The sequence below is a fragment of the Silurus meridionalis genome, chromosome 15, assembly GCF_014805685.1.
Source record: "Silurus meridionalis isolate SWU-2019-XX chromosome 15, ASM1480568v1, whole genome shotgun sequence".
Classification (NCBI taxonomy): Eukaryota; Metazoa; Chordata; class Actinopteri; order Siluriformes; family Siluridae; genus Silurus; species Silurus meridionalis.
This window is the reverse complement of record NC_060898.1, coordinates 9877092-9982502: the sequence shown is the minus strand read 5'-3', so window position 1 is coordinate 9982502 and position 105411 is coordinate 9877092. Positions and strand designations below refer to the sequence as shown.

The 105411-nt window shown below is 39.3% G+C and overlaps 2 protein-coding genes across 17 annotated transcripts; both read left to right on the top strand.

Moving 5' to 3' along the window:
- The first annotated feature begins 663 nt into the window (after positions 1–663).
- Positions 664–11178, top strand: wdr55 (WD repeat domain 55). Of its 2 annotated transcripts, none has more exons than XM_046867029.1 (9): positions 664–699; positions 1532–1609; positions 3594–3733; positions 4182–4282; positions 4477–4564; positions 6051–6230; positions 7089–7188; positions 8325–8494; positions 10790–11178. In XM_046867029.1, exons 1-9 carry the CDS (start codon positions 679–681, stop codon positions 11112–11114), a joined length of 1203 nt encoding a protein of 400 aa, XP_046722985.1. In that variant the 5' UTR covers positions 664–678; the 3' UTR covers positions 11115–11178. The 2 variants fall into 2 exon arrangements, with proteins under 2 accessions (XP_046722985.1, XP_046722984.1); XM_046867028.1 differs by lacking the exon at positions 664–699 and adding an exon at positions 1223–1294.
- A 2396-nt stretch (positions 11179–13574) lies between these two features.
- Positions 13575–77609, top strand: p4ha2 (procollagen-proline, 2-oxoglutarate 4-dioxygenase (proline 4-hydroxylase), alpha polypeptide 2). 15 transcript variants are annotated; one of them, XM_046867989.1, is made up of 17 exons: positions 13575–13951; positions 14371–14384; positions 23723–23820; positions 29710–29806; positions 32830–32981; positions 42231–42368; positions 52775–53014; positions 55020–55219; positions 56138–56314; positions 57194–57264; positions 57408–57507; positions 62888–62941; positions 63578–63637; positions 63709–63774; positions 64242–64310; positions 73824–73920; positions 77293–77609. In XM_046867989.1, exons 3-17 carry the CDS (start codon positions 23742–23744, stop codon positions 77361–77363), a joined length of 1671 nt encoding a protein of 556 aa, XP_046723945.1. In that variant the 5' UTR covers positions 13575–13951; positions 14371–14384; positions 23723–23741; the 3' UTR covers positions 77364–77609. The 15 variants fall into 15 exon arrangements, 8 of the variants coding, with proteins under 8 accessions (XP_046723945.1, XP_046723944.1, XP_046723943.1 ...); XM_046867988.1 differs by having other exon boundaries at positions 13575–13974; XM_046867986.1 differs by lacking the exon at positions 14371–14384 and having other exon boundaries at positions 13583–13711; positions 13867–13974.
- The last annotated feature ends 27802 nt before the right edge of the window (positions 77610–105411 follow it).

Sequence of the window (105411 nt, the reverse complement as noted above, 5' to 3'; positions counted from 1 at the left end):
CTAAAGTAACATATTTGCAAGAGCGGGACAGAACCTTGCAGGAGCCTTTATGAAGGTTCAGTTGGTAAAGAAGACTTGTCATGTGGCAGCAGGACAATGCATAAAGTCATGCAGGCACAGGTCAAAATAAATAGAAATTCCTAATGTGGCATGTTGGTACTATGACTGGTAAAGAGAGAGAGATAGATGATATGATGGAGAGGAGAAAGGTAGATATATTGTGTTTAGGAGACCAAGTGGAAAGGGAGTAAGGCCAAGAACTTTGGAGGTGGGTTTAAACTGTTCTAGCATGGTGTGGATGGAAAGAGAAATGGTGTAGGGGTGATTCTAAAGGAAGAGTACAGTAAGAGTGTAGTGGAGGTGAAGAGAGTTTCTGATATGGTTATGAATGTGAAGCTGGAAGTTGAAGGGGTGATGATAAATGTCATCAGTGCTTATGCTCCACAAGTGGGTTGCAAGATGGAGGAGAAAGAAAAATTTTGGAGTGAGTTAGATGAAGTGGTAGTAGGTGTACCAAGAAAAGAGAGATTAGTGATTGGGGCAGACTTTAATGGGCATGTTGGTGAAGGAAACAGAGGTAATTAGGAGGTGATGGGTAGGAATGCCTTAAGGAGAGGAATGTGGAAGAGAAGGCTCTCCAGTGCATACGTCCTGTTTCCTTTCCTGTTTGCAGTTGTGATGGACAGATTGACGGACGAGGTCAGACAAAAGTCTCCGTGGACTATAATGTTTGCAGATGAAATTGTGATTTGTACATGAGCACATGTGTGTAAATGAGAGGGAGGGCAGTGGAGTGGTGTGTTTGCAGGGAAAAGAGGTGGAGAATGTGGAGGAGTTTAGGTACCTGGGGTCAACAGTGCAAAGTAATAGAGTGTGTTAGAGAAGTAAAGAAAAGAGTGCATGCAGGGTGGAGTGGGTGGAGAAGAGTGGCAGGAGTGATTTGTGATAGAAGAGTATCTGCGAGAGTGAAAGGTATCACTGTGGTGAGACCTGCAATGTTGTATGGTTTCGAGACAGTGGCATTAAGAAAAAGACAGGAGGTGGAGCTGGAGGTAGCAGAGCTGAGGATGTTGAGGTTTTCTTTGGGAGTGACGAGGATGGAATGGATTAGAAATGAGTTTATTAGAGGGACAGCACATGTAGGTTTTTTGGAGACCCGGTGAGGGAGGCGTGATTGAGATGGTTTAGACATGTGCAGAGGAGGGACATGGGGTATATCGGTAGGAGAATGCAAAAAATGGAGCCACCAGGAAGGAGGAAAAGAGGAAGGCCTGGGAGGAGGTTTATGGATGTGGTAAACGAGTATTCGGACAGACTGTGACATATTTTATATTTATTTATTTACTTGTTTATTTTGATTTAACCTCTTACAATTTCTTTGACTATCTAGTGACACATATAGCTATACACATATATCTATAAAAACAGTTGATTAATATGCAATCTTGTAGGAAACGAAAAACGTCTCCTTTCGTTGTCCGGGCCACCGTAGTTTGAAGACCTTTAACCTGGAAGTTTATTTTTTCGGCAGACAAGCAACATGGCGAGCACCGAGTTGAAACACGAGATTTCACCAGAGGATGAAATTCTCAGTGCTGTAGAAATGAATGTAAGTAAATTTTTTTTTTATACATTTTCTACATGTTAACAAGTGTAAAGCATACGGACGCCATGGGATACTAAAGACTTCCAATATACGACATACGGAATGCAAAATATTGTTAAATCATAAATACACAACTACAACTGCTCTACATTTGGCATGATATGAAGTCGACTGCATCCAAAATCTCTGCAATTCCTCGTTGCTTCAGGGCGCCTTGTCCCCTGTACCGGAATACATACGTATAATGTAGCAACGAAAAACTGCAGTGATTATAGATGCAGTCGACTTCATATCATGCCAAATGTAGAGCAGTTGTGTAGCAGTATGTAGCAGTTTTTTCAATAACAATCTGTATACGTTTGGGAACTGTGGAAACCGGTTGCTGGAGTTTTGGGAGGGGAATGCTGTCCCATTCGTATCGGGTACAGTATTCTAACAGTCATGGGTCTTCTTTGGTGTTTTTTTCATTTAATTTCTACTACGAAGCTATGCTGTTGTAATATATACAGTATGCGGTTTAGCACATTCTTGTATATGCAAAGCCTTCCCCATGGAAGCATATGTTGCTCTAAAACTTGTATATACTTTTCAACATTGGTGGTGCCTTTTCAGATGTGAATGCTGTCCATCCCGTAGGCTCTAATGTACCCTAAACCATAAAGTGCTGAGAACGTGTTGGATGGTCTGTCTCTTCTTTAGTTTAGAGAATGTGATGCCCAGATTCAAAACAATAATTAAAAATTCTGATTTGTTTGACCACAGAACAGTTTTCCACTTAGCCTCAGTCTATTTTAAATGAGATTTGGCTTAGATAAGGTGGCAACATTTCGGGATTATGTATGGCTTTTTCTTTGCTTGGCATATTTTTAACCTGCATTTGTGGATGACATTGTGAACTTTGTTCACCGACAATGATTTCTGAAGGTGTTTCTTCATGCAGAAATGTATATTACAAAATTAGGATGCTAATATTTCCATACCACGTTATGCATTGCACTGCAGCTACATTATTGGATAATTAGATGAAATGCATGAACCGGTGGGTGTTTCTAAGCTGTTTCTAATAAAGGCTCAGAGAGAGTATTAAATGATTTTTTATCAAGGCATATTGAGCTGCTTTTTAAGATTTTCATTAGTCTACATTGAAAACAATGAATTAAAATGAACTGACTGTTATTGAAGGGGCAATAACATTTCTGAAACTTTTTTTTTTTTTTTTTTTTTTAACGTTTCTGAATTAACATTAAACAGAACTCAGACTTAACCATTTTAGATTTATTTGAAAAGAATCCAGTCTGACTACACTTTTAGAATGAATGCCAAGAATAATGAGACTTTTCATTTGGCTTGGAATGGCTTGTTATTCTATATTTATCAGTTACAGTTATATTTTTAAGATGAGACTTTGAAATATACCTTCCAACAGCTATTTGGGTTAAATGTGGGTAAAAGTCAGTCAAATTACACATATGTATAATTATGTTTATGTTGTGGGTTTTTTATATTTATACAGACATGTTGCACAAACCATTAGTTCTCCTTTCTCTGCTTCTTCAGGTGACTGTGTGACTTCTGTCTGAGACAGTAACTAAAAACAAAAAATGCAGTTTTCTAATTCAGGAAAATCTTTTACATACATGGGAGTTTAGATTTTGATGGGTGTTTTTATATTATTTCATTGGCAGACATAATGGCTACAATATTACATATAGGTTTTGGCTGTAAACAATAAGACAATTAAAATGTGAACAACTTTATGTAATCAGATTATTAAAAAAATTATGATTTACTTAATGAACATTTTAAAAACAACTTTTTTTTGGTGTGTAAAGTATAAAATGCCACATTTCCTAAATCTCCTATTCAGGGTTGGACTGAATTTTGAAACAAATCAATTAGAATTGTGGTATATATTTGACTGTTTCTTTATATTTCCCTGTATAGCCATAAGGATTTAAAACTTTTGTCTCATATTGTTTTATGTTAGGAAGAAACATCCAAACCCCAAACACAAAAGATTAGAGAGACTCCAGAAGACATCAAACAAGAGGCCATTGTTAACACGCTGGCATTTCATCCTAAAGAAGACATCCTTGCTGCTGGAGATGTGGATGGCGACATATATTTGTGCGTTTCTTTTCAGTCGAAAAATGCAGTTTAGCACATATTCATGAGAAACAGTAATGGCTTATTTTTGTCTACATGTTTTAACAGGCACATATATATATATATATATATATATATATATATATATATATATATATATATATATATATATATATATATATATATATATATATATATATGACTATAGTACCTATGAATTTTGTAGCTCTTTGATGTTAATCCCTTCCAGGGGGTTTCCTAGAATGCTTCCAAGTAGGAAATCTTTACTAGGTTAAAAACATTAACCATTTAAAGAACCCTTTGTAGTCCTTTTTTTTGCCAAGATAGTAGTGCATGTTAAAAGCAGTACCAATATACAGCAATGTGTTAAACTACTACCTTTTAAGAATTTACCTGCTGAAAACAATTGAAAACTACCGACACTTTTATGCCCCTACCTGCATTGCAGATACAGATACTCTTGCAATGATGGGGAGAACAAAGAGCTATGGTCATCTGGGCATCACCTGAAATCCTGCAGAAAAATTGCTTTCTCAAATGATGGAGAAAGTGAGTGAGTCTGTATTAACATGCTTTATTAATCTTTACAATGTCTGTCTAGTTTGGAAACATCTAGTCATTTATTGTTTTCGAAACACTTCTGTGATGAGGTGTTTTCAAACTTTTTACAGGCATTGTATATACGTAAAGTTTAAATCTTTTTAAAGATGAATTGTTTTAGTACATTTCTCTCTCTCTTTTAGAATTATTTAGTGTGTCCAAAGACAAGGCTGTTCACATCATGGATGTTGTGGCTGGAAAACTTGTTAAGCGTATTCCTAAAGCTCACAGGTATTAAACAATTAAAAAATGTGAATCTGATAAATGTTACATACATTGAATCCAGTTGTTACTTTCATGGATCTGTCTGGATAATTTATACATTCATTGTCTGTGCATGTTTGCAATGAGACGCACAAACATTGCTTTCATTTTTGAATATAATTGTTTTATTTAAATAGTAGATTTTTAACCTTACAGCCATTCAGGATATAGATGGGATAGCAACAGAGAGTTTTGTGCATTTACATGATACTATAAAATTTAATTACCAACATTTGAATAGGATACGGGTTCTAGGTTTTAGCTTGATTTTTTTATGTAACTTTGAGCAAAATAACTGCCACCTGCCAATCTATTTTAATTTGGTCGAGTACTCAAACATCTGTAACATTTTGCTTCTTTGTATTCATTTCAACGAAACCGAATTTGAACAGGCTTTCCAAAACAAGCAAAAATATAGCCGTAAGCAGCGATTAGCTGTGTTCAAGCGCCTAAGGCATTGAAGCTCATAAGGAAAAAGACATTGAGAACATGCCCACCGATTCTCCAATCGACCTCCTTGTGAAATAGGTGATCCAAATTCATTGGCAAATGGCGGCCATGGTTTTTGAGATATGGCGAATGTCTGCATAGACCCTTGTAACCGTCGATCTGAAACTTGTCATGCAGTGTCTGTGTCCAATGGCACATTTCAGGTCGACGATTATGTAGTTAGAGCCATTTCTATGGATCTTCCTTACCTTATAGCACCAACAAAGTGTCCAAGCTCCATAAATCTTTTTATTTGACCAAATATTCAGCTCATACAACTCACCGAGTTTGATAATGGTCTATGCCCATGGAACATTTCTGCACTGGTTTGGTTCCAATCAGGCAAAAAAAAACTAGGAACCTAGTTTGTAAAAAAGTAAGTTTTTAAAATAATGAAGGATTTGATTGACTTGCTCAGCATCAGGAGATCTATCAAATGATATGACGATTAAGTGTATGAAGATAAAGCGTGCAATACACAATAGTTTATGCACTTGAAAAACATGATATTGTGGCCCCCCCCCCCCCCCGTGTTTGTTTTTTTTTTTTTTTCTTCCCAAAATTTGTACAGGCTTGGGTCAAACATGCCCACTAAGTTTCATTCCGATAGGCTTTCTTAACCTTGACTAACAGGTGCTCAAAATTTATTGGCTGATGACATGTATTTTAGATGAATGTCTTCACATTTTGGCACATTGGACAGAGATGCTGCATGCCAAGTTTCAGGAGAGATTTTTTAAAAATAGCAACATTTTTCAGAAAACTTCGTAGAGTGAACCTCTTAATAGGCATTTTCTATGTTTTGACTCTAGGATTCCAAGAATATAAAACGTGTGAATCTTTGACAAATGTACAAGCTATGAATAAACTATATTTTTAAACTGTAGTTTCAGAACTGCGTGCTGGATAGTGGGGACAGTGTTTGAGAGTACCTGCTGAAAACTGACTTTATTTTTCTGTTTAGCAAGTCTATCAATGCCTTGCTGTTAGTTAATGAAAATATGATTGCCACTGGAGATGATGAGGGCACACTGAAAGTGTGGGATATGAGACAAGGCACTTCTTTCATGTCAATAAAACAACATGAAGACTACATCAGTGACATAGCTGTTGATCCAGCGAAGAAGACTTTACTATCTTCCAGGTACTTAAGCTTATTGCAATGATAAATGATACAAATTGAATTGGTGTAATTTCTTTCCCTTACAATTTTAGAAAAGTTCCACTGAATTTACAAACATTTTGGATGCACTCTCTTTTTCCTCATATTCGCATGCATTTTTAATAATTCTAGACCAATAACATAAGACCAATGAAATTTCCGAACGGAAACGAAAAAACGCACCTCACCTGTGTTCTGAGCTGCACGGCATCGGGAGAAAAAAACTTTATTTTTTTAAACGCACGACGATGCCAAAAGGTAAACTCCAGAGAGAAATAGTTGTGAAAGGAAGGAGGAAGACAGTGAACAATGACTTACTTGGTCGGCTACTGTTTAGATACAAGCCATTGTAGCGCGTTGAGTCTGGGTGAAGGGAGAGCTCACTAACTCCAGTTACAACAGAAATCATATAAGCACAGACAGGTTTCCAAAACTCGTGCTTTTTTTATTTTTCTTGGCAAAGAAACTTAGAAATGAGCATCAGAAAATAATAAGGACATATTCCTCATCTTGCACACATGCAGTAATAGTGGAAATATACAAGCGCAACAAATTTCACCCGTTACACTGTGTGTAACGTGTCTTTCGTTAAAGCCTGTGTAAAGTTCATTAGTGTAGACGCCTGCGGCTTATAGACAGGTGCGGTTTATTTATGTTTAAAATACAAATATTTGTAAAATTCACTGGGTGCGCTTTATAGTCCGGAAATTACAGTATACAGTTAAGTGCATGTTTAGATTTTGATTAGTTTGTACTTACTTATTTGCATAACTAATATTTAAATATAACTTGTCTACATATATTGATTCTGCTTTATTTTTATCTGGTGGGTTTTGCTAGTGGTGATGGAACTCTGGGTGTGGTAAATTTAAAGAGAAGACGATCTGAACTGCTCTCTGAAATCCAGGATGGTGATCTCACTTCTATATCCATTATGAAGGTGATGCACACATACACACTTTATAAATTTTTTTAGATTAGATTTAACAACATTATTCAGCCTCTGGCAGCAGATTTGTAATTTAAAACTTAAAAAACAGTATAATCATGAAACCTATTAAGCCTGCTGGTTGTAGCTCATGGGGAAAAAAGTGTTAGGGTTGTATGGTACAGTCGAACCCACTTATCTCGACCTCGGTTAACTCGCCAACCCTATTAAGTCGAAGTTTTTGAAGTGGAACCGCTAAATTCTCGCTTTGTCTTAGCATTTTTAATCAGTTATGTCGATTCTTTTATGTTGACGAACCCTAATATCTCAAGCACAAGGGGGGGCAAATTTGCCACTTAACGTCGGTTATCTCGATGCGCATGACCAATCGCTGGCTTTTGCCACGTCACCATCTCACTACCATAATTTTGCGTGTATAAGACGCGTCTTATAGAAAGTTTTACATACTCCTCACCCAGGGTGCGTCTTATATATGCGAAAATACGGAAGTGAGACGGCACTGTGCAGCCGCAGAAAAACTCGCGGAAGTGGCAGAAAAATCAAGCCTTACAGATGCTACAGGTGTAGGATACGTTTCAGAGCTGTGTGTCAGAGTGAAATGACTTGAGAATTTAATGTTGACACTGGTTAGCTTTTTGTAAAAACGAACTACACCCCGCATATTTTTTGTGATTTTGTGAGCGATCTTTGTGTTTGCAATGTTGGAGAATATAATAAAGGTTTGTTTTGATAATCGACGGTGGTTTGTATTGTATACTTGTAAATCTCTGCTGTTAGTTGGTGCACTTTTGCCTTTTGGTGTAAACAAACATGTATGTACATTTTTATAGCATGCCTTCGTCAAACACATCATGGCAAAGCTGTTGTGTAAAAAAAACCTCCAAAAACACATGCATGTACATTCTCATTTAATAACGCACATCATGTACATAAAAAAATTCAAGCACGTTAATATATTGCCACCATATTGGTTTTTGTTTATCTCGATCATCGGTTACCTCGACGCTTTTTGGCATCCCCTACGCCGGCAACATAACCGGGTTCCACTGTAGTTTGGTAATTTATACAATTGTTATAAAACAAACTTGCTAACTTTAACTGTCTTTGTGCTTTTTTTATAATGACAGCATGGTCGAAAAGTGGTGTGTGGCTCCAGCGAAGGGATGCTCTACATCTTTAACTGGAACGGATTTGGGGCAACTAGTGATCGATTTGCCCTTCAGGCAGAGTCTGTAGACTGCATTATACCGATTACAGAAAATATTTTGTGTACTGCCTCTATGGATGGAGTCATCAGGTAAGGGAACATGCAAATGGATATAACACTACAGTGATTAAAACTGAAGGCAGTAAACATGATTGAAACTACAGGTTGTTCCAAGATATTGTATTTAAAAAATTGCACTTTTCTTTTCTGAATACCTGTTTTTACTCCTATTTATTTATTGATATTTCTTAGTTCATGTCGATTCCTCTCCTCCTGTCTAAAGGATTTTGGCTAAGTTTGACATCACCCATTTTATATATATATATATATATATATATATATATATATATATGTATATATATATGTGTATATATATATATATATATATATATATATATATATATGTATATATGTATATATATATGTGTATATATATATATATGTGTATATATATATATAATATTACATTACACACACACAGTACAGACCAAAAGTTTGGACACACCTTCTCATTCAAAGAGTTTTCTTTATTTTCATGACTATGAAATTTGTAGAGTCACACTGAAGGCATCAAGGGCTATTTGACCAAGAAGGAGAGTGATGACATTTGAGAATATGACATTTTTCAGTTGTTTCACACTTTTTTGTTATGTATATAATTCCACGTGTTAATTCATAGTTTTGATGCCTTCAGTGTGACTCTACAATTTTCATAGTCATGAAAATAAAGAAAACTCTTTGAATGAGAAGGTGTGTCCAAACTTTTGGTCTGTACTGTATATATAATATATATATTTTTTTTTTATAGACCCGGTTTGTTATTATAATTATTTTCTATGTTGCACCAGGCTTATTTGTTTCTTGAGAGGCTTAAATTATTCTGCTAAAAACTTTATGTAAAGCCAAACATATAGCTGTTTTGAAGCTGACAGGAATTTAAGGTAATATCTTTTTAATAAGAGTGATTGATACAGATATATTACAGAGTTATGGAAACAACAAAGGAGTGTTAGCATCCATAAGTTTAAGCATAGTAAAGTTTTTATTAATGTGAATTATTAACAAAAAAAATTATGAATTCTTCACTCAACCTCGGTTATTACTTGTCTAGGTGTGTTTTCTTATGTTTTTATTTATTTATTTATTTATTTTTATTAACTGACATTTTTAAAAAGTTCAATTTATGTTTGACACTTAAGACCATAAATATTTGGACATGCAGTTAATTTAGTCTTTTATCACAGTATATAATAGGGGTGTATGGTACACGCATTTGTACCGAAAGATTTCAGTACAGTGTTTAGGTTCAGTGCACGTGTACCGATTGCATTCCTTTTTATGTGCGGAACATAGTTAAAATATACAAAATACGATTTGTAGTGTGTTGTTTTTCACATTCTGCCAACGGTAGCAATTTGAATTCCTTGGCGTTTTATGTTCAGCTTTAAGAGTTTCTCTTAAAAGGAGAAAATCCTGACAATTCCACATATCGAGGGAGTGAATAAATGAAGGATGGAAGAAATAAAGACGTTTTTTAAAGTATGCTGATAATAAGTAGAACGGTTAAGTAGAACAAATCTTTTAAAATCAATTTAATTAATATAATAAAAACTGCATGAAATGTTATTCTTTATTTTATATATATATATATATATATATATATATATATATATATATATATATATATATATATATATATATATATATATATATATATAATATAAATATAATTTTTTTTTTAATATATTTTATATTATTTAACCAAGCAGGCATTTTATTTAAAATAGTTTTAAAAGTGTAAACTGTTCTTCACAAATGTTGATCAAAAACGGCAAACAATTTTTGCGTTTCTTCCCCCTAAGTGTACCCAAATTGAACTGAATTGAACTGAACCATGAATTAAAAACCGAGGCACATAAACCCTGTACTGTTGCACACCTATTAAATAGAAGTAGAAAGGAAATAATGAATCTCAAAGTGCTTTTATTTGTATACAGATTACATAAATGCTATCGGGTTTAATATACATTTTATCATTTTTATAATAATTATATTAAATGGCCTGGATAGGAAATCATACTAATTTGCCTAGTATTTGACACACATTTGATTTACATTAAATCAAGTTATTAAATCAGGCTGATAGCTGTAGAATACATTTTTGCAAGAAACATTCAGGTAAAACAAAAGTGGTATATCAAAGATGACATATAAAAATCCTTTAATGAATCAACATGCAGACACCAAAAAGCAGTCAATTCAGTAAATATTTCTTTGTTTGAAATCAGAATGGTTAGTTTAGTTTCCAAACTTATTCACATGCATGCTTTGGATAGTGCTTTTTCATGCTTTAAATTAATGTATTATATTTTACCTCCTCTGCAGAGCTGTCAATATCTTGCCTAATCGGGTTGTTGGCAGTGTGGGGCAGCATATCGGGGAACCCATTGAGGAAATTGCTTGCTCATGGGACAAACACTTTCTTGCCAGCTGTGGTCATGACCAACTCATCAAATTCTGGGACATTTCAGGACTCTCTGCAATGAGGGTCAGCGATTACCGACAGCAGAAGAAAAAAGATGGCCATCTCAAGGCTCTTAGTAGTAAAGCATTTGAAAGAGCAGGGGACTTTTTCTCTGGACTACTTGACATGAATGAGGTGGACAGAACAACAGAAGAGGTGGAGGACAGTGATGAAGTGGAAGATTGAAGCAGTGAAATTGTTTGTTTGTTTAATTTGCTATTAATTGAATTATCCAAATAGTTTTCATTTATTTTCTATATCTATTCATCTACTCATTCATCACATTTCAGAGTGCATCAATTATTCAGTGTGTTAATACACTTAGAAATAAATGTCTAATCTTTTAAAAGAAAAAAAAAACTTTGCTTAGCATTTATTTTGTGTTCTCCAAGATATAAAGTGGCTTCAAGTATGCACATATTGTTATAAAAATTTAGACCTAGAACAGGGTAAATATCCAGTGAGTTAGAGCTTCACCCCGGAGGTGTCCCCTTTTCTACCAAAAAAAATTTAATATTCATTCGTTATATGATGATAATCCATTTGGAATAAGACTTTAACAAAGTGAAAAAGTAACCAATACCATCCCTACTTTGAAAGCAGGCTGGTGGCAGCAATATGACTCAGACCGCAGACTGGGGTGACTGTTTATCTTCCAACAGGCACAAAGCCAAGATGACAAAGGAGGAGCTATGGGACTAATATATATATATATATATATATATATATATATGTATCTATTTTTTCTGCTTTTTTTAATTTTATTACCCTTTTCATAATTTATAGTACTTTATATACACATACATGAATTAAACAGAAGGGATGGATGGATATGTATGACAGATATTGACACAAGTACAGATTAAAGTATATAATAATAAAATATGTACTGTGCGGAAGGGGGTGTTTTTTTTTTTTTTACTTTCCATAAGTGGGAAAAATGTAATGTTTTTGATACACTGTGTTTGAATATTTTACAACTGTAATAAACATATCTTTACAAAAAAACATTACTTAGGCAAATGGTAGTGTTACCAAAATGTTAACAAATTGACAAAATGTTTAACCACAAAACAAAACATCAACATCAACAACAACTTTCTTTGCATATTCATGGTTCTTGTCTCTAGCTTTTAATTATTCCAGCTGCTTTGTGACTACATGTAGTCAAAAAAAAATTTATAGTGCAAATTCTTTTTTGTTTAAAAAAAAAAAGTGTCAGTGAAATATCAAATGGAAAATACAATGCTTACCATGTCTGTAAAAGAAATCTTTTTACATTTGGATTGTAGTATAATAATATATATTTTTAAAGATTTGTTTTTTTATAACCTCTTCATGCTAATAAAGCCTAATTAAATTGATTCAGGTAAACAAAGAGAGTAACACAAAACATATCTAAATCCTAATATAAAAGGCTAATACCAAACTAATCAAGTAAAAAAAAATCCAGGAAAATAAGTCCAGAACACAGAGATGTGATGGCAAAAAACAGGTGAAAAGTAACAAATGACATACCCACATTACTGTAATTGATTAGGGTTTTTTTTTTTTTTTGTGAACTTCTACTTTTTAAAGTAGTTTTAAAAATCTGTAATTGTAATTTGTATGTTTTGTTTGAAGTATTGCACTTAACTACATTTTCAATCATATCTGTTACTAAGTAAAAATAAAATAAAATAATGCAAGCCAAGAAAAAAGAAAACTACTCCAGCCCCAGAAACTACTGCACAATTGGTTTCCTAGGTGGGAGAACAGACCCCCTAAACTCACAAGAAAGAAAGATGGAGCTGGACAAGTCAGGTGCCAGTGATGCAGACCCAGCTGAAAGTGTAATGCTGTCGAAAGGAAGTTCATTGCCTGCGTTCACTGTCTGAATTTGCATTTCCAATTTCTCCCATTATCATAAATGACATACCAGGAGATCTTTTTTTGCTGCGTAAGTGTATAACTTATATTAGACTAAAGTAAATGGACTGTGGTGTTTTTGTTATTGCACTTTAATTTGAAAGGTTTTCTTTGAATTAAAAACAACTAATTTGAGATTTATATTCCCTTGTCCTTTTTTTCTTCAGTAATTCACATATGAAGAATAGACCCCAGGTTCTGTGCATTTTGTTTACAAACACTGAATGGGTCTACACCAAGACAGGAATTTACATCAAGTCAAAAGTCAAGTATAACTTTAAATATAATCCTTCTATGATATTTTCTTTTGCACTGGCATTAATTCTCGCTATATGAGATACCTGTCTGTGATGCCGCGTTCTATTTTCTATTATTACGTGTTTCTGTATAAAATTTATGCTTTCCATAGACGTGGCATAATCATGCCACAGTTGGTATTGTGATATTAAGAGTATTAAGAGGTGGATTGATTCAGGTAGGACACCACTGAAGACCTGGGTGTGAAATGCACGACCCACCACTGCATTTTTTTTTTTTTTTTTTTTTTATTGCTTGCAAAAAAAAAAATATTTTCATTGTGTTCGACCGATGTCTATCTTTTTTAACCAAAAGAAGACATTCTTTTTCCAGACTTATTTTGTTCTGCACTGCTCGGCCACCGTACATTCTCTCACGTGGCAAGGCGTGATTTACCGTAAATCCGCTATAAACGACACCCACATTTAGTCAATATAATACAGATTTGGTGTTGACTGCTTTTAAGTTTGAGTTTCTTGCAAGTTCAGAACGGATAAGTAAACTTAGATGCTTGTAGTATGTATTTGATAATATGAAATTATTGCTTAATCAACAAGTTAATGTTTGGTGTCCTATAGGTTTGTTGTACTTGACATTGTATTATTTTCTGGTACTGCATTTACCAACATTTTTAATTAACAAGAGAAAACGAGTTTTGATATTAACGGTGCATTTCGTGTTGCATGAATGTTTTTGCGCGTTGAATAAGAGATTTACGTATGCCCACCAATAGCGTTAAAAAGTGTGGGGGCAAATACGTGGCAGTTATACATTGTTGTACCGAAGCGAAGTCGAAGGATTTTCGGAATAAATTTCAGGTGATACTACATCTTTAATAAAAGTAAGGCTTTATTTTTAATTTTTTTTATTTTTTTACATTTTGCACTAATTCTTAAAGGAATTAGACTTTTTGCTTGTCACGCATAATTTTAGGCAAAAGTTTCTTGAAAAAATGATGTGTACAACTAAGATTTTGTTTTATTTTAAGGATTTTTATGACATGTAGTAGATAAATTAGTTACTTATCGTAACTATGCTTTTAAAGTTAATTTGTTTTAATATTTGAGATAGTTGCATAGCATATATGGTAAATATTTGATTACAGTTGATTGGGAGATTCTAGAAAGATCTCCGCTATCCGCGCAGCTTTTGCGAAAGGCGAATCTACTTTATTATTATTATTATTATTATTATTATTATTTTTATTTATAATTATTTAATTATTCGTTTGTTTCAGTACCAAAAAACCAAGTAAGTAAATACATTTACATTGCATTTAATTGCATTTAAATAAAAAAGTACCAGCAGTTGAACAGGAACAGTACAGAATGATGATTCCCAGATAGCAAACATTCTGGCACAATTCTGGCTTACACTGGGCATTTATGGCTTAATTCGGGCTCTCTTTTGTTCACACCCTTGTGTGAAACAGCTTTCGGGGGAGTTGTGGCATGAGTCTAGCCAGCCAAAAGCAAAAGGTACCTTTTTTGGTTGAGCCCTGGCTTGAGTTTGGTCTGCCATAAAAGAGTAAATAGTCGGCTGAGATATGGGTAGGTTCTGGTTAGCCAAAAAGCAAAAAGATTCATGCTATTTTCTTTTATATGTATATACCATTATAAGGTTAATTTTATCCAAACAGTTTTAATAACATAAAATGTTTTCTTGCAGTTTTTAATTCCTTTAAAATATTTATTCCTGTCGCAGAAACGCATCAAAGGCTATTTAAAATGAGGACTACAAAGTAATTAACCCTGTAAAGCCTACTTTTGTAATAATATAACATCAGTTTTGGCTGTAATAAAATATACCTGTACATTTTTTTTCTTTAAAACCATATTCTGAAGTCCTATTGTTTAACCTTGCAATGCATTTGAAGGGTAGACTTTGAAAATCGGTTGATTTTCCTGGCTGTGAACAAAACCTGCAAACCTGACTTGAGGAACATGATCTTTTTTACTGAAATAAATGAATAAATCAACAATCACCACATGCGGATGACGTCACATTATCGCGAGATGTTAGACTTCTACGTGTGATTTCTCGCTCTCGCGGTACTTTTACCTAATCCGGAAGTACGTAGCGACCAGCCACGCGTTACGGAGGAAATATTCAAACTGCTGTTCAGAGTTTGATCATCACGCGACGCGAATTGTTTGTTTTTTGGAGTTCTTGGAGTGAGTCTATCGACTTTTGCATTAACGTTACATTGAGGTAAGTTGATGCTTTTAATACTGCAGACAAATAAATGTACCACATTATTTACTCGCCATCAATCAATCCGAGATACATGTCCATGGTCATCTTTCAAACAAAGACATTTGGCGTTATCTTGGTAAATGTCCTCACTCTTCCAAGCTTTATAACAATAGAAAACTGGAACCAGGGAACACATTCCAGATTTAAACACCCAAAAAGTCAATTTATCTTTCACATGTTATCCACACGGCTCAATGGGTTAATTGGGGTATTTTGTGGGTAATCGATGCGATTTTGTAAGAAAAGTATCTATATTTCAAACTTTATACACAGAATACATTTATATACAATATAAAGTTAGAATTCTATATACTGCAAGTATGTATAAATCCTTTTTGTATACAATACATTTAATTTTAAAGGTTTACCGGCAAACAACATACTGATTTTTATTTCTTATCACTATCATAGATAATTACAGTGAAGCACGTCGGAAGCTGCCTCTTGCAGAGCAACAAACAGATCTGCAGTCAGAGGCAGAGACTGACCCCCTGAGAGCACCGAAACGGAAAATGAAGTAAGCTTGTGTAATTATTGTAATTCTTTGAAACAGACGAGTTGCATGTCGTGTGTCACTGCAGAAAGGACCATGTTTGTTTAGATGTATTACTCATTTTCTTTTCTTCTCTGTAGATGATCTATTGGTCGACTACGATACAGATGAGGAGGCCATTGCACCGAAAAAGAATTTGCCGCAAGCCCCATACATACAACCACTATCAAAAAGAGCTTTCTCTGCTTTAGATGAGGTTCAACCAAGTCCTCTACAACACAGACCCCAAAGGTCCCCATCTGTGACACAGGTTCCAGGGACCTCAAGACAGGTGTTGATGGAAAGAAGCCCTACCTCTCAATGGCAGAACTTTGAAAGTGCTCTAGGAAAGTCGTTACGGCAAGCAATAGACCTACCTGCACAGTCACCAGCTCAGACTCTTTTCCAGACTGCCCATCAGATGGTTCCAGAAGCAGAAAATTAGTCAATTGTCATGGCAAAGAGGATCAACGCTACAATCTCCCGAGGAGCCAACACAACCTCTGTGGCATCGTGAAACACCCAGAAGAAGCTATTCAATGGATGATCCATTCAAAAAATGTAAGTTCTATTTAATTCACACACAAAGGGCAGTGTACCAGACAGTGCTTATCCTAGTCCCAGAATAAAATGCATGTTTCAGACGCTTCAATTTAAAACGCCTTGTACTGACATCTTAACATGCATCAGTGCCATTGTTTTGTCTCAAGATTTTTTTTTTTGTCTCTCCCCCAACAGTATTCTTTTGCAAAGAAACATTGTACGGATGATTCAAGACCTGAAATCCAACAATGTAAGGGAGATCACAGAGGAAAACGAACTAAGTCCCACTCTTTTTCCAGTGGAAGATTTAAGGTCCCTAACTTCTCTTGAAAATAATCTTCGATCCAGTCCTGAAACAAGACGGAAAGTGGTAGGTAACCGTAAAAGTTATGCACTGTTGTCTGCTGTTATCACTTACAAACCTGGTTCTAATTTCTGTTGTAGTGTGTGATCAACGCCATACAATCTAACAGAAAAAATACTTTGGATTTATCAGTTGAATTACAAGTGTTCAAACACTAAAGCATGTTTTAACATTTCAGGTAATTGAACTTGGATTGCTTGGTGGGGTGGATGCTAAGGACAAAATTTGGCGTATAATGAAACAGACAATAAAAAACGACTTTGCAAAAAAGGATGAACTGGAAAGGCGCAAATGGAAAAAACCCCATTCCAAGGTCTTGAACTGAAAAACGTTGTGATTGGTAAGTGGTTTTATGATTTTTTGCAGCTTTTGTTTTCATGACTTTCACATGGAGGAATGTTAAGAATCTTTGTGTCATGTAATCTAAATACATAAAACATAGGGGCAGAAAGCAATAATGTAAATGTATTTAACCTTGTGTCTGTATGCTTCTATTTTAGAGGCTGTGAGACGAAACCCACCATTTATGCACAAGTTAATTTTGTTTAAAATTTGCACTATTGTTTTCTTTAGTTTTAATTTTGTTTTCACACTTTTGTCATTTTTCATATTTGCCTTTCACGGTATTAAAATGTTTTTGGTCTTTCATAACTAGCTTTTGTTTGGTTTCTTTTAATTTATGCACAACACTTACATTTGTTTTTAATTGTAATATTGGTTTAATTTTGTTTATAATGTAGTTTTTCTTTGCTGTGTTATTCTTGTATTTTGATTTGATTGCTTTGGTATAATTTTTTATTACCATGTTTTTTTTAAAACAACAATTACAATAAACACGTTAATTTGGATTTGTGTGGTTGTGCTTTTTGAATATACACATTTTACCTAGTTAAATCATTTTGGTACAGTTATGGCTTTTTTTTTGGTGGGCTTCTGGATAAGTTGTGGGTGGGTTCTGGGGTAAATATGGTCAATTTGGGCCTTTTATGGTAGACATCTGGGGCTTCTGGATAAATTGTGGGTGGGTTCTGGGGTAAATCTGGTCAATTTGGAAATTCTGGCTTTGTAGCGGGACAGCTGTGGCTGATTTCTGGAGGTGTGAATGGGTTGTGGCTGAGTTATGGTCTGCTTTTGGCTAAAGTCTGGATTACTTTAGGCATGCAGCTTTAGAGCCAATTAAGGACCGTAAGCCGTGGTGGTATGTGAGCCAAAAGAACAGCCTGAACTCAGCCCTTTCTGGCCCAGAAAAAATTTGCTATCTGGGTTCCTTGACAAATTCAAATATGAAAGACTGCTGGATTGTTCTAAGAAACCTTACAGTATTGTGTTGGTGCTTATAGTTGGAATATTAGGTTTTTTTTTTTTCGATTTTCTTTTCAACCAAAATGTCCCGTTAATCCAAAATATCTAGTCATGGGTGACATGTTCAAAGCTATTAGACGAAAGCAATTTTGCATTCAAAACCTAAATAATCACCCACAGGAGATGAAGATAAGTTGATGATGATTAGTTGACATAACTATAATAGGCCTTTTGTTATCGCAGCTACCATAAAACACAACTTTCACAAAACAAAATAATGTGCCTTTAGTTACCACAGCATTCATAGTCAGTTTAAAAGTGCTTTTTTGGCAAATAATTTGGCCTAAGTGAAGGCTCTTGGTAAAACTATATAAAATGGCTGTTAAATAATTGGCTGTAAACTTTATTTTGTGACTGATTTTATTATTCAATGTGCATATTTTTATTGAGGGAAATCGAATTTGTATAATTTTGTTTAAATATTTATTTTTGTATTATTTTTAAAAAATCATGTTACATCCAAAATGACCACAGAAGATTTGGAATTGATTATTTTTTTTTAATTTATGATCTTATCTCATTATTGTGTCTCTGGTTTCAGTATTTAAATCTACTATATCCTAATGGAAGTGCTTGTCTTGAGTACACTCTATTTCCTCCTTGAATATATTAAGATGAGCATCAAGGATAAGGACTTGGCAGCCCATCCATTGTGCCATGGATTCATAGTTTTTTAGCTTTGTGATTGACCAAGAATATTAAAACATATCACAGTATTGCAGGTACTTAAAGTTTGCCAACTCTGTGTCATTTATCAACAAACATTGTTGACCACTCTCACCTGCTCACTTTCACCTCTCTCGAGTTATTTTTGTTTGTCTTTTGCTCAGTGTGTTATTTAATTGGTACCTTGAGGACTACTGTGGACAAATGACTCCAAAAATGTTTTTGTTTTCATATTCTGTGTGGTTGTCATTTCACAGCAGTGACAGTGATTAATCTTTTCCAATAAGTTTAAATAGATTGTTTACCTTTAAACCCATTTTTTCCCTTAATGTGCATCATCTTTTGAATATTAGAATAATAAGACATCTAATACCCAGCAAATAAAGTCAGTATGAACGAAATTTATCTTTGCAATGCAGAGGAAACAGAAGTTGCATCTGAAGTGGTATTTAGATATATTTACACACTGTTTAATGCAGCTTAGAGGGAATTGTATTGTTTTAACCTGAAGTAACCAAAGCTGTTAAATAATGTTTTGATAATTTAAACATGAAACGTTGAACACTGATATTTGAGATTATAAAAAAAAAGAAAACATACTTTAAATGTGAAATATAAATCGCCAGTAGGTGGCAGCAAGTCACGGTTAGTAAGTGAGTCATTGCACTTGAACCGAATCATTAAACCTGTTGATTCATTCGGGAACGAAACACCATTATGTCGCTTTGAAACAGTGATTTGTCTAACTATATGAAATGGTGTAAATGTACAAATTTTCTGCCCAATATCGTGAATTTTGTCATCATTGTAAATACATTTCAATAACCTGAATCATGCAGTAAAGGAACACACTTTAATTGCACACACACACACACACACACACACACACACACACACACACACACACACTAGTCTAACCTACTAAACTTCATCACATAATGTATGCGTTCTGTACTTTTTTCTATTATTTTTTATATATGTTTTGTACTATGCTCGATAATATTTATATATAATATTTCCACCTGTTTTTTCAGCCATTCAAATAATTGAATTCAGGTGTTCCAATTGTTTTGGTTACAAGTATAAAATCAAGCTCCGGGTCATGCAGACCACTTCTACAAACATTGAAAGAAACAGTGAAAGAATTGGTCCCTCTCAGAAGCTCAGTGAATTCCAGCATGGTACCAGGATGCCACCTGTGCAATAAATCCAGTCGTGACATGTCCTCGCTTCTAAGTATTCCACAGTCAGCTTATTTTTTTTAACAAAGTGGAAGCGATTGGGAATGACAGCAACTCAGCCACAAAGTTTCAGGCCACGTAAAATCACAGAGCAGAGTCAGCGGATGCTGAGACGCATAGTGCACAGAGGTCACCAACTTTCTGCAGAGTCAATAGCTATTGACCTCCAAATTTCATGTGGCCTTCAGATTAGTTTAAGAACAGTCCGTAGAGAGCTTCATAGAGTGGGTTTCCATGGTCTAGCAGCTGCATTACAGCCTTATATCACCAAGTGCAATGCAAAGCATCAGATGCAGTGGTGTAAAGCACACTGCCACTCAGAGGTGGGAAGTAACAAAGTACAAATTCTTTGTTACTGTACTTAAGTAGATCTTTTTGGTATCAGTACTTTAATCCATTATGTATTTTTTTTATACAATATTTTACTTTAACTCACAAATCTGTACTTTCTACTTTCTTACATTTTCAAAACAGGCTTGTTACTTTAGTTATAAACTATTAATTTGGTGAAATGTCAATATTTTTTATTTTCACTGCGATTTCAACCCATCAACCAATTTCCTGTAATTGCGTGTCATTTCAGGTTAATATAGAACAGTTAAGTAGAACATATCTTTAGAAAATGTAATATTAAATGTAACTAGGGCTGCAACTAACAATTATTTTGATAATGGTTGTAATTAATTGGATAAAACAAACAAACAAATTTTATTAGATGTTTTGCTTATTATAACTACATAAAACACATTTCAGGCAATTTATGTATAAAATGTACAAAATGTATCAAATGCAAAAAGCCACATATTGAGTTTAACTATCATTCATTTTGACATCTTAAAGCATATAGTGGCTGCTTCTTGAGGAGTACATTGGAGATTTCTGTAAAAAAAAACAAAAAACAAACAAACATTCAGGTATGCAAGGAGCATATTTGTGTAAATTAACATCTATATTGTTTTAAAGGATAATTGCAAATGGCAAGTTGACAACCATGCTTAGAAAAAATCATTTTTAATAACATTGTTTTGACAATTTTTGTTTTCGTTTAAAAGCATCTAAAAGATATAATTAATGTATTAATATATAATAAACTTAGTATAATAATTAATTAATTAAATGCTTGAATTATATATACCAATTATTCTTTTGATCAATCGAGTAATCAGATCGGATTCTTTAATTAAAAAGCAATACTAAATATACAAGAGAAAATAAGACTGTCTCTTAAAATGAACGTCATTTGTTTCCTTTTTAGAAAAAATAAAATTCTGAAATTGCATACATGGATATATGTGAAAATAAACCACATTTAGTGACATTATTGCCATATTACATCAAGATGCAAATACAAATATACAAATTAAAAAATCTGATTACTGTTTACATTTTTTTACAAGTAAACGCACTGTACGGTGTTTGATTTGTTTTAGTTTGAAATGATCCCAAACTTTGGAATCTTTCTGTCGTCTTCTTTGGCCTGAATCTATAGAAGCCTGTTACTGTCACAAATTTCTTTGCCTAATTCTCACTTTTTTTCTTGCAATTGTGCCTTTTTTTTCATAAACATCCAACATTTCTGGTGCATCCACTGGTAACCATGTCTGCTAAATGCCGCAAATGTAAATGTAAATGTAACCATGTTGTCGGCCTGAAATTTGAAGCTGTCAGTGTATAAACGAGGCTTCTCTGCTTCATCTGTCTTGTTCCGTCTTCGCCAGAGCAGAATTGACAGAGTTCTCTCCAGGGATTAGTGGCTTAGTTTGATACCATGCTATTCTATTTATTGTAGCCTTTTTTTTTTTTTCTTCCCAGTGTGTAAAGCTTTTTGCCACTACAGAGGGGGTGACACTGCCCAATTTACAAAAAAAAAGGCATAATTGTGAAAATGAAGTCAATTAAGTCAAACTATTATTTTTATGTGGCGGAAATGGGCTTCCATATGAATCTTTACAACAAATTTTATTTTTGATTATTATCGGTTTCATTGAATAGTTGTTGCAGCTCTATCTATAAGGCTAGATTAAGAATGAATGATGATAACCTAAAGCTTTCTGCACGCTGAATCATCGGCAAGAAATCGAAATTATGTTCTCTCACACAATCACAGAACATACATGCATGGTTTGGTGTGTCACTTGCGCCTGCCTAATAATCTGCCTAATTTGCATCACAATCGTCCAATGCTAAATAATTAAAGAATGCAGAGAATCGGCCATTTAATCAGCTGGGTGATCAATTGTTCACACTCTACCTGGATTTTCCAGGTTATGCTCCCTGTGTTTTTGTATTTGGACTTTTTCTTTAGGTGTTTGTGTAATTATATTTTTGTTCTTTCAATAAATATCATGGTCTTTTCTTCAGCCCATTGTTTGTCTGCATAGTGTCAGCTCACGCCTGCCAACAGAACTGTGCAGTACAAACAAGCAAAATGCAGTTTTAAAAAAATTTATGAAATGCCTCAGCGGTATAACATGTTTGTATTACAATACATTTACATGTTTCTTCGCTGATTTTATCTTCTACTTATAACCACTGCGCTCTGCATGCTCAGTAGTACACTGCACACATTGAATTTGTGAACACTTCATGCAGCATTTGGATTGTTACTAAAAATTAGTAATATACAGGTAGTCCTCTCTTACGATGGAGATACCTTACGATGTTAAAGAAGTTGAAGATGGTACTATGACTGTGACAGTCTTTCCTGCCTTATGCTGCTTTTCAGCTCTATACTGATGGCTTTCCTCTTCTTTTTTTTTTTTCACTACAAGCAGGAGACATACTTAGGTGCATGGAAGACATGCTTTTATGATTCAAATTGCTGTTTAAAAACTGAAAAAATACACAATGAGACAACTTTACTCTGTTGACCGATAGCAAGAGTGGGGCATCTCACAGGGTAAGAGATACGCTCATCCCAGCTGTAAGACAGTCATTCTTACTGATAGAGTTTAGAAGGATCTGCAGTTTATGAATCACCCTTTTTTTTAAATGGATACAGTACATCTGTGCACCAATTCACATTTACATAAAGGCAAACTCCACAGCTTATAGACTTTCCTGTCTGTGCTGAAATATCTCGTTTTAGTGGTACAAATAACAATGAACATAAAAACACAAACAAATCAAGTAATATTAGTCGACTGAAGTCATTTTTCATTTTTCTATGTCCTCCTTATGTCTTATGTCCATACTTTCTATCAGCAAGCATTACTACTGTTATGTCATTGTTTATTATGCATCTGTATTTAGACTGAGGAGACGATAACGTTACTGTGTTAATTGATCACAAAAAGAGTAATAGAGTTTATAAGATTCTAAATATCCAGACCCCAAAAGGGCAGCAGAGAAAGCAGAGGATCAGAATTAGTGGTTTGACCATACATTAGGTACTCTGCTGTATGGTTTGACTGGTTTCTCCCTCACTGATAAAATTTCATTGCCATATTATCCTGGTGCTTATTTTATACATTAATATTTTTATCTAAAAACGAATGCTTTTATTTGTTTCCGTCAGAAGTACAAGCTCACTGCAAGAATATTTAAGAATATTCTTTTTAATTGTTTTCTCTTTCTCCTCCTCTCACTCCCTCTCTCTCATTCACAAACTCGCTCACTCTCGCAGAAGTGTGCATCAGTGAGAAATGCAATTTCAGTTGGTGACGGTTTGGTCTGTGTGCTGGCTGTGCTGTGAAATCCAGGCAGATATCTTCACATCAATTGGTAAAATTTTAATTATTTTTTGTAATGCTTAATTTTTTTTTACAATTCCTATTTATTGTTAGTAGTCGAAACTTGTTGACAAAAACTTTAACATTTGGACAGAATGCATGATATATATACACACACACACACTGGTGATCAAAATTAGAGAACAATTTATAAACAATTGTGAAATAATGTCATCTTCACTGCTCAACAGTTGAAGGAGTTTTTGTCCTGTCTATACCATGCTACCAGAACACCTTTTCCACAAAATAACTAAGGCATTTGCAAAAAAAAACCCATTATTTTGCAGAAAACACACTGATCAAAATTAGCGAACACCACATACCTCCCAGTTATTGGTGTTAATCTGGCACCTGGTGCTAATATTCTTGATTATCTGTCAACCCCTATTTAACTGGCAGCCTAACTTCCAGTTTCACTGAATCTGCAAGATGGTGGGCCGTTCTAAAGTGACTGAAAGCCTCCGGCAGCAGGTTGTCCAGATGAAGGCCAAAGGGATGACCCTATCAGCCATAGCAAGACAAGTTGGTCGTTCACAAACTCATTCAACTGAAATATCACATATACAAGTTTTATTGCACCCATACTTGAAAATTAGTTTGAATGTTTAGTTTAGGGTATACAACCTCAGATGAACAACACATAACATATTACAGTTTTAAAATGTAATTTAAAAATAAAATTCTAATAAAAAAGAAACCGTACATCTAAGTACATCCTTACTGCTTTAGTAGGAATTAAGAAGCTAAATATCAGATAGGGGCTGCTAATAAAATACTCTTGTTTAATTGATCACCAGCAAGTTTGTTGGTCTGGAGCATTCAGGTGTGTGTTTACACAATGCCAAGGAGGTAAGACTTTAGCATTGATCTTAGAGGAGCAGTTTTTGCAGACCATCAATCTGGGAAGGGTTATAAGGCCTTAATTTTCAAGCAATGTGGAAAACATTAAACATGGTTCACAATCTTTACAGGAGTGGATGTCTCAGGAAATTCATTAGATTTGCAATGTTGCATCTGAAAAACAATGTCTTTTGGACAGATGACACCATAGTGGTTATGCATGGCAATAGTTCACACAGCATATTAAACTCCTAATACCAACTGTCATGCACAGTGTTGAAGGAGTGTTTATTAAGCATGCTTTGTAGCCACAGTACCTGGGCAACTTGCAATCATTGAATTGACCATGAAATCATCTGTATAACAAAGTATTCTAGAATAAAATGTGAGGCCATCTGTTTGACAGTTAAAGCTTAGACCGAATTGTGTCATGCAACAATACAATGAGGCCAAGCACACCAGCTAATCCAAACAGTTAAAAAAACAAAACAGAATTAAGGTTGCAATGGCTCAGTTATAGTCCAGTCCTCAGCTCGAGTGAATTGCTGCGGTGGGACCTTAATTGGCTTGCGTCCTCTGCTGCTGCGTCCAGGGTCTGTGGTGCCACGGCGCCAAAGTAAACAATACCTGGGCATGCCACTTTCTAGGTGTGAGGGCCTGGGCAGAGAAACACACAGAGTTGAGGTGGTGGGAGTATTAGATTTCAGCTGGGCCTGCTTCAGATGCAAGTCGCGATATGCTTTTCCACCTTGTGTGCCTCCACCTTGTGCAATTCGAACGAGACCTCACCTGTCTTCAAAAGGCAGACACAGAACCGAAGTAGTGCTCATAATAGCGAGTAAAGATGAGATAATCTGTGTGAGGCAATTTACTCAACACTAGTGGCAGTCGGACTAACGAGCCACAGAGCCACAAAGCATTTTCTCTTAACTTTTGTCCTTTTTTATTGGAGGAAAACACTTAACATGCAATTAAACTTTTTGCATTTGTATTCTCGACTCATGCTTGTCTGTACATAGTGGGACAATTTAACGATTTTTTACAATTTTTTTATTACATTAAAAGAAAAATGCAAAATCCACTAATTGAGTTTAACTATCTTTAATTTGGACATTTTAAAGCTTATAGTGGCTGCTTATTGAGGAGTGCATGGGGGATTTCTCCTTTGAACAAATTCACTAATGCTTTATTGTTTCTTTCTTTCTAATTAAATGAATACATAAATAAATTTGAGTATGAAAGGTTAAGTATGTCCCACTATATCTAAATTCTGTAATTCTGACCTGTCTCGCATTAATTTGGGATGTACTGCTGATGTAATGCACATGATTAGATAACGTCTCTAGGTTACGACCGTAACCCTAGTTCCCCGAGGAAATGAGACGCTGCGTCGAAACGCTCTGGGAATAATGACCGCGCTCTGAACCACGTGTGTAATCTGACCAATAGGCGTTTGGAACATGACGTCATCAGCGGGCGACGTCGCGTAAACAGGAAGCTACAAATGGCTGCAAGATGGACCAGACGCTAGCTCCTGCGAGAGAAGGTAAGCGCCGCAGGGATGCAGGGAGTGTGGCACGGAGATGCAGCGTCTCGTTCCCTCTGGAAACTAGGGTTACGGTCGTAACCTAGAGACGGTCCCCTTCAGGAACTCGAGCTGCGTCGAAACGCTATGGGAACGAGTGTCCAATCACGCCACACTGACCAGACCCTGCCTAGAGAGTGAGCGCCCCGGCACCAGCACGCAGGACAGAGCCCGGGGTGGCTCTGAGGTCAAGGTCATAGAACCTGACAAAGGTCAGCGGGGTGGACCAACCCGCAGCGTCACAGATGTCCTGGAGTGGGACTCCAACGGACCAGGCCGGGTGGAGTGAGCTCAAACCCCGAGCGGTGCGGGGAGGCCAGAGGACTCGTGAGCCGACACAATTGCATCCACAACCTATCTGCTCAAAGTCTGCTTATTGGCCGGGAAACCTTTCCTGTTAGGGCCATAGCAGACAAGCAGCTGCTCCGACTTCCTCCACAGACTCGTCCTGCGGAGGTAAGTATCCAGTGCTCGCACTGGACACAGTCGGTGCTGTCGCTTCTGGTTGGGGGCTGTAAACAGAGGAGGGCAGAATGCCTGCAACACGACAGGACGTGAGGGAGCCGAAGGCACCTTAGGCACGTACCCAGGTTTCGGATAGAGAAACACTCTGGCCATGCCAGGGGCAAACTCCAGGCGAGAAGGGGCCACGGACAGAGCCTGCAGATCCCCGATCCTCTTCAGGGAGGAAATCGCCAAAAGGAAGGTGGTCTTAATCGACAGAAACCTAAGGGCCACATTGGCTAAAGGTTTGAAGGGGGGCTCAGATAGAGCCGCCAACACAACCGCCAGATCCCAGACAGGCACTCTCGGTCGCATCCCGGGCCTCAGCCTCCGGGTGGCGCGGAGGAAACATGTTACTAGTGGGTGTCTACCCAACGACTGCCCCGCAGGCGGGGAGCCATATGCCGCGATGGCAGACACGTAAACCTTCAGGGTTGAAGGGGACAACCCTGCGGGAAACTGATCCTGTAGGAACTCCAGAACTGAACCAACTGGGCAGTTGACAGGATCCAGGCTATGGTGCATCCAAGACGTGGATGGAGCTCTGGAGTGGAGGAGGGTCTCCACCACCTAGGTGGAGAGACCGGCTGCCACGAACTGTGCCCCTTCAGGGGCTACAGCCACAGTTTCCACAACTTCGGGGGGGTGAACCAGGGTTCTGCCTGCCTGTGAGAGAAGATCTCCCATGGAGGGCCCTCGAGTAGGGACACCAGATCCGCAAACCACGGTTTGCCCGGCCATCAAGGCGCTACCAGGAGGAGACGGACTCCATCCCGGCGAACTCTCTCCAGAACTCCAGGGAGCAGAGCGATCGGGGGAAAGGCGTACAGGCGTAGCCTCAGCCACGACTGTACCATGGCATCCACCCCTAACGGGGCTGGGTGAGAGAGATAGAACCAGAGGGGACAGGGCGAGGTCTCCTGGGTCGCAAAAAGACTTGGCCTCTGTAAAACCTCCGCCACACGAGCTCCATCACCTTAGGGTGGAGACGCCATTCCCCAGGCCTCAGCCCCTGCCTCGACAGGGCGTCTGCTCTGACATTCAACCGACCTGGGATGTAAATGGCCCTCAAGGACAGGAACCTGTCCTGAGACCACAAGAGGACCGCTCGCGCTAGCTTGTACAAGGGGCGAGATCGGAGACCCCCCTGGTGGTTGATGTAAGAGACCTCAGGTCCGGGAGAAAGTGTTTTAACCCTAAAAAAACACTGCCAATAATCTCCAGGCAATTTATGTGCTACGAGAGACGTGGGCTACTCCACAGACCCTGGGTGGAGTGGCCACTCATGACTGCTCCCCACCCCGTGAGGGAAGTGGCCGTTGTTAGCGTCACGCGATGACACGGAGCCCCAAACACTGGGCCACGGGACAGAAATGTCCGGTCTTTCCAGACATCCAAGGCTCAAAGGGCACGCCGCGAGACCTTGATAGTACGATGCAGGTTTCCCCTGAGGGAGAACCCTCTGCCCCGGAGCCACCACTGGAGGGGCCTCATGTGCAGGAGCCCGAGCGAAACTTTGCTGGACGCCGCTGCCATGAGCCCTAGCAGCCTCTGGAACTGCCTTACAGTGAGTGGCTGGCCTTCCCGCACTCACCTGACGGCAGTAAGGATGACTTTGACCCGAGCAGGCGACAACCGTGCCTGCATCCTGGCCACGTCCCACACTACGCCCAAAAAGGTGGTTCTCTGTGCTGGAGAAAGTAGCTTTTGCTGGCTTGTAGCCGAAACGCAAGCACCCTCATGTAGGCGAAGACGACATCTCGACGCCGAATCGCCTGGTGCTCCGAATGAGCCATGATCAACCAAACGTCGATGTAATTCAAAATGCGGATGCCCTGGAGCCGCAGCGGGGCCAGTGGCGCCACTTCGTGAAGGTGCGGGGCGAGAGTGCCAGACCGCACCTGGTCATGACCTCAAGGAGTTCCTCATGCAGCACAGGCTGAGAGGACTCCAATGGCTCGCTAGCATCCATCAGCCTCACCCTCCTCGGAGAGAGAGACATGTAATGCTGCGCTGCTCGTACCGGGAGAAGAAGCAGCCATCGGGCCTGCTTCTCCGATAGAGCCGAAGCTCAGTTCAGCCGACAAAGCTGAAGCGGACTCATCCGACTCCAACCCCGCCGCTAAATCGGTCTGCGAGCCCCACGAGCGCGCGAGGGAGCCGCGAGGGAGAGAGCCGCACGAGCCGCAAGGGAGAGAGCTCTTCTCAAAAAGCGCTCTCCGGAAGCGAAGAGTGCGCATAGCCATGCGGCTACAATGCGAGCAATCGACTCCCTCGAGAGCCGACTGTGCATGCTCCACTCTCGGGCAAACAACACACCGATCATGCGAATCCTTACCGGTAATAAAACGCGGACATGGATGAACACACTTTCGGAAATTCTGTTTGCCAGCCATCACTCGATCAGAGAAAACACAGCGAAACAGCGCTTACCTGAATGAGCAGAAAGTTAGCATCTGGTTTATCTCGCAGCCATTTGTAGCTTCCTGTTTACGCGTCGTCGCCCGCTGATGACGTCACGTTCCAAATGCCTATTGGTCAGATTACACAAGTAGTTCAGAGCGCGGTCACGCAGGGGCGTTCTTATAGCGTTTTGACGCAGCTCGAGTTCCTGAAGGGGAACTGCATGTACAGGTGTTCCTAATAAAGTGGGTGTGACTTTGATGATGTTTTTAGCATTGGGAGTTTTTTGCTAATTTGTTATGAAGCTCTGTGCATATAAACTTAATTTATACAATTCTTTAAGATATTCATTTATACTGTTGAATTGTTAATAAAATGTTATCCTTTGTTCAGCTTGAAGCATCCCTACAATTTCCATTTTACAAGACTCTGCATTAGCTTAATCAAAATTAGTAGCATTGCAAGTATGTTGTGATTGCTAATAACAAATGGTAAATGGCCTTTGACACGTTGCAAAATGCAAATTTTCCACTCTTATCTCACCCTCAGGCCAGATGACGGACTTGATTTTTGCGGAGAGGGATTTGGTTCAGTCCCTGAAGGAATACATCCAAGCAGAAGAGTCGAAGCTTAATGCTGTAAAAAAGTATGTTCTTACACAAGGCAAATATATTGTAGCAAGTTTTTCCAATAGTGTCCTTCATTTCTTTCTAATGTATTGTACATGCATCATCAGGTACAAAAGTATTGAAATTTCCAGTCATCAACCCTGCTGCTGCAAAAAATGGGTGTCTATGGGTTTTAGACTTCAGTTATTTCATTTGAATAAAAGGACTTGCATATCCAAGTAGTAAACATAATACATAAATGCATAATATATGTATAATATACAGTGCCCTCCACAATTATCGGCACCCCTGTTTAAGATGTGGTCGTGGACTTCAAAAAAATCTCCTTTTTTTTTAAACAACATAGAACCCAAATGCAAAAAAAGAGAAAAATCCAACCTTTTATTTAAGTACATAACTTTAGTGGTAAAAAAATCACACATTTAGAAAAAAAAAACAAACCTTGAAATCATGTGTGCCACAATTATTGGCACCCCTGATGTCAATACTTTGTACAACCTCCTTTTGCCAACAAGACAGCACTTAATCTCCTCCTAACATTTCACAAGATTGGAGAACACAGAGAGAGGGATTTTTGACCATTCTTCTTTGCACAATCTTTCTAGATCATCCAGTGTCCTGGGTCCTCTCTTATGCACTCTTCCCTTTAGCTCGCCCCACAGGTTTTCGACTGGGTTGAGGTCTGGGGACTGAGATGGCCATGGGAGGACCTTGAGTTTGTGACTGCTGAACCACTTTTGTGTAGATTTTGCCACATGTTTTGGATCATTATCCTGCTGAAAGACCCAATGACGACCCATCTTCAGCTTTCTGGCAGAGGCCATCAGGTTTTTATTTAAAATATCCTGGTACTTCAAAGCGTTCATAATGCCATGCACCCTAACAAGGTTCCCAGGGCCTTTGAAGAGAAACAGGCCCACAGCATCACAGATCCTCCACCATACTTCACGGTGGGCATGAGGTGCTTTTCGGCATACTCATCTTTTGTTTTACGCCAGACCCACTTAGAGTGTTTGTTGCCAAAAAGCTCAATCTTAGTCTCATCTGACCAAAGCACACGATCCCAGTTGAAGTCCCAGTACCGCTTAGCAAACTCCAGGCGTTTACGTTTGTGAGTGTTAGTGAGAAAAGGCTTTTTCCTTGCATGCCTCCCAAACAGCTTGTTGGCATGTAGAGAGCGTCTGATGGTTGTTTAGGAGACTCTGTGACCCCAAGATGCCACTCTTTGATGCAATTCTGTGACGGTGAGCTTGGGACATTTTTTTACTTCTCTTACCATCCTCCTCACTGTGCGTTGTGGCAAGATAAACTTGGGACCTCTTCCAGCCTTGTTTGTCACTGTTCCAGTTGTTTTAAACTTCTTAATGATTTCTCTGACTGTAGATACCGGCAAGTTAAGGCGAGTGGCTATTTTCTTGTAGCCATTGCCTGACTTATGAAGGTCGACACACATCTGCCTTACTTGAATGGTGTGTTCTCTTGTCTTTGCCATGTTGACAAATTGGTAAGAGAATTAGGCCTCTGTGTCATGTCATATTTATACCCCAGGGAAACAGGAAATCATGAATTACTGATTAAAAGTCCCTAGATACCCTGACCAACCTTAGCAACTACAGAAAAATATATATTAAAAAAAAAACAATTACATTTTTCAGAGGAATTGTTAGGGGTGCCAATAATTGTGGGACACATGATTTCAAGTTTTTTTTTTTTTTCTAAATGTATGATTTTTTTTACCACCAAAGTTATGTACTTAAATGAATGGTTGGATTTTTCTCTTTTTTTGCATTTGGGTTCTATGTTGTTTAAAAAAAAAGGAGAATTTTTAGAAGTCCACAACCACATCTTAAACAGGGGTGCCAATAATTGTGGAGGGCACTGTATATATATAGTTGCATTAGTTTGTCCAATTGCTTTTGAACCTGTGAAATTGGTGGGATTGAATAAAACTGAAAATCTGAAATCCCAAAACCATCAATGCAAAATTCTTGTTAAGCATATTGAATAAAATCTAAAAGTCTCGTTTTAATTGCTTTTTCAAACCCATTGTAGTAGTGTAAAGTGGAAAATGGTCACTTTTTTAAATACTTATAGCTAGGGCTGAAACAAATTATTATTTTGATAATCAATTAATTGGATAATCAGATTTATTCATTTTAATTATGTTTTGCTTATTATAAATATATAAAACCCTAATTCAGGTTATTTATGTTTAAAAGTGTACTTAACAATGCAAGAGTTTAACTCTTTAATTTTGACATTTTATGAAGCTTATAGTTGCTGCTTGTTGGGTCCCTGGTGGTCTAGTGGTTAGGATGCGGCGCTCTCACCGCTGCGGCCCGGGTTTGATCCCCGGTCAGGGAACCAACCCCAGCCACTCTAAGTGGCCCAGATAAATGGGGAGGGTTTCATTAGGAAGGGCATCCAGCGTAAAATCAAACATGTGGATGATCCGCTGTGGCGACCCCTAGCCGAAAGAAAGTTTTTTTATAGTGGCTGCATGGATTATTTCTCCTTGAACAAATGCACTCATATACTTTTATAATATAAAAATATAAATTAAATATACAAACACTGAAAACAAGCATTTGAATGTATAGTATAGCTGCAGTAAATCACTTTTCAAAACAGATTCTTAACTGTTGTAGTAGACAATGCTATAAAATGAGAATGGAACGAAACGCAGCAAGCTAACACGCCTAATTAAAAAAAGGAAAAAATATGCATTGGTGTGCAAATGCATAAACATTAGCTGCTAACCACAACAGTGACTAAAGATTGAATAGTTTAGTGCAAGTGGCTGCGTTATCTTGCCGTCACACTAACCCATAACTTGAGCAGCCAAACCTGATTTGGATAAATTGAGTGGCCTTGAGTGACTTCACAAAAGTGCAGGTTATTCCAACAGCAAATGGGAAAGGGTTAGAGTGGAAGAGGTGTGATTTTGAGGTTTCCACAAATGCTGGCAATAAAGTGTGGGTGGTAATGTACAAAAATAATTCAAATAAAATTTAGTTGCCATTTCTTTGGTCCCTTACAGCTGGGCAAGCAGGCTGGAGGTCCTAACACTTGCATCAACTTCTGATCCAGAAGGGTTTTTGGCTCATCCAGTAAATGCTTACAAGCTGATGAAGAGACTTAATACGGAATGGTCTGAGCTAGAAGGTCTAGTGCTACAGGACTCTTCAGAAGGTAAACAATGGGCTTTACTTTCAGTTGGTTAGAATTTGAGCAATTTGTTATAGATTTAATTTTTTTTTATTAAAATTATCATTAATTTATTAATGATGGGGAAACTAGTGTTACTTTTTTTTTTTTTTTTAGGTTTTAGGTTTTTATTTTAATTTGTTGTTTCTTGTGTTTGCATGAAGCGTTCTTTATGTAGATTTCTTTAGTATGTAGAAGGTGGTATAAAATGCTTGAAAGGTATTAGCCAATGAGGAGAAATTTCACTCAAAACATGAATCAGACTTGGTAGAATCATTGTATACATTAACTTATAATAAAGGCAAATTGCCACCTCACAGCTATGAAGTCCCTACTGTAATACTGTGCTCAGATTACTGTCTTTGATCTTTGCATGCTCTAAATTTAGGCATGCCTATTTTCCTCCTACCTTTAAACCTACCTGCTGGCAAAGGTAGACGTGTGTGGGTATTTCATGTCTAGTGTATTTTCATTTAAAAATTTTATGATAACCTTTCTGGGCAAGTAAAACATTTATTATATGTAGGTGTATAGAAGATGATCTAGGATATTCTATGAATTAAAATTACATAGTTATAATTATCCAGAGATGATTCAGAATGTCCAGAGAGGAGCAGAATTACATGATGATTACTGGTAGTAAAATCAGTAAAATATCAGTGCCCTAGTGGTGTAGTGTAGGGTTCAGTAGAGCGATGGCAGATTGAGAAAAAAGCTGGCCCTGAACTTGCTGGTCCGAATTTTCCTTTTTGATGGAAGGAAGTTGAACAATTTGTGACTGGGGTTTAAGGAGTCCCTGATAAGGACTTGTGTTCTGCACAGGTATCTTTTGAGTCAAAATCTTTTTCCTCTAGGACACACTTTTTGAAACAATTTTTGGCTAATTATTGTTTACATCCCTAATAAATATATTAAAAACTGATGGGCTTTTTGTCGAATTTCATCTAAGCTGGTGCAGCAATGGAGTTCATTTAACATTTGAATAAATTCAAATAATTCAACATTTATCTCGCAGAAAGTGAGGGTGCTGCACATGTCCAGACTACTTGGGTTTGGGGAGAAAGGGGAGTGTGACGGGAGTATAACGTAATATTGGAGAGCTCAAAAAACAATTTTAGATTGGCACACACACATTGATATAGCAGTTTTTAAAATTAAGGATAAAGCTTATGGGGTATATTTAAAATTTCTCCAATGTGTTTGAGAGGAAATTCTTCATCGTTTGTGATAGTCAAAAGACATAACATTTAATACAATGAAATAAACAATGAAACTATATATGAAACTATATGTGCAATACAGTAATCCCCGCTTTACCGCGGTTCGTTTATCGCAGAATTGCATTTGCTACATAACTAATAATTTTTTATTTTAAAATAAAAATGTACTCTTACAATCAGTGTATATCTTGTACAAACAATCATGTAATTAAATTTGTATTAATGACGTTAGTCACAGCAGCCATGAGTTGCACTGGAACATTGTGTGTGTGTGTGTGTGTGTGTGTGTGTGTGTGTGTGTGTGTGTGTGTGTGTGTGTATAATATAAATTAGACAGTAAGGGATGGATGTATCTATGACAGATGTTGCCAGAGATCCAGATTTGAAGTGTTCCAGTGTGATTGTCACTAAAGTGTCCATGTGTCAGTTCAGTGTTAAAGTGACAGTTTTGTGCAATTTGTGCAAAATAATTGTTCAACGAAGGAAAAGTGTGACAGAGACAGAAGTCTAGGTGCAAGGTGCTAAGTGCTTTCTGGTTTAGACTCTGTATGGTCTACAGGAAGAGTTCCTCCTCATGTATATGCCTTCAAGGATCTGAAGCACTTCCCTAAGCACAACAGAGAAAAGAGTCCATTGTTGGGATAGATCCTTCACTATCTTTCTTGACCTGCTCCGGCACATTTGCTATAGAACTTGGATGGCACGTTTGTACATCGCTCTGGACAAGGGTGTCTCAAAATGCCCAAATGTAATGTAATTGGATAAGATGGAAGTACTTCTAAAACTAAAACTACTTCCATCTTATCCAATTACATTACATTTACATTTAGTGTTTGTGATTACATGATTCTGCAAACATGCTTAAGTTAGTGTTAAAGAATGTTGTGTTTTAGCCAGGTGCATCCCTGTACAGCGTAACCTGGCACAAGGCCTCATGTCCTCATTTAAAAGACTGTATTGGCAGTTTCTGCTAACGCATGTCGCTGCTGAATAGTCGCTGTTTCTTTACTCTGCCGTCTTCTACACCTGCACCTGAACCAAGAATGTGGCCATCAAACCGGCTGGTTTGTGTCCCACAAGTCTCTGATGCCCAAACGGACATATGTCTCCCTGATACCAACCTATTTCCAGATATTAATAATGACAGTATTGTGGTATTGTATGAGGCAGTCTCAGGAAAGTTTATAGGACAGTGGTGAGACCTGTGGTGGTGTATGGTTTAGAGACAGTGGCATTGCCTAAAAGACAGTAGGTGGAGCTGGAGGAAGCAGAGCTGAAGATGTTGAGGTTTTTATTGGGAGTGATGAGGATGGACAGTATTAGAAAGAGATTATTAGAGGGACAGTGCATGTAGGATGTTTTGGAGACAAGGTGGGAGAGGTGTGATTGAAATAGTTTGGACATGTACAGAGGGGGGGACATGGGGTATATCGGTAGGAGAATGCTGAGGATGGAGCCACCATGAGGGAGAAAAAGAGGAAGACTAAGGAGGAGGTTTATAGATGTGGTGAGGTCAGACATGCAGGTGGTTGGAGTGAAAGAGGCAGATGTAGTGGACTGAGGGGTATGGAGAAGGATGATCTGCTGTGGTGACCCCTCATGGGAGAAGCTGAAAGAAGAAGAAAAAGATAATGAAAGTATTGTATCCAGTTCCAGTTCCATATTCATGGATTATTGTGGGTGGTCATGATTATAGGCTCACCTCACCTGTATGTGATGATCTTTCTGGTCAGGCCAGTGAAGATTTAGCTGGGGATATTTCCTATATTTCCTATTTTGTCTATGGTTATTAATAACAAGATGGCGGTGTGGCAGTAGCTTGCAGCAGCTTGCGGCGTGTATCATGTGGAGCCCCGCCCCCATCTCGGATACTCAGACCACTGCTCTGTTATGTTAATTCCAGCATACAGGCCGCTCATCAGACGCTCTAAACCGGTTCTGAAACAGGTGAAAACCTGGCCAAAAGGAGCTACTTCTGTTCTTCAGGACTGTTTTGAGTGCACTGACTGGGACATGTTTAGAGAGGCTGCAACCAACGGCGATTCCATCAACTTGGAGGAGTACACATCAATAGAGACCAGCTACATCAGCAAGTGCGTTGATTGTGACCATTTCCAAGACCATCACTACATGCTTCAACCAGAAGCCATGGATGACTGCAAATGTGTGTATGCTGTTGAAACAAAGAGACTCTGCCTTCAGAATAGGGGACAAGACGGCCTAAAGAACAGCAAAGGCCAAACTGTCCCGTGCCATCAGAGAGGCGAAGCACGCACACGTGAAGAAAATCCACAACCACTTCCAGGACAGCGGAAACACCCGGCGCATGTGGCAGGACATCCAGGTGATCATGAACTACAAGACAACATCACCTGCTTGTGACCGTGATACCTCCCTACCAGATGCGCTGAACGACTTCTATGCCCGGTTTGAGGTAGAGAACAACGTGAAGTTTGAGGAAGACCACCCCTCCTCCCACTGACCAGGTGCTCTGTCTAACCACAGCTGAAGTGAGGAACACTCTATGCAGAGTTAACCCACGGAATCTGCTAGACCTGACAACATTCCTGGCAGAGTGCTCAGGATATGTGCAGAAGAGATAGCAGATGTCTTCACTGACCTCTTCAACATCTCCCTAATCAGCAACGTTGTTCCCATATGCCTCGAGACAACGACCATTGTTCCCGTGCCGAAGAAATCTACTGTCTCCTGCCTCAATGACTATCGTCCCGTCGCTTACACCCATCATGATAAAGTGCTTCGAGAGGCCCCTCATAAGTCACATTAAGACCCAGCTTCCACCCTCCAAACCGTTCCACGGACGATGCCATCTCCACAACCCTCCATCTGGCCCTCACTCACCTAGACAACAAAGACTCATATGTACACATGCTGTTTATTGACTTCAGCTCAGCATTCAACACAATCATTCCTCAGCACCTGATCAAGAAATTGAGCCTACTGGGCCTGAACACCTCCCTCTGTAACTGGATCCTGGACTTCCTGACTGGGAGACCTCAGTGAGTCCGGATCGGGAACAGCTTCTCCAGCACTACCACACTGAGCACTGGGGCCCCTCTGGGCTGTGTGCTCAGCCCATTGCTGTTCACTTTGCTGACTCACGACTGTGTAGCAATGCACAGCTCCAACCACATCGTCAAGTTTGCCGATTACACGACCGTGGTGGGTCTCATCAGCAAGAACGACGAGTCAGCAAACAGAGAGGAGGTGCAACGGTTAACAGCCTGGTGTGGAGCAAACAACCTCTCTCTGAACGTTGACAAAACCAAAGAGATGGTTGTGGACTTCAGGAGAGCACAGAGCGAGCAATCTCTACTGATTATTGATTGATTCTCAGTGGAGATCTTCAAGAGCACTAAATTCCTTGGTGTTTATCTGGCAGACAACCTCACCTGGTCACTCAACACCAGCTCCATCACGAAGAAAGCCCAGCAGCGTCTCTACTTCCTGAGAAGGCTGAGGAAAGCCCATCTCCCTCCCCCCATCCTGACCATGTTCTACAGAGGGACCATTAAGAGCATCTTGAGCAGCTGCATCACTGCCTGGTTTGGGAACTGCTCCGTCTCAGATCACAAGACCCTACAGTGGATAGTGAGGACAGCTGAGAAGATCTTCGGAGTCTCTCTCCCCTCTGTTATGCACATTAACACCTCACGCTGACCACACACACCCGCAACACACTTTTTACTCTCCTGCCATCAGGAAAACAGTTCCGAAGCATTCGGGCCACCACATCAAGACTGTAACAGTTTCTTTCCTCAAGTCATCAGGCTTCTCAATACACAGAACTGAAACAGAACTCACACACACACACACACACACACACTCAAATGTGTGTTACCGAACTGTACAACCTAGACCTAGACACACACTCATTACTCATCTCAATCCATTCCACCACCATTTATTTATTTATTATTATTATTTATACTTGACCGTACTACACTCTCTAATTGCTGTTTTTGCACCTTTCACTTTATTGTACTGTTTACATGCTGTTTTTTGCACTATATTGTTCTGGTTATATTCACTCCCAGGCAGAGGTGGGAAGTAACGGAGTACAAATACTTCGTTACTGTACTTAAGTAGATTTTTCTGGTATTAGTACTTTACTCCACTATTTATTTTTTAGACAACTTTTTACTTTTACTCATTACATTTTTACACAAATATCTGTACTTTTTACTTCTTACATTTTGAAAACCGGCGCGTTACTTTAGTTTTAATCCATTGATTTGGTAAAAAAAAATTTTTTTTAATTTTCACTGCGTGCCGATTTCAGCCGAACAACCGATTTCCTGTTACTGTGCGTCTTTTCCAATCCTCTGGTGTATAAAGTCCTGACTCTCACTCACCACAGATTTAGACTAGTTTACGAAGATAAGAATGAGCAGGCAAAAGGCAGTAAGAAGTTTGGGGTTAATGTGGATGAGACAGAGGGAGTCAGTGATGTAAACATGACTGAGAACAGACACATTCATGATCATCATCATCTTTTCTCTGCTTGTGTTCTATATGTGGATCTTCAGCCTGGATACATTCATTCGGTAACAACATTTTTAATTCGTTTTGTATATATATATATTATGGCTGTCAAGATTAAAATTATTGTAAACGGCACTAAGTTTTATTAACGCGCTATCAATTTCAGCGCGCATTTCTGTTTTTACCATTTTTATAAAAAATTTAAATACGTAAATAAATATCTAAATATAAAAGAGGCGAAAATAAAACCTTCGAAAAAATACATTTATCCACGACATCCTTTTATTTACTTAGATATTAAATAAATAAATAAATAAACTTCAGATAAAAATATTTTTAATCAGTAAACTTTTGTTTTATTTATGCGCCAAGTCTCAAAGCAAACACAAAATCCGCCATGTTTTACACAATTAACCCTCTAGGTGGCGTTTTGTGGGTTTTTCCCTTATAATGGCTACACAAACTACTTTTTACTTAAGTACATGTCAGAGCCAAGACTTCTTTACTTTCACTTGAGAAAAAAAGTTTAATCAGTACTTCAACTTTTACCGGAGTATTTTAAAACATAAGTATCTGTACTTCTACTTAAGTAAAGGATGCGTGTACTTTTGCCACCTCTGCTCCCAGGTATTGTTTTTAGGTTTACTGGTCGGCGCTATATTTGTTTTTTTTTGTCTTGTCTCGTGTTGTCTGTCTGCACTGTCTGTCTGTACTGTTTTTTGTCTGCACTGTTTGCACTAGGTTGCACTCGATGCACTTTATGTAGCTTTGTGTTGTGTTGTAGCTCTTTGTTGTTGTTTAGTGTAGCACCAGGGTTCCGGAGGAACATTGTCTCATTTTTACTGTGTACTGTGTACCACTGTGTATAGTAGAAATGACAATAAAAGCCACTTGACTTGATCTTTATTTTTCCTTCTGCACATTCCCTCACCTCATGCCTCTGTTCTTACTGGTGAGGTGGCCAAAAACAATTTATTCTGGTCAGTGTGTCCATTGCTACGGAAGCGCATTGCATTCACAAAAAAAAATAAAATTCACAGCCAGGATCTCATAATTATGAGATACTAAGTCATAATTATACTTAGTATCTCATAATTATGACTTAGTATCTCATAGTTATGACTTAGTATCTCATAATTATGAGATAAGGATCTCATAATTATGACTAAGTATCTCATAATTATGACTTAGTATCTCATAATTATGAGATCCTTATCTCATAATTATGACTTAGTATCTCATAATTATGAGATAAGTTGGGGCACTCTGTGGCAGGGCAGCGTTTTAGCGCATAACACCGTCAGTCATCAAGCTAAACCATATAATAGCTTCTACGTCTCCATTGTTAAGCAATGAGGCGCTTCCGAGCAAAAAATGCAGTAACGTCAGATCCGGTGTTATGTGCTAAAACGCTGCCCTGCCACAGAATGCCCTTTCCATACCCTTTCCAGCAGTGCCTGATTTTGAGATCCATCTTTTTACACAGAGAAGAACTGAGGAGCTCAAACAACTATTTAAAAAGGTGCAAACACTTGCATTAAATGCTCAAGAAGGAAACAATGCATTAAGAGCTGGAGGTGAAAACTTTAGAATTTGAAGATCGAGGTAAATTGTACTTAATTTGCCTTCCAGGAAATATGCAAGTATCTTCTGTTCTGAAGGGCAGTACTAAATGGAAAAGACATAAAAAACAAGAAAACTGTTATCATGTTTCATTGCTTGTAATTCATCGTGTTTCTTTCTGTAGCATCAGTAAATGTGCGCACCTTTTTTTACAGTTACTTTTGAGTTACTTAATTGTCCTCACTCTGAAAAGATTAATCTTAAAATCATACAGTCACTGCTGGAAAGTGTTTAAAATATGCAAAAGTTGCTTGCAAATTTTTTCTGAAGAACAGCCCTACTCTAAGCCCTCACCCTCATGACCCATGCAGAAAGATTAAACTACTACTACAAATAACAACAAAAAAGTTGATTTGTGCTACACACCTTTAGCATGCTTTTCTGCTGTAGAGCTCCACAGTTTTTTCACACAACCTAAAACCAAGAACAATATTTATAACTTTGTATTGCAGTCACACATTACATACATATGTTCCACTGATACAAGGATCCAAAAGCTAAGCTGAAAAGATTAATGTACATTTATATAACTTACTGTGACGTAGCTGCTTCATTGTATTACAGAGGGTTGTTACTGTCTAGAACTGTCTAAGCTTCTAGCACATTTTTACAATCCAAACGATTCAATATGTAATGAGAGTTTACTTATGCAGCCAAAATCTACTTTCATTCAGTGTTTTGCCCTGCAGCTGTCATGTGACTGTACAAAATACTACACGTTTTAACTTCAAAACTACATTTAACAAAACAGAAATGCGCAGTCACTATAAAATGTGCTTCACGTTTGAATTAGAATTTGTGTCAGTATGCACGGAGCCTAACCTAAATCATCTTTTTATTCTTTAATGCCGGTTTGCGAACCAACTAGGAGGATGATCTGAGCAGCGTTGGTCTAGGAGACTAGGAGAACCCGTGCAAGGAATCCAAAAAGTGTTTTGTTGGTTGGCACTATTGATGTTTTTAAGTGCAGTTTGAAGGTTGTTTTTTATTTTATTTTCTTGTTATTAGATTTTTTTTAAAAGGTAATTATTTAGAGTTCTTTTTGGATATTATAGGAATTGTTACTGAAAAAATATAAACCACAAAAACCTAAATTTTTGTTTACTGGGACATGGGCAAATACCACATTTTAATTTATAATAATTAAGGGTGAAAAACAGACATATGTCGTTATGAATGATATATGTAGTTAGGACCTATGGGAAAATAATATAATGCCAAATAATTGTTAATAGGAGCATTTATTTCAATACAAGCTTAAAAGAGTAGTAAAAGAAACAATGCATAATTTTACTGTAAGTAAAAATACTATTATTTGACAATAACTTTGCTTTAACCTTCATATGATTAACTGTCTTCAATGGTAGTAAAAACACTGACTTAATGATTACAAGAATAATCTGTAAATATTAAATATCATTCTATGTAAAAATACAAATTACTCTGAAAATACAGCTAATTTCTTTTAAAAAACAATTTCTATAATATCAAAATACAATGAATTTTTGATTAATTTAATGATGGAATGTTAAACTACAGAAAATATATGTAAAACAACAGGCATTTTGTTGTAAGTTGAAACAAGGTAAATTTCTATTAAAAAAATAGACATTTAACTGTAAAAAAACTTTTAACAGTGTAGGTTTTTCTTTCATATTTTTAAAATTAAGTCTTCATATTCCTAAATAATTCTCAGTTTACTTTTTGTATGTTAATGTACAGTACAGGAAAATTCTTGGATATTAGATTGACTGCATTTGGTGAAATGGTTAAACATTCCTTGACATGTGTAACAGAAATATTCTTTTAATGGTGATTATTGTGATGATGGAGATAATACATTACTTTCTCTTTTTTCTATTTTTCTACTTCTAACTACTTTCAGGTTTCATCTCAAACATTTCAGTACACAAACAATTTTTCCCAGACGAGGAGGACCAAAAAGGTGCAGCCAAAGCTCTAATGCGTCTCCAGGATACATATCACCTGGACTCTGAGAGCTTTTCCAAGGGGAGACTGCCAGGTCAGAGACACAGCCACACATTTCTTCTGTTTTATTGAAAACAAAATATTTATATATATATATATATATATATATATATATATATATATATATATATATATATATATATATATATATATACACATACATACACACATATATATATATATATATATATATATATATATATATATATATATATATATACATACATACATATACATACATATACATACACACACACAGTTGTTTTTTTTTTTGTTTTGTTTTTTTCCATTTACCTAATTTTCTGCAAATACTTTGAAAATATATTAATTCTAGTTTCTATTAGTATTTCAATTCTTGAGCAAGTTACTTCACATCATTACCGGTTTTATGGGATGAAGTATTAAAAAATGGGACGCATTAAGATTCTAAATGGGGTAAAGTATGGCCTGAGAATTAAAAAAAAATAAATGACAACAATAGGCTGCAAAAAGTTTTGCAAGTAGGTTCACAAATAGGCTGCAAACAGATTTGCATCTATATCATGACACGTTTGAGTTAACTGCATTAATGTTTTTTTCCCCCACAGTGATGCAAATCAATAAACATTACTTGTCTGTGTCAAATTCTTGCTAATGCCCACTTTCTTCTGAACAATTACAGCATAAGTTTACAAACAAACTGGTTATCTAATTAATAGAGGTGCTGTAAGCAGGGCTGCTGCATTCTTATTTGACAGTTGACATGGCATAGCAGATTAAATGCTATAAGGCAATGTAACTATTGCTTCTGCTTAGTTTAGTACTCATGTACATACTTTGAAGTAAGATTTAAAGTAGCCTAATTCTCCAGATGGAATAAACAGGCAACCCTGACTACAAGTTCTCTTTCTCACTGACAAACTCCGGTGCCAATTCAACATGCAGAATTGGGCAAAAAAATATCTGACGGTATCTGACTAGAGTCAAATAGAATAAAGGTAATGCTGACCGATGCTCAAAAAAACATTACTTTTTCGAAAGAAATACAACTTTGATTGGCTAGTTAGCTTAGCGAATGAGCACACCAGAAAAAAAAGGAACTGATTACACATACAGAAACTTTACACAAATCGAATAGTGAAAGCTGCACTCTGGCATAAGATATGTTCTCTCATTAAAACGCAGTACATTCCAGTTGGCCATTGACTGTAGTCTGTTCGGTGTGCATCTTTTTTTGCCCAACGCAGGCGATGTGAAGCAATGCGAGGTGATGCCACAGTTGGCAGAGGTAGGGTATCAGGATAAAACAGGTGGAACGGTCAAAAAAAAAAAAAAGAGACAGGATCACTGGTTCATAATGTAACATAAAAGTTTTTCAAATTTGTAATACAGATTTTACTCAAGTATGTTTAGATATACTTGAGTAGTTAAGTATTGACTAGTTAAGTATTGTACTTAACTACATTTTGAATTATATGCATTACTGTGTGTAAAAAAAAAAAAAAAAATTTAAGAGAAAAACCCTGGTAACCTCTGCACTGATTGATTTTGATGGGTGGAGGAAAAAAATGCACTAAACTACCAAGAAAGAAAGATGGAATCAGACAATATAGATACCTTTCAAATTCTTATGATCAAAGCCCTGGCCATATTTGAGCAAACACTTTGACTTCAAATGCACGAAAGGCAGTAGCATTATGTATGAATGTGTCAGGGTGCGAGTAAAACAGGAGGTGGAAGCCAGAGTACAGATCGCCCAGGTTTTAATGACAAGTGTGAGGGCAAGAGATACACGCAACGACACACACACACACACGGCAGTCCTTAGGTTGAGAGAGTCCGAGGTGCACTTGAGGAGAAGCGTAGCTGATCCGAGATGCACAGGGAAACTGGTAACTTTTTTCTTGTACTTATGTCAAATGTCATTAATGTAACAGTGCTTTTACTTTAGTTGAATATTTTATTACTCGTTCCACCTCTGGTGATCAGGTTGCAAGTAAGCCACACTGCCACACTACCATCAACAAACATATGTAACGCATGTAAGTTGGGGGATGACAGCATCAGAACATCGCAGTTCACCAAAAGTAAATGTTTACAAATATATGTCCTTTATTTTTTTTTTTTTTTTTTTTTTTTTTGTGAGACAAGCCTTTTTGTTCTTTTTGGTCAGGAGTGGCTATTGCCTTCCCCTATAGATTCTATTCTCATTCTTTGAATGTAATTCAATAAATTATTTGTATAGCGTTTTTAGCAATTGACATTGACTCAAAGCAGCTTCAAGGGATGAAGCAGTTATAAAAGAAGGTATTAGTATGTTCCTTATTATTGTAAGCTTATGTTATGATGTGTTGCATTTGGAGATCTTTATATTTAAGTGATTAATTGATTCAACAGGCAGTAATCAAGCCTGGTTGTGGCAAGTCAAATTTAACTCAGCTTTCCAAAATTTGTGGTCAATCTGTTTATTCATGTTTATTCATCTGCATTATTTAAGTGTGAAAAATATGCAAATATATATATATATATATATATATATATATATATATATATATATATATATATATATATATATATATATAAAATATAAAAATAGGTGGTGTGGTCATGTAGTTTTAATGTATTTCCCACATTCAATCTGCTTGACCTATGCTGCAAGGAGAATCTATAAAAGAACAAAAAAGAGAAAAAATTTTCTTTTCTACAAAAGAAAAATTGTGTAACCAAGAAATGTATTATACGTTTATAAAGATCCCTTCGTTTAGTCATGCTCTTTTTTTTTTTTTTTTTTTTTTGATGGTAAACGTAGTCAAAATATATTTGGTAGTAAATTTTGAATTAACTGCAATCCAAAGCCATCTTCATTGATTTTAAGTTGTCGCATACTCATAATTTAAATATAGAGAGACTTAAGACAGTATATACTGTTACAAATTGCCCACTGATACTGGTGATGTTATGTTATTGAGTCATCAGATAGAATTTGGTCGTTCATTGCACAAACTTTATCTTGCGCTCTAACATGGCGTTCACCTGTTGTGCATCCATAGTGCAACTGCGCAGTTTGCGTGGCACTGCCTATGCGCAATGCTCAGTTTGCCCATGTCTGGCAAGCCGCACCCTGTTCATTGCCTACAGCTTTAACAGGGATGCTGCACACTCACCACTTACACCAAAAGGGAATTCTTTCATCAACATGTACAATGAAATATATGTGCAGTGGAACTTGGATCTTGGTGCAAACAGTACAGTGCAGAACAGTGCAAACAGGGTTTTTAGAATAAGGAAATATTGCACAAGTTATACTAATAACTGTTAACTAATAATTAATAACTACTACTAATAATAGTAATAATATTAATAATAATAAATAATATAGTTCTGGGTGTAAAGTGTTTGGTGTGTTAGCATGGGAGAGAGGGCCAGACAGCTTGGTTTGTTATATAATCCCTCAGTTCTTAACAGCTGTGTTGGGGTGGACAGATGATCCGCTGTGGCGACCCCTAATGGGAGCAGCCGAAAGAATCATCGTCGTCTAGTTGTCTTGACATCTTTGTACACAAATTTAAATCTCTGCTTGTTACACCACTACACTTGAGCAATAAATGCAATAAACCTCTTGTCATATTATTTTTGTCCAAACAACCCTCACAAACTAAATTGTTATTTTTCCCACACTCCTTTAGGCCTATTCAAGGTAGGAACATAACAAATGGGGGCTCATCTGGGATCTCCTCCAATATTATATTAGAGAGCCAAAGACAGAGCCAACTTAAGGGGTTGGGGGAAAGTAGAAAAAACAACGCAGACATGTAACTGTCAGGAATCCGCCTGCCACGCCTCCTTCAGAGGCTGCCTTTGCCGCTGCGCGCTCCCAAGCACGCAGCGCAAATCGCACACAGCTGAAGCACGTTATCCTCTCATTTCCTGCCACCATATAAACCACTCACTCACCCACATTCCGGGTCCGTTATTAGACGTTCATGCGTGGTCGTGCAGGTTCATGCTGAGTATTCGCTTATGTGCTTCTCCCGCTGCGTGCCTTCTTCGCCCGGACTCCTCGCTCACTCCACGGCTGCGTTTGACTTCCCCAGCGCACCTCGGACTACCGACGCTTCCCCGTCGCTTCCCTCCGTGCCGCGCTTCCTCCATAACGCACCGTGGGTAATATAATTGAACTGCCGTTTGCCGGATTGTCCCGAACTGCACGGGTGTTTTGTGTTGGCTCTGCCTTGGTTCTAATAAAGTTTCTGTTTGCCGTTACTCCGGCTTCCGCCTCCGTGCCACGCCTAACAGAATAACGGACCTCCGAATAGGAATATCGGACAAAAAAGAAAAGGACAAAAAAAAAGGAAAAAGAAGGAGAAAAAGGAAAAGGACATGATCGGGTTAACGCCGTGGTCCCGGCGCGAGCCGTGTCTCGGAGGTCGGGTTCGTTCAGCCGCGATCAAGCGGCAGTCAAGCTCCGCCCCCGGGAAAACCCGGAAGCTCGCAGCCGCTCGGGCACGCCGCAGCGCCACGCCCCTTCATGACGTCACAGGACTCGGCTCGCTTCTCCGGCAACAGAGCCGAATGGAGGGATTTTTTAAGGAGCGTGGATCGATATGTGGAGTTAAACCCAGCCAGTTATCCCACCGAAGAGGCGAAAATCGCCCTCCACATGTCTCTTCTACCTGAGGAATCTCTCTCCCTTGCCAGAGAGCTGTGGAGCACGATGGCGGGCGAGATCAGCTCCTGCACCCAGTTCCTCCAGCTTCTCACCAGGGAACTCGGGATAACCACGGCTGATCTCCATCTCCTCTCCCCCGCTGCTGAGAACGCCGTTCCTCATCAGAGCTTCCAGGAGGTTACCACGCTGCTTCAGGCCCTCCAGGTCAGCTCTGCTCCGCCGAAGGTCCTCCAAGGGATCTCCGCCGTGCTCCAGGAGATCCAGGCTGGCTCTGTTTCATTCCAGGACCTCCGGGAGCTCTCCGTTCTGCTCCAGAACCTTCCGGTGGGTCCAGCGCCGCTCCCGGTCTCCGAAGAGAGCACCGTTCCGCTCCAGGTCTCCAAGGAGAGCCCAGTTCCGCTCCAGGTCTCCGAAGAGAGCCCAGTTCCGCTCAGGTCTCAAGGAGGCCCAGCTCCGCTCAGGTCTCCGAAGAGCTCCGTTCCGCTCCGGTCTCGAAGAGCTCCGCTCCGTCCCTGAGCGACCCCGTGAGCTCCTCTCTGTCCCTGAGCGACCCCGTGAGCTCCTCTCTGTCCCAGAGAGTCCCCGAGAGCTCGGTCCCGCTCCAGAGAGTCCCGAGCTCGGTCCCGCTCAGAGAGTCCCGAGGCTCGGTCCCGCTCAGAGAGTCCCGAGGCTCGGTCCCGCTCAGAGAGTCCCGAGCTCGGTTCCGCTCAGAGAGCCCCGAGCTCGGTTCCGCTGCAGAGAGTCCCGAGAGCTCAGCCGTCCCAGGGCCTCCTGGCGAGCTCCTCTCCGCTCCTAGGCTTCCAGGCGGCTCCCTTCCAGCGCCTAGGCTTCCAGGAGAGCTCCTCTTTGCTCAGGTCCCTGACGAGAACGCAGCTCCGCTCCCGGTTCCTGGCGTAAGCTCCTCTGTGCTCCCAAGTCCCAAGGAGAGCTCGGTTCCAAGCCCATGCACCTCTTCAACCAAAGGGGTCCCGGAGCACACAACTCGTCTCAGAGGCTGCGAAAGGGCGTCGACCCGTCGCCCAGGCGTCACCGAAGGCTCGGCTCGCCCCAGTCTCCCAGGCGGCGATGCCATATCTCAGAGCTCCGCTTCCACCAAGAGGTCCCCAGAGCTCTCATCTCAGTCCCTGGACTGCGAAGGAAGTCGTCCCGTTGCCCCGGGCTCCACGAAGGCGGCAGTTCGCCCACAGTCTCCCTGAGGCGAGGCCATCTCTCGTTCCCCAGAGCTCTCAACTCCACTCCAAGACTGCGAAGGAAGTCGTCCCGTTGCCCCGGCTCCACGAAGGCGACGGTTCGCCCACAGTCTCCCTGAGGCGAGGCCATCTCGTTCCCCAGAGCTCTCAACTCCACTCCAAGACTGCGAAGGAAGTCGTCCCGTTGCCCCAGGCTCCACCGAAGGCGACGGTTCGCCCCACAGTCTCCCTGAGGGCGAGGCCATCTCTCGTTCCCCAGAGCTCTCAACTCCACTCCAAGACTGCGAAAGGGAAGTCGTCCCGTTGCCCCCGGGCTCCACCGAAGACGACGGTTTGCCCCACAGTCTCTCTGAGGGCGATGCCATCTCGTTCCCCAGAGCTCTCAACTCTGCTCGAGACTGCGAAAGGGCGTCGAGCCGCTGCCCGGACTACATCCGGCGACAGCTCGCCCCACAGTCTCCTAAGAAGTGACGGCTCGCCCCACGAGCACTCAGTAGGCGAAACTACGTCACAGACCGTCTCTCTTCCCAAGGGATTCCCAGAGCTCTCACCTCAGTTCCGGGACTGCGAAAGGGATGTCGAACCGCTGCTCCTGGCTTCATCCGAAGGCGACGGCTCGCCCCACAGTCTCTCACAAGGTGACGGCTCGCCTCGGGACCCCTCTCACGGTGACATCCTGTCTCCAAGCTCCCTGGACGAAGACAGGTCACTCCTGAGCTCCATGGAGGTTGACGTCGGTGAAGCTCTCTTGTGTAGACAGCTAGCATAAATCATGTAGAGGTTGGGGAGCTTGGTTCCCACAACCCTCTGTGCAGTCTTAACTGTCTGAGCCAGGTCTCTCTGGTTCTTTTGCAGTGCAGCTGGTGTAACACACTGTAACACAGTGACTGAGAATGCTCTCTATCATGTTCCTGCAGAAATTGAGCTGAGAGGGAACTTTGTCTTACTTGAGCTTTCCCAGGAAACAAAAGCCTCTGCTGAGGGGGGGTGAGCTCCTTTTTGTTTTTGTTGTGTTCAGAACTATGTTGATATCCACACACCTCTCAACCAAATGTTAAACCTCCTCTCTGTAGTGTGTCTCTGAGTTGCCCACCCACTGTTCACGAGAAAGTCCAGAATCCATATAAAGAGTGTGTTTTTTAATCCCAAGTTGCTTCGCTTGTTCACCAGTTTGTGGGCACTCTTGTGTTAAACTCAGAGCTAAAATCTATGATTAACATCCACAACAACTTATGGGAGCTCCAGATGGGACAGGCTTGGGTGGAGTGTGATTGAGATTGCATCCACTATTTATCTGTTCCTAGATAAGTGGGGATGCTGGCTTTGATGTGGGAAATGACAAGCTTCTCAAAGCACTTCATAATAATGGAGCAAGTGGGAAAATAGAGCAAGTGGGAGATTCAGGTCATTCAGACACCTTACTGTTAATTTTTCTATGGCACAGGAACAATAGTGGTGAATTCGGTACCTCATGAATGTCCCTAATCATTCCAGCGGCGGCTCCTATTAGAGGTCATTCAGTTTTCGACAAGAAAGAGAACGCCAAGGACGAGAGTTTGGCTGAAAAGGAAGTTCAACATGGTCACATGTCACACGTTCAGGGAGACAAGTTTAAGCTCCAGGAAAACTTATTTTGCTGGTGTTAGTAAATTCTGGGGTGACCTGTGTAGGAGTAGATACAAGCATCTTACACATTACCGATTAACAGCCATAATTCAAACAGCATTGGGACACATTTATTAGGTAGTTCCCAGTTAAAAAATTAACGTGAATGCTGTTTTTTTCCATTGCAATCCTGCCTCTGTGTATTTTTGCTAGCACAAAAGCTAAGGTTATTAAAAGAGTGAAATACTCAATAATCCGATTTTGCACATTGTTAAAACCACAATTACAATAATAATGCACACCCCTAATACTCAATGTCAATAAAGACTTCAAATTTGTATCTATGCCTAATAATTCCTAAGCAAAAACTATTAGCATATGGCTTGACTAAAATTTGTTTTAAGCCTCTCCTCTTCTGTATTAATTGTTATTTTAGTTACCAACAAAGAGCATGCTCCTTTTGATGGAAGTCAAGTCAAGTTTATTTTTATAGCGCTTTTCACAACAGACATTGTCTCAAAGCAGCTTTACAGAATTTAACAGATAAGGTGAATGGTGTGCATTTCTCCTTGATGAGCAAGAAAAAACTCCCTTGAACAGCCATGGCAGATAATAAATGGGCCTCAGGCTTTGAACTTAAACTTCTTTATTTTATATTATTCCATTTCATTTGTATAGTGCTTTTAAAGATGGACATTGTCACAAAGCAGCTTTTCAGAATACATTTTAAATACAGAAATTAATCTTTAGATTTTAGATCAACTGTACTGTATTGACTGACTTAAGATGTATGTAACTCAGTCTTAAAATTTTTTGTCTATGTAGAACCATAATATGCTTCTACAAAGATGCACTAAAATTAATCTGTCAGAATCTTCCAGGCACACGGCGCGCACTTCCGGTTCCGCGGTGAGCACTTCCGGGTCGGCGGCTATCTTGCCATTTTTTCTGTGCCTCCCTGTATTTAAAGCCAGTTTAACTCTTTAGTTTAGTTTAGTTTAGGCTTCCAAAGTCCCTAATAATATTCCTGCCACCCTGCCTGCTCTGGTTCCTGATCCTGTTCCTGAACCTGACCCCTGTTCTTCTCTGCTTCTGGTTTGGACTCTGGACTGTTTTTTTTGTTTTTTTGTTTTTTTTTTCGGTTTATGTTTCTGCTCTGCCCTTCCTAGTTCTGTTTGGGTTTCTCGCACTGCCCCTATTGTTCTGTTTGCCAGCTTTGATTATTTTGAGAAGTGAAGAAAAGAGTGCAGGCAGGGTGGAGTGGGTCGAGAAGAGTGGCAAGAGTGATTTGTAGGTAGATTTGTAGATTTTATTTGAAGGGTATCTGCAAGAGTGAAAGGAAATGTTTATAGGACTGTGGTGAGACCTGTTAAGTTGTATGGTTTAGAGACAGTGGCATTGACTAAAAGACAGGAGGTGGAGCTGGAGGTAGCAGAACTGAAGATGTTTTCGTTGGGAATGATGAGGATGAACAGGATTAGAAATTAGTTCATTAGAGGGACAGCACATGTAGGGTGTTTTGGAGACAAGGTGAGGGAGGCGTGATTGAGATGTTTGGACATGTGCAGAGGAGGGACATGGGGTATATCGGTAAGAGAATGTTGAGGATGGAGCCACCAGGAAGAAGGTGAGGGGCAGAAACAGTGGTCACTGCAACCTCAGGAGCCTGTTTAACTCGAGAGAGGGAGAGAGAGAGAGAGAGAGAGAGGTAACAGAAGGTGAAGGATATGGATTATTATGTGCAAATCCTGCACAGAGCCTCTAAGGCCAATCCACACAAATTCTCCCTAAACAACATCTGTCCTATTTTATGTTTTAGACCCAGGTATTGGTTTGTGACAGAAGATTTTGTAGAAATTCGTGCACAAACCTACATGAATACACCTCATTTTTACCTGCCAAGCTGAACCCAATGCCTCACTATAAACCAGGCATTTGTAAATTGACATTTAGTTACAGCTTTAATGTTATGGCCTTTGGACTAACACCTTTACATCAATCACATGGTACTGGTTCTCTAAATGCATTTGTAAGCACATTGGCATGAGCACTTGTGGCCTGTGTGTCACCAAACTTAATTGGTGAAGAAACAAAAATAAATGACTTTAAGTGAAATGTTTTCAGTGATGCAGGGAGAAGGGTACTTTGGGGTAGATATGATCAAGATCAAAAGGCAAAAAGGGAGAAAGAGTGGTACCCTTTGAAAACACCACATATTGGCCCTTAATATTCAGATGATAAACTGCTCTATTGCTATACAATTGTTTCTCCTTGCCATGCTTCTCTACCTGAAGCCACCTTTTGACAAGGTGTCTTGAGATGTTCGTTGAATGTGAAGAGGCAGCCAGGTTTAGTGAGTATCAGCAAGTATTAGCTGTCCTGTTCAGTTGTTTGACCTGTTGCAAAATAGCATGCTTTAGTGTTGGGTACTCTAGCAGTTTCATGCCTGGAAGCAATAGTGATTTAAGTAGGGCTTTCCTTAACAGTTGCATCAGCTAGTAAAGTTCAGCCAATGCTTATGTTGCAGGCTTCTTCTGGGTATGAATGGATGGTGGAGCTAATGGAAGTGAGTGGTAAGAGAAACACAGCTGTGTTTTACTAAAGAGTGTCCTGTTTTAGTCATTGATTGAAGGGATAAAAGAAGGGAGAGATGAGAGCTGATAAAGAGAGAGCTGAACCCACCGTGCTGTGTTTGTGTGCATATTTTTCCTGACACTGAATAGTGAGTTTTACAAAATGAAAATACTTGTTTGAGTTGTCCTAAACATTCCACACCATGTTTTGACAGGTTACAAGCCCAAACTGACAGGAAGGCTAATTTCTAGAACATTCCCAGAACAATATTGCCTGTTATTTTCACAGTACCGTTTTAATGTGCCTGTGTCCACTGAAACCTCAGATATTTAATAATATGTTACTTTAACCTCTGGTAAATGCTTATAAGTCTGTTATATTTTTTGTTTTATATGTAAGCACTTTCCTAACTTTTGTCCATAGGTGTGCGCTACAGTGCATTCCTTACTGTAGATGACTGCTTTGACATGGGAAAGACAGCTTACAATGATAATGACTACTATCATGCAGTGCTGTGGATGCAACAGGCCCTCCAACAGATGGATGCGGGAGAGGATACCAAAACATCCAAGTCAGACATCCTGGACTACCTGAGCTACTCAGTCTATCAGATGGGAGATGTTTCCCGAGCAATCGAACTCACCAGACGCCTTGTCTCGATTGGTAATTAACTGTAAAATCACATCACAGAACTCAAAGTAAGGTTATTAGAGACAAATTTGGAATCAAAATTCTGGCAAACAAAATGTAATAATTAAATTGTCACTCCCTAGTAAAATAATTAACAATAAACAAACAAAATATTGATAATTCAAAATATTTCAATATACAAACATAGATATTTCCCAATACAAACATGCCCAATAATATAGTGCCACCCCTCACACTTGATTGATAGCTTTCTGTGTAAGGCATTGGAAATACAAATGCAAAGCCATGCAAGGTTTCGTGATTCCTTTTGATTTTTGGCAGGCTACAACACAGAAAGTAAAAAAGCAAACTTGGTAATTAATATTGTTATTTAAATATAACTCGAAAGACACAGGAACTACAGTTGCTTTTTCATTCGAAATTTAGCAGTCACTGCATGTTTGTGAATTTTCAAAAAAATATATTTATACAGTGGAACCCGCTTATCTCGACCTCGGTTATCTCATCAACCCTATTAAGTCGACATTTTTGAAGTGGAACCGCCAAATTCTCTCTTTGTCTAAGCATTTTTTATCAGTTATGTCGACTTTTCCATGTCGCTGAACCCTGATATCTCGAGCACAAGGGGGGAAAAATTTGCCATTTAACGTCGGTTATCTCGGTGCAGCCGCAGAAGAACTCGCGAAAGTGGCGGAAAAATCAAGCTTACAGCTGCTACAGGTGTTGTATTGTATACTGGTGAATCTCTGCTGTTAGTTAGTGCTAGTGTTCGTAGTGTTAGTAGGGGCGCGGCGAGGCTTTGGAAAGAAAAGCGCAGCCGTTGAGAGAGTGCCGGTGGGAAGGCACGTACCGGGATACGCGATAACAATGACCGCCGTGAACCAACATATACCAACAATAACGGACAGTAAGAGTGTGGAGGTTTAAATAGGAGCTGGTGATGATGCTAAACGAGCACTATATGTGCGCGATTGAAGCCGGGAGCTTCAGAGAAAGCGTCCGAGAAAGCACCTGCTACGCTGAAGGGGGCCGAAGGGGGCGTGGCAGGTGGATTCCTGACAGTTAACAAACATGTACTGTATGTATTTTTATAGCATGCCTTCATAAAACAAATCGCAGCAATGCTGTTGTGTAAAAAAACCTTCAAAAACACGTGCATGCAAATTCTCATTTATTAACGCACATCATGTACATAAAGAAATTTCAAGCACGTTAATATATTGCCGCCATATTGATTTTCGTTTATCTCGATCATCGGTTACCTCGATGCTTTTTGGCAACCCCCTAGGACATCGACATAACCGGGTTCCACTGTATATACATACATAAACAATATTATATTACATATATTTGTTAGGGCTGTCAAAATTAAATTTCAATTCAATTAATTTTATTTGTATACCGCTTTTAACAATGAACATTGCCTCAATGCAGCTTTACACAAAATTTACAGGATGAACACATTTGTCTTAACAACACCAAATCTATTTATGCAGCACACATTTCTCTGTGACCAGTCTGCACCTTCACTCTCCTTTATGTTGAACGAGAGCGGACAACAAAGACTCTTTTGAGCACTTTTTATTCTGAACAAATAAGTAGAACAAATTAATAAAGAAACTTCAGTCAAATTAATGAAGTCAAATTAATGAAGAAACTTCAGTCTTCTCAAACAATTTCAGCATTGACCACTCCTCATCCACGCTTACTGCAAACTAAGGAAAAGCACCAATTTGCAATTAATCACAAATTAACTCATGACAATCATGTGATCAATCACAATTAAATATTTTAATTAATTGACAGCCCTATTATTTATATATAATTTACATGTTCAATTTGTATTAGCATAACTAGACTAGTTGTTTTAAATGGTTTCATTCTTCATTACAGATTTTTTTATTAACCATTTATTTGTTGGATCAACTATATTAAAATGTTTAATTAATGAATGGTTACTGCAAGTATTTATTGCATTAATCAGTCATTAATTTATTCTGTCTCTGAACATTATTAGATCCAAGCCACCAGAGAGCAGGAGGGAATTTGCACTATTTTGAGCAAATCTTGTCCAATGAACAATTGGACAAGGACCAAACTACAAAGGAGCCCACTGGAGATTCGTCCATTCAACTGGCAACCTATGATCGCCCAAAAGATTATTTACCTGAGAGAGAAACCTATGAGGCCCTGTGTAGAGGAGAGGGGGTCAAAATGGTGAGTGCAATAAAGAGATACCTTGAAAATACCCAAACCCTGTGAACCTAACTCTAGTAAAGCTGATGGTTCTGTGTATTGCTCTTTGTTCTCTGTGTGTCATTAAAACAGCTTTTACCTGCATCAGATCCTTTAAGTAAACAGGTGGGGTTGCCACCTCACCTGTTCCATGCTTGTTGTTCCAACAGAGGCCAGACTTTTGTAAAGCTTAGTATAAATGTGTGCATAAGCTAAACTAAGGGGCAGGGGGGTGTCTGCTTCTAGATTAGAGTTTTGGAAAAATATATATTTTTTTTCATTCATGACTTTATGTATTCATGCAGATATGCTGATGAATGCAAATCACCTATTAAAATACCATGCACATTCAGAGCACAGCTGATTTGTACTTGGTAACACAAATTCGCTAAAAATATGTTTGCACAGTGGGTATAATGAGGGTGTTTGCACATTAGCAGTTAAGTCTGAAACAGAGCACAGTTAAAAAAAATTTGTTTTATGAAAGCTGTCATGCGGACAGAAAAGTACAATGTAAGATTCTCACTGATACCGAGGTGCTACCTTTAACATTTTTAGAAAATAGTTTAAGAACTTTTCTAAAATCTTTTTTCTAACTTGATAAAATTCTTGGGTTTGGTCGGAATCTAGGGGTTTGGTGTTTTAAATTATAATCAATATAAATCAAATTGTTAATTCAAGTACCTAAATAATTTGTAATAAAAATAATTGTGTGCTTGTCTCAGTTTTTTTCATTGCCTGTAGTTAACCTTGTCTTTATGACAGTAATACCCAATGTTGCATATTGTATTTAGTTCTGATCTTTTTTGTTTTCAGCATCTGTATACAAATATTTTTAACAGCAGACTTTTTATTGTTAGATACTAAGGTTGATTTTTTTTTTTTTTTTTCTTTTCACAGACTCCGCAGAGATTTAGCAGGCTGTTCTGCCGCTATCAAAATGGGAACAGGAACCCACGTCTTCTGCTCAAGCCTATGAAGGAGGAGGACGAGTGGGACAATCCACACATTGTCCGCTATCTGGAAATGCTTTCTAATGAAGAGATTGAGAAGATCAAAGAACTTGCTAAACCTAGGGTGAGCCCACTCCAGATACATGATAATATTAACTAGATACAAACTTAAAAACATAGACATAGAATAGCATATTATTTCTTGTGCAATGGGTTATGCATTTAGAAGTTTTATCTAACCTAGAGTAGCATGCAAAAGTTTTAGTTTATGTGTCAGCAAATTAATTATTCATAAAAAAAAATTGTTACAGAGAAATGTTTGAAAGTACAACCCCAATTTCAAAAAAGTTCGGACATTGTGTAAAATGTAAATAAAACCAGAATGCAATGAATTACAAATCCCATAAATTTATATTAATTTTTTGTATAATAGAACTTCCAGGATTTGTTGATAACTCGGCAAACTGTGTTCACAGACAATGAACTCTGGAGTTGTTTCTGGGCCCATGTTACCTGAGGGGCTGAAGATCACACACATAATATATTGATTTTTGTTTGCTGCTTTGAAATTTATTTGCAATTATTTTATATTTTCTTTAAAACGGTACATTTCTTTAGTTTAAACATTTGATATATTTTCTCTGTTCTATTTGGATTAAAATCTGTGTTTCTGAGATTTGCAAATAATTGCATTCTGTTTTTATTTACATTTTACATTTTATTACAACCCAAATTTTAGAATTTGTGTAATAAAAGAAAGTAATATTTTAATTACCAGACCACTAACCCTACATAAAAAACATAATGGTAGGCAGTCTCATATTGGACCAAGAAACAGAATTGCCAAATTGTCAGAGAGAACTGTTGCAGACGTTGCTTGATGTCGTTTCCATTTGAAAACTACATGAGTGGAATCTTCACACTACTTTACTAAGTAAAATGTTTGTGCAATGGAGTCAGCTAATCGATTAACAATTAATGTATTTTTTCCTAACTCTTTTAGCTTGCAAGAGCAACTGTGCGAGATCCAAAAACTGGTGTATTGACAACAGCACATTACAGGGTCTCCAAAAGGTGAGTCATTGCTAAAGCAGTACTTTTATTATTGTGGAATATGAAATAATTCAGATATATTATTTAAAAACAATGTTCAGGTTCTCTAAACGCTAGGCAACTGTTTTCTACCTGCTGTATCTCTGTTTGTTTGATCATTTTAGTGCATGGTTGGAAGGACATGAAGACCCAATCATTGCACGTGTCAATCAGAGAATAGAAGACATTACTGGTCTAACAATTGATACTGCAGAACTTCTCCAGGTAATTCAACCTAGATATTTAGTATAATGTCTTGGCCATCACCTTTTGCAGTTTTTCCAAACCTTTGCCAAATGCTCACCTTTTTCTCAAGTAACAAATAGGAAGGAAAGAGCAAACATTAAAGTCCAGAACTGCTTATCTGCTTACACTCATAAGTAGTTTTGGACTTTTCAGATGGCAGCAGGCAGAGCCTGGAGTTACATAAACCAAACAAAAATAGGCCATTGTATTTTAGAATGATCTTAAAGTACTAGTAACATAACTTATTCTTGCCAAATGCAAGAAATATAAATCTACAAAACTAACAAAATGAATACAAGCATATCAGTAAAAAAACACATGTACAAAAAAAAAAGATTTGCTAGGTTGTTGCTTAAAATTAAGAGCACTATAAATTTTTAAGCAACACAAATCATATAGCCCTGATTATTCATCAATGCCTATAAAAAAAGAAATCTGCCATTGTATTCATTCCTTAAACAAGCATGAATCCTATCACTGATTGGCAGTCTTGCTATATGTTCATATATAGTTAAATCATGTAATTAATATGATACATATGATACTATATTCAATATAGTAATTCTACTACTACTACTAGTAGTAATAGTAGGATATATTAGTATAGTAAGAAAAAGTAAGTATAGTAAGTAGTATAGTAGTAGTATATTAAGAAAAAGAAGTAGAGTTCAATAATATAATAATTAATTAGTAATATTATAAGCAACATGTGTATGTATATATATATATATATATATATATATATATATATATATATATATATATATATATATATACTGTAGGCATATATATGTTTGTAGATTTTAGAAAATTAAGTTTAAACATGTTTAATAAACGAAAAATTATGGTCATTAAGGTTACACTGGATTTATTTAGTACTGGATTATTTAGATCATAGTTTTTGCAACATTATTATGAAAAAACATGTTCATTTATTACCTTAAAACAATACATATGTGTAAATATATACATAAATATATACATACATACAATTGTGTGTGATTTTATTTTAAAAAAAAGGCTGTACAGTATGTGAGTGTTAATAGTCATGAATACGGATGGATTATCACACCTGGGGAGAGAATGACCAACCCACTAATGGGTCTATCAAGGTGGAATTCCACTGACAAATCTAAAAAGAAGGATTTGAGGAGACCTAAAGAAAGTGTTATTTCTTATTTAATAATGGAGCACACAATGCTTCCAAATAAGAGTGACTACTTTTCTCCATTTAAATAAGTTACATGATTTAAGACGTGATATCCTAATTAAAGAAAACATTCCTGTAATGTAATAAATTATTTATATTGGTTTTCCAGAGTACCAACAAATTTGTTCTTGTTCTTGTCAATGTTTTAAAGTAATTTTCCTGTTTTAAATTACATAAATCCTCAGTACACCAAACGCAGTTTTAATTGCCAGATGTATGCATCACGTAATATTTTGGTGCTTGACTTGAGACTTGGCGCATCAGTAAAACAAATGTTTGGTGATTAAAACTTGTTATTTACCGTAATTTCCGGACTATTAAATGCACCTAAATATAAGCTCCCACTGAACCCCCTTTTTTTTTTTTTTTTTATACATAAATACGCCGCACATGTCTATAAGCCACAGGTGCCTACATTGAAACAAATTAACTTTACACAGGCTTTAACAAAAGACAGTGCCTGTAACATAGCTTTTTCATGCCAGGTTGTTTTCAGCCTGACAAATGATTGTCAGGTCGAGTAGGTAGTGGAGCAAATTTTTAAAGTTGGCTATAAATACACGGATTTAGTGCATGGAAAATTCATAGCAGCTTCTCCAGAGACAAGAATACCACATCACGATACTGTACGAGATTTAATAAATAGATACGAGTGAGAATAGGTAACCTACATAATATAATCTATGCAGCCACTGCAGAGGGACTTTTTTGAACTTTTTGTATTTGTGTTTGATGTAATATGGCAATTAAATGCACTATTACTATTATGAACTATTACAATAGTACTATTACGAACTATTACGTTTTTACCAATATCCTTGTATGCAATTTCAGCAACAAAAATGCAAATTTTTCTAAAAAGGAAACAAATTGCGAACCCAATTCCAAAAATGTTGGGCCACTGTACAAATTGTGAATAAAAAAGGAATGCAATAATTTACAAATCTCATAAACTTATATTTAATTTACAATAGAATATAGATAACATATAAAATGTTGAAAGTGAGACATTTTGAAATGTCATGCCAAATATTGGCTCATTTTTGATTTCATTCTACACATTCCAAAAAAGTTGGGACAGGTAGCATAAAGAGGCCGGAAAAGTTAAATGTACATGTAAGGAACAGCTGGATATTATTATTATGAATATTTATTGCCTTAAATATTGGAGCAATAACAGAAAGGAGTTTCTCAGAGAAAAAATGCAAAGAGATTAATGTTATCATCATCTACAGTGCATAATATCATCCAAAGATTCAGAGAATCTGGAACAATCTCTGTGCGTAAGGGTCAAGGCTGGAATACCATACTGGATGCCTGTGATCTTCGGGCTCTTAGACGGCACTGCATCACATACAGGAATGCTACTGTAATGGAAATCACAACATGGGCTCAGGAATACTTCCAGAAAACATTGTCACTGAACACAATCCACCGTGCCATTCGCCGTTGCCCGCTAAAACTCTATAGGTCAAAAAAGAAACCATATTTAAACATGATCCAGAAGTGCAGGCTCATTTAATGGACAGTGGCAAATTGGAAAACTGTTCTGTGGTCAGACGATTCAAAATTTGAAGTTCTTTTTGGAAAACTGGGACGCCATGTCATCCGGACTAAAGAGGATAAGGACAACCCAAGTTGTTATCAGCGCTCAGTTCAGAAGCCTGCATCTCTGATGGTATGGGGTTGCATGAGTGCGTGTGGCATGGGCAGCTTACACATCTGGAAAGGCACCATCAATGCTGAAAGGTACAGTACAGACCAAAAGTTTGGACACACCTTCTCATTCTACAATTTTCATAGTAATGAAAATAAAGAAAACTGTTTGAGTCACACTGAAGGCATCAAGGGCTATTTGACCAAGAAGGAGAGTGATGGGGTGCTGCGCCAGATGACCTGGCCTCCACAGTCACCGGACCTGAACCCAATCGAGATGGTTTAGGGGTGAGCTGGACCACAGAGTAAAGGCAAAAGGGCCAACAAGTGCCAAGCATCTCTCGGGGAACTCCTTCAAGACTGTTGGAAGACCATTTCAGGTGACTACCTCTTGAAGCTCATCAAGAGAATGCCAAGAGTGTGCAAAGCAGTAATCAAAGCAAAAGATGGCTACTTTGAAGAACCTAGAATATGACATTTTTCAGTTGTTTCACACTTTTTTGTTATGTATATAATTCCATATATAATTTCACGTGTTAATTCATAGTTTTGATGCCTACAGTGTGAATCTACAATTTTCATAGTCATGAAAATAAAGAAAACTCTTTGAGGTGTGTCCAAACTTTTGGTCTGTACTGTATATCCAAGTTCTAAAACAACATATGCTCCCATCCAGACATTGTCTCTTTCAGGGAAGACCTTGCATTTTCCAACATGACAATGCCAGACCACATACTGCCTGATTTTTCTGGTTTAGTTTTGATGAAATGTCTATTTTTTTCTTTTCACTGTGTGCCGTTTTCAGCCCATGAACCTGTTTTCTGTCATTGCGCAGCTTTTTCTATCTATCACTTGTGTATCATTTACTGGCTATCACACACCATACATGTAGGCTAGTTTACGAAGCTTACAATGGCAAATTCAAGAAGTATGAGGCTGACGTGGAGGAGACAGAGGAATTCAGCAATGTAAACATGACTGAGAACAGAGACATATCTGATCACCTGATTATCATCTTTTCTCTGCTTATGTTCTATATGGTGGATGTTCAGCCTGGATACATTTATTAGGTAACAAAATTTGTAAAAATTAATGCGTTAATGCAAATGTATTTTAACGCCAATAATTTTATTAACACACAATTAATATAGTGCGCATTACTGTTTGACCATTGTTATTAAAAATATAAATAAATAAATAAATAAATAAATAAATAAATAGGCGAAATTAAAACCTCAGGTACCTGAACTCTTCCACATTCACCACCTCTTCTCCTTGCAACCGCACCACTCCACTGCCCTCCTCTCATTCACACACATGTACTCTCTCTTACACCTACTGACTTTCATTCCCCTTCTCTCCAGCATGTATCTCCACCTTTCCAGGCTCTTCTCAACCTGCTCCCTACTCTCACCACAAATCACAATATCATCTGCAAACATCATAGTCCACAGAGACTCCTGTCTGACCTCGTCCGTCAACCTGTCCATCACCACTGCAAACAGGAAAGGGCTCAGAGTCGAATCTTGATGCAATCCAACCTCCACCTTAAACCAGTCTGTCATTCCTACTGCACATGTCACTGCTGTCACACTTTTCTCATGTCCTGCACCACCCTCACATACTTCTCTGACACACCTGGCTTCCTCATACAATACCACAACTCCTCTCTCGGCACCCTGTCCTACGCTTTCTCTAAATCCACAAACACACAATTCAACTCCTTCTGACCTTCTCTATACTTCTCCATCAACATTCTCAAAGCAAATAATGCGTCTGTGGTGCTCTTCCTCAGCATGAAACCATAATGTTGCTCAAAGATGGTCACCTCTTCTCTCAGCCTGGCTTCCACTACTTTTTCCCATAACTTCATGGTGTAACTGATCAACTTTATTCGCCTGTAGTTACTGCAGGTCTGCACATCTGCCTTATTCTTAAAAATCGGGACCAGCACACTCCTTCTTCATTCTCCAGGCACCTCTATACCTCAGGCAAAATATTTTATTTAATTAACAGCCCTTATAATTATGACATGAGGTCCAGTTACCAGTGTGACACTAAAACAGGTAGTAGTAATGGCTACTCTTTACTTAAGTACATGTCAAAGCCCAAACTTCTTTACTTTTACTTGAGTAAAAAAGTATAGTCAATACTTCAACTTTTACCACAGTGTTTTAAAACATGGTATCTGTACTTCTACTTAAGTGAAGGATGTGTGTACTTTTGCCACCTCTATTTATTTAGATAGATAAAAATAATCATTGTCCACATTGTGTGGATTTAATTGTTCAGTTTTTCCTAATTAAATCTTAGTAGATTTTTTTAAGAAACGCCTTCTACATGTCTTTTTTGTTTGTTTGTTTGTTGTATTTTTTGTATTTACATCAACCTGGCTTCTTTTGTGGAGGTCATAATTAATATATTGTTAAGTAAAAATGTATTAAAGCTAAAACCTTTTTTTTTTTTACAATCAATGTTTTTTCTCTAATGTAGGTTGCTAACTATGGGGTTGGAGGTCAATATGAGCCACATTATGACTTTTCAAGAGTAAGTACATTTGTGCAAGGCTCCTGGTAGATTTAATAGAATATTGTTGTCACAATTTTTTGTACACTATAAAGACAAATGTTCACTTAGACACCTGACCTTTACATCAATAGGGTAATGACCTTACATTCTAAATACATAGACATTACTATGGATTCAGTTCCCCCTTTTCAGCTATAACAGTTTCCATTCTTCTGGGCCTCCCCCAAAATGTTTCCACAAAGATAGGAGCAAGGCATTGTCTAAAATGTATTGCTATGCTGAAGCATTATGATTTTCCTTTAATGGAAGTAAGGGCCTAACTGGTTCAATTCAGTCAAGCAGGTAACGTTTATCTGGAATCTGCCAAACCAAGAGTTGCTCACCCATTAGTTGCTGGGGTAAATGCTTCCATAGTCCAATAATACAGCTTACAATTGACCATTGATATTTGATATCTAGGAGGGATACAATTACATGAACTGACTTTTCACCTCTTATTCACAATATCACGCTTGAATCCACTGAGCAATATTCACAAAATCAATTTTCTTTGTGTAACCTTGTGTTTATTTTAATGTGGTTAGAACCTCAAAAATGAGAGCACGTCTAGTTGATCAGTTCAGTTTGGATTAAAATTACAAATGTCTGTTGCAGCGTCCTTTTGACAACAACCTCAAGGTTGATGGAAATAGGCTTGCCACCTTTCTTAACTACGTAAGTACATGTATACTCTGAAGCAAGCAGTTTCATTACTTTGTTTTTCTGTCAAAATTTTATCTTCATAGAAAGATGAGACCGAGGCTTTCAAATCATTAGGCACAGGAAATCGTGTGGCTACTTTTTTAAATTATGTAAGTATGTATACCCTGAGTGTTCATGTTGAGAATAATGAAATTTTTATTCACGACTCGAATTCACAATTCCAGGGTCATGTCGTAATTTAATGTGCTCTTTTTCAATACTGTCATCATGTGTTATAAGTTAATGTTTTTAAACATTGCAAATTTGCAATTTTATTTAGCCTAATTGTGTATGGGTAGATAGCTATGCTTCAAATATTATTAGTAATGCAAAGGTGCTGTGGCATTTGTTTCGTTTTTTTATATATTTATTCAAATGTAGAATTATTGCAAATAATTACAAGAATGGGCCAAATATACAACTAAAGTCCATGGATCACAATGTCTGCCAGTGATGTTTTAATTAAAATGGCATGTGTACAGTATATACAGACATATCCGAAAATATTTTGACATTGCAAAGTTGCATGGATATTATCATTTTTAAACTACATTTCAATTTCTAATTCTAATGGCAGATGAGTGATGTGGAAGCTGGTGGTGCCACTGTGTTTCCAGATTTTGGTGCTGCTATCTGGCCAAAAAAGGTAGAGTTCATCACACATTAGCATTTAGTGAAGTGGTTTACAATAAAAGTTTCTGTCTCATCCATGTCTGCTACTAAGTTGGGAAGATACCTTTATATATGCTTGAATAGTAGGTAAGAAATCTATAAGACATTGATACAAGTCACAAAGGTTCTGGAACCAAGATTAATCTCTTTTTTTAAAGCACACTGCCAGCTTAACAAAGAACTTTATCTGTGGAAAAAGTGGAAGGTTTTAGACTGGCTGTGCCAAGGACCAGACCTTAACCCAGTTGAGCAGCATGAAATGCAATAGTCAACTGTGTTGGAGTTTAACTGTTTTTTAAAAGGCATGATGACAAGGTTTTTCTTGTTTTGTAAAATGTTTTATCTAGGCATTTCCTTAGTTATAAATATAATAAAGAAATGACAAAAGAAAATGTCAAATTTGATGCAAATCGGATGTGCATACTGTGTTGACTTTTTTAAAATTCCACGCAAAATTCCTTGCAAACTCGATTCAAACACGCGAAGATGGGGAAACAGGCCAAGCTAACAAGCCAATGTCAACAGTTGCATTGAACGACCAACAAGCAATTAAAATGACTAATATGTGATGATACTACAAGGTTGATGAGCACTTCTTGTTGGGTTTGGTTGGGAAGATTTACCAAACCCAATGATCTTGCTGGTAGGGAGGATTTGTGGGATCAGTTTGAGCAACATTGTAGTTATCAAGCATCCACTGCCTCAACGTTGGCAGTGCTGATCTGTCTCATCTTGCTTTGCTGAAATATACAGCTGTTCATCAGCATAGCAAGGAAAGCGAATACCATGTTTATGTATAATTTCACCCAGAGGCAGCATATATCTTATATATATATATATATATATATATATATATATATATATATATATATATATATATAGACACACATAAAAATGTCATCGTAGGTGCATGTCCGCTGTGAGAGACATAATCTAAAAAAAAAAATCCAGAAATCACAATGTATGATTTTTTAACTATTTATTTGTATGACACAGCTGCAAATAAGTATTTGAACACCTGAGAAAGTCAATGTTAATATTTGGTACAGTAGCCTTTGTTTGCAATTACAGAGTTCAAACATTTCCTGTAGTTTTTCACCAGGTTTGCACACGCTGCAGGAGGGATTTTGGCCCACTCCTCCACACAGATCTTCTCTAGATCAGTCAGGTTTCTGGCCTGTCGCTGAGAAACATGGAGTTTGAGCTCCCTCCAAAGATTCTCTATTGGGTTTAGGTTTGGAGACTGGCTAGGCCACGCCAGAAACTTGATATGCTTCTTACAGAGCCACTCCTTGGTTATCCTGGCTGTGTGCTTCGGGTCATTATCATGTTGGAAGACCCAGCCTCGACCCATCTTCAATGCTTTAACTGAGGGAAGGAGGTTGTTCCCCAAAATCTCGCAATACATGGCCCCGGTCATCCTCTCCTTAATACAGTGCAGTCGCCCTGTCCCATGTGCAGAAAAACACCCCCAAAGCATGATGCTACCACCTCCATGCTTCACAGTAGGGATGGTGTTCTTGGGATGGTACTCATCATTCTTCTTCCTTCAAACACGTTTAGTGGAATTATGACCCAAAAGTTCTATTTTGGTCTCATCTGACCACATGACTTTCTTCCATGACTCCTCTGGATCATCCAAATGGTCATTGGCAAACTTAAGACATGCCTGGACATGTGCTGGTTTAAGCAGGGGAACCTTCCGTGCCATGCATGATTTCAAACCATGACGTCTGTTGTATTACCAACAGTAACCTTGGAAATGGTGGTCCCAGCTCTTTTCAGGTCATTGACCAGCTCCTCCCGTGTAGTTCTGGGCTGATTTCTTACCTTCCTTAGGATCATTGAGACCCCACGAGGTGAGATCTTGCATGGAGCCTCAGTCCGAGGGAGATTGACAGTCATGTTTAGCTTCTTCCATTTTCTAATGATTGCTCCAACAGTGGACCTTTTTTCACCAAGCTGCTTGGCAATTTCCCCGTAGCCCTTTCCAGCCTTGTGGAGGTGTACAATTTTGCCTCTAGTGTCTTTGGACAGCTCATTGGTCTTGGCCATGTTAGTAGTGGGATTCTTACTAATTGTATGGGGTGGACTTTGAGGGTCAGAATTCTAGCTGATAGACAGGTGTTCAAATACTTATTTGCAGCTGTATCATACAAATAAATAGTTTAAAAATCATATATTGTGATTTCTGGATTTTTTTTTTTTTAGATTATGTCTCTCACAGTGGACATGCACCTACGATGACAATTTCAGACCCCTCCATGATTTCTAAGTGGGAGAACTTGCAAAATAGCAGGGTGTTCAATTTATTTTCCTCATATATATATATATATATATATATATATATATATATATATATATATTATGGGTGGCACGGTACATCGAAAAACACCCGAACCATTCGGTTCGCTTGTCTCGTGTGTGCGTCGCACGGTTCGACGCATGCGCAATGTAGCCCCGTGCTCAGTTTCGCCTCAGACAGTTTCGCGTGGACATACATATAGACAGTAAAAGTTGATTAAGGAGTGCTACAGAAATGGCAAGTGGAGGAGATAATGAAGGCTGCCCGGAGTTGGCGGATGCGCCCGCATCGTTCAAATCTGGTGTGTGGGAACATTTTGGATTTCAAGTTACTTACGATGACAATGGAAATAAATCAGTAGATAGAACTGTGACTGTGTGCAAGCATTGTGCAAAATGCATTCAATATGCTAATGCTAACACTTCTAATATGACAGTTTATTTGAGAAGACATCACACCATTGTGTCGATACAAACAGCACAAACAGGAGAGAGCCGGTTAGGAAACAACTTCTACTGTCTGCAGCATTTAAGCAACCTCTCAGTGATAAGTCGGACAGGGCAATAGCCATAACTAAAGCATTGGGGATGTTTATAGCAAAAGATATTCAACCGTGCAGCCATGGGCGTAAATCCCGGGGGGGACGGAGGGGACATGTCCCCCCCATCCGAGGATTGACCCCCCCAAAAATATATTTAAAAAATATCGCACTCTCTATGGTAAAAAATATATGTATGTATACTTAAATAATTGTGTAAGTAGAAAAAACCCCCGCAAAAAATGCATTTTGAAACAGTTGAGTTCCCCCCTCCTCTTCCTCACAGTGGTTTGACCCACTGCCTGCTTTCCTAGTTCATCTCACCTACTCAACATACACGACTCAGGTGTGTGTCTGTAGCTCAATTAATGTTCAACTCCATTGACTAGGGTATTTTATTCACTGTAAATAAAGCGATTCTCATTAATGTTGTTGATGCAGACTTTTAATTAGTTAAATTAGTAAAAATGCTGATTACTGATGTAATTTTCGATGAATCTGCTCTATTAGCGATTAAAATATGACTTATCTAGTGAACGTTAGCTTGTTTACAATAGCTTGTAGCATAGTGCACTGACACTAACACACCAAAGCCGTTTCCCATGCAGTGTTTTATTTGGGACGACTTGGTATAATGTTAACTTAACATTAACACACAATTAGCATATTGCATTTACTAAATGAGCACTGTGCTACATCCGAACTGACCCCAGTGTAGCTTTTTGTTTAATCAATTTCTATTCTGTTCTTAAGTGTCTTAATTAATTTTAAATAAAAATGTAAACCTTTTTTAATTCCTTGTTTTGCTTTGTCATTAAACCTGAGAAAAAGACTGTGTCTTTATAAGTACAATTTGACTATTATTTGTGTCCCCCTTCAAAAATTGCTCATGAAAATTTTTATATTTATTGTCCCCCCCTACTGTTAAATGAAATTTACACATGCGTGCAGCGTGACTGAGTGTGAAGGATTTCGTCAGCTGATGAATGTACTCGAGCCGCGGTTTAATATTCCCTCTCGCCGACACTTTTTTTTTGCCACCTAGCTTTTACTCAGAGATGGTCCCAATAATGTGCTTAAAGTCAAGTCAAATTCAGTGCATGATTACATTACAAAAATGTTAATACTGTATCCCAAATTGTGGATAATTATGCCAATAAGCTATATATCAAATGCTGAAGGAAATTTCTGGAGTGTTGAAGATTAAAAGAAAAAATAACAACAAGAACCATACAGAACCAAAAACCGTGACCCTAAAACCGTGATCCGAACCGAACCGTGGGTTTTGTGAACCGTGCCACCCCAATATATATATATATATATATATATATATATATATATATATATATATATATATATATATATATATACACAGTGGAACCCGGTTATCTCGCCCTCGGTTACCTCGACAACCCTATTAAGTCAACGTTTTTGAAGTGGAATCGCCAAATTCTCGCTTTTTCTAAGCATTTTTTATCGGTTATATCAACTTTTTTTATGTCGCGGAACCCTAATATCTCGAGCACAAGGGGGGGGGAATTAGAAATTTTAACGTCAGTTATGTCGATCGGCACGGTGCAGCCGCAGAAGAACTCGCGAAAGTGGCGGAAAAATCAAACCTTACAGATACTACAGGTGTTTGTATTGTATACTGGTGAATCTCTGCTGTTAGTAAGTGCACATATGCATTTTTTTTGTTAAATGTTATGCGATGAACGGGAGCGCGGCGCTCCCGGCTTTAACCGAGGGTAAGGAGCACGGCTCTCTCGGTAAGGAGTTGAAGCCGGGAGCTTTAGAGAAAGTGGCCGAGAAAGCACCTGCCACGCCCCCTTCGGCCGTTCACATTTGAGACTTTTCTGTCCCTCGTTTTTGGTTTCGGGTTCGGTTTTGGATCTTCCGGGTTTTTCCGGCTTGCGCCGTGCCGCGGTCGCGGTATTTTGAATTTCCTATTTTACATTCTCTCTCTCTCTCTCTCTCTCTCTCTCTCTCTCTCTCGGCTTATCTCCCCCTCAGCATCGTGGACGTAAGTTTTTTCGGACACTTTGTGTGTTTTTGCGGATTGCTTCAGCCTGATGGTCATAAGTTTTCCTAAACTTAGTTACTGTTTATTTTTCTTTTTTTCCCACATGTGGACTAAATGTGAGACGGCACTGTGCAGCCGCTGTTTTTTTTTTTTTTGAGCGATCTGTGTGTTTATAATGTTGGAGAATATAATAAAGGTTTGTTTTGAGAATGGATGATGGTTTGTATTGTATACTGGTAAATCTCTGCTGTTAGTAGGTGCACTTATGCCTTTTGTTGTTAACAAACGTATGTACATTTTTATAGCATGCCTTCATCAAACAAATCGCGGCAATGCTGTTGTGTAAAAAACCCTTCAAAAACACGTGCATGCACATTCTCATTTATTAACGCACATCATGTACATAAAGAAATTTCAAGCACGTTAATATACTGCCGCCATTTTGATTTTTGTTTATCTCGATCATCGGTTACCTCGATGCTTTTTGGCAACCCCCTAGGACATCGACATAACCGGGTTCCACTGTATATATAAATATAAAAACACATATGTATATTTCAGCAAAGCCAGATGAGACAGATAAGCTTAACAATGTTGAGGAGTGTGTAAAGGACATTAGGCAGTGGATGCTTGATAACTTCCTTCTGCTCAACTCAGATAAGATGTAAATAATATTACCAGGATCGCCTTCTTTCACCTTAAAAATATTGCTAAAATAAGAAATATGATGTCGTTACAGGATGCAGAAAAACTAGTTCATGAAAAGCAGTGGCCCTTGCGGAACACCAAACTTTACCTCAACAAACTGATAGCGATCAGTCAAATAAGACCTACGCCGGGATAGAGCTGTTCCCATTATTCCAACAACGTTCTTTAACTCAGGAAGTTCTCCTTTCATGCTATTTGAAATATTGTCAATTTGGTTTTCTAATTTCTAATTTCCAAGTGGTCTGTTTTTAAGGTGCGCATATGATCATTATAGGGGAGCTACACCATCTAGAGTGTAACAGAACGTTTATTTTAGGTATTCAGTGGCCTAGTTGAGCTCTGCAGCGTTAGATGGAGATCTAATTTATATCGACATTTCCAGAAGATTATTGATAAAACTCGCTGCTGTAGCAGACGTGCTGTAAATGCAGTAAATGTACGCTTAACACATTAACGTGGCAAGATACTACCGTATTTTTCGGACTATAAGCCGCTGCTTTTTTCCCTACGCTACGTTTTGAACCCCGCGGCTTAAACGACAAAGCAGCTAATTTATGGATTTTTCCTGGGTTTTTTCCGGTTTCACAAACTTCAAGCCAAAAAACTGATCCCCATAACATTAGACCAATGAAATTTCCGAACAGAAACAAAAAAAACCGCACCTCCGGTGTTGATTTTTAAACGCACGACGATGCCAAAAGATAAACTCCGGAGAGAAATACAGTAGTTGTGAAAGGAAGGAGGAAGACAGTGAACAATGACGTTCTTGGTCGGCTACTGTTTAGATACAAGCCGTTGTAGCGCGTTGAGTCTGGGTGAAGGGAGAGCTCGCTAAATCCAGTTGCAAATGAAATCATATAAGCACAGACAGGTTTCCAAAACTCGTGCTTTTTTATTTTTCTTGGCAACAGCGTTATGGGTTAGTCAAAGAAATGAGCATCAGAAAATAATAAACACATAATCCTCAGTCTCACACGCACACACATGCAGTAATACCAGCAGAATGCAGTGACATGCTGTTCCCAAAATGCCGCTTTGCTCTTAAAGGAGCCACAACGTATTTCACCCGTTACATCGTGTAACAGACACTCTCTTTCGGTAAAGCCTGTGTAAAGTTTATTAGTTTCAGTGTAGACTTCGGCTTATACACAAGGTGCGTCTTATTTATGTTAAAAATAAAAATATTTGTAAAATTCAGTGGGTGCGGCTTATACAAGGTGCGCTTTATAGTCCGGAAATTACGGATGAGGTAATGATCTGAAATAGCTTCCGACTGTGGAATTATGACAAAATGTTAATTTTTTATCCAAATGTTAATAACAAATCAGTGGTGCTGGAGATGCTGCTTCTTGACTGACTGAGGTCTCCCAGTCAGGAAGTCCAGGATCCAGTTGCAGAGGGAGGTGTTCAGAGGTGTTCATGGGCCAGATACTGCTTTAGTAAATGTTTTACATGATTGGGAGGAAGAACAAGTTTTGGATTTCTTTTTAAATTAGTGGGAAAATTAAAATTTCCTCTTAAATATCTCTAAAAACTAAGGAGATGGTTATTGATTTGAGAGAGAGAGCAAAATTTTACTCTTACATTAACATGTGCAAATACCGTGGTATAATGCTGGACAATAAACGTAACGTGTGATGCATGGACTGATTATGTAAGCAAGAAGCTTCAGCAAAGAATCTATTTATTATATAAATTAATTTATATTATTTTCCATAGCAGAATGCTTTTGATGTTTTATGGGGCTTTATTGAAAACATTGACATTTTATGCTATTTGCTGGTATGAAAATGATTCCAAAGCTCAGAGGAGTCACTGGAGAAGGTTGTAGCAATAGCAAACTTACAAAAGTTACAAAGCATAGGAAGTATGTACAGAGGTTTTAAGTAATAAAGTACAAATACTTTGTTACTGTACTTAGGTAGATTTTTTTAGTATCAGAAATTTACTTTACTATTTATTCCTTTGCTTTTTACACAAATATCTGTAATTTCTACTTCTTACATTTTCAAACCGGGCCCGTTACTTTAGTTTTTATTAAATAATATATCTATATATAGTTACATATATTTTCTTCTCATTGTGCCCCATTTTCAGCCCATCAACCTTTTTCCTGTCACTGCACTTTTCAATCTAGCACTGGTGTACCATTTCCTGGCTATCACTCACCACAGACGTAGGCTAGATTACGAAGCTAACAATGAGCAAGGCAGAAGGCAACAGGAAGTATGACTAGCATGGATGAGACAGAGGTAATCAGTGATGTAAACAGGACTGAGAACAGACATATTCCTGATCACCTTTTCTCTGCTATAAAGAAAAGTTGTGGAGTAAGGCTAACATCATTGTGAATGATAAGAGGCATCCTTTATCTTCTAACTTTTTGTTACCATCTGGCCAAATGATATTGTGTTCCTAGATGCCCGCAAAACGGGTCAAAATGATATTTTTTACCTCAAGCAATTAAATTATTAAATTCTTCTTCCTCTAGTGGTAAGTGGTCAGTTAGACTGGTCAATTTAAATCAAATGTGTTAATTTTATTATTTAAATCCTGGAGTAAGAACGGGCGCTTTGAGGATGGATTGGACTGTAGTTAATGTCAACAGTCTGCTACACTGACTCAGGATACAGTTCGCTTCTGATCATCATCACTGTACCCTGCAACATTGTATATCTGCTTCAAATGGACATTCGGTGCAACCCAGATGAGGATGGGTTCCCTCTTGAGTCTGGTTCCTCTCAAGGTTTCTTCCTTATGCCATCTCGGGGAGTTTTTCCTTGCCACAGTTGCTCATCAGGGACAAACTTACTTACAAAGAACATATTTACTTTTAATCACCACATTATCTGTGTAAAGATGCTTTGAGACAATGTTCATTGTTAAAATCGCTATACAAATAAAAATGAAATGAATTGAATTGAATATTTATTTACCGTTGAACATTAATAACAATAGAGATTACTACAGAGTTGGTCCCACTTTAGCTGCTATAAAAGCCTAAAATTTTCTAAGAATGTTTACCATTAGGTTTTAGACTTGTTTTCTGTGCAGTCCATTTCAGTTTTTCCAAACAAACTATTTCATAATTATATCTTTACTCACCTCATGTTCACAGAGTTGTCATGCTGGAACAAGCATTCAGAGACAGATATGCAGTGTTGGGCAGTAACGCGTTACTTTTGACAGTAACTAATACTGTAATGTGTTACTTTTAAAAATAAAGTAGCTTTGTTACCGTTACTGTGTGGTGCGTTACCTGTTTAGTTAAGTATAAAGACAAACATTTTTGTCAAATGTAAGCTGTGTCTTTCTGGTTCGAAGCTCGTATCCCGGTGTTCTGTTTTACATTGTTGATAGTTTTTATATTTCAGCTGTGAAAGGAACATTTTTAAGAGCTCAACGCAACAGTAGAAGCCACTTTCGTTTTTGATTCTGAATATATTATTCAGCTTGTTTTGTTATTTATTTTAGAAATCCTTGTGATATATTCAGTTTGTGTTGGTCTGACTTTAATAAAATAGTGTTTAAAAATTACTTTGTGTTTAAGTCAGTTTTGTGTTTGTAGACCATAACACATAGAAGGGCATTAATGGGAACATTCAAGAATGTTCTTTAAAAAAGTAACTAAAAAGTTACTTTTAACAGTAACGCATTACTTTTTGGTGTAAGTAATCAACAAAGTAACTAAGTTACTTTTTGAATGAAGTAACAAGTAACTGTAACTAGTTACTATTTTTTAGTAACTAGCACAACACTGCAGATTTGTGTTTCCAATATTGTGGCAACTGTTGGGCAAAGGCCCACATATGGGTGTTATGATTGGATAACATTTGGCCGTATATTTTAAGTCTGAATATTATGTCAGAAGTGCTAAAACATTTAGAATGTTTTATCATTCCTCTGCTTCTAGGGTACCTCAGTGTTCTGGTACAATCTCTTTAGGAGTGGAGAGGGAGATTACCGAACAAGACATGCAGCCTGTCCAGTTTTAGTCGGTAGTAAATGGGGTAAGTGTGGCTTCTACATTACAATTATAAAAATCAGATTTTCAGTAAATTATTTATTTCACATCAGGTTGTAATGGCCTTATTAAAACTTGTCATACATACATTGTACATGTTGTCCTAGCAGACTCTATTTGTATGGTGTATGCATTTCACCACTGATCTGATATATGCAATCTGATATATGCAGTTTGAATCGTCAGATTGTTACAACTCTAATTTTAAATCATTCAAATTCAAGAGATTTCCCAACTGTACTTACAGTTGCATAACTTTTTATTTTATTCAACTGTTTTAAAAAGTCTTCTTCTTCTTCTTCTTTTGGCTGCTCTGATTAGGGTCACCACAGCGGATCATCCTTCTTCATACTACTCTGTCCTCTACATCTGCCTCTTTCAAACCAACTACCTGCATGTTTTCCTTCACCACATCCATAATTCCACATTTCCACATTTCCTTCTTCCTCAGCATTCTCTTACTGATATACCCCATGTCCCTCCTCTGTACATGTCCAAACCATCTCAATCGGGCTTCTCTTACTTTGTCCCCAAAACATCCTACATGCGCTGTCCCTCTAATAAACTCATTTCTAAATTTGTCCATCCTCGTCACTCCCAACAAAAACCTTAACATCTTCAGCTCTGCTACCTTCAGCACCACCTCCTGCCTTTTACTCAATGCCATTGTCTCTAATCCATACAACATTGCAGGTCTCATCATACATCAAACATCAAACATCATAGTCCAGGGAGACTCCTGTCTGACCTCGTCCGTCAAACTGTCCATCACCCCTGCAAACAGGAAAGGGCTCAGGTCCGATCCTTGACTCAATCCAGCCTCCACCTTGAACCAGTCTGTCGTTCCTACTGCACAATTCACTGCTGTCACACTGTCCTCATACATGTCCTGCACCACCTTCACATACTTATTTGACACACCTGACTTCCTCATACAATACAACAACTTTTCTCTTGGCACCCTGTCGTACGCTTTCTCTAAATCCACAAATACACAATGCAATCCCTTCTGTCCTTCTCTTTACTTAACTATCAACATTCTCAAAGCAAATAATGCGTCTGTGGTGCTCTTCCTCGGCGCATGAAACCATACTGTTGCTCACAGATTGTCACCTCTTCTCTCAGCATGGCTTCCACTACTCTTTCCCATAACTTCATGGTGTGACTGAACAACTTAATTCCCCTGTAGTTACTGCAGGTCTGTACATCTCCCTGATGCTTAAAGATCGGTACCAGCACACACCTTCTCCATTCCTCAGGCATCCTCTCACCTTCCAAAATCTTGTTAAACAATCTGGTTAAAAACTCCACTGCCATCTCTCCTAAACATCTCCATGCTTCTACCATCTGGTCCAACTGACTTTCCACTCTTCATCCTTTTAATCGTTGCTCTCACTTCCTCCTTACTAATCCTATCCACTTCCTGCTTTACAATCTTCACATCATCCAACCTTCTCTCTCTCATTTTCCTCGTTCATCAGCTGCTCAAAATACTCCCTCCACCTTCTCAACACACTTTCCTCACTAGTCAACACATTTCCATCTCCATCCTTTATTGCCTAACTTGTAACACATCATTCCCAGCTCGGTTCCTCTGCCTGGCCAATCGGTACAAATGCTTTTCTCCTTCTTTAGTGTTCAACCTCTCATACAGCTCCTTGTATGCCTTTTCCTTGGCTTTCGCCACATCCCTCTTCTCCTGCTGCCGCATCTCCTTGTACTCCTGCCTACTTTTCTCATTACCCTGTCGATCCCACTTTTGTTTTGTTAACCTCTTATGCTTATGCTTATGCTCTCCTGCACTTCCTTATTCCAACAACCACATCTCTTTGTCTTCCTTTCTATTTCCAGCTGTCACACAAGTACTTTTCTAGCTGCCTCCTTTATCACTCCTGCAGTATTTTCCCAATTATTCAGCACCTCTTCACCACCACCACCGAGCCTCTGTCTGACCTCTTCCCTGAACCTCACACTACACTCTTCCTCCTACATTTTCCACCATATTATTCTTCTGTCTGTCCTCACTCTTCTCCTCTTCTTCTTTGCTTCCAAAACCATCCTACAGACCACCATCCGATGTTGTCTAGCTACACTGTCCCCTGCCAACAACTTACAGTCTCCAATCTCCTTCAGGTTGCATCTCCTACATAGAACATAATCCACCTGTGTGCACCTCCACTCTTATACGTCACCCTATGATCCTCCTTCTTCTTTAAATATTCACCACTGCCATTTCTATCCTTTTAGCAAAATCTACCACCATCTGCCCTTCCACATTCCTCTCCTTTAGGCCATACCTACCCATAATCTCCTCATCACCTCTGTTCCCTTCACCTACATGCCCATTAAAGTCTGCCCCAATCACCATTCGTTCATTTCTAGGTACACCATCTACCACTTCATCTAATTCACTTCAAAATCTTTCCTTCTCCTCTATGTCACAGCCCACTGACATTTCTCATGACATTTATCATCATCCCTTCAACTTCCAGCTTTACGTCATAGTGGCAACATTTAAAGTACCAACCCTAACCTCTACTCTCCTACACTTCTCCTTTCCCTGGCATCTCTGTAGACATCTTCCTCCTCTCCTTCTCCTCCTTTGGCCAACAGTAGCCCAATTTCCACCGGTACCGTATTGGCTAACGATACCTGTGGCAGTCGTTGTTAACCCGGGCCTCGACCGATCCGGTATGAATTTCTTAATCGTGACCCGCATATTTGATTTGGCACGTTTTACGCTGGATGCCCTTCTTAACGCAACCCTCCCTATTTATCCGGGCTTGGTACCAAGAGTGCACTGGCTTGTGCCTCGCTAATGGCTGGGTTACCAAACAAAAGCACATGGAGCATAAATACAAAACCAAAGCATGCCACAAACAAAGCAAAGGGGAGATCTCTGACAAGCAATTATGGACTCACTGTGTCACAGAAAAACGTATAAACAGGTGCGGCTAATTTATGTTTAAAATAAAAATCTTTATAGTCCGGAAATTACGGTACTTATGATGAATGTGAATGAAAAGTTAAGATTATCATAAGACAGTAGTGTTGTTTTTTGTTTTTTGTTTATCTTAAAAACACTTCTGTGGAGAGATGCCCCACAACATATTATTTCAGCCAGCAAAATCTGCACTACTGAAAAAAAATGTTCACATAGGTTACATTGTCACCTAAATGAATAGTATTATTTTATGGTACCAGTTTTATCTTCAGCATATTTTTAGCATTTATCAGGCTGTTTCTATTTCATAAAACATTTTTTTGTTTGTTTTATGATAATGGTCATGACACAAACAACTTAATTTAGTTAACACTACATTTTAACAGCAACATTTTATTCTTTTCTGCTCAACAGTGTCAAACAAGTGGATTCATGAGAGAGGTCAGGAGTTCAGGAGACCCTGTGGTCTTACAGAAGTGGACTGATTCTGCCTGCTAAAAGTTAAACATTTTTGAAACATTTATACTCATAGCTTCTCCTGCAGTGCCTGAACTGTGATCAAAAACACAACACAATTTAGCATCTTTCACCATGAATGGATGCACTCTGTTAGAAGTCACTCAGCTGTTTTAGCAATATTACACACTGAAATAAATTCTGTGGATAACAGGTATCAGTAGCCATTATTACCAAATTGGTAGTATGGGCTATTTCCTGTGCACCAACAGATATATGGTTTTGTGTCGGTTATTTTATTTTAATATTTCTTTTCAACGCTTTCTCTTAATCCACAAACACACAATGCTTCTACCGGTATGCCATCTGGTCCTACCGACTTTCCACTCTTCATCCTCCTAATAAATGGTCTCACTTCCTCCTTACTAATCCTATCCACTTCCTGCTTCACCATCTCTACACCATCCAGCCTTCTCTCTCTTTCATTTTCCTCGTTCATCAGCTGCACAAAATATTTCCTTCATCTTCTCAACACATTCTCCTCACTAGTCAACACATTTCCATCCCCATCCTTTATTGCTCTAATTTGCAGAACATCCTTCCCAGCTCGGTCCCTCTGACTGGCCAATCGGTATAAATCCTTTGCTCCTTCCTTAGTGTCCAACTTCTCATACAGCTAAGGTAGTTCCTTGGCTTTCACCACATCCCTCTTTACCTGCTGCCGCATCTCTTTGTCTTCCTTTCTATTTCTAAATGTCACACCAAGTACCTTTCTAGCTGTCTCCCTTATCACTTTTTGCAGTAGTTGCCCAATCATTCAGCACCTCTTCACCACCACGGAGCCCCTGTCTGACCTCTTCCCTGAACCTCACATTACAAGCTTCCTTCATCAGTTTTCACCATCTAATTTTTTTTTTTTTTTTTCCAAATTTTTTTATTGAAAAATCAACATTGACAGATACAAAAATGTAAACAGAAATTCTCAGTTTTTCTTTTTAAACAAACACAGAAAGAAAACATCCCCACCCCCCAAAACACAGACAAAACCCCAGACAAAGACACACACACACACACACACATGCGCATGCACACACACCCCACATCCCCCTGCTTAAACAACTGAAGAAACAGAACAAAGGTCATGCATACAGTCCAATTTTGACCACTTTAGATCTTTAACCAGGTAGCACCCGTAGTCTCCTAAAATAAGAAATAACAGGTTGCCACTTGCAAAAAAAAGTGCCAGTAGAACCCCTCAGTGTATATTTTATTTTCTCCAACTTAAGAAAAAACATTAAGTCTTTAAACCACCGAGAGATGGTAGGACATCCTGTTGTTTTCCAATGAAGAAGTATGCAACGTCTGGCCAATAAAGATGAGAAAGCTAAAACATCTTTGTGTGCAGAACTCAGTGATACCGACTCGCCGGTAACCCCAAATATAGCGATCAGTGGGCATGCCGTCAATTGCACTCCAAATATGGAGGACATAACGCTGAAAAAACCGGTCCAGAATGCATGCAATTTCGGGCACAGAAAAAACATATGACTCAAATTCTGTACAAAACCTTAAACTGAATGAGGCTGAGGCGGGCACAGGAAGTGGTAGTTCGTATCCTATCCACGGCCTTCTCCCACCGTTCATCGCCAAACTGCAGCCCCAACTCCTCCTCCCATGCGGTCCTGGTTTTATCTGTATCACAGCTATCGAGAGATAAAATAAAACTGTATATCCGGGAAATCAAACCAGGCTGGTGTGGGGCAAACATGACTAAACTCTCCCAAGGTTGCTTGGGGGGTACAGAGGGAAAATTGGGAAGGCATTTAGATACAAAGCTGCGGACTTGGTGATATCGAAAAAAATGAGCTGTAGGCAGCCCATACTCCAAGGACAGGCTGGTGAAACTTCTAAAGACGCCATCTTTGTACAAATTGTAAAGTTGCTTGACGCCTTTTTCATGCCACAGTGAGAAAGCTGAATCCAAAAGTGACGGGGGAAACAAATGATTTCTATTCAAGGGACCCAGTGCTGATAGAGCCCTAAATTTAAAGTGACGCCTAAACTGAAACCAAATCTTAAGTGTGTTCAGCACGACTGGATTGTCAGTATATTGAGATGGTTTGACCGGAAAAGGTGAGCAAAGCAGAGCAGATACAGAGGACGATCTACAAGACAGTAGCTCTAGATTGCACCAAGTGGATTCTGTTGAATCGACCAGAAGTTCAGTTTTTGGATATGTGCAGCCCAGTAGTATATTTGAAAATTGGGCAAAGCAAGCCCACCACTGAGCCTACATCTCTGCAATAAAGCCTTACAGTTCTGGGCGGTTTTCCACTCCAAAGAAAAGAATTAATGATTCTATCTAAAGAATAAAAAAAAATACTTGGGTAAAAATAGCGGAAGCGATCGAAAAAAATAAAGAAACTTGGGCAGAACATTCATTTTAACTGCATTAATTTTTCCTGTTAATGACAGAGGCAGACTGCTCCACCTCTGAAAATCCGACTTCATGTCCGCCACAAGCGGAGCGAGATTGGCATGAAAAAGTTTGGGTAAGGAACGGGTCACCGTGATACCAAGGTATTTAAAGCCTGAATAGTTGAATTTGAATGGCAGATTCAGATGCTGAAGTTGTAGAGCGTCAGTGTTTACCGGATAACACTCGCTCTTATGGAAATTCAGTTTGTATCCCGAGAAAGAGCCAAAATCACCCAAGATAGATAAGATGACAGGAATAGAGGCTGCAGGATCCGTCACATATAACAACAAATCATCAGCATATAAGGATACCTTATATTCCGCCCCCTTGCGAGTTATACCCTTAAAGGCTAACGAGGATTTAAGTTTAATGGATAATGGCTCAATGGCAAGGGCGAATAGCAGTGGTGACAGTGGGCACCCCTGCCGGGTTCCACGCCCGAGACTAAAATAATCAGAGCTAATATTATTTGTACGAACACTGGCTTGCGGAGATTTATAAAGAAGTCGGATCCAGGAGACAAATGTATCACCAAACCCGAATTTCTTCAATATTGCAAACAGGTATTCCCACTCGACTCTATCAAACGCTTTCTCCGCATCCAATGAGACTACCACCTCAGGGAGAGGAGATGACTGCTTAGAGTAAATTATATTGAAAAGTGTACGAGTGTTAAAAAAAGGATGCCGCCCTTTAATGAATCCAGTCTGCTCCATAGATATGATACGTGGTAGTACATTTTCTAGCCGGGATGCGATCACTTTCGCCAGCACTTTCATGTCGGCATTCAGCAGCGACAGCGGTCTGTATGACCCGCACAGGTTGGGATCCTTGCCCTTCTTCAAGAGAAGGGCTATTGAGGCCTGATTGAAAGTAGGTGGTATGCGCCCGATCCAGAGATTCATTGAACACACCAAGGAGCAGCGGCGCCAATTTATCGATAAACTTCTTTAAAAACTCAACTGGAAAACCATCTGGGCCGGAGCTTTATTAGACTGCATCGCTTTATTGAAGCTCTGACTTCGTCAAGAGATAGTGGAGAGTCCAAGTTCTGTACAGAGACTGTATCAACAACAGGAAAATCGACACTTTGAAGGAAATCACCCAGTCTCTTACTATCAGTAAGGCATTCAGATTTATAAAGAGCAGAGTAATATGACTTAAATACTGCATTGATCTCTATGGGATCGTAACGGTGACATTCGAGTCATTATTAATCTGTGGTATTAGGCGTGATGCAGCCTGCCGTCTTAGCTGATGAGCTAACAATCTGCTTGGTTTGTCACCATATTCATAATACGATCCACGAGTTCGTAGTAACATACATTCAGTGTCCCTAGTGGAAAGGAGATCGAATTCTGCCTGCAACTCAACACGTTGTTTGTATAGCTCTGGAGACGGGTTGGATGCGTAGCTCTGATCGAGTTGGCTGATAGCCGATGAGATGTCCCTGAGTTTAGCTCTGTGCTCTCGATATGTGAAAGCAGAGTACGAAATGATTCGTCCCCTGAGATAGGCTTTCATAGTCTCCCATAATAATGAGCATGGAGTAGAGTCAAGACGATTAAACAACAAGAATTCATCAATAGCTCCAGAAATAGACGCACAGAAATCCTTGTCTGCTAGGAGATGCGAATTAAACCGCCAGGGAGATTGTGTAGGTCTATGGGTCGAGAATTGGATATCCAACGCTAGAGGAGCATGATCAGAAACCACAATGGCCAAATAATCTGTAGATACAACAGAGCGATTAAGACGGCTATCAATAAAAAAATAATCAATTCTGGAATATGAGTGATGGACCGGGGAGAAAAATGAGAATTTTTATCCCAGGATTGCGACATCTCCACGGGTCTACCAAGCCGTTTTGTGACACGAAATCGGAGAACGATTTAGACATTGCAAATTGGGATGCAGCACGAGAACTAGAACGATCCAAAACAGGGTTAAAAACACAATTCAAATCACCGCCAAAAATTATCAAATGGGTATTTATAAAGGGAAGACTGCCAATTAACCTATTCGCAAAATCAGGATCATCAAAATTTGGAGCGTAAATATTTACCAACAGAACCTTGGCCTGCATCAGTGTACCAGCCACAATGACATATCTGCCATTCCTATCCGCAATTGTATGGGTAGGCGAAAACTGTATGCTTCTATGTACTAGGATTGCCACCCCTCGCGCCTTAGAATTGAAATTGGAGTGAAAAGTTTGACCCACCCAAGGACGGTGAAGCCTATGATGATCTCTGACCCTGAGGTGTGTTTCCTGTAAAAATACTATGTCGGCACGTAAGCGTTTCAGGTGGGTAAAAACCCTAGACCGTTTAATAGGATTACCCATACCCCTAATATTCCAGCTAAGGAACCGGACAGGTGCACCACTGCCAGCTAAAAGTGAGTCTGTATTATTGTCAGCCATTTATCCAAAACCACTACACAAAAAAGAAACCAGGACCTGTGAAGCCAGGGGGATCCCCACCATCCCCCCCCCCCACCCGAGTGCGCGCGCATTCGACACACAAACACATACCCAACACACAAGTAGAGTCCCCATCCTAACAATGACCCCAGGGGACAGCAACATGGACTATCAAAAAAGAAACCTATCGCCGCCCACACAAATAAATGTGCTAACGACACGGAGAACAAGCCCATCCTAAACAAAGAGAGGGCTCCAGCAGATTAAACACAACAGAAATTAAGCGCAACTATATCCAGTTCACTGCTGCCCATTCCCGGTCTACATAAACATATTAACAAAGCTTCTAGAGGAAAATAAGTTCCCAACATAAATCGACCAAGCGTTCATGAAACAAACATTAAGTTTTCAGGATCACTTACACTTCGATTTCCGTAAAAATAACGCTTACAAAAAAAAAAAAAAGCAAACAAACAAACAAAAATAATAATAACAAATAAATAAAAAGTTAAGGAGTTAAAGACCAGCATCACCAGGCGGAGTTTGTGAATAGTGCAGTGTCATGAAAAACAAGGAGCAAACATCACGACCAACAGCGACAAAAAATATGTTCACACTTTAGACACACTTTGAAAAGTTTTTATATATTCGCTGGCCTCGTCAGGTGAAAGAAAATCTTTCCCAACACCATTGTGTGTGATACGTAGCCGCGCTGGATAAAACAACCCGTACCGCACACCTTCAATGCCACGGAGCTGCCGCTGCACCTCGTTAAAGACAGCCCGTGCTTTTGCGGTTTTTACCGTATGGTCTGGAAAAATAGAAATGTTCAGACCCTTAAACTGAATTCGCTGCAGTTCTTTGGCACGCCGCAAGACATCCAGACATTCGCTGTGATAGTGAAATCTGGCCACAATGGCTCGTGGTCGTTCACCAGGCTTTGGGACGGGCTGTAAAGTGCGATGTGACCTGTCCAGAAGCGGCTCCTTTTCCAGACTCAGTGCCTCCTTCAGCAGCACGGCAACATTCGCAGTAGTGGAACTATTGGGCCCCTCAGGAACACCGATTATCCGGACATTATTGCGCCGCGATCTAGCTTCCAGGTCTTCACATTTGGTCTCCAGCTTATTGTACTCAGCAGTAAGACGGTGTATGTCACGTTGCATTACAGCGATATCATCGGTGCAAACAGAAAGTGAGCGCTCCATTCCAGTCACAGTGCCCCTCAGTTCCCGCACCGCAGCCTCATTCGCAACCTTATCGCTGGACAGCTGCGCCTTCACCACTTGCAGCTCCGACTTTATTGTCAGCAAATCGTTTCCTAATGTACGTTCCAATGCACGTAGTTCGGACTTAAATACCTCGATGATTTCGGACTTCAGAGAGGACAGCAGCTCTGACTTTAATGAGTCAATATCAGCCTTAGAAGCTGCCTGTGAAACGATGGGCCCTTCACTCAGAGGTGAATCACGAGAAGGCGAGGCCGCAACTGTTGCACCAGGCCGCAGCTGCGACTGAGTTGTGCTACGGGTCTTAGAAGTTTTACCAGACATCATAATTACCTCTAGACTCAGATACACAAACAGGAAGAGTAAACCAAGGGATTGAGAGCAAAAAAAAGAACAAACAAAAGCGAAAAGCTCGAAATAATAACAATTACAACATTAATCCACCGGAGCCCCCTAACACCACGTCCTACTCCATGACAAGCTCCTTCAGGTTGATTGGAGACTGACAGTGCTCCTGCATAGAACATAGTCCACCTGTGTGCACCTTCCTACACTCTTATAAGTAACCCTATGCTCTTCCTTCTTCTTAAAATAAGTGTTCACCACTGCCATTTCCATCCTTTTAGCAAAATCTACCACCATCTGCTCTTCCACATTCCTCTAATTAAAGCCATACCTACTCATCACCTCCTCCTCACCTCTGTTCCTTTCACCTACATGCCCATTAAAGTCTGCCCCAACCACCAATTGTTCATTCCTAGGTACACCATCTACCACTTCATCTGATTCACTCCAGAACTCTGCACTGCCCACACTGCAAATTACCAGTCTATACCACAACAAAATACCATAACAAATTATGCCTTATTTTTTGTCATTTTCTTGCTTTCTTTCTCTTTCTTTCTTCCATCCATCCATCCATTCTATACACTGTTGTGTATTCAAGGAGATCATAACCCAGCTACCTTGTTAATAACCCAGGTTTTGCAGTACGTGCTTGAAGTGCTGTTTTCTCATACACATCCAGTAGAAAATGAACAAATTGAGACTCCTTGTTCTTCTAAATTACATTAAAGCCTTTTTTTTTTTTTTTAAACTAAATGAATCATTTATGAAAGAACCATCACTACTGCTTTTAGTTCAACACACTTACAAGCTTTAACTCCATAACATGGCCTCTTTTAAAACTTTGTCTACTTTTCAGTGTTTGTGATTGGTGTGCAGCAGCTAATGAATGCTTGTTTAACTGACATTAAATATGGCAGTAATTCAACTGCTATTACAACTTAGTGTGTGTGATATAGTTTTATTTCTTTCATCAAAGAATTTATTGGCTTGACTCTCAAGCTTGCATGATCTCTTGCATAAACACCACATTCTTTTTATGAATTACCTAAAGATAGAAACATAATATTGGTATCTTATTGTCATTACTATTTGAGGGATATTCCGAACAATTTTTAAAAAGAATTGCAAACTGTATTTGCAATTGCATGTTCCATATGTGGACACATAAATTGTGACAAGCCAAACGCAATTACAAATCTTGCATTACCTTTTGCGTTTTTGCGAACGCACAGTGACTGCTAAATTTCAAATGGAAAAGCAAAGTCCATTTGCAATTATTTCATATGACCATGAATGCCATTTAAATATTAATTACCACGTTTGCTTTTTCACTTTCTTTGCATTACGTAGCCAGCCAAAACACAAATATATTTGCGATTCCTTTTGTATTTGATTTTCCAAAACCTTGCACGGTTTTGCATTTGCATTTCTGATGTCTTGCATGGTAAGCGGTCAATCAAGTGTCTGATGGGACTATAATATTTTTATTGGTAAGTGACATCACTCGCAGTTGACAGCAAAGAGGGAAAATTCCTGTAATAGAAGATTTTGTGGAATGTTTTGAACAATAAAGGTAGTCTGTGAAATTGTGGGGGACATTATGAGTTCACAGTTCAGCACAGCACAGTTCATTCTCTACAGATGTCCGCTTACTCAAAATCCATTTAGGTTTGGACATGTTAAATGAGTACATTAGTAATGTCTTCATCGGGATTCAACCAAAGTTAAGTGGCTAACAGGCTTTTTGTGAAGGACAAAGCTAAAGGACTAGGACATCCTTTGATACCACTAGATATATGTATAATGTGATATGTGGTTTTCTTTGCCACTTTTTGTACATTTGCCACACATCTCTGTTTTCCTATTTTCCCCTCTATACTTCTCCTGAGGGTTTCTTTGTTCTCAAATGGGATGAAAAAAAGTCTTATTGATTGCTGTTCTTTACCATCAATGTCTGATTGTGGCTAGTGAAATTTCATCCTTGTATGCCACATCCACAACATCCTCAGGTTTAAATATTTTTCAGTGTGTCATTTTTAGCAACAATATCAAAGGTGAGAGGCTCCCCACCATTCTACCAGGATCCATGATTTTCTCATTTTCCAAGATAGCTAGATTATATTGATTGTGCAATTGTGTGTGTGTATATAGTCAATATAATACACAAACAGCATCTCAAATGTGAGTACACTGCTCACATTTTCAGCTAAAATTTTATTATATGTTCTCAATGAAAAATACTATAGAAATTAAACTTGGATATAGTTTTTAGTAATGTGCAGCTTGTATAGCAGTATAAACGTACTATATGAGGAGTTATCTAAATATAACTCAACATAGAGCTGTTATTGTCTAAATAACTGCCAACAAAATTGAGTACACCCTAAGTGATAACAGCTGTATGTCATTTAACCATACAAAGCCACAGGTCCTATTCATTGTGTTTATGTTTAAGTTTTTGACTCCTTGACAGGGCCATACAAATTTGTGTATCTTGTATTAAAGAAGTAGTTAAATTTTGGTGCTTTGAGATACAATTCTCCCACACTGACTACTTGATTGTCAACATGGCATCTCATGAAACCCTGACACTGTACAGGGGCCAGGTTCATACAGAGGTTTTCCAAGATAGGTTTCACTTGGAACAGGCCTCAAAAAAGATTAATCAGACAAACAAATCTTTGTGTTGTGCATCAGGTGCAGAAGCTTGCATTAAAAAAAACAGACACATAAGTGCTGCCACCATTGCTTTACAGGTTGCAGAAGTTAAGGGTTCACTTATCGCAGCTCAGACCATATGTCACACAAGTCAGTTTACATGGCCATCATCCCAGGCTCACAAGAAAGCATGTAAACAGTCTCTACTTCCTGAAAAGGCTGAGGAAATCTCATCTCCCTCCCCCCATCCTGACCATGTTCTACAGAGGGACTATTGAGAGCATCCTGAGCAGCTGCATCACTGCCTGGTTTGGGAACTGCATCGTCTCGGATTGCAAGACCCTACAGAGGATAGTGAGGACAGCTGAGAAGATCATCTGAGTCTCTCTCCCCTCTATCACAGACATTTACACCACACGCTGCAGCCGCAAAGTCAACAGCATTGTGGATGATCCCACACAACCGTCACACACACTTTTCACCCTCCTGTCATCAGGGAAGCATTCTAAAGCATGCTCTGAAGCATTCAGGCCATCACATCCAGCCTGTGTAACAGTTTCTTCCCTCAAGCCATCAGGCATCTCAACACAGAACTGAACTGAAACTTACGCGCACACACACACACACACACCAGAGGTGGCAAAAGTACACCCATCCTTTACTTAAGTAGAAGTACAGATACTCATGTTTTAAAATACTCGGGTAAAAGTTTAAGTACTGATTAAACTTTTTTACTTAAGTGAAAGTAAAGAAGTCTTGGCTCTGACATGTACTTAAGTAAAAAGTAGTTATTACTGCTACCTGTTTTAACTGTTAACTGGACCTCACATCATAGATAGGTAGATAGGTAGGTAGGTAGATAGGTAGGTAGGTAGGTAGGTAGGTAGATAGATAGATAGATAGATAGATAGATAGATAGATAGATAGATAGATAGATAGATAGATAGATAGAGTGATAGAGTGATAGAGTGATAGATAGAGTGATAACCTAGTGGGTTAATGTCAGTATCCCCACAAGGATGAGTTTGAGAGTTTGATTCCTGGTTGCTGTGTTGGTAAATAAAACTTCTGGACCTTGTCCCCTCTGAAAACATTTCAATTCTGTCTTTTCTGTGTTGTATTAATTTCTTGATTTCCTGGTCTTTAATGAAAGATACCTCCACCAAAAAAAAAGGCACTACTGTGGTAGCTCAGTGGGTTAAGGCTTGTGCCTGAACATGGTCCTTAATATAGTCCACGCTGGTGATAAGGTTTCAAAGCCAGTCCTACATGCCTTCTTTCTTACTGCGCTGGCTGGCATGAAACAAAGTATGAACCCTCCAAAAAGCACACATGCTTTTCAGCAGTGGTCGCTCAGTGGTTCAAGGCTTGTGCCTCATCTAAACATGCTTCCCAGTCTGATCTCTTCCATGGTTCAGTGGGTTAAGGCTAGTGCCTCGCTGAATCCTGCTTTCTGCCTGCTAGTTGCGATGTAGGTTATGTTCCTGCTTCCTCAATCTTTCTTTAGCTTTATATTCTTGTGTTGATGGTTTAAAGGTAGATAGACCTGCTCTAAACAACCTTCCTGGCCTGTCTTCCCTGATGGTTCAGTAGGTTAAATCAGGTTTCTTGCTTTTGGTGGGTTTCGGGGTTCGAATGGGTTGTTTTTGTTTTTAATGGGTTGAAAAGAAAGATAGACCTGCTCTAAATAAGCTTTCTAGCCTGTCCTTACCAATGGTTCAATGGGTTAAGGTTGGTATCTCCCTGGTGGTGGGGATCAAGGTTCGAATCCTGCTTTCTTCCTGTTATTTACAATGTGGGTTCAACTTGTGCTACTTACATCTGTATTCGCTTCCTACATCTTTCTTTACCATTAAATTCTTGTGTTGATGGGTTAAAAAGAAAGATGGACCTGCTCTAAACAAGCTTCCCAACTTGTCCTTCCTGATAGTTCAGTGGGTTATTGCTGGTGCCTTGCTAATGGTGTGAATCGGGGTTTGTATCCTGCTAGTCACGTCCTTCCTATGTCTGTCTTTAGCATTATATTCTTGTGTTGGTGGTTTGAAAGAAAAGATAGACCTGCTCTAAACAGTTGTCACAGCCAGTCCTTGTTCAATGGTTCAGTGGGTTAAGACTGGTATTTTGCTGTTGGTGGGGTTCAGGGTTCGAATCCTGCTTTCTGTGTTTCTGTCTGGTCTGAATTTCTTGCTTTGAAGCCTGAAACAAAGGATCAACCCCCCCCAAAAAGAAGGTGCATTGTGGGACTTGATGGCTTTGTGATAAAAGCCTTGCCTCTGAGCTCAGAGGTTGCTGGTTCAAATCTGGCTTGTCCCCCACACTGGGTAAGCTGTGTGGAAAGTAGTGTCTGGTGAGCAATGAGGTAGTTGACCCTAAACAAAGGCTGTAAATACTGGCTGCTTCACAGCCTCAGAAAAAGTAAGGGTGATAGGTTTTTGGCAGAATTTTTCCCTATATATGCAAAACTAAGTCATTCTCTCAGTAACTCGAAGTCTATGAGAAGTGACTCAGGTACATGAACCACATCTCCAACACCTGCACCACTGATATACCATGATTTGCCAGCAACCAATTTTAATGATCTTTCATTGTTCTGTTTTTAAAAACTTCTTATAATGTTCAATATGAAACTAGAGGTAAGAATCGAACCAGGGAGGTCTTTCATCATAGATCACTAATGGCATTACTTTAAAACTCAAAACTTTGTTAGACATGTAAATAAGCAAAAAAGACAGAGACAAAGACAAAGAGACACAGACACAGCTTTAGAAAGAGTAAGAAACAAATAGAGACAGAGACATTTATTTAATATAATATTTCACCAAATCAATGGATTAAAACTAAAGTAACGAGTCTGTTTTGAAAATGTAAGAAGTAAAAAGTACAGATATTTGTGTAAAAATGTAATGAGTAAAAGTAAAAAGTTATGTGGCTGAAAAATAAATAGTGGAGTAAAGTACTGATACTGAAAAAAATCTACTTAAGTACAGTAACGAAGTATTTGTACTTCGTTACTTCCCACGTCTGACACACACACACACACACACACACACACACACACACACACACACACACACACACACACACCTGTCTGATTGATTTGTACAACCCGGACTCAAACACACAATCGTACTCACTTCACGTATCCATATCTTCAGCACCACCCATATTACATCACCTTATTACTACAAACTGTTTACATACAGTTTTTGCACATCTTTTTTTTACTGTAGCTATTGCTCTTTTGCACAACATTTTGTTTACATTTTTGTTTAATTACAATGTTTACTCCTGTACTCAGTACTCTTTTACACAATAGAAAACACGGCGCTATTTTGTGTTTTGTGCACTGCCTTGTGTTGTCTTTGCACTGTTTGCATCAGGTTGCATACAATGCACTTTATGTGGCAAGGACACTTACTAGTCCTTAGCCATGTGTTTTTCTGTTATGTAGCTTTATGTTGTTTTATATAGCGCCAGGGTTCAGAAGGAACTTGTTTCTTTGGCTACTATATACAATTTTACAACAAAGTATATACAATTTTTATTTCTATTGTATTGTCTCTTTGAACACAATAAAATGGTTGCTGAATGGGTGTACTCACTTTTGTGAGATACTGTGTATACATATACACACACATACACTCACCGGCCACTTTATTAGGTACACCTGTCCAACTGTCCACATGACAGCAACTCAATGCATTTAGGCATGTAGACATGGTCAAGACGATCTGCTGCAATTCAAACCGAGCGTCAGAATGGGGAAGAAAGGTGATTTAAGTCACTTTGAACGTGGCATGGTTGTTGGTGCCAGACGGGCTGGTCTGAGTATTTCAGAAACTGCTGATCTACTGGAATTTTCACTCACAACCATCTCTAGGGTTTTCAGAGAATGGGCCGAAAAAGAGAAAATATCCAGTAAACGGAAGTTCTGTGGGCGCAAATTCCTTGTTAATGCCAGAGGTCAGAGGAGAATGGCCAGACTGGTTCGAGCTGATAGAAAGGCAACAGTAACTCAAATAACCACTCATTACAACCGAGGTATGCAGAAGAGCATCTCTGAACGCACAACACGTCGAACCTTGAGGCGGATGGGCTACAGCAGCAGCAGATCACACTGGGTGCCACCCCTGACAGCTAAGAACAGGAAACTGAGGCTACAATTCGCACAGGCTCACCAAAATTGGACAATAGAAGATTGGAAAAACGTTGCCTGGTCTGATGAGTCTCGATTTCTGCTGCGACATTCGGATGGTAGGGTCAGAATTTGGCGTCAACAACATGAAAGCATGGATCCATCCTGCCTTGTATCAACTGTTCAGGCTGGTGGTGGTGGTGTAATGGTGTGGGGGATATTTTCTTGGCAGACTTTGGGCCCATTAGTACCAATTGAGCATCGTGTCAACGCCACAGCCTACCTGAGTATTGTTGCTGACCATGTCCATCCCTTTATGACCACAGTGTACTCATCTTCTGATGGCTACTTCCAGCAGGATAATGCGCCATGTCATAAAGCATGAATCATCTCAGACTGGTTTCTTGAACATGACAATGAGTTCACTGTACTCAAATGGCCTTAACAGTCACCAGATCTCAATACAATAGAGCACCTTTGGGATGTGGTGGAACGGGAGATTCGCATCATGGATGTGCAGCCGACAAATCTGCAGCAACTGTGCGATGCTATCATGTCAATATAGACCAAAATCTCTGAGGAATGTTTCCAGCACCTTGTTAAATCTATGCCACGAAGGATTAAGGCAGTTCTGATATATATATATATATATATATATATATATATATATATATATATATATATATATATATATATATATATATATATATACATATATATATATATATATATATATATATATATATATATATATATATATATATATATATATATATATATATATATACATTGTTGGGCAGTAACGCGTTACGGTAACACGTTACTTTTGACAGTAACTAATACTGTAACGCGTTACTTTCAAAAATACCCAATTCCACACAGATCTTCACTGGATCAGTCAGGTTTCTGGCCTGAGTTTGAGCTCCCTCCAAAGATTCTCTATTGGGTTTAGGTCTGGAGACTGGCTAGGCCACACCAGAACTTTGATATGCTTCTTACAGAGCCACTCCTTGGTTATCCTGGCTGTGTGCTTCGGGTCATTGTCATGTTGGAAGACCCAGCCTCGACCCATCTTCAATGCTCTAACTGAGGGATAGAGGTTGTTCCCCAAAATCTCGCAATACAAGGCCCCGGTCATCCTCTCCTTAATACAGTGCAGTCGCCCTGTCCCATGCGCAGAAAAACACCCCTAAAGCATGATGCTACCATCCCCATGCTTCACAGTAGGGATGGTGTTCTTGGGATGGTACTCATCATTCTTCTTCCTTCAAACATGTTTAGTGGAATTATGACCCAAAAGTTCTATTTTGGTCTCATCTGACCACATGACTTTCTCCCATGACTCCTCTGGATCATCCAAATGGTCATTGGCAAACTTAAGGCGTGCCTGGACATGTGCTGGTTTAAGCAGGGGAACCTTCCGTGCCATGCATTATTTCTTAGTGTATTACCAACAGTAACCTTGGAAACGGTGGTCTCAGCTCTTTTCAGGTCATTGACCAGCTCCTCCCATGTAGTTCTGGGCTGATTTCTCACCTTCCTTAGGATCAGTGTGACCCCACGAGGTGAGATCTTGCATGGAGCCCCAGTCCGAGGGAGATTGACAGTCATGTTTAGCTTCTTTCATTCTCTAATGATTGCTCCAACAGTGGACCTTTTTTCACCAAGCTGCTTGGCAATTTCCCCGTAGCCCTTTCCAGCCTTGTGGAGGTGTACACTTTTGCCTATAGTGTCTTTGGACAGCTCTTTGGTCTTGGCCATGTTAGTAGTTGGATTCCTACTGATTGTATGGGGGACATACAATCTTTATGCAGCTAATGACCTCAAACAGGTGCATCTAATTTAGGATAATAAATGTAGTGGAGGTGGACATTTTAAAGGCAGACTAACAGGTCTTTGAGGGTCAGAATTCTAGCTGATAGACAGGTGTTCAAATACTTATTTGCAGCTGTATCATACAAATAAATAGCTTAAAAATTATATATTGTGATTTCTGGATTTTTTTTTTTTAGATTATGTCTCTCACAGTGGACATGCACCTACGATGACAATTTCAGACCCCTCCATGATTTCTAAGTGGGAGAACTTGCAAAATAGCAGGGTGTTCAAATACCGTTTCCTCACTGTATATAGGTCAGAAGGAGTTGCATTGTGTGTCTGTGGATTTAGAGAAAGCCTACGACAGGGTGCCGAGAGAGGAGTTGTGGTATTGTATGAGGAAGTCAGGTGTGTCAGAAGTATGTTAGGGTGGTGCAGGACATGTATGAGGACAGTGTGACAGCAGTGTGCAGTAGGAACGACTGACTGATTCAAGGTGGAGGTTGGATTGCATCAAGGATCGGTTTTGAGCCCTCTCCTGTTTGCAGTGGTGATGGACAGGTTGACGGACAAGGTCAGACAGGAGTCTCCGTGGACTATGATGTTTGCGTATTATATTGTGACTTGTGGTGAGAATAGGGAGCAAGGTGAGAGTCTGGAGAGGTGAAAGTATGTGTTGGAGAGAAGGGGAATGAAAGTCAGTAGGAGTAAGAAAGAGTACATGTGTGTGAATGAGAGGGAGGGCAGTGTGGTGGAGTGGCAGGAGTGATTTGTGATAGAAGGATATCTGCAGGAGTAAAAGGGAAAGATTATAGGACTGTGGTGAGACCTGCTATGTTGTAAACAAGGTGAGTGAGTCTAGATTGAGCTGGTTTGGACCATTTCAGATCCCAGATACCACAGTACTCCTTTGGATATTTCACGGATTCCACACCTTGCAGGGCGGAGCTGTTTTGGTGACACAGTATTAGAGTAGTGGTTTTAATGTTAAGGCTAATCAAACTTTATTAAGACACCCAGTAGGGTGAGTGCGGGTTAATCGCATAAATCAGATTGCATGTCTGATTCATGCAATCATGTTGCAGCAGTGCAAACCATACAACCAATGCTCCAAATAATATTTCTTCTTCTTCTTTTGGCTTCTACCATTTGGGGTTGCCACAGCGGATCATCCATCTCCATACCCCCCCTGTCCTCCACATCTGCCTCTTTCAACCCAACTACCTGCATGTCTTCCCTCACCACATCCATAAACCGCCTCCTTGGTTTTCCTCTTTTCCTCCTTCCTGCCTGCTCCATCCTCAGCATTCTCCTACTGATATACCCCATGTTCCTCTGAACATGTCCAAACTATTTCAATCGTGCCTCCCTCACCTTGTCTCCAAAAGGTCATACATGTGCTGACCCTCTAATAAACTCACTTTTACTCACTGCCACTGTCTCTAAACAATACAACATCGCAGGTCTCACCACAGTCCTATAAACTTTCCCTTTCACTCCTGCCACTCTTTTCCACCCACTCCACCCTACCTGCACTCTTTTCTTCACTTCTCTAACACACTCTCCATTACTTTGCACTGTTGACTCCAGGTACCTGATCTCCTCTACCTTCTCCACCTCTTCTCCCTGCAACCGCACCACTCCACTGCCCTCCCTCTCATTCACACACATGTACTCTGTCTTACTCCTACTGACTTTCATTCCCCTTCTCTCCAGCGCGTACCTCCAGCTCTTCAGGCTCTTCTCCACCTGCTCCCTACTCTCACCACAAATAACAATATCATCCACAAACATCATAGTCCATGGAGACTCTTTGTCAACCGGTCCATTACCACTGCAAACAGGAAAGGGCTCAGAGCCGATCCTTGATGCAGTCCAACCTCCACCTTGAACCAGTCTGTCGTTCCTACTGCACACCTTACTGCTGTCACACTGTCCTCATACATGTCCTGCACCACCCTCACATACTTCTCTGACTTCCTCATACAGTACCACAACTCCTCTCTTGGCACCCTGGCGTACACTTTCTCTAAACCCACAAACACACAATGCAACTCCTTCTGACCTTCTTTATACTTCTCCATCAACATTCTCAAAGCAAATAATGCATCTGTGGTGCTCTTCCTCAGCATAAAACCATAATGCTGCTCACAGATGGTCACCTCTTCTCTCAGCCTGGCTTCCACTACTCTTTCCCATAACTTCATGGTGTGACTGATCAACTTAATTCCCCTGTAGTTACTGCAGGTCTGCACATCCCCCTTGTTCTAAAAGATCAGTACTAGCACACTCCTTCTCCATTCCTCAGGCATCCTCTCACCTTCCAAAATCCTGTTAAACAATCTTGGTAAAAACTCCACTGCCATCTCACCTCATCATCTCCATGCTTTTACCGGTATGCCATCTGGTCCAACTGACTTTTCACTCTTCATCCTCTTAATCGCTGCTCTCACTTCCTCATTACTAATTCTATCCACTTCCTGCTTCACCAACTCCACACCATCCAACCTTCCCTTTCTCACATTTTCCTCATTCATCAGCTGCTCAAAATACTCCCTCCATCTTAACACACTCTCCTCACTAGTCGAAACATTTCCATCTCCATCCTTTTTGTTGTTTCTGAATAAAAAAACCTGACCCTTGTAAGCTGCCCAACTATAGACCAGTATCAAACCTAGCCCTTTATCACCAAGATTTTAGAAAAGGTAGCAGTTATTCTCACCTACTTCGGAATAAAAATTTTTTTAATGTATCAGTCGGGATTTAGACCTCATCATAGCAAAAAGACAGCGCTAGTTAATGTGGTCTCTCTTCAGGGTTTTGTCTCTTTACCTGTTTTGCTTGACCTTAAGGCAGCTTTTGACACCATTGTGACTAGAATATGTTGTTGGAATAAAGGGAACAGCTCTCTCCTGGGTTAGGTTTTATTTGACTGATCGCTATCAGTTTGTTGATGTAAATGGTGAGTTCTGGGAAGAATCTGTTGATCTCTTCATATATGCTGCCTCTGGATGAAATTATACATAAACATGGTATTAGCTTCCATTGCTATTCTGATGATACACAGTTGTATATTTCAGCAAAGCCAGATGAGAGAGAGAGAGAGAGAGAGAGAGAGAGAGAGAGAGAGAGAGAGAGAGATCATCTTAAAACTGTTGATTAGTGTGGACATGCAAATAAAATGCATGAAAACTTCCTTTTGCTCAACTCGGATAAGACGGAACTTTTACTAGGACCACGTGCAGCTACAAGTAAACTTTTCCGATTACATAGAATCTTTGGATGGTCTTTTTGTCTCATTGTGTACCGTAGGCAAATACTTTGGTGTGATGATTTACCATAGTCTTTCCTGTGATGGCTTATGTGAATAACATTACCAGGATAGTTTTCTTTCACGTTAGAAATATTGCTAAATTAGAAATATATCGTTACAGGATGCATAGAAACTAGATCATTCTTTTTTAACATCTAGATTAGACTACTGTAACTCTTTACTGTCTGGGTCATTAATAAAGTGATCGTCAAACTAGTGTGCTAGTCAAACTTGGCTGTAACAGTTTCCCTCTGACCAACCAATAAGAGAATGGAAAAAAGCTGATGTTATTGTGGGCCAGCTAGCTGGCCCTGTGAGGCAAATGTGAAATCTGATTGGTTAAAGACACAGTCCCATTGCTAATAGAGTCTAAGATATATCGGCCAGCACTACTGATTCTGAAGGCCCTGGGCAGATTAGATTGACATGGCAGCACATAGAGGCTGATATCAGATTGGACAAAAAAATTCTAACATCCACATACACGTACTGGAAGCAGTGCAGCCACAAGAAACCGCTACGAAATGAAGAGAATTGACTGTTGGGAATAAATTAATAAAATTTCATAGGACAAATATTTTAATTTAGTTTGTAAATGTAGTTCAGAGCTTCTGCATGATTAACAACCTTCCTGACCTCGGCCTGCTGCGACCTTGGCCACAAAGACCAGGCCCCCAGCCCTCGGTGTTACCTGATGCCGGTGGCATCAGCGCTGTTCGAGGAAGCGGAAGCGCGGCAAGCGGGCGGGTGTCCGTGCTAGGCTAAATGCTAACCCTAGCCGGCCGGCTCTCCCGTCCATTCTTTTTTCCAACGTCTGCTCCCTGGATAATAAACTGGACTACATCCGACTCCAGCGAACCACACGGCGAGAGTTTAGAGACTGTTGCGTCTTTGTTTTCACGGAGACGTGGCTCAGCGACAGAGTTCCGGACGCCGCCATCCAGCTAGATTCGCGGTGGTGGCGTGTGTGTTTATATCAACACGGAATGGTGTAAGAACTCTGTGCTTGTTTCATGCTACTGCTCATCGCTAGTGGAGTTTGTGACTGTTAGATGCAGACCTTTTTATTTACCACGGGAATTCACCACAGTTTACATCGTCGGAGTGTACATTCCTCCCAGTGCTAATGCTAAGGAGGCACTGTGTGAACTCTACGGCGCTATTAGGGACCTGCAGAATGCTCACCCCGACGGATTGTTTATTATCGCCGGAGATTTCAACCATGCGAATCTCAAGACTGTGCTTCCTAAACTCCATCAGCATGTGGACTTTGCAACGAGAGGAGCGAACACGCTGGATCTTGTTTACACAAACATCCCCGTGCGGAGCCCCGCCCCCATCTCGGATACTCAGACCACTGCTCTGTTATGTTAATTCCAGCATACAGACCGCTCGACAGACGCTCTAAACCGGTTCTGAAACAGGTGAAAACCTGGCCAGAAGGAGCTACTTCTGCTCTTCAGGACTGTTTTGAGTGCACTGACTGGGACATGTTTAGAGAGGCTGCAACCAACGGCGATTCCATCAACTTGGAGGAGTACACGTCATCAGTGACCTGCTACATCAGCAAGTGCATTGACGATGTGACCATCTCCAAGTCCATCACTACACGCTCCAACCAGAAGCCATGGATGACTGCAAATGTGCGTGCGCTGTTGAAACAAAGAGACTCTGCCTTCAGAACAGGGGACAAGGTGGCCTTAAAAACAGCAAGGGCCAAACTGTCTTGTGCTATCAGAGAGGCAAAGCGCGGGCACGCGAAGAAAATCCACGACCACTTCCAGGACAGTGGAGACACTCGGCGCATGTGGCAGGGCATCCAGGCGATCACGAATTACAAGACCACATCACCTGCTTGTGACCGTGATGCCTCCCTCCCAGATGCGCTGAACGACTTCTACGCTCGGTTTGAGGTGCAGAACAACGTGGTGGCGAGGAAGACCATCCCTCCTCCCACTGACCAGGTGCTCTGTCTAACCACAGCTGAAGTGAGGAAAACTTTATGCAGAGTTAACCCACGGAAGTCTGCTGGACCTGACAACATTCCTGGCAGAGTGCTCAGGGAATGTGCAGAACAACTAGCAGATGTCTTCACTGACATCTTCAACATCTCCCTGAGCAGTAACGTTGTTCCCACGTGCCTCAAAACAACGACCATCGTTCCTGTGCCAAAGAAATCGACTGTCTCCTGCCTCAATGACTACCGTCCCGTCACGCTCACTCCAATCGTGATGAAGTGCTTTGAGAGGCTCGTCATGAGGCACATCAAAACACAGCTTCCACCCTCCCTGGACCCCATGCAGTTTGCGTATTGTCCAAACCGTTCCACGGACGATGCCATCTCCACAACCCTCCTCCTGGCCCTCACCCACCTGGATAACAAGGACTCATATGTACGAATGCTGTTCATTGATTTCAGCTCAGCATTCAACAGAATCATTCCTCAGCACCTGATCGTGAAGTTGAACCTTCTGGGCCTGAACACCTCTCTCTGCAACTGGATCCTGGATTTCCTGACTGGGAGACCTCAGGCAGTCCGGATCGGGAACAGCATCTCCAGCACCACCACACTGAGTACTGGAGCCCCTCAGGGCTGTGTGCTCAGTCCACTGCTGTTCACTCTGCTGACTCACGACTGTGCACCAACACACAGCTCGAATCATATCATCAAGTTTGCTAATGACACGACCGTGGTGGGTCTAATCAGCAAGAATGATGAGTCAGCATATAGAGAAGAGGTGCAACGGTTGACTGCCTGGTGTGGAGCAAACAACCTGTCTCTGAACGTGGACAAAACAAAAGAGATGGTTGTGGACTTTAGGCGAGCACAGAGCGACCAATCTCCACTGATTATCGATGGATCGTCTGTGGAGATCGTCAAGAGCACCAAATTCCTTGGTGTTAATCTGGCGGACAACCTCACCTGGTCACTTAACACCAGCTCCATCACCAAGAAAGCCCAGCAGCGTCTACTTCCTGAGAAGGCTGAGGAAAGCCCATCTCCCTCCCCCCATCCTGTCCATGGTCTACAGAGGGACCATTGAGAGCATCCTGAGCAGCTGCATCACTGCCTGGTTTGGGAATTGCACCGTCTCGGATCGCAAGACCCTACAGAGGATAGTGAGGACAGCTGAGAAGATCATCGAGTCTCTCTCCCTCTATCATGGACATTTACACCACACGCTGCATCCGCAAAGCTCACAGCATTGTGGACGATCACACACACCCCTCACACACATACTTCACCCTCCTACCATCAGAAAAACGGTTCCGAAGCATTCGGGGTGTCACAACAAGACTGTGTTACAGTTTTTTTCCACAAGCCATCAGGCTTCTCAATACAAAGAACTGAACAGAACTCACACACACTCACTCACACACACACACACACACACACACACACACACACACACACACACACACTCTGTGTGTTACTGAACTGTACAACCTGGACTAAACACAATCATCACTCATCTCGATCCACTATTTATTATTATTTATACTCGCACCTTTGTATTCAGTATAATGTTTACATGCTGTTTTTGCACCTTTTGTATTCAGTAGAATGTTTACATGCTGTCTTTGCACCTCCTTGCTGCTGTTTTTTTGCACTACATTGCTCTGTTCTGTTTGTACTTTCTCCTGGGTATAGTTTTTACATTTCTCCTCACACAGTACTGTATATTTAAGTATACAGTAGGTTTACTAGTCGGCGCTATTCTTGGTTTTTTTCTTTTGTCTTGTCTTGTGTTGTCTGTCTGTACTGTTCTTTTGTTTGCACTGTTTGCACCAGACTGCACTCGATGCACTTTATGTTGTTTTGTTGTTTAGTGTAGCACCAGGGTTCCGGAGGAACGTTGTTTCGTTTTTACTGTGTACTGTGTACCACTGTGTATAGTAAAAATGACAATAAAAGCCACTTGACTTGACTTGATAGTGTTTAGGCCAGCAGAAAAGTTGCCCACCACTGGTACAAAGATTTTGCATAGACATTTGGCTATTCATACATACTGCATTCATATTGGTGGCCAGCCATTCAAACATGCAAGGCTTTGCCAATCAATACACACACACACACACACACACACACACCCCCACACACACGTTATTACAAACAGGTATGTAGTGCCTTTTGTTGATGTGTACGGTCTACACAAATTCAGCAAAAAAAATAAAGTGTTCCATTGAAGATGAATCCATCTAAAATCGATGCTTGAGGCTTAGGTTCATTTTAGAATATGTGCAAGGAAGAGCACACAGGTGGACTATGTTCTATGAAGGAGATGCAACCTGAAAAAGATTGGAGACTGTAAAGTGTTGGCAGTGTAGCTAGACAACATTGGATGGTGGTCTGTACGATGATTATGAAGGTGAAGAAGATGAGCAGGAAAGTGAGGACAAAAAAGAATAAGATGTTGGAAACTGAAGGAGGAAGACTGTAGTGTGAGATTCAGGGAAGAGGTCAGACAGGTGCTAGGTGGTGGTGAAGAGGCGCTGGATGATTGGGCAACTACTGCAGAAGTGATAAGGGAGACAGCTAGAAAGGTACTTGGTGTGACATCTGTAAAATACGACGTGGTGGTGGAATGAGGAAGTGCAGGACAGCATAAGGAGAAAGAGGTTAGTGAAACAGAATTGTGATCGACAGAGTAATAAAAAAAAGTAGGCAGGAGTACAAGGAGATGCAGCAGCAGGTAAAGAGGGATGTGGTGAAAGCCAAGGAAAAGGCATATGAGAAACTGTATAAGAGGTTGGACACTAAGGAAGGAGAAAACAATTGATACCGATTGGCCAGGCAGAGGAACCGAGCTAGGAGGGATGTGCTGCAAGTTAGAGCAATAAAAGATGCAGATGGAGATGTAAAAAAGTAAAAAGTTGTTTTTTTGGGCATATAAAAATTATTGTCGATTCTTTTGGATACTTCAGACAATATCGCCTGTCTAATATAGATATTGCATCTTACGTCTACGGTAAGGAAAACTTCGTCGTGACAAATTCATCCCACCAAAGGAAATTATCATCATTAATTAAACAATTAATGCATAACCAAGGCACGAACACACATGCAGCCCCTTTTCGCTGGCGAATGAGACCATCCCCGCAAGCAAGGAAGTATCAAACAACTTACCTTGATGCCTGATTTCCCTTCTGAAAATTTGTGGAAAGTATCCTGCTTCTGACACCAAAACTGTTTTTATCATGATTTATCATTGTTTTTTTTTTTTTTTATCATTTTTTAAAAAATTAATTCTTGGAGAGGTTTTCCATATGATCTATGGAAGAATCACACAGCACACAGAATGGCAGATATGTTGTTCTTCAGTTTATTGCAGATAACAGACACACACACACATACACACACATTATTATATATATATATATATATATATATATATATATATATATATATATATATATATATATATATATAAATATATATAGTTAAAAAACCTTAACTAAACTGATTGGGTAAGACAACATAGTAACCAGACACGTGTGAGCTCACACACAGATTCTGTGTACCTTACATACTCACATTGTACAGATCTTACAGACACTGAACAGACAACATAGGAATGCGTTTAGGGAACTAGTGTGAGGCCCATCTTAATACTTACACAGATGATGACCTACCATCATGCTTCATCTTCAAGGTGGTTTAATAATGTTATTTTCAGCATTTTTTTTTTGTTAACATAGTGTAACACAACCTAAAACAACCATATTTCCACAAATGTTCTGGAGAGAATTAATGTATTGAAATTTAAGAATTAAAATACTGTTTTATAAATACATTGATTTCCTATTCAAATCATGTTTTACTGTTATGGTGTCTAAATTATTTTTTTTGTTTTTATTATGTATTTTGTGGGTGTGATTAAAAGTAAATGAGGAAATATTAGTGAATTGAATCTGCTATCACTTCAAGACCATACATACATCCTGGTGATCCTGTGTATCCACCAGATTACGCTGGGAAGGGCAGATGAGGTGAGCTCCAAGGAATCTATTCCGAAGCAGTCATCCAGGATTTTGCAGTCAGTCGTGCATGCAATTCGTTGATGACATATCAAATGTTTAAACTGAGAAAATGTATAATTTTAAGGAAAAAATAATTTGATTTTAAATTTCATGGCATCAACACGTCTCAAAAAAGTTGGGACAAGGGCTTGTTTACCACTGTGTGGCATCCCCTCTTCTTTTTATTAAAGTCTGCAAAAGTCTGGGGACTGAGGAGACAAGTTGCTCAAGGTTAGGAATAGGAATGTTTAAGGACATTTGAGATTTGTAAATTACTGCATTCCTTTTTTTATTCACAGTTTTTACAGTGTCCCAACTTTTTTGGAATCGGGTTTGTATATATTTAAGAGGTGAAACTGTACACATATTCGTAACGAAACCTTTTGCTATTTGGGCTTTCGGTGCTCACGTAACAAATGCGGTCCTTTTTACATGTGGAACATAGTTAAAACCAGGAATGTAATTATGTCTGTTTATTCTCCTTAATTATTATTATTAAAATCATTATAAAACATACACAACAACTAAAATGATCAGTGTCACTGTGGCTACTCACTCCTTACGTGGAATACGATTTGTTTTGCAAGTGCATAAAAAAAGCTAAAGAATGCATAGCGCTTCAGCGTTTTATGTCTAACTACAAGAATCTCTCTTAAAAGAAGAAAATCCTGGCAATTCCACATATTGAGGGGAGGAATAAATAAATGAATGATGGAAAGAATGGACATTTCAGAAAGTATGCTGAACTAAGTAGAACAGTTAAGTAGAGGTACGCAGCAATGAAATTTTCAATTGTGCAAATAGACAAGTGCAGATAAAAATGTAGTGTGTATATATATATATATATATATATATATATATATATATATATATATGTGTGTGTGTGTGTGTGTATATGTGTGCGTGTGTGTGTGTGTGTACACGTAAATAAAGTGAATAAAGACTATAGCATTGCTAAAATAGCAGATTTTAGAGTGGCCTTTTTATTGTGGCCAGCCTAGTCTCACCTGTGCAATAATCATGCTGTCTAATCAGCATCTTGATATGCCACACCTGTGAGGTAGATGGATTCTCTCAGCAAAGGAGAAGTGCTCACTAGCACAGATTTAGACAGATTTGTAACCAATATTTGAGAGAAATAGGCCTTTTGTGTACAAAGTCTTAGATCTTTGAGTCATAAAAAATGGGGGCAAAAACAAAAGAATTGCCTTTATAATTTTGTTCAGTATATATACATGAATGTAAACACAGCCATTATGGATGCACAAGCCAGTGCACTCTCACTCTTAGTGCCGGTCCCAAGCCCGGGTAAATGGGGAGGGTTGCGTTAGGAAGGGCTTCCAGCGTAAAAACATGTGCCGAATCAAATCTGAGAGAAGAGGTGACCATCTGTGAGCAACAGTATGGTTTAATGCCTAGGAAGAGCACCACAGATGCCTTATTTGCTTTGTGGATGTTGATGGAGAAGTATAGAGAAGGACAGAAGAAATTGCATTGTGTATTTGTGGATTTAGAGAACGCGTATGACAGAGTGCCAAGAGAGGAGTTGTGGTATTGTATGAGGAAGTCAGGTGTGTAAGAGAAGTTTGTGAGGGTGGTGCAGGTCATGTATGAGGACAGTGTGACGGCAGTGAAGTGTGCAGTAGGTACGACAGACTGGTTCAGGGTGAAGGTTGGACTGCATCAAGGATCGGCCCTGAGCCCTTTCCTGTTTGCAGTGGTGATGGACAGGTTGACGGACGAGGTCAGACAGGAGTCTCCTGGACTATGATGTTTGGATGATATTGTGATTTGTGGTGAGAGTAGTGAGCAGGTTGAGAAGAGCCTGGAGAGGTGGAGATATGCGTTGGAGAGAAGGGGAATGAGAGTCAGTAGGAGTAAGACAGAGTACATCTGTGTGAATGAGAGGGAGGGCAGTGAAGTGATGCGGTTGCAGGGAGAAGAGCTGGAAAAGGTGGAGGAGTTCGTATTTTTTTATACTCATTTTATACTCATTCGCAATACATTGTCTTAAATTTTACATTCATGTATATATTCTTCTTCTTCTTTCGGCTGCTCCCATTAGGGGTCGCCACAGCGGATCATTGTATGTACAAATTACATACAGGTTATATACAGTGTTTCATAGAGTTTAATGTAGTGTTCAGTAGTGTGATGATGGATGGAAAAAGCTGTACCTGAACCTGCTGGTTCTGGTGCGTACATTCCTGTATCTCCTTCTTGATGGAAGGAGGTTAAGCAGTTAGTTACTGGGTTGTGAAGAGTCCTTGATGATAATGTGAGCTCTGCACAGACATCTGCTGTGGTGAAGGTGCTCAAAGGCAGTTAGTTGGGTGCCAGTGATGCGTTGGGCGATTACACACAGTGGAGCCTCCGTACCATACATGATTGAGTTGGAGCGGTTAAAAAGTCGTTAAAATCCCTGGGGACAGTTGAGCTTTCTTAAAACTCCTCAAAAACTACAGGTGTCGTTGTGCCTTTCTAACCAGAGCTGAAGTGTTCTGATGCCAGGACAGATCCTTAGAGATCCCCCAAGAACTTAAAGCTGGAGACCCGTTCTACCTCAGTTCAATTCATGTAGACTGGGGAATGTCTCCTGCTGTTAGATTTCCGAAAGTCCACGATGAGCTCTTTAGTCTTTTTCACGTTGAGGGTCAGGTTGTTGATGGCACACCATGCTGTCAGGCTTCGGATATCTTCCCTGTAGGCCGATTCGTCGTTGTTATTGATCTGGCCAACAACTCTGGTGTCATCTGCATACTTGAAGATTTTGGAGTTATGCACAGGAGCACAGTCGTGGGTGAACAGGAGTAGAGTAGTGGGCTCAGAACACAGCCCTGTGGGATGCCAGTGTTCAGAATGAAGGATACCTGTTTGCCCAACCTAACAGATTGAGGTCTGTTGGTAAGAATCTGCAGAATCTATCTGCAAGGTACCCAGGTAATTGAGCTTAGTGATCATTACAGTGGGGAGGACTGTACTGAATGCAGAGCTAAAGTCAATGAACAGCATTCTATTCTATCCAGGTGGTTATGGGCTAAATGAAGAGCATTGGAAACTATATCCTCTGTTGCCCTGTTTGGGTGATAGGCAAACTGCTGTGGGTACAGTGTAGGTGGTAGGCCCACAGTGAGATGAATCAGAACCAGTTTCTCAAAGCACTTCATAATAATAGGGTGAGTGCAACTGGGTGAAAGCCATTCAGGCATTCGGCAGCTGATATCATTATGATGATATCAATATAATTAAAAAGTGTATTCCATTAATTTGTTTTATTTTATATATTATACAACCAAGCAGGCATTTTATTTAAAATTGTTAAAAAGGCCAGTTACGAACTTCAGTAAAGTAGCAGAGGAACTGTCAAGATTGAATTAATCTGAATACAGATGGATACGGATAGTGGTATCTGGCATTAAACCCCTTTTAATTAAGCATAGTTTAGAAAAAGGAATGATTCACTGGAAAGGTTTACCCTTTTTATATTTATTAACTAATAACTTTTGCATCATTTCTCCGTCACATGCAACAGTTTATGGAATGATAGACATTAACAAATAATAATAATAAAAAAAAAAAAAAAAAAACAGGAAAAAGATTTTATGTAGCTCCTTAAAAATGACTCCGAAAAGTGCTTTAAAACACTAATTG

Bases quoted from the DNA above. Each gene is read 5' to 3' on its own strand.
- wdr55 (XM_046867028.1), top strand. From the start codon at position 1,229: ATGCAAAAAATGGAGCCACCAGGAAGGAGGAAAAGAGGAAGGCCTGGG. The intron at 1,295-1,531 runs GTAAACGAGTAT...TTTTTTCGGCAG, and splicing joins GGAGGAGGTTTATGGATGTG to ACAAGCAACATGGCGAGCAC. The intron at 4,283-4,476 runs GTGAGTGAGTCT...TCTCTCTTTTAG, and splicing joins TTTCTCAAATGATGGAGAAA to AATTATTTAGTGTGTCCAAA.
- p4ha2 (XM_046867987.1), top strand. From the start codon at position 23,742: ATGCAATTTCAGTTGGTGACGGTTTGGTCTGTGTGCTGGCTGTGCTGT. The intron at 57,508-62,887 runs GTAATTCAACCT...TCTCTAATGTAG, and splicing joins ATACTGCAGAACTTCTCCAG to GTTGCTAACTATGGGGTTGG. The intron at 73,921-77,292 runs GTAAGTGTGGCT...TCTGCTCAACAG, and splicing joins TTTAGTCGGTAGTAAATGGG to TGTCAAACAAGTGGATTCAT.